Source organism: Triticum urartu, chromosome 4 (genome assembly GCF_003073215.2).
Source record: "Triticum urartu cultivar G1812 chromosome 4, Tu2.1, whole genome shotgun sequence".
Classification (NCBI taxonomy): Eukaryota; Viridiplantae; Streptophyta; class Magnoliopsida; order Poales; family Poaceae; genus Triticum; species Triticum urartu.
The window spans coordinates 451,036,119-451,180,297 of NC_053025.1; positions in this window are offsets into that span (position 1 = coordinate 451,036,119).

Consider the following 144,179-nt stretch of genomic DNA (forward strand, 5'->3'; position numbering starts at 1 on the left):
CAAAGGGCAACATAACCAGTGATGTGTAACATGGAAGCGGGGGTGAAATTATGCAACTGGAGGCCATAAAACTCCAGGAACCCGCGGAGGAACGGATGGATTGGAAATCCAAGTCCCCTTAGTAAATGAGGGACAAGGCATACCCAGTCTCCCTTGGAGGGATTGGGGAAGCTCTCCGCTTGCTCCCCACCATTATAGGTGGCGAGCCCGGCTTGAACGGGGACCATATACGCTGGAGTGAGAAATCCCTAGGTCTGTAACTCTACTAATTGGCTGTGCGGGACGGAACACTTCTCCCAATCACCGGGCTTAGGGCTACGGGAGCGGGAGGAGGAGCTGCGATGGCCAGCCATGTTGGAATGGATTTTTCCGAGCACGCTCCGATGAATACTGGCCGTGGGAGGATGGTGTGGTCTGCATCTAAGAATCCCCGTCTCTTTAATAGACAGTTTACTTACATGGCTAGGGTGGCGAATGTAAAAATGCCCTGGCTCCTCGCATTCGCTCGACACGTGGGAGATAGCCCTTATTGGGTGCGGAAGCCAAGAAGTGCAACATTTATGGGGAGCCGGACACTACTCAGCGGATATTCATAATTTGGAGAAGAACCTTCCTTGCAATGCCGAAGACAATCTGCATGCCGGACTCATCGTCATTGAAGCCTGGTTTGGCGGCTACTAAGGGATTCCTGGATTAGGGGGTCTCCGGACAGCCGGACTATATCCTTTGGCCGGACTGTTGGACCATGAAGATACAAGATTGAAGACTTCGTCCCGTGTTCGGATGGGACTCTCCTTGGCGTGGAAGGCAAGCTTGGCAATACGGATATGTAGATCTCCTCCCTTGTAACCGACTCTGTGTAACCCTAGCCCCTTCCGGTGTCTATATAAACCGGAGGGTTTAGTCCGTAGGACAACACACAATCATACCATAGGCTAGCATCTAGGGTTTAGCCTCTACGATCTTGTCGTAGATCAACTCTTGTAATACTCATATCATCAAGATCAATCAAGTAGGAAGTAGGGTATTACCTCCATCGAGAGGGCCCGAACCTGGGTAAACATCGTGTCCCCTGCCTCCTGTTACCATCGATCCTAGACGCATAGTTCGGGACCCCCTACCCGAGATCCGCCGGTTTTGACACCGACACCTACCAATCCCTTCGAGTGAAGCCATTGGAAATCTCATGCAGTTCAGTGAATTTCTTCAGTGAAAGAGACGAAGCTCTTCTGGTCTCTGAGAAATTAGTTCTAACTGAGGAGTTAGGAATTCGCTAGTGCGTATTGCGTACAAGTGAGGAACATGATAGCCCTGAGGAATTTGATAGTCAAATTTCCGACCGTTGCTGTGCTACGCGCCAGGTGTCCCAAAATATCTCCCCACCTAACGGTCATATCATTAAAGGGCATTTATTTCTTATCATGTCAAGATGCTCCCTAGGCTATAAAAAGTCGCCCCTACAACCAATAGCTGGTTGGCTACTCCAAAAGAAACTGACACTTGTCATTTGAGAGCATCCCATCCTTCTTGGACTTTGAGCGAAAATCATCAAGTGGGGAAAACCCAAACCCAAACACCTACAAACCCAAAGTGATTGAGCGTCACTGAAGAGATTGATCCTGCGTGGATCCGACGCTTGCTACCTTTGAAGATTGTGCATCATCCAGACGGTTAGGCGTCATGGTCTAGAGCATCCAAGAGGAAATTGTGGATCGTCGAGTGACCGAGTTTGTGAAGGTTTGGAAGTCACCTAAAGACCTACCACGAGTGATTGGGCGAGGTCTGTGTGACCTTAGCTCAAGGGGAATACGATGAGGACTAAGTTTCCTGAACTGCGTGTTCAGGACTGGGTGTTCGGGACTGTGTGTCCTCAGGTTTGAATACCTAGCCACCCTAACCAGACGTACGACTGTCACAAAAGTTGGAACTGGTCTACCAAATCATTGTCTTCAACAAGCCTACTGGTTCTATTTCCTCAACCCTTCCATTTCCTCATTACTGTGTTGTGTGCTTGTTCATATCTGTTTGAAGACTTTGACTGAAGACTTTCTCAATTTCCTCAGTTCAATTTGTTCAGTCTGTTTGTCTTCATCATGTGTTTACGCTTTCTGTACTCTGTGCTTGTTTTCATTTCATCTTGAAGACCATGTTATGTTCTGTTATGTCTACATCTGAGTACCTATTGCACTGCAAGCAGTTCTTCTCTTAGGAATTTCCTCACCCTGAAATTCCTTTGTGAAGAATTCATGAAAATCGCCTATTCACCCCCCTCTAGGACTTAACACACTTTCAATTAGTATCAGAGGAAGGTACTCCCTTGTTCTGTGTGATTTTGGTTTAACCGCCTGGAGTTTTTGTTATGTCGATCGCAAGTATGATTAAGGTTTCTGCTGGGTGTCCTACCTTTGATGGAACTGATTACCCCTACTGGAAGAATAAGATGCGCATGCATCTTGACGCAATTGACAATGATCGTTGGTACGTTGTGGAAAATGGCATTCCCTCTGTCACTCCTACCATCAACACCGCTGATGTGAAGAGATTCAAGCAACTCGACTCTCAAGCAAAGAACATCATAGGTGGCCATCTGAGCAAAGGGCAATATGGTAGAGTCGGTGCTTTGGAGACATCAAAGCTTATCTAGGACAGGCTGTCCAAGGTTAATGAAGGAGTCTCAACATAGCGTGACTCTCGAGTCGACGTTCTTCGCAATCTCTTCAACCGCTTCAAAAGACTCGACAATGAAAATGTTCAGCAAACCTTCGATCGCCTCACTGACATCTCAAATCAGCTTCAAGCACTCGGTGCCACTGACATCACCGACCATGAGGTGGTGAATAAATTGCTGAGATAGCTTGATTCCTCATTTGATACTTTAGCATTGATGATACAAGAACGTGGAGACTATAAGTCACTTGATCCCGTTGATATCCCCTAGTGACTAAACACTCATGAGTTCCAGCTTGCTGAGAAGATAGATCTCTATGGACCAAGCTATGATAGATCACGAGCTCTGAAGGCCAAGGCAGTGTCTGAATCTGAAGGTGAAGATTCTGGTAGTAGCCTTGTTGACCCTGAAGAACTGAGCTAGGAGCTGGCAATTCTCGTGAGGAAATTCCATAAGTTCTCAAGATGTGGTAGTTCTGGAAAATCCTCAAAAAGTGGTGACTTGAGATCAGATTCCTCATCCCATGATTACAAGAAGAGACTATGTCACAAATGCAAGAAACCCGGTCACTACATTCAAGATTGTCCTCAGTGGGAAAAGGAATCAAAGAAGAAGAAGTACAAGGACTACAGTTCTGATGATTCAAAGATGAAGAAGAAATCTTCAATGTCCTCTTCATCAGAACCTTCAGGGTCTTCATCTCACAAGAAGAGAAGCTCCAAGAAGGCTCGGGCATTCATTGGCAAGGAAATGGACTCTGAGGCTGAATCTAAGGAAAATGAGGAAGAGGAGGAATCTGAGGAGTCAGACTCTGGTGTGGCGAGCCTAGCCCTCGCTACCGCGTTCGTCAGCAAGTCCATCTTTAACTCTGAGGAAAAGGACTTCCCCGACACTAATGATGACGACGATGATGACTACGCTCCCACCTATTGCTTCATGGCAAAAGGCTCAAAGATACTCAAATATCCCTCCTCTGAATCAAGTGAGGATGAATCTGATGAAAACCTCAAATCCAGCTATTCTAAACTTGCTAAGATTGCTGTGAAACTGCAAAAGGCTCTGGAAAAGTTCAAAACATGCTAGATAAAAGCGATGATATGTTGGGCGATGAAGTGGATCGCACTAAAATTTTGACTAAAAATCTTCAGAGAATTCAGTCGAAGTTTAACAATCTTCATGGTCATCATAATACTCTCTTATCTGATCATGAGAAGCTTTCTTATGAATTTCTTCAAAGAAAGCAAGATCTTGAGCAGTTAAGAGTGAGTTATGAAGATCTTCAGAAGGAGCATGATTCATTACATGCTCAACAAATCAGTGCTACTCAGCAAGAATTTATTCCTCCATGTTTGAAGTTCTTTGAACATGAATCTGCTAATTCTTCACCTAAATGCTCAAATGCTTCCATTGCTGCAAATTCTTCAACTGTCTCTGCTATCACTAATTCCTCATCTGAGGACATTGCTAGTATCACTGATGATGCAGGGCTGAAGGAATTGTGTATGACAGGCATGTACAATAGCCTCAAAGGGGATCAGGCTCTTTGTGATGTGCTTAATAGGCATATCCTCAACAGGAACCCTAGGAAAGAGGGTATTGCCTTTGAGAGGAAACTCAATGCTGATGGGACCTACTGGAAACCTGAGCAGTATCCCAAAACCTCATGGGTTGCTGCAAAGGGACCTTCAGTGGATCCATCTACTTTATCTGGCTTTACATGTGAATCTTCATATTCTTCTGATGAGTCATTTCACTCCAACTACAAATTGTTCAAAAATCAGAATGGTGAAGTATTTGCTAGATATGTTGGCACTAACTGCAGGAACGGTTCTCCTATGAAGAAAATCTCGGTTCGCAAAAGGTTCCTTGAAAGTCTTTAGGTGAATGTCATCATGACACCACCTGTGAAGAATAGGAACCCCAGATCAAGTTCTTCATCTGGACCAAATTCCTCATATGGATCCAAGTCCTCATACGGACCAAATTACTCACGTGGATCAAATTCCTCAAAAGGATCAAAGTCCTCATCTGAACATCATCGTGCTAACACTTCTGTTTCGCAGGGAAGATCTAAGGATTATGGATATGTGCATAATTCTTTAAATCATTATGTTCATAAATCCTTACTCTTATGCTTACCCTTCTCTGCTTACTCTTATGCTTACCCTAACCCCTCTTATGTGAAACAAAGTGGATTGACATCTATGCCACCTTTCTCTTATGGAGCTCGCAGAATGATGAACTCTTTACCACCCCTTTAGATGTGTGTGGTGAAGAAAAATAACTAATCTCTTATGCAGGGTCAGGTCTCCAGACGAACTTAAACGTCTGAAGAATTTGCTGGAGACCTGAATATGCTTGAAAGGACACAAGCTAATGATGAAGAAATGAATTCTCATTTCTCACGTCCTCATACTGCTTTATCTGTTCTATTGCTTGATGAAATTGATATCATATTCTTCCCTGATGAAGTATATGAGTTCGTAAGCTGCACTAATTCACCTATAGGATGATCAACCCAAAGACACTGAGTGGGTCCTCGATAGTGGATGTACAAATCACATGACTGGTGAAAGGGCTTCATCCAACTTTGGTGTGAAGATCAAGCACATCAGAAGTGACAATGGAACTGAGTTCAAGAACACTTGTCTTGATGACTATCTTGATGAACTTGGTATCTCTCATGAGTTATCTTCTCCATATACTCCTCGGCGGAATGGCGTCGTGGAGCGAAAGAACAAGACTCTTGTTGAGATGGCTCGCACTATGCTTTATGAGTACAAGATGCCTACTCGCTTCTGGCCTGAGGCAATTGATACTGCGTGCCACATCATCAACAGGGTATATCTTCACAAATTCTTCAAGAAGACTGCATATGAACTCATCAGTGACAAGACACCCAATGTGAGTTATTTCAAAGTCTTCGGTGCTAAATGCTGGATTAGAGATCGTCATCACAGTTCTAAATTTGCACCAAAAGCACATGAAGGTTTTATGCTCGGTTATGGTAAGGACTCGCACACCTACAGAGTCTTCAACACCTATCACCACAAGGCTGTTGAAACTGTAGATGTGTGGTTCGATGAAACTAATGGCTCGCAAAGAGAGTACCTACCTCTGTGATAGATGAAATACCTCCTGAGGAATCTATTAAGTTCAAGGCTACCGAGGATGTCATTCCTACCGAGGAATCTGCTGAAGAAGTCATTCAAGAATGTGAAGAACATCATGCTGATGCACCTGAGGAAAATAATGCTGAAGAAAATGCTGATCAAATTCCTTAACGACAACCAGCCCATCATCGTGTTGCAAATGAAGTGTAGATTGAGAAAATCATCAGCGACATCAACATTCCAGGTCCTCTCACACGCTCAAGACCTTCACATTTATCTTACTTTTGTGGGCACTTTTCCTTCATCTCTATCAAAGAGCCCACTAAGGTAGATGACACATTTCTGGAGCCTGAGTGGATTCAAGCTATGCAAGAGGAATTACATCAATTTGAGCTCAACAACGTCTGGGAACTGGTCAATCATCTAGATCCTCGCAAGCACAATATCATTGGCACAAAGTGGATCTACCACAACAAGCAAGATGAGAATGGCCTTGTGGTGAGGAATAAGGCACGACTTGTAGCTCAAGGCTACACACAGGTTAAAGGAATTGATTTTGATGAAACTTTTGCACCTATTGCTAGACTTGAGGCTATTCGCATATTACTTGCTTATGCTAACCATCATGATATCATCTTATAGCAAATGGATGTGAAAAGTGCATTCCTCAATGGTAAGTGTCGGTGTTAAAACCGACGGATCTCGGGTAGGGGGTCCCAAACTGTGCGTCTAAGGCGGATGGTAGCAGGAGGCAGGGGACACGATGTTTTACCCAGGTTCGGGCCCTCTTGATGGAGGTAAAACCCTACGTCCTGGGCAGCGGCCCCAAAGTTCCGATCTGGCATCCCCACGTGGCTCACCTCCTGGCAAGAGAAGGGCCTATCCTGGGGTAGTTCGGGAGAGCTGTCGGTGTCAAAACCAGTGGATCTCGGGTAGGGGGTCCCGAACTGTGCATCTAGGCCGGATGGTAACAGGAGGCAAGGGACATGAAGTTTTACCCAGGTTCGGGCCCTCTCGATGGAGGTAAAACCCTACGTCCTGCTTGATTAATATTGATGATGTGGGTAGTACAAGAGTAGATCTACCACGAGATCAGAGAGGCTAAACCCTAGAAGCTAGCCTATGGTATGATTGTTGATGTGTATGTTGTCCTACGGACTAAAACCCCCCGGTTTATATAGACACCGGAGAGGGTTAGGGTTACATAGAGTCGGTTACAATGGTAGGAGATCTGAACATCCGTATTGCCAAGCTTGCCTTCGACGCCAAGGAAAGTCCCTTCCAGACACGGGATGGAGTCTTTAATCTTGTATCTTCATAGTCCAGGAGTCCGGCTGAAGGTATAGTCCGGCTATCCGAACACCCCCTAATCCAGGACTCCCTTAGTAGCCCCTGAACTAGGCTTCAATGACGACGAGTCCGGCGCGCAGATTGTCTTCGGCATTGCAAGGCGGGTTCCTCCTCCAAGTACTTTATAGAAGATTTTAAACACAAAGATAGTGTCCGACTCTGCAAAATAAGTTTTCCACATATTGCCATAGAGAGAATAATATTTACACAAATCTAATCTGCTGACGTATTCCGTAGTGCGACACACCACGGCCAAGCTTTTATCCGAGTCGTTTCATTATCCCACCTCAGCGCGTCATGCGAGGCGGTTTCCTTGGCACGTTTGTCAAAGCTGATATCGTGTCCCCTTATTCCGGGATTCTCATCAATACGGGCGTGGGTAACCCAACCGCGACTTTGATTACGATGCTCGGAGATAAGCGAGTTTTACTATGCTGGTGGGGACATGTAGGTGCGTCCACCCATATAAGGGGATAAGGATCCACCTTTTCACCCACGCCTTCTTCCTCCTTTGCCTATCCATTCTTGTGCACTCGAGCTCCAGCGCCCAAGTCCGCACTACCACCTCAACCTTCTCCAGTCATGTCCGGAGCGAGAGGCAAGTGGATGGTCTCCTCCGTCACGGAGGGACACATCAAAAAGCTGAGGAAGGCCGGATATTTGGCTAGCAACATCGCGCACCGGCTTCCCGAAAAGGGGCAGCTCATCCCCACTCATAGGCCCCATGAGAGGGTGGTATTCCTCCCCCATTTCCTCCGTGGACTGGGCTTCCCTCTGCATCCATTTGTCCGGGGGCTCATGTTCTACTACGGCCTGGATTTCCACGATCTGGCCCCGAACTTCGTCCTCAACATCTTGGCGTTTATAGTTGTGTGCGAGGCGTTCCTCCGCATCCGCCCCCATTTCAGCCTATGGCTTAAGACTTTCAACATCAAGCCAAAGGTGGTGCGCGGCAGCCAGGCGGAGTGCGGCGGTGCCATGGTTGGCAGGATGGCCAACGTCTTGTGGCTCGAGGGCTCCTTTGTGGAGACCCTGAAGGGGTGGCAATCATGGTGGTTTTACGTCACCGAGCCGCACGACGCCGAATGGGTCGCACCCCCTGAGTTTCGATCCGGCCCCCCTACGCGGCTCACCTCCAGGAAGGAGACAGGCCTATCTTGGGGTAAAAAAGGAGAGCTGACCGGACTCCAAACATGCATCCAAACCCTGGTGGACAAGAAGCTCAAGCTTGTCAACGTAGTCCAGGTTATGCTCATCCGCCTGATCCTCCCGTGTCAACGACGGGCTTCAACCTGTGGGAGTTCAACCCAGCGCAGCATCGAACTCTAAACAGGCTCTTCGACATAACGTACGAAGATGCCTGGAGGATGCTTTTCAAAGGCGCCGAGGCTCCCGCATCCGCTACCGAGGATAGCGGATTCAGTACTCAGCATCATGCTCATGCGGTAAGCTGTTTTTGTCCTTTTACAGGGTATTAGTTTTTCATAGTTTGACTCTATGCGGGATCTAAGTTCCCTTATCTGTGATAGGATTGGGAGGTGACGTCCGGACAGATAAATTGTCCGGCTCCTTTGCCCAAAGGCCCAGCGGACGCTCGCTTGGCGAAGCTGCTGGTTCCGGCACCCTATGTGGTGCCGGAGAAGAAGGCCACGAAAAGGTTCACGGGGACTCAAAAGAGTGCCCGGCGCCAGGAGGTGTCGGATTCATCATCCGACGGTCCCAAAGCGCCTTCCTCTCGTGAAGACGAGGAGGAAGAAGAAGAGACCTCTCCCCCTCTAGCGGGAGGAGAGAAGAAAAGGAAGGCCGCCATCTCTGAGGAGGCCGGAGGGTCCAAGAAGGGGAAAACCCTTCCTCCGGACTGCTCCAACGACGCCGACGACGGCGAAGAGGAGTGGCAGCCCAGGGCCAAGCCCCTGGCAAAATCGTAAGTATCCGGATACCGGAGTAATTCATAGTATTCGTTTATTGCACAACTTTCCCTTATGTCGAATATGCTTATGCAGCCCACCCAAAGACCGGCTCGATGCGTCGTCGAGCGGGTCACTGGACTCGTCGGATGTGAACTCGCTTTTGACGGCTTCCTCCCCCCGCCCTATGGACGACACCGAGGTGTTGTCCCAACAGGTTCCAAGCAGGGAGGAGGTGGTCCCGGATGCGCCGCAAGGCGAACTCCCGGACTCCAGGAGTAAAGGGGATGAAACCCCCCAGGGCTCCAAGTCTGGCTCTAGGCCGGACACCGCTCCGGAACCTTCAAGGGTTCCGGAGTCCGGCGGGGGACCTCCTTCCAAGAAGAGCAAGTCCACCGTGCCGGCGACCCCCGTCCACCCGGAGGCGCCGGACAATATGCTGGAAGCGCTCCAAGGCGCCTCCATCGACGAGAAGGTTCAGTCCGCCAAGAGCGGACTGACTGAAGCTTGTACTAGCCTTTTGACGGGCTTTGAGGTAAGTAAATAATGTGTAAATGATATTACCGCATAGACAGTAGCCCCTGATGCTCTGTTGGGCGTTCGGGAAGAAAAGCCGAATAGAGGATCAAAAAATTTGCAGGAGTTTAACAAAAGGAGTCAATATGCGTGTGCAGGCTTCTCTGCTGGCATCCTTCGTACTCACTTCGGAAGTGGACACGCTGAAGCAGAGCCTCGAGAAGTCCGAGCGAGAGCTCGGGCATGCCAAGAAGCAGCTCGAGGAGAAGGAAGGTATGAAATACCTTGGTTGAATATGTATATAAAAAGGTGCAATTGCAAGAAATGACAGGATTAACATGGCTATTGTAGGGGCCACATCTGAGGTGGCGGCCCTTAAGCAAGCGCTGCTCGAGGCCAAGAAGAGTGCGGCCGCGGAGCGCACCGACCGGGAGAGGTATGAGGCCGAGGTTGGCAAGGTGCGGCAAGAGCTCCAGGTTCTCATGAAGAAACATGAGAGTTTGGAGCTTGACTCGAAGACGCGAGCGTCCGAGCTCGCGGCGGCTATTGAAAATGCCAAGTCTACCAAGGCCGAATCCCAGAAGACCCTCCAGGAGTTGGATGAGGTGAAGAAAATAGCGGCGGGTAAGGCATTCTATATGCATAGTAAACACATAAACGTGAGTTACTTGATACTTACCCGAATCCGGAGCTCTCCAGGGGCATTTGCAGATCTTCCCCGGAGTGTATCCGATGCCGCCGCATTCTATCGAGCCGAGGAGGGCAGCTCGACAGAGAAGGTGTTCTGGTCTCAGTATGCTGAGGCCGGACACCCCGTGCCCCTGAGCGACCAGCTGAAGCAACTGGTCGAGCTCCACAAGACGGCCGAACAGGCCATGAAGGGCCTCCTAGTTTGGTTGTGGCCTGGAGAGGCTCTGCCTGGGAGCTATTTCGGGCTGGTGCGGCGGCTGGTGGAGGCCTGTCCAAGGCTCAAAGTCATCAAGCGCTCCGTCTGTATTGAAGGTGCCTGTAGGGCCTTTGCCCATGTTAATGTGCACTGGGGCAGGCTGGATGCGGAGAAGCTTGTGAAGGACGGGCCAGCAGCGGGGAAAGAGCATCGCAAGCCCGAAAATTACTATAAGGATGTTCTGAAGGGTGCCCGCCTTGTGGCGGATGAATGTACTAGGGATGTAATTTTTGAGTAAAACTCGCTCGTTTTTGTCCTGTGCGCTGAAAACTTGTTCATATGCGCTGAGCAATGTTGCTTGAATTTAAAATATTACCTTCTGTGCGGCTGTTTATCAATACTGAGAGATGGCGAGTCATCGGCTTCTGCCCCCTTGCCGCTAGTGCTGGGGTGTTCAGGGATAAACCTGGGCGCTCTTTTTCCCATATTTGGGTCCTTCAAGGGAGGCGCTCAGCCCAACGAACAAGGCAATCAGACTATAATGCGTGAACACTCTCACTTAGCCATAGAATTCTATAATTTTAAATTTCGGCGAAGCCCCTAGTATTCGGAAGACCGAGTTCGGGGTGCTATCCACGCCTTGGCCGGACAGAGCCGACTCGTCGCCCTAAGCGGCATAAGTCTTTAGGGACTTGTAAAAACCTCTCGAACAGCGACCAGCTCTCGCTTCATCATGACAGTCAGTTTTAGCTTTCTCCACTGAGGTGCTCGGCCCAGCTCAACTGGGGCACAATCGCAGTGGTTCTCCTAGTGCTACCTTAGCCGATATAGCGGAACGTAAGGCACCAAAACATAGGAGCCGGGCAAACCCAACTATTGACCCAAGACATGATTCGGAGCCGATGCATATAATGCTATAAGTTCGGGGTGCCGCACTTGTGAAAGTGTTCGGACTTCTCACACCATATTGAGGGGTGCTAAAAGCCCCTAGTGTACTTTGGCCGTACCAAGTTGTACGGGTGCAACATGTCGTTAAGGAACATTTATTTATAAAAAGATAGTGCAAAAATAGACAAAAGCTATGCATTGTTTATTAGAAATAGCTGCGATCAAAGCGGAACGATACAAGTAATGTGATAAACGAAAAGTTGGACTATTTAACATGTCTGCTCCAGGGGCAAGCTGCGGAATAGTATGCGAAACAGGTATACTGCTCGTGGTAGAGACCACCTGGGATTTCCGTAATGCGGCATGGCTTGTCTGCTTCCCTGGTTCTTGCATCGTTTGTGCGGCAATTGAACTGCCGAACAGGTCTTCCGAAGAGTAGAGTCCTGGAAGTAAGAGAAAAGTAAAAAATTGGCAGCCCCTGGTGCGGTTTAAGCCGTGTTTTGGGCGTGCCGTGATGGTGCCCCTCCCCTTATACCCATGGTATTTCTAGAGCGTAATTATGTACGCGAAGTACTGGCGTCGCCTTTTTGCTAGGGTTGGGGTTGGGGCCGCATTGCTACGCCCGCTCGGAACGTGCCAGGCGATCTTGTTGTAGGTTACTCCGGGCGCGCTTGACGGTGTTCGGACGTTTAATGGCCGGACTGGAGAACTGCCTGGAGAGGCTGCTTTGTACTTCCGCTGCAAGGGCCGCAGTGTGCTCCTCCTTTCGGAGGGAGCGTTCGATGTTTCCATTGACCGTAATTACTCCACGAGGGCCTGGCATCTTGAGCTTAAGGTATGCGTAGTGCAGTACCGCATTGAATTTGGCGAATGCGGTTCGTCCGAGCAGTGCATGATAGCCACTGCGGAATGGGACTATGTCGAAGACCAATTCCTTGCTTCGGAAATTATCTGGGGATTCGAAGACCACTTCAAGTGTGACTGAGCCTGTACAGTTGGCCTCTACACCTGGTATTACGCCTTTAAAGGTCATTTTGGTGGGCTTAATCCTCGAGGAATCCTGGTAAAGCAGGTTCAGGCTGCTGCCGCCGTCCATGAGGACTCTAGTGAGATGAAATCCATCAATAATTGGGTCTAGAAACAATGCGGCAAATCTGCCATGACGGATGCTAGTGGGATGGTCTCTTCGATCAAAGGTGATCAGGCAGGAGGACCATGGGTTGAAATTTGGGGCGACTGGCTCTACCGCGTATACGTCCCTTAACGCGCGCTTCCGCTCCCTTTTTGGGACGTGGGTGGCGTATATCATGTTCACCGTCCGCACTTGTGGGGGGAAACCCTTCTGTCCATTGTTGTTCGGCGGCCGGGGCTCCTCATCGTCGTCGCTATGCAGCCCCTTGTCTTCATTGTCGGCGCTTAACTTGCCTGCCTGCTTGAACACCCAACAATCCCTGTTGGTGTGATTGGCCGGCTTTTCGGGGGTGCCATGTATTTGGCACAAGCGGTCGAGTATTCGGTCCAAGCTGGACGGGCCCCTAGGATTCCTTTTGAATGGCTTTTTCCGCTGACCGGATTTAGAGCCTCTGAATCCGGCATTAACTGCCGTATTCTCAGCATTGTCGCCGTTAATGCGGCGCTTCTGCTTGTTGCGACGTGACCTGCCACTAATGTCCCTAGTGTCCGAACTACCAGGGTTCTTGGTCATATTGTTGCTACGAGCAAGCCAGCTGTCTTCTCCCGCGCAAAAGCGGGTCATGAGTGTCGTGAGTGCTGCCATAGATTTTGGCTTTTCCTATCCAAGGTGCCGGGCCAGCCACTCATCACGGATATTGTGCTTGAAGGCTGATAGGGCCTCAGCATCCGGACAGTCGACTATTTGATTTTTCTTTGTTAGGAACCGTGTCCAGAATTGCCTGGCCGATTCCTCTGGCTGCTGAATTATGTGACTTAGGTCATCGGCGTCTGGGGGTCACACATAAGTGCCCTGGAAATTGTCGAGGAATGCGGCTTCCAGGTCCTCCCAACAACTGATTGATCCTGTTGGCAAGCTGTTGAGCCAATGCCGAGCTGGCCCTTTAAGCTTGAGTGGGAGGTATTTGATGGCGTGAAAATCGTCGCCGCAGGCCATGTGGATATGAAGGAGATAATCCTCGATCCATACCGCAGGGTCTGTTGTGCCATCATATGATTCGATCTTTACGGGTTTGAAAACCTCAGGGATTTGATGATCCATTATTTCGTCTGTAAAGCATAATGGGTGTGCGGCGCCTCTGTACTGGGCGATATCATGACGTAGCTCCCATGAGTTTTGTCTACCGTGTTCGGCCCTGCCGAATTTTTGGCTGGCATGATGGTTACCGTCTCGAGCCGTGGGGTGCCCACGCGATCCGTAGATCGATTGTGTTTGCCTTGCCTTGTCCTCCAACATGTCTCGTAAGTCCGGCGCATATTCTCGTGCCTTGGTACGGGGTGCGGCTTGAGTGGAATGCCAGGAGGCCTCTCTGTCGCGGCCACGAAGTGGCCGTTCAGCCGCATCAAGTGCTTCCTCCTCTAATTGGGGTAGCAACCTGCGCTTTGGGTAACTCTTGGAGGGGCGTTCGAGTTTATGCTCTTCGGCCGCAAGGACTTCGGTCCATCTGTCAACCAGCAAATCTTGATCAGCTCGGAGCTGTTGCTGTTTTTTCTTGAGGCTTCTTGCCATGGCCATAAGCCTGCGTTGGAAACGCTTTTGCTCAACGGGATCCTCTGGCACGACGAATTCGTCGTCGTCGAGGCTTGCCTCATCTTCGGAGGGAGGCATATAATTATCATCCTCGACCTCTCTGTCTGCCGCTCTCTCATGAGGGCTGGTTTCTCGATCCTCCTGTGCTGAATCTTGCTGGAGGGGGTTTTCTTCGGAACTCTCCAGAGTATTATTATCTCCCGTGCTGGAATCACCGTTTTTGTGTTGGCGGGATTTTGAGTGGCGTCGCTGACACCGGCGCTTGGGCTGTTTCTTGGAGGGGTCATCCTCCGCTGTTCCATCGCCCTCTCCCTCTTTTGGGGTGTCCGCCATGTATATGTCATATGACGAGGTGGCTTTCCAGGGCCTAGTAGGCGCTGGTTCTTCATCACCTCCTTCATCGGCGTCCATATCGTCGATGTCTTCAGAGTCAAAGTCGAGCATGTCGGTTAAGTCGTCGACAGTGGCTACAAAGTGGATGGTGGGTGGGTTTTGAATTTCATCATCGTCTGTACCCCAACCTTGCTGACCGTAGTCCGGCCAAGGCTCTCCTGATAAAGAGAGAGACTTCAGTGACTTCAGGATATCACCGAAAGGCGAGTGCTGAAAGACGTCCGCGGCCGTGAACTCCATGATCGGCGCCCAATCGGATTCGATCGGCAGGGGCGCGGAGGGTTCGGATGTCAGGACCCCGATTCCAAGTCACATCGATCTAGCCGGTAACACCTCATATCACTTTGCGTCCTCACGCACGGTATCCCACGGGTGTCGCCTTACCATGGCCCGGGACCGTTTGCGCCTTTTGGCTCACGTATATGATAGTGTCGCTAGCATCCATATGACAGAGAACCCGGGCCGACATGGCTAGTCGTGAACCCAAAGCGGCACAGACCTATGGAGACAGGCATACATGAATCACATCGAACATGTCGGTCATCAACGAGTGATTCCGGGCTGTAGCACTGGGCTAACAGGACTCCGTGGAACCCCGGGCTGTAGCAGGCTAGGCAGGACTCCGGAAGTCACCGTGTGACATTTCCCCGAAGGGACAGACATAGGGACAAAGTGAAACACATGCCGGCCAGTCAAGTGTCTTAAACAGTAGTGCTGGGCTAGCAGGACTCCGGTGAACCGGCCTGTAGCGGACTACTATGGCTCGAGGAACACTAGACTACATTTCTCCATAAGAAAGGCTGCCAAGGATAAACAACTAGATTGTCGGATCCCACTCATACTAAGCATTTAAATCATACACACAATATGCCCGATATGAGTACATACAACATGGCATCACAACAAAACTCTACAACTCAAGTACTTTATTTAAAGGCTCCAGAGAGCCATACATAACATGTTCATACAGATAGGGGTCACATGACCCGACACTCAAGTCATACAAACATACAAGCACATGCGGAAGCAACTAGTCTGAGTACAGACTCTAGAAAGAAAGAAGGCTTCTCGAAGCCTGTCTATCTACATAGGGCCCTCCATGGCCAGGATCACCACCTGGGTTGGCTAGTCACTCGTCGACGTCAAGGTCTACATAAAACCCATCGGAGGGGGCAGTGTTGTTGTCTGAAAACAATAAATAAGCAAACATGAGTATAAAGGTACTCAGCAAGTCTTACATCAGAACCTACTATACATGCTTATTCTCAAGAAGGCGGTGGGGTTGATGCAGCAAGCCAGCTTTGACTCTTGGCTAAGCTATCCTACGGAACTCCACCAGTAAAATAGTTTTCGCACACGAGTCCACTACTCACCAACACAATACTCCACCGGGGATCCTCCCTCATCATCCTACGAGAGGGCCATCCTCGGTACTCACACTTATCTTGAGTCTTTTAGTAGTATCCATTAACTTGTCTATGAACTGTATAGGCAACCAAGTAGTCCTTTACCGCGGACGCGGCTATTCGAATAGTTTATACCCTGCAGGGGTGTACTTCGTCATACACGCTTTCACCACTTACCGCCGTTTACACGACATGTACTCGGCAACCTTCAAGCGGAAGCCCAGCGAGGGTGTCGGCCACGGCCTACCTAAACACTTAACACTACTGGAATCAGCTAGTTTGCCATCTACCAGTTCTTTGCCGTCCGCTAGCGGACGGCAAAGAAGCTCTTTGCCATCAGCTTCCAAAAAGCGGACGGCAAAGAGCTGGCTGATGGCAAAGACAAAGTTTGCCATCAGCCAGTTCTTTGCTGTCTGCTAGTGGACGACAAAGATTCTTTGCCGTCGGCTAGCGGACGGCAAAGAGGGAGGGGCCCCACTAACGAGCTGCAAAAAAAAACCTGACGGGCCCCCCTCTTTGCCGTCCGCTAGCGGACGGCAAAGAGCAAGGAGGCGGACGGCAAAGGTTGGCGGACGGCAAAGAGGGAGGCCCCACGTAACGTTAACGGGGCCGCGCCCCACACCCTCCTCTCTCTCTCCCACCTCCACCGCCCCGTCGCACCACACCCCGCCGCCGCCCCACGCCCCCCCCCCCCCCCCCCCCCCCCCCCCCCCCCCCCCCCCCCCCCCCCGCCCCCCCCCCCGCCGCCCCCGCGCCCCCCCCCCGCCCCGCGCCCCCCGCCGCCGCCCCCGCCCCGCCCCGCCCCGCGCCCCCCCCCCGCCCCCGCCCGCCGCCCCAGGCCGCCCCGCCCCGCTCCTCCGTCGCCCCAGGCCGCACCGCCCCCCTCCTCCACCCTGCAGGTGAGGCCTTCTTCTTCCTTTTTTTCTTTTTCCTTTTTTCTGTTTTTTTAGTTTTAGGTTTATGTTTAGTTTAGATTTAGTTTTAGTTTTAGGATTAGTTTTAGGTTTATAGGTTTAGTTTTAGTTTAGTTTTAGGTTTAGATTTAGTTTTTTTCTTTTTCTGTTTTTTTAGTTTTAGTTTTAGGTTTAGTTTAGTTTTAGGAAAGAAGAAAAAGAGAAAAAGAGGAGATCAGGAGAAGAAGAAGAAGAGGAGGAGGAGAAGAAAAAAGAAGAAGAGGAAGAAGAAGAAGAAAAAAGAGGAGAGGAGGAGAAGAAGAAGAGGAAAAAGGAAAGGAGGAAGAAGAAGAAGAAGAAAAAAGAGGAGAGGAGGAGAAGAAGAAGAGGAAAAAGGAAAGGAGGAAGAAGAAGAAGAAAAAAGAGGAGAGGAGGAGAGAAGAAGAGGAAAAAGGAAAGGAGGAAGAAGAAGAAGAAGACGCCCGACGACCCGACACCCCGACCACGAAGCCCGAACCCGAGCCCGACCCCGACCCCACGCCGACCCGAGGAGGGTACCCAGACCCCGACCCGACCGACACGACACCCCGACCCCGAGACCCTGACCCGACACCCCGACCCCGACCCCGACACCCCGACCCAGACCCGACACGGTACCCAGACCCCGACCCGGCACGCCGACACGACACCCCGACCCCGAGACCCCGACCCCGACACCCCGACCCCCCGAGCCTGACCCGACACCCCGACCCCGAGCCTGACCCGACACCCTGACCCCGACACCACACCCCGACCCCGAAACAACACCCCGACACCGACACGGCACTACCCCGACATCGACACGACACCCCCCCCGACCCCGAAACAGCACCCCGACCCCGACACGGCACCCCGACACCGACAGGACACCCCGACCACCGACACCTCCCGAAAAGGTGTTCTTTGGCCTTCCAGAGGCCGACGGGGTCATATATTTGTGAATTATTAGTTAGGTCATATATTTTTCGATTTTGTTATGAAAAACATCATATATAATTGTGTTGATCGTGTAGTTTTAAATGTGCAGTTGTTTCATCGCTGCGAGGTTTGGTGTTCGACGACCTCGCCGTGCGTTTGACGAGCTCTGCCCCTTCGTTCGTGGGTGAGCACAAATGACAAGTCCTCCTCCCCCATTAATTATTTGATCTATTCCGATGAAACTTGATAGCTAGCTATGTATGTGTCTTGAATCATCAGTATGCGTAACCAATATGTGTCTCCCATTCGAAAGCATCATAGTTATAAATATGCATGCATTTGCATATATATAACCTTGATTCTTTCGAATTGTCCAACGCTATCCATGGACACCCCGAGTATGTGTAGATTGGGTTCGTTTTCCCATATGCTTTGCTCCGGATCCGACGCATATATTTCGTCAGTGCCTCCCCTGTTGTTCTCCGGGTACACATCCTCTTTGTTTATTGCAGAGGCGTGTATCAGGAGAACAGCGGGGAGGTGCTGCCGAAATTTTGCGTCAGATCCGGAGCATAGCATGGGAAAATAAACCCAATCTACACATACACGGGTGGTATTAGGACCTATCATTACCTATTAGAGTGTAGGTTGCATGGACGTAATAAAATTGACAAAGTAGATCAACTGATGAATATATACATGGTGAATTACATATATAATTGTTGTGTGTCCAGTAGCTCTGAAAGTCAAGATGAGTGACCGTGCTTGGATGTATACCGGTCACACTGGTCAGAACAAATGGAGCGCTGAATGGTTCACAAAAACTAAGGGGTTTGTGCAAGCCGCATTTGCAAATGGCCAAAAGAAAAGCTGGTGCCCCTGTTTCCGGTGCGGCAATTGGGAAAAGAAGACAGAGGCTGAAATGGGCAAACACGTGCAGAAGAGTGGTTTTACGCCCGATTATACGGTGTGGACATTTCATGGTGAGTCTGCCCAACGTGACCGAGCTGAGGTGGATCGTCGTCGCACCAACGAGCATGGTACCGGGATGGAAAACATGGTGCAAGGCTATGATGATGCTCGGGATTCGGATGAGGAGATGGAGGAATCTGCAAAGGCCTTCAATGAAATGTTGGAGTCTTCGAAATGTCCGCTCCACGAGCACACTGAGCTTTGTCAGTTGGATGCCATCTCACAAGTAATGGCTCTGAAGGCTCAGTTCAACTTGGGCAGAGAATGCTATGACGCAATTATGACAGTATTTGGACGCTTTCTACCCAAAGGCCATGTAATGCCTGCAAACCTGTACCAGTCGGACAAAATCCTCCGTGCATTGAAGATGCCCTATGAGAAGATACATGCCTGTGAGAAAGGATGTGCCTTATTTAGGCTTGACTATGCGGACTTGAACTATTGTCCCATTTGCAAGTCTTCCAGGTATATTGTGGTAGACAACGGTATGGGTGAGAAGACACGGACCAAAATCCCCGTTACTGTTCTTCGGTATATGCCAATCGTACCAAGACTTCAACGTCTTTTCATGGTCGAAGAGACGGCCAGACAGATGACATGGCACAAAACAGGCAAAAGAACCGAAGTAGATGCAGATGGGAATCTGATGATGGTACACACATCGGATGGTGTTGCGTGGAAAAAGTTTGATGAATTACATGCTGACAAAGCGGCAGATCCGAGGCATCCTCGAGTCGGCATCAGCACGGATGGGTTCAGTGTGTTTGGTATGACGGCAGCCCAATACAGTTGTTGGCCCGTATTTGTCTTTCCACTAAATCTCCCCCCGGACAGATTATGCAAAGAAAGAACATTTTCCTGACGTTGATAATTCTAGGACCCAACTATCCGGGCAAAAATATGAATGTGTACATGCAGCCGCTTAAGGACGAATTGCAAGAAGCCTGGGATAATGGGTTCAAGACATACGACGCCTTTAGCAAACGGAACTTCATAATGCGTGTCTGGTACATGTACTCGACGCATGACTTGCCAGCGTATGCGCTATTCATTGGCTGGTGTGTGCATGGAAGGTTCCCGTGCCCCACATGCAAGGGAGCTCTTGAGTTTCGTTGGCTTCAGGCCGGTCGCAAGTTTTCTTGCTTCGACATGCATAGACAGTTCCTGGATCCTCGCCATAAGTTCAGGAAAGACAAGAAGAACTTCATCAGGGGTAGAGTTGTCAAAAACTCTGCACCACCTGCATTGACAGGCCAACAGACCCTGGATCAGTTAAACGCTCTCGAGCCAGATCCACAACGTCCAGGGTACTTCAAGGGGTATAATACTAAGCATGCATGGACTCACAAAACATGCTTATGGGATCTGCCTTACTTCAAAGACCTCCTTTGCCCACACAACATCGACGTGATGCACACTGAGAAGAATATCGCCGAGGCACTTTTTGGTACATTGTTCGGCATAGATGGGAAGTCAAAGGATAATACTAAGGCTAGAGTCGATCTAGAGGCGCTATGTGATAGGCCGTTACAAAACATGAAAGAACTGAAAGGAAAGCAAAACTGGACGAAGCCAAAGGCATGGTTCAATCTTGGAAGGCCAGCTATGAGGGAAATTCTCTTGTGGGTGCAACAGCAGTTGATGTTCCCCGATGGGCATGCAGCGAATCTAAAGAGGGGAGCGAATCTTGATAAACTGAAGATATTTGGTCTCAAGAGTCATGATTGGCACATATGGATTGAGCGGGTAATGCCGGTGATGTTGCGTGGCTTCATCCCTGAGGATGAATGGCTAGTACTGGCAGAACTCAGCTATTTCTTCCGTGTTCTTTGTGCGAAACAACTATCGCCTGGCGTGCTAGAAGAAATGGAAGAGTTGGCGCCGGAGTTGATCTGCAAGTTAGAGAAGATCTTTCCAGCTGTGCTTCCTGGGAGCTGACCCATTTGGCCAGTTTGCCTACAGTGGCAGACGGCAAAGAACATGCCATGTAGTGACGTGTAGATGACATCACACGGCGGACGGCAAAGACACTAGAAAGTTTGCCGTCAGCGGCGGACGGCAAAGGCCTGCCGTTAGCCACTTAACGGATTGACAGCGCAATTATTGCCGTCCGCCTTCTTTGCCATCTGCCGAGCTCTCTTTGCCGTCTGCGGCGGACGGCAAAGACTTTGCCATCAGTAGCAGACGGCAAAGTAGCTGTTTACCAAAGCCTACTTTGCCGGAGCCTTTTGCCATCCGCGGCTGACGGCAAAGGCCTTTGCTGTCCGCCGTTCATGCCTTAGCCGTCCGCCATGGTGGACTGCAAAGTAGCTGATTCCTGTAGTGTAAGTCTCTAGTCCGGGTTTATCGCCTATCCAGGTTCCATCCGCAGGGAGTCCAGCCGAGGTTTCCACATACGGCCCCGAACGATGTGAACAGGGTTCCCGAGACACCAAACGGGTGACTCGGTACACCGTGCCACGGTGTATCTACCGCAACATAGCCCACCCCTAGGGTCAGCACTACGCACGGCCGCCAACACATAACCTACAAACACTAGAAACTAATTGCAACTCCTGGACATAGTACTAGGGTGATTAAGAAGCCGAGAGGGTCCATTGGTTTCGGGCCCAATGTACGGTAGTAACTGCATCTTAAATCACACATACAGATCTCAGTTATTATGGACGGCCTCAATGAAACAACCCACCATGTACTCCTACATGGCCTCTCATCGATACCTTTACCAAAACATGTTCAATACATCCCTCATATTACCGACATAAGCATTTCACTCTAGCTCATCACCCAGATGAACCAGACCTGACTCAACTCTAAGCATAGCAGGCATAGCAAGGTAGGAATCACATACATGGCTCAATCAACTCCTACACATGCTAGTGGGTTTCATCTAGTTACTGTGGCAATGACAGGTCATGCAGAGGATAAGGGTTCAACTACCGAGCACACAGCAGTTTGAATCGCGATGTCTTAATGCAGTAAACAAGAGCAGGAGCGAGAACATGGGTTGTATCGGAATGATCAATGGTTGCTTGCCTGATGGAGTGGTAACGGGATACTGCCCTTCAGTTGGATACTCGTGAATATCCTCGGAGGCAGAACCTACCACGAAGAACACATCGGAACACAATCAACACATGACGATATGCAACAATATGATGCATGCTATGACATGGCAATATGGTTGTGTCTTGGCCTAATGCAAGCTAAAATAGGAAGGGATGAACCCATTTGAATCAAAGATTCAAATATTAGCTCATTAAACATGGCATTAATAGTGCATTTCCTTATTCTGCTTAAACAGCAAGGTAAACTTGTTTTGTCATGCATGAAACCATTACAGATGGATAGATTGAATTTTTCTGATAATTTTTCATATATAATTTATCTCATTTGGAGCTATGGTTGAATTTCTATGAATTTTTGAAGTTTGAACTATTTTCAGGAATTTCCTGAATAAGGATAAATCTAGAAAATCAATTACTGCGTCAGCAACGCGTCAAGGTGACGTCAGCAGGTCAAAGGCGCCAGTCCAGGTCAAACCTGACTGGTAGGGTCCACTGGTCAGTGTCTCTGTGCACTAACTACGTTTAGTTAGCCTAATTGGCTGGCAGGGCCACTAGTTAGTGACTATACTAATTAACTAACCTATTTAGTTAGCACTAACAGAGTAATTAGTCAGGCGGGGCCCACATGTCGGTGAGAGAGAGGGGGGAGGTCAACCCATGTCACTAGGTCAACCTCGCTGGTCAGCTGGTCAAAACCTGCCGGCGTTTACCGCTGGCGAGGCCAGACGTGGTGGCGCGCTGCGGAAATCGCCGACAGGGCACCAATTGATGCGCGGAGAGCAGCTACGGGTAGCTGGGAACGAACCGCAGCGTTTGGTGGTGGTGGTTGAGCTCGGGGTGGCCGGAAACGTCACCGGCGACGAGCCTTGCGGTCGCCGGAGTCGGGCGAAAGTGAGCCCGAGGCTACGGGGCACGGCGAGGCATGCAGTGAAGTAGTTAGACTAGGTGGCATGGCCGGTGTTTGGCCGGAGACACGTCGGCGACGAGCTCCACGGCGGCACGTGCGGGTGAGCTTCGTGTGCTCGTTTTGGTGCACGAGAAGAAGAACGGGGAGGATGGGGAGGTGCAGCAGCTCACGGCGATCACGTAGAGGCAGACGGCGCGGTCGGGGACGAGTCGATGCGGCAGCGACGTCGAAAGGGATCTCCGGCGATGCTCGATGAAGATGAGGTCGAAGAAGACGTTGCAGAGCGTGTGAGCGCTCGGGGCTCAGCTGCTCGATGGAGTCGACGATGGCAGAGAGGATGGACACGGTGGTGCAACACGGGGACTACGGTGGACGCGGTTTCATCATGGCGCGAGCACGGCAGCGTCGGCCATGGCGGAGGAAGAGCGATGGAGAGGGACCAGGGGGAAACTGCGGTGTCTGCGAGGTCGGGGGATGCAAGGGAGTTCGTCCCACGTCGACAGGTCGACGAGGGAGCGGCGAGGCGGCGGCATCTGCGTGGCGCGCATGCGGTGCTCGCCGTCGAGCACCTGCGTGCTTGGCCAAGCCAAGCTGCTCGCTGGCGGGGTGGCTGGGCTGGGCCGGCAGGTGGGCCTGGTAGGTGGCGCCAGGTAAGTTTTTCTGTTTTTTTGTTTTCTTTTCTATTTTTTTTCTGTAGCTTTAGGGCTTTATTTAAAATACCTAGGCACTTTCTAAAATCCTGAAAATAATTGTGGGCTCTGTTGGGATTATTCCTAACAGCCCTGACTTAATTCCAGAATTATTTGAACATTTAAAATATTTATTAGCATTTAAATGCCCAAAGGCAACATACATATGATTTAATCCAATGACCTTTTGTTGACCTAGAAAATTGTGCACCTATTTTGCCAGAGGTTCTAACCCAAGGCAAAAAGTGTGAACATTTTAGAAGGGCATTTCAAGTTCATTGAAATTATTTTTAGTAAACCCTAGTTGATTTCAAGAGGGGTGCTGGGGGTTCTGCCTTCCCCATTTCAAGTTTCTGATGAAAAATAAACATGATGCACACTCTAATGCATGGACTAGCTAGGGTGTGACAACTCACCCCCACTCAAAAGAATCTTGTCCCGAGATTTAGGATCCTCTGGGAAGAAGGTGGGGTACTCGAGTCGAAGACGATCCTCCCTTTCCTAAGTGGCTTCTTCCTCGGAATGATGTGACCATTGTACCTTGAGAAACTTGATATTATGACGTCGAGTGGTACGCTCGGCTTGATCAAGGATATGAACGGGATATTCCCGATAAGAGAGGTTATCTTGTAGATCAAGCGTTTCGTGGTCCACTCCACGGATAGGATCCGCGAAGCAACGCCTAAGTTGTGAAACGTGGAAGACATCATGAACTCTGGAAAGATGCGGAGGTAGTTCCAATTGGTAGGCAACTTCTCCTCGTTTAGCAATAATGCGAAAGGGTCCAATGTAACGAGGAGCCAATTTGCCTTTGATACCGAAACGATGGGTTCCCTTTAACGGGGTAACCTGAAGGTAAGCCTTCTCGTTGACTTCATAAGTCATAGGCTTATGTTTACGATCATATTGACTCTTTTGACGAGATTGGGCTGTTTTCAATTTCTCACGAATAATGCGAACCTGCTCTTCTGCTTCCTGAATCATATCCGGGCCAAAGAGTTGTCTTTCCCCGGTCTCTAACCAGTTAAGAGGCGTTCGGCATTTTCGTCCATAAAGAACTTCAAAAGGAGCTTTGCCCAAGCTAGCTTGATAACTATTGTTATAAGCAAACTCCGCGAATGGAAGGCATTTCTCCCAACTCATTCCAAACGAGATAACAGAAGCTCGGAGCATATCTTCCAGAATTTGATTGACTCGCTCTACTTGACCACTTGATTGGGGATGGAAGGCGGTACTAAAGGAGAGACGAGTTCCCATAGCATTTTGGAAACTTTCCCAAAATTGAGAGGTGAAGAGACTCCCACGGTCTGAGTTAATTTCCAATGGAACACCATGAAGAGACACTATTCGGGAGATGTATAACTCAGCTAGCTGGCTAGCAGTGATACTCTCACGAACAGGTAGAAAGTGGGCTACTTTGGAAAGTCGGTCGATCACAACGAAGATGGCATTATTCCCTCTCTTGGTCCTGGGAAACCCAGTGATGAAATCCATATTGATTTTATCCCATTTCCATTCAGGAATAGCCAAAGGTTGAAGGGTGCCAGCAGGCCGTTGATGCTCTGCTTTAACACGACGACAAACGTCTCAATTAGCAATGTATTGAGCGATTTCTCTCTTCATCCTAGTCCACCAAAACCTCTAGCGTAGGTCTTGATACATTTTGGTACTACCAGGATGAATGGTGAGAGGGGATTCATGAGCTTCCTTAAGGATCAGTCGCCTCAGGTTTCGCGCCTTTGGAACCACTAGGCGATTCCCAAAGTATACGACACCTTGATCATCAATGGAGAAACAATTCGCGACTCCTTTCTTAATGTTTCTCTTAATACGGGAGATTCCCGGATCTACCTTCTGTGCCTTGATGATCTAATCCGTAAGGGTAGGTTCTGCCACCAGGGTGGATAGGAATCCTCGAGGAACAATGTGAAGGTTTAGCTTACGAAATTCCTCATGGAGAAGTGGTTGACTTTGTTGTAACATTAGGTTGTTACAATAGGACTTACGGCTTAGCGCATCAGCCATGACATTGGCTTTGCCTGGGGTGTAAGTTATTCCTAAGTCGTAGTCCGAGATCAACTCGACCCAACGTCGTTGCCTGAGATTCAAATCTGGTTGGGTGAAGATATATTTCAAACTTTGGTGATCGGTGAAAATCTCGCAACGATTACCGAGAAGGTAATGTCGCCAGGTTTTAAGTGCATGGACTACAGCTGCAAGCTCTATATCATGTGTAGGATAATTTTCCTCATGTGGGTGTAATTTCCATGAAGCATAGGCAATTACCTGACGATCTTGCATGAGTATGCAACCTAGTCCTTGTCGCGAGGCGTCGCAATAGATAATAAAGTCCTTGGAGAAGTCTGGTGGTACCAGTACGGGGGCAGATGTCAGGCGTCTTTTCAGTTCTTGAAAATTGATCTCGCATTGTGGAGTCCACTCGAACTTTTTATCTTTCTTGAGGAGTTCAGTTAGAGGTTTAGCAACCTTGGAGAAATTTTCGACGAAGCGGCGGCAATAGCTCGCTAAGCCAAGGAAGCTCCGAACTTGCTTGACCGTCTCAGGTGGAGTCCAATCAAGGGCGGCTTGAACTCGCTCGGGATTGACAGCAATACCCTTACCAGAGATTACATGGCCTAGATAGGTCACTTCTGGCAACCAAAATTCACACTTGGAGAATTTGGCATAAAGGCGATGCTCTCGAAGTTTCATCAATACCAGCCTTAGATGTACGGCATGTTCCTCTTCATTCTTGGAGTAGATGAGTATGTCATCGAGGTATACTACGACGAATTTATCCAAGTACTCCATGAAGACCGAGTTCATTAACCGAGAGAAGGTAGCCGGGGCATTGGTTAAACCGAAGGACATCATGGTGTACTCGTATTGGCCATAACGAGTAACAAAGGCCGTTTTGGGAATGTCCCCGTTTCTGATTTTGATTTGATGGTAACCCAACCTCAAATCCATCTTGGAGAAGACTGAGGATCCAGCGAGCTGATCATACAGATCATTGATCCTGGGAAGCGGATATTTGTTCTTGATGGTGACCAAGTTGACAGGTCGGTAATCCACAACCATTCGATTCGTTCCATCCTTCTTCTTAATGAAGAGGACGGGGCAAGCCCAAGGAGAGGAACTAGGACGGATGAAACCCTTGTTCAAGGACTCATCGAGTTGGTTCTTAAGCTCGGCTAGTTCTAGGGGTGCCATCTTGTAAGGTCTTCTAGAAATTGGAACGGTTCCTGGAACAAGGTCTATCACAAACTTGACATCCCTGTCAGGTGGAACACCTGGCAGTTCTTCTGGAAAGACATCCGGAAAGTCTCGGACTACCGAAACATCTTCAAGGTCTGGAAGGGGGTTGGAATTTAGGGAGTAAAGTTGGCGCTTGGCCACTCGAGTTAAGACATTAACTGTCTTGCCCGAGGGGTGGGTAAGTTGAACGGTTCTAGTGGCATAATCGATCTTAGCATAATGAGCTGACATCCAGTCCATACCCAAGATGATATTTATGTCGGAGGACTTGAGAGCTATTAAGGATGCAAGGAAGACAAGTCTATCGACAAGAATTTCGTTCCCATGGCTTACTCTAGAAGTTTGCCATTTGGAACCCGGAATTTGAATTACCATGGAAGTGGGCATGTCGCAGAATGTCGTGTTATGCAATCGAGCATAGTTCTCGGATATGAATGAATGAGATGCTCCAGTATCAAAAAGAACAGATGTCGGATGGCAGTTAACAAGGAGCATACCAAGGACGACGTTAGGATCCTCATGAGCCTCCTCGGCTGAAACATAATTGACATGGCCATGTGCAGTGGTGGCCGGCTTGGCGTAGAAAGTCTTCCCCGCTGGCTTACCATGGCCAACGGACTTTCCAGTTTGATTAGGGTTGTTGTTCTGGGGACACTCTTGGCTATAGTGACCCGGCTCTCCACACTTGAAGCATGTCACCACATTGGGGCGTGGAGCAGCATTAGCAGCGGGGGCCACCATAGGGCTTGGGCGGTGCAAATTGTTGGTTGGGACGAGGCGCCTAAAAGGATGGCCTCGGAATGAACCTGGGTGGCAGTGCCGTTCTTGGAATCCACACCCGGCGCTTCTGAGCCCCAGAGCCGGATGAAGAGCCAAAATCACGGGAGTGCTTGCGTGAAGCATCATAATCAGTCTGGCCTGTCTCAGCACTGATGGCTTTATTGACCAACTTCTGAAAGGATGTGCACTCGTGCAGACGGAGATCACGGCGAAGCTCAGGGCTAAGTCCCTTGCGGAACCTTGCCTGCTTCTTAGCGTCAGTAGATACCTCTTCAGGAGCATAACGTGCCAGATTCCCAAATTCAGGACTGTAAGCATCCGCAGTCAGTCTTCCTTGGGTGAAGTTGCAGAACTCCTCCCTCTTGCGATCCATGAGACCTTCCGGAATGTGATGCTCACGGAAAGCCTCACTGAATTCAGCCCAAGTAGTGATTTGACCGACCAGGCGCATAGCTTTGAGGTTTTCCCACCAAAGGCTAGCAGAGCCTTCGAGGTGATAGGCAGCATAAGTAACCTTGTCGGCTTCGGCTACGTTGGCAGAACGTAGCTTGTGGGTGATGCTGCGAAGCCAGTCATCCGCGTCGAGGGGCTCGACGGAATGGTTGAACTTTGGTGGGTACAGCTTGATAAAGTCATTGATTGACACCAAGTCATTTCGCGAGTGGCGTGTAGTGTTCTGCTCAATCCGCTCCAGCAGGAGGTTAGTCTCACGCTTGTTTCTTTCCGCCTCTAGCATCACTTCGGCCAGAGAAGGCGGGTGAGGCAGATTTTCACCTCTAGCTGCACTGGCTTCCCCCTGCTCCGGGACAGCAGGGTTGCCGCGGGTGTTGACCATCCTAGGAGAAAACAAGACAACAGTTTAGACAAGGATGGCTCAAACTTAGCAAGGAAGTGCAGAATGTAATGGATAACACAGAATGCAGAGATGTTCATCCGTATGTCATGGTAATATAAAACTGCCATATATATACCAACGGTCATACACATCATACATAGTTTAGTACAAGCCCAGGCTACAGTACAACTATGATGAAAGACGTTACATCTCATCGGAGGCATTCCAAGCTCCTATACATTATTTGTCTACACCTCCGGAATCGATTACACGCCAAGTCATATTCCACAAGTCACGCAGGACAGTGGAGATACAACTACTACAATACTAGTGGTATTAATACTAACTCAGACAGCTCCGTAGTAGTCCTCATAGAAGTCACCTCCATAGCCTGGAAGTTCAACGTGACCATCCGGAAACAGACGGTCCTGAGGAGCCTGTGGACCATAGGGGCTAGGATGAGGTCTTGGACCAACAAACGGTGGCCTACGGGGACCACGGGGTGGGGTGGTGCCTCCCACATCACGCCAATCCACCATGTCTGGCAGAGCTGATCTCACAGGATATAGATCCCTTGTATCCATACATCCAGCTTGCACCGCAGGTGCAAACCGAGTCAATGTGGCCCAATGATCAGCATGGGTATTGAAAAGCTCCAACCTCAAGGCCTGATTCTCTCGGTCCTTATCTTCGAGCATCTCGGCAGTGGTACGAGTTAATGAGTCCTCCTGAGTGGAGTCAGCATAGATGGCCTGAAGATACCCTTGCGCTCCCAGAAGTGAAGCTGGCATGTAACGGAAGTCGGTGTTCCGAAGCAGGCCAGTCCGGACTCGCATGATGGTCATCATGGAATAGGCAGCATCCTGCACAACCATCTCAATGGTAACCCCGAGTCCATAGGAACAGTGAAGGGGCTCGGTAGATCCAGGATAAGAAGGAAATATCCAGACGGTGCAGAAGTACTGGCTTTGGTTAAAGTCCCGGAACTGCTCTTTGACGGTGTATTCGGGATACCAACGGTAACCTGTCTCGATCATGACCCGGACTAACATAGCAGTATGACCGGGCACGTCGAGGCACCTGGTCAGGCGAACCACTTGGTTTTGAGGACGGTTGGCCATCTGAAAGCACAACCACAATGCAAAGACATTAGAATTTCTAGGGAAAATTGGACAGCATAACGGCTATAAATGCTCAGAAAAAGATTTGAGAAATCCACAACAGTTCACAATACCACTCAACAACATCATATCAAGGTTCTGATTCAATTAGCAACATACTAAGAATAGTAGAAACTGAACTGGGACTTGTAACAACAATCCTATAAGCTACTACAGATTAGTAACACGTGAACCTGATAGAGGAAGAGAGCCTAGTCCTTAACCCACGTTGAATGAGGAGAGAATGACTCAGATCAGAGGCATAGGTAAAGGAGTAAAAGAACCTTACGTTCCCTCCCACAATCAATTCCCCTACATATAACTAGAGCATTTCTAGACTCGACATCGACCAGTTTGGCTCAACGAACCTACAGGCAGTCCGGCTCTGATACCAACGCTGTTAGGACACCGATTCCAAGTCACATCGATCTAGCCGGTAACACCTCATATCACTTTGCGGCCTCATGCATGGTATCCCACGGGTGTCGCCTTACCATGGCCTGGGACCGTTTACGCCTTTTGGCTCACGTATATGATAGTGTCGCTAGCATCCATATGACAGAGAACCCGGGCCGACATGGCTAGTCGTGAACCCAAAGCGGCACAGACCTATGGAGACAGGCATACATGAATCACATTGAACATGTCGGTCATCAACGAGTGATTCCGGGCTGTAGCACTGGGCTAACAGGACTCCGTGGAACCCCGGGCTGTAGCAGGCTAGGCAGGACTCCGGAAGTCACCGTGTGACATTTCCCCGAAGGGACAGACATAGGGACGGAGTGAAACACATGCCGGCCAGTCAAGTGTCTTGAACAGTAGTGCTGGGCTAGCAGGACTCCGGTGAACCGGGCTGTAGCGGACTACTATGGCTCGAGGAACACTAGACGACATTTCCCCATAAGAAAGGCTGCCAAGGATAAACAACTAGATTGTCGGATCCCACTCATACCAAACATTTCAATCATACACACAATATGCCCGATATGAGTACATACAACATGGCATCACAACAAAACTCTACAACTCAAGTACTTTATTTAAAGGCTCCAGAGAGCCATACATAACATGTTCATACAGATAGGGGTCACATGACCCGACACTCAAGTCATACAAACATACAAGCACATGCGGAAGCAACTAGTCTGAGTACAGACTCTAGAAAGAAAGAAGGCTTCTCGAAGCCTGTCTATCTACATAGGGCCCTCCATGGCCAGGATCACCACCTGGGTGGCTAGTCACTCGTCGACGTCAAGGTCTACATAAAACCCATCGGAGGGGGCAGTGTTGTTCGTCTGAAAACAATAAATAAGCAAACATGAGTACAAAGGTACTCAGCAAGTCTTACATCAGAACCTACTATACATGCTTATTCTCAAGAAGGCGGTGGGGTTGATGCAGCAAGCCAGCTTTGACTCTTGGCTAAGCTATCCTACGGAACTCCACCAGTAAAATAGTTTTCGCACACGAGTCCACTACTCACCAACACAATACTCCACCGGGGATCCTCCCTCGTCATCCTACGAGAGGGCCATCCTCGGTACTCACACTTATCTTGAGTCTTTTAGTAGTATCCATTAACTTGTCTATGAACTGTATAGGCAACCAAGTAGTCCTTTACCGCGGACGCGGCTATTCGAATAGTTTTATACCCTGCAGGGGTGTACTTCTTCATACACGCTTTCACCACTTACCGCCATTTACACGACATGTACTCGGCAACCTTCAAGCGGAAGCCCAGCGAGGGTGTCGGCCACGGCCTACCTAAACACTTAAGTCTCTAGTCCAGGTTTATCGCCTATCCAGGTTCCATCCGCAGGGAGTCCGGCCGAGGTTTCCACATACGGCCCCGAACGATGTGAACAGGGTTCCCGAGACACCAAACGGGTGACTCGGTACACCGTGCCACGGTGTATCTACCGCAACATAGCCCACCCCTAGGGTCAGCGCTACGCACGGCCGCCAACACATAACCTACAAACACCAGAAACTATTTGCAACTCCTGGACAGAGTACTAGGGTGATTAAGAAGCCGAGAGGGTCCATTGGTTTCGGGCCCAATGTACGGTAGTAACTGCATCTTAAATCACACATACAGATCTCAGTTCTTATGGACGGCCTCAATGAAACAACCCACCATGTACTCCTACATGGCCTCTCATCGATACCTTTACCAAAACATGTTCAATACATCCCTCATATTACCGACATAAGCATTTCACTCTAGCTCATCACCCAGATGAACCAGACCTGACTCAACTCTAAGCATAGCAGGCATAGCAAGGTAGGAATCACATACATGGCTCAATCAACTCCTACACATGCTAGTGGGTTTCATCTAGTTACTGTGGCAATGACAGGTCATGCAGAGGATAAGGGTTCAACTACCGTAGCACACAGCAGTTTGAATCGCGATGTCTTAATGCAGTAAACAAGAGCAGGAGCGAGAACATGGGTTGTATCGGAATGATCAATGGTGGCTTTCCTGATGGAGTGGTAACGGGATACTGCCCTTCAGTTGGATACTCGTGAATATCCTCGGAGGCAGAACCTACCACGAAGAACACATCGGAACACAATCAACACATGACGATATGCAACAATATGATGCATGCTATGACATGGCAATATGGTTGTGTCTTGGCCTAATGCAAGCTAAAATAGGAAGGGATGAACCCATTTGAATCAAAGATTCAAATATTAGCTCATTAAACATGGCATTTATAGTGCATTTCCTTATTCTGCTTAAACAGAAAGGTAAACTTGTTTTTTCATGCATGAAACCATTACAGATGGATAGATTGAATTTTTTTGATAATTTTTCATATATAATTTATCTCATTTGGAGCTATGGTTGAATTTCTATGAATTTTTGAAGTTTGAACTATTTTCTGGAATTTCCTGAATAAGGATAAATCTAGAAAATCAATTACTGCGTCAGCAGGTCAAAGGCGCCAGTCTAGGTCAAACCTGACTGGTGGGGTCCACTGGTCAGTGTCTCTGTGCACTAACTATGTTTAGTTAGCCTAATTGACTGGCAGGGCCCACTAGTCAGTGACTATACTAATTAACTAACCTATTTAGTTAGCACTAACAGAGTAATTAGTCGAGCAGGGCCCGCATGTCAGTGAGAGAGAGGGGGGAGGTCAACCCACGTCAGTAGGTCAACCTCGCCGGTCAGCGGGTCAAAACCTGCCGGCGTTTAGCCGCCGGCGAGGCCAGACGCGGTGGCGCGCTGCGGAAATCGCCCACAGGGCACCAATTGATGCGCGGAGAGCAGCTATGGGTAGCTGGGAATGAACCGCGGCGTTTGGTGGTGGTGGTTGGGCTCGGGGTGGCCGGAAACATCGCCGGCGATGAGCCTTGCGGTCGCCGGAGTCGGGCGAAAGTGAGCCCGAGGCTACGGGGCACGGCGAGGCATGTGGTGAGGTGCGCTGTGCCCCTAGGGATGCAGTGAAGTAGTTAGACTAGGTGGCGTGGCCGGTGTTTGGCCGGAGACACGTCGGCGACGAGCTCCACGGTGGCGCGTGCGGGTGAGCTTCGTGTGCTTGTTGTGGTGCACGAGAAGAAGAACAGGGAGGATGGGGACGTGCAGCAGCTCACGGCGATCACGTAGAGGCAGACGGCGCGGTCGGGGACGAGTCGATGCGGCGGCGATGTCGAAAGGGATCTCCGGCGATGCTCGGTGAAGATGAGGTCGAAGAAGACGTTGCAGAGCGTGTGAGCGCTCGGGGCTCAACTGCTCGATGGAGTCGACGATGGCAGAGAGGATGGACACGGTGGTGCAACACGGGGACTACGGTGGACGCGGTTTCATCGTGGCGCGAGCACGGCAGCGTCGGCCATGGCGGAGGAAGAGCGATGGAGAGGGACCAGGGGGAAAGTGCGGTGTCTGCGAGGTCGGGGGATGCAAGGGAGTTCGTCCCACGTCGACAGGTCGACGAGGGGAGCGGCGAGGCGGCGGCAGCTGCGTGGCGCGCATGCGGTGCTCGCCGTCGAGCACCTGCCTTCTTGGCCAAGCCAAGCTGCTCGCTAGCGGGGTGGCTGGACTGGGCCGGCAGGTGGGCCTGGTAGGTGGCACCAGGTAAGTTTTTCTGTTTTTTTTTGTTTTCTTTTCTATTTTTTTCTGTAGCTTTAGGGCTTTATTTAAAATACCTAGGCACTTTCTAAAATCCTGAAAATAATTGTGGGCTCTATTTGGATTATTCCTAACAGCCCTGACTTAATTCCAGAATTATTTGAACATTTAAAATATTTATTAACATTTAAATGTCCAAAGGCAACATACATATGATTTAATATAGTGACCTTTTGTTGACCTAGAAAATTGTGCACCTATTTTGCCAGAGGTTCTAACCCAAGGCAAAGAGGGTAAACATTTTAGAAGGGCATTTCGGGTTCATTGAAATTATTTTTAGTAAACCCTAGTTGATTTCAAGAGGGGTGCTGGGGGTTCTGCCTTCCCCATTTCAAGTTTCTGATGAAAAATAAACATGATGCACACTCTAATGCATGGACTAGCTAGGGTGTGACATCGGAGTCCGGAGAAGAATCCGGCTCCGTGGAGTCACGAGTCTCGCAGAGTACGGGGCTGGTGTTCGGCTCAACCGCCGTTGGGATCACAGCCCCCGAGGTGGCGTCCAACCGCCCATCCTTGATCGGCGCGGTTGGCTCCGAACTAAGGGTCGGAGCCGATGCGGGTGTGGCCTCTAGGGCACTGTTCGGCGGCAGAGCTAGATCATGCTCGTCGTGACAGTGTGGCGCGCTTGGCGGTGGTTCGAGTCCGTCGAAGATCAAGTCCCCGCGGATGTCAGCCATGTAGTTTAAATTTCCAAATCTGACCTGACGGCCAGGGGCGTAGCTTTCGATCTGCTCTAGATGGCCAAGTGAATTGGCCCGCAGTGCGAAGATGCCAAAGACGAAGATCTGTCCGGGGAGGAAGGTCTCACCCTGGACTGCATCGCCATTGATGATCGTAGGAGCCATCGGGCCTGACGTCGATGGCACAGAGGAACTCTCAATGAAAGCACCAATGCCGGTGTCAAAACCGGCGGATCTCGGGTAGGGGGTCCCGAACTGTGCGTCTAGGCCGGATGGTAATAGGAGGCAAGGGACACGAAGTTTTACCCAGGTTCGGGCCCTCTCGATGGAGGTAAAACCCTACGTCCTGCTTGATTAATATTGATGATATGGGTAGTACAAGAGTAGATCTACCACGAGATCAGAGAGGCTAAACCCTAGAAGCTAGCCTATGGTATGATTATTGATGTGTATGTTGTCCTACGGACTAAAACCCCCCGGTTTATATAGACACCGGAGAGGGTTAGGGTTACATAGAGTCAGTTACAATGGTAGGAGATCTGAACATCCGTATCGCCAAGCTTGCCTTCCACGCCAAGGAAAGTCCCTTCCGGACACGGGACGGAGTCTTCAATCTTGTATCTTCATAGTCCAGGAGTCCAGCTGAAGGTATAGTCCAGCTATCCGAACACCCCCTAATCCAGGACTCCCTCAAGAGCTGACCGGACTCTATGGTGAGCAAGAAGCTCAAACTCGTCAACGTAGTCCAGGTCATGCTCATCCACCGGATCCTCCCGTGTCAACAATGGGCTTTCAACTTGTGGGAGTTCGACCCGGCCCAGCACCAAACTCTGAACAGGCTCTTCGACACAACACACGAGGATGCCTAGAAGGTGCTATTCAGGGGCGCCGAGGTTCCCCCTCCCACTACCGAGGATCGTGGATTCTGCGCGAAGCGCCAAGCCAGCGCGGTAAGCTGTTTTACCTCTTACAGGATACTTGTTTTTCATAGTTTGACTCTATGCGGGATCTAAGCTCCCGTACCTTTGACAGGACTGGCAGGATACGGCCGGGCAGATTGACTGTCTGGCTCCTTTGCCCGAAGGCCCCGTAGACGCTCTCCTGACGGAGATGCTGACTCCGGCTCCTTACAAGGTGCCGGAGAAGACCAAGAAGGCCAAGGGAACCCGAAAGAGTTCCCGGTGCTAGGTGATATCAGACTCATCGTCCGAGGACTACTCGGTGCACTCCTCCCACAAAGACGAGGAGGAAGATGAAGACGCTCCACCTCCAGTTGGGGGAGACAAGAAAAGGAAGGCTGCCCCAACTGGGGGGGGCCGAAGGGTCCAAGAAGGGAAGGACTCTCCTTCCGGACAGTTCCACCACCGCCGTCGAAGGCGAAGACAAGTGGCTGCCTAGGGCCAAGCCCCTGGCGAAGTCATAAGTATTCGGATACCAGAGTAACTCATAGCATTCCCCTATCGCACTACTTCTCCTAACGCCGAATCGTGATTATGCAGACCGTCCCGAGCCCGTAACGACGTATCCTCGTCGGACGGCTCCCTGGACTCGCCGGATATGGATAGCGATCCACTTCCGACCGCCACCTCCCCTTGCCATATGGAAAATGCCGAGGTGTTGTCTCAAGAGGCACCGGGTCGAGGGGAGACAGTCCTGGAGGCGCCTCAAGGTGACCTTCCGGACTCTGGGAGCAGAGGGAACAAGGCCCCCGAGGGCTCCGAGTTCGGCCATCAGCCGAACACCGCGCCAGAACCTCCAATGGTTCCGGACTCAGGCAAGCGGCCTCCTTCCAAAAGGGGCAAGTCGCCTGTGCCGGTGACCTCTATCCAACCATAGGCACCAGACAATCTGCTGGGAGCGCTTCGCAGCGCTTCCATCGACGAAGAGCACCACACTATTATGAGTGCGGTGGTCCAGAAGGTTCAGTCCGCCAAGAGCGGATTGACTGAAGCCTGTGCCAGCCTTCTAACAGGCATTGAGGTAAGTTTTTGAAATATAGGAAAAATATTACCGCATAGACAGTAGCCCCTGATGCTCTGTTCGGTGTTCAAAAAGAAAAGCCGAATAGAGGACCAAACAATATCGCATGAGTCTAACATAAGTATGTCTATATGCGTATGCAGGCTTCGCTGCTGGCCTCTGCTGCACAGACTATGGAGGTTGCCGCATTGAAGCAGGACCTTAAAGGGTCCAAGGACGAGCTCGGCCTTGCCAAGAGGCAGCTCGAGGAGAACAAAGGTAAGTAGTACCTAGTCTATGGATATGTATAAAAAGAATGCGATTGCAAAATGACAGGATCATCGTAAATTTGCCAGGGGCCACGACCGAGGTGGCGACCCTGAAGCAAGCGCTATCCGAGGCCGAAAACAAAGCGGCTAAGGAGCGCACCGAGCGGGAAAGGCATGAGGCACGGGTGGACGAGGTGCATCAAGAGCTCCACGCTCTCCTGACTAAGCATGAGGCGTTGGAGCTTGACTTGAAGACGCGAGAGTCTAAACTTGCCGCGGCCCTCGAGAGCACAAAGAGTGCCAAGGCCGAAGCCCAAAAGGCCCTCCAGGAGATTGATGCGATGAAGAAGATAGCAGCGGGTAAGGGATTCTATATGCAAAGCAAGCATGTGAAAGTAAATTACCTGATACTTACCCGAATCCGGAGCTCTCCAAGAGCATTCGCAGATTTGCCCCGCAACGTGTCGGATGCCGCAACGTTTTAACAGGACGAGGAGGGAAGCTCAACGGAGAAGTTGTTCTGGGCCCAATATACTGGGACCGAACACCCGGTTCCTCTGAGCGACCAGCTAAAGCAGCTGGTCGAGCTACACAAGGCGGCCGAACAGGCCATGAAGGGCTTTATAGTCCAGCTGTGGCCTGGCGATGCCCTTCCGAACAGCTACTTCAGCTAGGTGAGGCGGCTTGTGGATGCCTGCCCATGGTTGGAAGTCGTCAAGCGGTCCGTCTGCATCGAATGTGCATGCCGGGCTTTCACCCGTGTGAAGGTGCAATGGGCCAAGCTATACGCCGTGAAGCTGATCAAGGAAGGGCCGCCAGAGGGCAAGGAGCATCGCCACCCCGAGATGTACTATGAGGGTGTCCTGAAGGGTGACCGTCTCGTATCGGACGAGTGTACGAAAGATACAATATTTGAGTAAACCCGCTCGTGTAATCCTGTATTCATGAAAACTTGTTCATATGCGCTATGCAACGCTTGTTTGAATTTAAAATATTACCTTATGTTTGGCCGTTTATCAAATCTGAGAGATGGCTAGTCGTCGGCTTCTGCCCCCATGCCACGAGTTCTGGGGTGTTCGGGATAAACCGGAGCACTCTTGTTCCCATTTTTGGGTCCTTCGAGGGAGGTGCTCAGCACAACGAACAAGGCAATCAGACTATAATGCATTATCACTCTCACTTAGCCATAGAATTCTATAATTTTAAATTTCGGCGAAGCCCCTAGTATTCGGAAGGCCGAATCTGGGGTGCGATACACGCCTTAAGCCGGACAGGGCCGACTCCTCGCTCTAAGCGGCATAAGTCTGTAAGGACTCGAAAACCTCTCGAACAGTGACCAGTCTCTCACCTTATCATGACAATCAGTTTTAGCTTTCTCTACTGAGGTGCTTAGCCCAGCAGAACCAGGGCACAATCGCAGTAGTTCTCCCAGTGCTACCTTAGCCGATATAGCGGAACGTAAGGTACCAAAACATGGGAGCCGGGTAAACCCAACTATTGACCAAAGACATGATTCAGAGCTGATCATATAATGCTATAAGTTCGGGGTGCCGCACTTGTGAAAGTGTTCGGACTTCTCACACCATATTGTGGGGTACTTAAGCCCCTAGTGTTTTGGCCATACCAAAGTGTACGGTTGCAAGGTGTCATTAATGAACACACACACACACACACATATATATAAGAAGAATGCAATAAAAGCCTTAATGCAATGCATTGTTTATTAAAAAACGTGCGTTAGAGCAGAATGATACAGGTAGTGTGATAAGCAAAAAGTAGGACTATGTCCCCTCCAAGGGCAAGATGAGGAATAATATTAAAGCAAGTATTTCACTCGTTATCGTAATCCACCTGGGAGTTCCGTGGTGTGATATAGCTTTCTGCCTCCTTGGTTGCTGCATCATTTGTTCAGTAATCATGCTGCCGGACAGGGTTTCCAGAGATTAATGTCCTGAAAGAGAGAAAAATAACAAAGCGGGAAGCCCCTAGTGCAGTTTAAGCTGCGTCTTGGGGCATGCCGTAGTCGTGCCCCCTCCCTACCTGTGCCCATGGTATTTTTAATGCGTAATTATGTACGCGTGGCACGAGTTTTGCTGTTTGGCTTGGGCCGGGGTGGGGGCCGCATTGCTATGCGAGCTCGGAACGTGCCAGGCGGTCCTGTTGCCGATTACTCCGGGCGCGCTTGAAGGTGTTCGGGTCCTTAAATGTCGAACTAGTGGATTGCCTTAAGAGGCTGCTTTGCGCTTCCGCTGCGAGGGCCGCAGTGTGCTCCTCCGTTCGGAGAGAGCGCTCTGTGTTTCCATTAACTGTAATGACCCCCTGAGGTCCTGGCATCTTGAGCTTGAGGTATGCATAATGCGGTACCGCATTGAATCTCGCAAATGCGGTTCGCCCGAGCAGTGCATGATAACCACTGCAGAACGGGACTATATCGAAGATTAACTCTTCGCTTCGGAAGTTATCCAGGGATCCAAAGACCACTTCCAGTGTGACTGAGCCTGTGCAATGGGCCTCTACACCTGGTATGATGCCTTTAAAGGTCGTTTTTGTGGGTTTGATCCTTGAGGGGTCTATACCCATTTTGCGCACCGTGTCCTGGTAAAGCAGGTTCAGGCTGCTGCCGCCATCCATAAGGACTCGAGTGAGGTGAAATCCGTCAATAATTGGGTCTAAGAGCACTGCAGCGAATCTTCCATGATGGATACTAGTGGGGTGGTCCCTGCGATCGAAGGTGATCGGACAGGAGGACCATCAGTTGAACTTTGGGGTGACTGGCTCCAACGCATATACGTCCCTGAGCGCATGCTTCCGCTCCCTCTTGGGGATGTGGGTTGCGTATATCATGTTCACCGTCCGCACTTGTGGAGGGAACCTCTTCCGTCCTCCGGTATTCGGCCGACGGGGCTCCTCCTCGTCATCGCTATGTGGCCCCTTATCTTTGTTTTTGGAAATTAACTTGCCGGCCTGCTTGAACACCCAACAGTCCCTGTTGGTGTGGTTGGCTGGCTTGTCGGGGGTGCCGTGTATTTGACACGAGCGATCGAGTATACGGTCCAAACTGGACGGGCCCGGAGTGCTTCTTTTGAATGGCTTTTTCCGCTGACCGGGTTTAGAGCCTTTGAATCCGGCAATGACTGTCGTATCCTCAGTATTATCGCTGTTAATGCGGCGCTTATGTTTTGTTGCGATGTGACCTGCTATTGTCGTCCTTGGTATCCGAAGTACCATGGTTCTTTGATATGTTATTACTGCGAGCCAGCCAGGTGTCTTCTCCCGCACAAAAGCGGGTCATGAGTGTCGTGAGGGCTGCCATAGATTTCGGCTTTTCCTGACCAAGGTGCCGGGCTAGCCACTCGTCGCGGATGTTGTGTTTAAAAGCTACTACGGCCTCTGCATCCGGACAGTCGACGATTTGATTTTTGTTTGTTAGGAACCGTGTCGAGAATTGCCTGGCTGATTCCTCTGGCTGCTGAATTATGTGGCTCAAGTCATCGGCATCTGGTGGTCGCACATAAGTGCCCTGAAAGTTGTCGAGGAATGCGGCTTCCAGATGTTCCCAACAGCCAATGGACTCTGCTGGCAAGCTGTTGAGCCAATGCCGAGCTGGTCCTTTAAGTTTGAGTGGGAGGTATTTGATTGCGTGTAGGTCATCACCGCGGGACATGTGGATATGCAGGAGGAAATCCTTGATCCATACCGCAGGGTCTGTCGTGCCGTCGTATGATTCTATGTTTACGGGTTTGAAACCCTCTGGGATTTGATGATCCATTACTTCATTTGTGAAGCATAAGGAGTGTGCGGCACCTCTGTACTGGGCTATATCGCGACGTAGCTCCAATGAGTCTTGCCCGCTGTGTTCGGCCCGGCCGGATTTACTTTTACTGTATCCGGCGTGACGTTTATCGTCTCGCGTAGTGGCGCGCCCTCGTGATCCGTAGATCGATCTTGCATGTTTTGCTTTGTCCTCCAATACGTCTCGCAGGTCTGGCATATTTCCCCATGCCTTTTTATTTGAATGGCGTCGGGGTGCAGGTTGAGCTTTTGGCTGGAATGCCTCTCTATCGCCGCCATGAGGTGGCCGATCAGCCGCGTCATACACTTCTTCCTCCAGTCGGGGTAGCAACCTGCATTTTGGGTAACTCTTGGAGGGGCGTTCGAGTTTATATTACTCGGCCGCGAGGACTTCAGTCCATCTGTCAGCTAGCAGATCTTGATCAGCTTGAAGCTGCTGCTGCTGCTTTTTCTTAAGGCTATTTGCCGTGGCTATAAGCCGGCGCTTGAAGCGCTCTTGTTCGACGGGTTCCTCTGGCACGACGAATTCATCATCGTCGAGGCTTTCCTCGTCTTTGGAGGGAGGCATGTAATTATCATCCTCCTCCTTTTCATCTGCCGCTCTCTCAGGAGGGCTGGCTTCCCCCTCCTCCTGCCCTAAATCGCGCTTGGGGGGGATTGTTGCCATCTTCGGCACTGTCTGGAGTTCTATTATCTCCTGTGCCGGTATCACCACTTTTGCTTTGGCGGGACTTAGAGCGGCGCCGCTGACGTCGGCGCTTGGGTTGCTTCTTGGAGGGGTCATCTCCGTTGTTTCGTCGCCATTGCCTTCTTTGGGTGTGTCCACCATGTATATATCGTATGATGAGGTGGATGTCCAGTGCCCTGTGGGCAGTGGTTCCTCTTCGTCTCCTGCATCGTCGTCCATACCGTTGATGTCTTCAGAGTCGAAGTCGAGCATGTCGATTAAGTCGTCGATAGTGGCTACTAAGTGGGTGGTGGGTGGGCAGCGAATTTCTTCGTCAACCGCATCCCAATCCTTCCAGACATAGTTCGGCCAGGATCCTCCTGATAAGGAGAGAGACCTTAATGAGTTCAGTATGTCGCCAAAGGGCGAGTGCTGAAAAATATCCGCGGAGGTAAACTCCATGATCGGCGCCCAATCGGATTCGCTAGGAACAGGCGCAGGCAGTTCGGAGTCCGTGGCCGGAGAAGGGTCCGGCAGTCCTACAACACGGCTCTCGTGTAGGGTAAGGTCGATGTTCGGCTCGATCGCCGCTGAGGGTAAGGCCTCCGTGGCGGGGTCCATCCACTCGTCCATGGACGGCGCTACTGGCTCCGAATTGAGGGTCGGAGCGGCTGCCGTTGCGACCTCCTGAACACTGTCTGATGGTAGAGCTAAATTGTACTCATTGTGACCGTGTGACGCACAAGGCAGAGGCTCGAATCCGTCGAAGATCAAGTCTCCGTGGATATCGGTCGTGTAGTTTAAGCTTCCAAACCTGACCTGATGGCCAGGGGCGTAGCTTTCAATCTGCTCCAGATGGCCAAGCGAGTTGGCCCGCAGTGCGAAGCCACCGAACACAAAGATCTGTCCGGGGAGAAAAGTCTCACCCTAGACTGCATCGCTATCGATGATCGTAGGAGGTATCAAGCCTAACGGCGACGACACAGAGGAACTCTCAATGAAAGCACCAATGTCGGTGTCAAAACCGGCAGATCTCGGGTAGGGGGTCCCGAACTATGCGTCTAAGGCAGATAGTAACAGGAGGCAGGGGACACGATGTTTTACCCAGGTTCGGGCCCTCTTGATGGATGTAAAACCCTACGTCATGCTTGATTTATTCTTGATGATATGGGTATTACAAGAGTTGATCTACCACGAGATCGGAGGGCTAAACCCTAGAAGCTAGCCTATGGTATGATTGTTGTTGTCCTACGGACTAAAACCCTCCGGTTTATATAGACACCGGAGAGGGTTAGGGTTACACAAGGTCGGTTACAAAGGAGGAGATATCCATATCCGTATTGCCTAGCATGCCTTCCACGCCAAGGAGAGTCCCATCCGGACACGAGACGAAGTCTTCAATCTTGTATCTTCATAGTCCAATAGTCCGGTCAAAGGATATAGTCCGGCTGTCCGGAGACCCCCTAATCCAGGACTCCCTAAGTAAGCTTGAGGAAGAAGTATATGTTGCTCAACCCCCAGGTTTTGAAGATCCAAAGCATCCTGATAAAGTCTTCAGACTCAATAAGGCCCTCTATGGCCTCAAGCAGGCCCCTCGGGCGTGGTATGATACTTTCAAGAAATTCCTCATGAAGAAAGGCTTCAAACCCGGTTCACTTGACCCAACTCTTTTCACTAAATCTAATGATGGTGAATTGTTTGTGTGCCAAATATATGTTGATGATATCATTTTCGGCTATACTGATCAATGTTACAGTGATGAATTTGCCTATATGACGAGTGAAGAATATCAAATGTCTATGATGGGAGAATTGAAATTCTTCTTAGGTCTTCAGATTCGTCAACAGCGAAATGGCATATTCATATCTCAGGAGAAATACCTCAAGGATGTACTGAGGAAATTCGGTATGCAAGATTGCAAAGGAGTCAAAATCCCTATGCCCACAAATGGCCATCCGTGCATTGATGAAAATGGTATTGACTTCGATCAAAAGGTATATCGCTCCATGATTGGTTCTTTATTGTATTTATGTGCATCTAGGCCAGATATTATGCTTAGTGTTTGCTTGTGTGCCCGATTTCAAGCTACACCAAAGGAATCACACCATAAGGCTTTGAAGCATATTCTTCGATATCTAGCTCACACACCAACACTTGGATTATGGTATCCCAAGGGCTCAGCTTTTGATCTCATTGGATATTCAGACTCTGACTATGCCGGTGATCATGTGGACCGCAAGACAACATTAGGTACATGCCATTTCCTCAGACGATCCTTGGTTTGTTGGTCCTCGAAGAAACAGAACTGTGTATCACTGTCTACTACTGAAGCTGAGTACATTGCTGCTGGTTCTTGCTGTCCTCAATTGCTATGGATGAAGCAAACTCTCAAGGACTATGGCATCAACATGAATAATGTGCCTCTCTACTGTGACAATGAGAGTGCCATCAAGATTGCTCATAACCCAGTTCAGCACTCGAAGACAAAGCACATTCAAATTCGTCATCATTTTCTTCGTGATCATGTGTTGAAGGGCGACATCGCTATTGAGCATGTGAAGACTGAAGAACAGCTAGCCGATATCTTCACAAAGCCCTTGTATGAGAAGAGATTTAGCAAGTTGAGGTGTGAGCTAAATATCTTAGAATCTTCGAATGTCCTTTGAAAAGGACACACATCCTAACACTTATGCAAAATTGCTGACTTAGATGTGCAACACACAAAGTAACGTTTTTTCAATCAATGAAGACTAACCCTATAAGTGTGAAGAAATTAACGAAGAATTTGATTCTCAGAACCCTACGACAATTGTACGCGGTGTTTGAAATCATCATTCTTATACGGTGGGTGACGCCACCACCAAAAGTTGAAAATCTTCAATTTGATTTTTTGAAATTCCTCAGTTGTTCATTTTCTTCAACTTTGCAATGTCTTCACTCTCTCCGTTGTTGTTCTTCATTGGCAATATAGATATATATGAGTTTATGTCCTCTACAACATTCACTTATTACTATTTCTTGAAGTTGCTTGTTCTCCTAAGTGAATCTGATGGGAACCTTCCCCCTCTATGCTAAACTCAACCCAGTCTATTCACAAATTCTTCATGTGCGTTCTATTTGAAACTCGTTCAAATTTTTCACTGTGTCCTTGCCAGCTGAAGAATCTGTGAACGAAACTTTGAACTTATCTTATCTGAATTTTCAGCTTTTGCCGCTCAAATCGTTCCACCTTTCGCGATATATTATTCTATTCACCCACGATCGCACATGATCATCACCTCTCTGTACGTGGGTGACACATGCCACGTGAATGAGAAGGGTCAGTGGCACGTTCGTCCAATTTCCTCGGGCGAGCAGTTTTTCACTTCGGCTATAAATAACCCCCTCCCTTCCTCACTTCGTTTTTATTCCGCTCGACCTCACTCCCTCGCTCGAGCTCTCAAACCCTAGCACCACCGCTACATCCATTGTCGCCGATGAGGAAGAGTTTCACTATCTCGACCTTGTCGCCATCGTACTCGCGCCGGCTGTGGATTTCTTCACTCCGCCGCCGCCGTAGCTGTCTTCCTCAGCATAGTTAGGGCGTGGAAGATCCGAACTATCGAGCTTCTAAATCTACTCTTCACAGTTTGTTGTGTTCTTCGTCAAGGGTAATTAAAAGTTACTTTTACTGCCCTTTCTGATTCTGATGTTTTCTTCAAATCTTCAAAAGGTGTTTGTTCCTCAAATCTTCACACACTAAACACCTCACATATCATCTGTTCTTGATCTGTTTCTCTAAGCAACATTTCTCTTCAAGATTCCTCAATTGTGTGGATTTTCAAATCTGTACAACTCTGGAACGTAAGTCAAAGAACACCTAGTGAAATTCCTCAAGACTCATCCAGTCAAATTCCTCAAACTTGTTCTTTTTGCAAGAACTTCTGAGAACGCATATGACCTCTCCAAATTCTTCGCACCTATACTGTATTCACAAGTACAATGTCTGTTGCTGAATCTCTAGGTTCTCATCAACTTAACTCATTTGCAACATTCCTCGAAGAAAACTGCATACCTCTTAAGAGAATTCAACCGTTCAAAATCCTCAGCTGAAGAAAATGGCTGACGGAAAGAAACCTCAGAAGGGAGGAAAGAAACTAGAACTCAAGACAGCTTTTGAGATCCCTGATGACATTTACAAGGATTATTGCACTCCTGATGAGGGCACACATGGAAAGGAGGACAAAAATCAGTGCAAGGTGCGCATACAAAGGATAGAGAGGAGATGGGCACGAGAATGGAGAGAATACAGATATGCCATTCCAAAATATATGAAGAAATTTGCTCTTCACCCTCCTTGCCCAAGACCTCCATTGGTACCTGGCCAAGAAGCTGATCCCACAAGCCTCAAGCGCGGTTAGGACTATCCTGATGAATGGGCAAAGCATCAAGCTAAGTTGGCCAGAGTAGCAAAAGAGGCAGTGAGGAAATTCAATGAACACTCTGCTGCTGCTGCCACTGCTGAGGCCTCTACTAGCAAGCTGAAGAAGGCCATGCCTAAGAATCCTACACACAAGCCCAGTGCCCCTTCTTCTTTAATGCCATCACGACCAAGCTCTTCTGCTAAGCCCTCACAACCATTTCCTCAAGCCGCCCCAGTTCCTCAAGTTGCAAAATCCACAGCTCCTCTGTCAAAGCCTCAGCACCTGCGCATCTCGCCTTGTGCCAAAGGATAACAGGCATCTCTATTGCCTTAGGAGCCTCTGCAAGCATCAGCTCCTCTGCATTCTTCAACTGGCCCCACTTTGCTGAACACCATGGCCACTGCTGGACGAGGAACTAGACCAAGTCCTCAAAAGAAGCAGGTCGCCTTTCAGGTCCCGTCCTATGGGGACAAAGCTGATGATGACGAACTTGAAGAAATCATCAAAGACAGATAGCACAGGGCCGCTAGAGCCAAAGGCAGTAACGTGCAATTGATACTGGATCCAAAGCTGATCCTCGACTTCATCGACTTATGGCACAAGGACCCCAACAAACCTCTTCCTCAGATGAACCTCACTCCTGGTCAAAGTCATGTGTTGACTGCCTTCATTGACGAAGAGAAATGGAAGTTTGAGAAGGCCAGGTAGCTGAAGAAGGCGCAATACAAGAAAGAGCGCTACCTAAAGAAAAATGTTGTCAATATGACATCTGATGAACTTTTGTCTATTCAAACTGAGATCAAAGGACTCAGTGATGAATTCAACGCCTACCGCACAGACTGGCTTGGAGCCAAGGTAAGATTTGTGAAGTTAGCAGAAAAATTCACTACCAATGTTGGAGCTCCAACGCAACAAGAAATTCCTCAGGCTGAAGCATCTGCTTAGCCTACTGAAGAAAATGCCAGCACCGCTGATGAAAATCAAGCTGCTGAAGAAAATGCTACTACCAGGGCTGATGACTACATTCCAGCCACTGACGAAACTGTCAGGACAACTGAAGCTTCAACCGCTGTGCCTGAAGAAACTGATCATGCCAGGGAAACTGCATCAGTTGTGCTTGAAGAAACGGAACCAATTTCCTCTGCTCCTCCTGCACCTACAGCAAGTCCAATTCTTCCTTCTGCATCAGAAGCGAAGAAGACCAAGGCTATGGAACGTGTAGCTGTGAAGAAACGGAAAGCATCAACTTCATCAGAATCTTCAGCTCCGAAGAAGATGAAGAAATTGACCAGCTCGTTTGAAAATCCGATTGATGTTGTTCGAGTCTCAAGCATGCCATCAAAGGAGCTTGTTCCTTTTGATGAACAATATATGATCCCAAGCGGACCCGATGAAGATCTTCCTTCTGCTGCTTCTTCAGAGCAGTTGGATGAAGAAATTGAGGTGGATGCAATCCCTTCAACCCCGGTTATCTCATCGCCGATGCCTCAGTTTACTACTGAAGAGGCCGACGCTGAAGAAATATATGAAGATGAGGATGTGGACATTGGGTGCACAACGCCAGTGATGAATGATGACTTTTGGGAAAGTCAGCACCCCAATTCTCCTTTGTTCACTGCTCTGCAACAAATTCCTCAGTCCCAGTGACTACTGAAGTTCAAATGGGATCTGAAGAACCACACCCCACTTCGTTTATCCCTAAAGAGATTCCAGCCACTAGTGCTGATGAAATTACTGCTGAAGAACTGAAGACCCAGGCTGCCACTGAAGAAGAAACTGAAATTCCTCAGCCTGCGGATCCTGAGATTGCAATTCTTGAGGTTGTCATGCAATTGAGTGACACTCCTCAGCCCAAGCCAAAGGATCCTTTCTCAAAGAAGCAAAAACTCATGGCTGCTGACTTCTTCGATGAGCATGTATTCTTCACGGACTACAACCCCTATGACTCTGCTCGTCTTAGAAGGAAGCATTTCTGGACTGCCAGCCAAGCAAGCTTCTATTCTTCGCTGCTTTTCAACAAAGACAAATCTTTGACCACGAGCATATTCCTCACGTGGACATGGAATCACTGCCTTGCTTCGCACCAGTCCTCAGTGTTCTTCATGATGCTGGACTGCTCAACTTTTGCACTGACATTGTTGATTGGAATGAAGAGCTCATTCTTCGGTTCTATGCCATGCTGCACTTCACAGGAGAAGCTGAAGATGTGAACTCTTGGGTATTGGACTGGATGACAGAGAATACACACTTCAAAGCACCGGCCTCTGAATTGCTTCATGCCTTGCCTGTCAGTCCTCCCCTTGAAGGTGCTCGCTGCATATACCATGAACCTAAACTTACCACTCACTACATGCAAGTGTTGATGAAGCCGCTGAAGCCCGGTCAAGTCCCAAGGACCAAGTTCCTCGTGAAGGAATTGTTGTTTGTGCCCAGAACTGTCTATCGCATTCTAACGAAGACATTGAGTCCAATAAAAGGCCACGATTCGAATGACGAAGAATTTGTTGGCAACATGAAGAATCTGCTATTCAATATCATACATGGCATTCCTATCAAATACCATGACTTCTTCATGGGACTCTGGCAAATGTTGCACTCTCTCCATTTGAGTTGAAGCCTTATGCTCCTTAGATTATGAGATTCCTCAGAACAAGGTCTTCACTCAACTACAAGGCTGATTTTCAGAATCACATCAGTTACCTACTCCCAATAGAAGTCCTCAAGCAGACATTTTCCTCATCTGATCAAAAGGGCAAGGCTACTGCAATATTTGATGAAGGCATTCATCCATTGGATGGTCTGTTCCGCAAAGCTGCATCCTACTCCACCAATGATGACTTTTCCACTCATGACTCTGTCGCAAATGCTTCAAAGCAAAATCCTCAAGGCACAGCTCCAAGGGTGATGACTGATCGTGAGCTTCTCCTCAGTCTTCACCAGAAGGTCGATCGCAACCACAAATGGGATAAGCGTCAGTTTGGTTCTATTCTTCGCAACATGACTGCTACACACAATGAAGTGAAGAAAAACCATTACTACCTCCATGAAGTTTTCGGTTGCACCTGGGCTATTTTGTCACATCTGTATGGTGAAGATGATCTTAAGCAAATGGGTTTCAAGCAGGACTTTGACTGGTCTCAGTCACCAGCAAAGAAATTCAAGAAGACCAAAGTTCCTTCCTTGGTAGCCAGCTCATATTCTTCATCACGCGCGACTGATGAACATGAAGACTTGGACGACACTGCTGGCGCTCCTTCATTGACTTAGCAAGCCCTACCTCAACAACGGACCCCAACAATGCTGGCGCTCCTTCATTGACTCCGTGATGATATTCTTCATGGGCGTTAGTCCTCATTTTTGTTCCTTTTGGTCATTCGATGACATAGGGGGAGAAATTTGAGTTAGTCTTCAAGCAGGTCTACTTATATTGGCATTTTTCTCTAAGTTACAACTCTCGTTCTTTTGAAGACTTTGCTGAATCAAGTTGTAAACTTAAAACCCGATGGTGGTCCGATACTTTTGTTGTGTTCTTCTGCATGTTTATTCCTCATATATGTTAATGCACGCATGCTGAATTACATCAGTCACCATATTTCATCATGCATTTCAAATTCTTCATATTATATGTTAAATGCATGTATGAATTACAAGATATATGGGGAGATCTCCATGATTCTACTCTTCAAGTGTGCATTGCTTCAAAAGCAAATTCCTCACTATGCACATCTTCAGGGGGAGTTCTATATCTTGCAATCAAATTCCTCAATATCAGTATTTACACTTCATATGTTTATCCCCGTTGAAAACTTAACCTATATTGTCATCAATCACAAAAAAGGGGGAGATTGTAAATGCATCTAGTGCTCCTTAGTGATTTTGGTGTATTGACGACTTATACGTTAAGGGACTGATGCGTTTGTGAGTGTGCACAGGTCTATAAGTCTATGAGGAGTTTGATATTTACAGAGAAAGTCGACCCTAAAAATGAAGTTCTTCGACTGAAGACTTTGGATTTCTGAAGACTTTCTAAAGACTTTGAAAGTGAAGAAATTGGTGTGACCATGAAGACTTGGTATTCATTCGAGGAACATGAAGCATGAAGAATTTTGTTTTAGTAGTTTCTTTTTCTCTATCTTGAGTCATAGGAAACACCGTACTGTTAAAGGGGGTCGAGGAAATACTAAGGAAAAGTTTCCAAGTGATACTCAACTCAAAATCCTACTCCTACAAATCCCTTCAAGTGAAGCCATTGGAAATCTCATGCAGTTCAGTCAATTTCTTCAGTGACAGAGACGAAGCTCTTCTGGTCTCTGAGGAATTTGTTCTAACTGAGGAGTTAGGAATTCGCCAGTGCGGATTGCCTACAAGAGAGGAACATGATAGCCCTGAGGAATTTGATAGTCAAATTTCCGACCGTTGCTGTGCTACGCGCCAGCTGTCCCAAAATATCTTCCCACCTAACGGTCATATCATTAAAGGGCATTTATTTCTGATCATGTCGGGCTGCTCCCTAGGCTATAAATAGCCACACCCTACAACCACTAGCCGGTTGGCTGCTCCAAGAGAAACTGACACTTGTCATTTGAGAGCATCCCATCCTCCGAGGACTTTGAGCGAAAATCATCAAGTGAGGAAAACCCAAACCCAAACACCTACAAACCCAAAGTGATTGATCATCACTGAAGAGATTGATCCTGCGTGGATCCGACGCTTGTTACCTTTGAATACTGTGCATCTTCCAGACGGTTAGGCGTCATGGTCTAGAGCATCCAAGAGTAAATTGTGGATCGCCGAGTGACCGAGTTTGTGAAGGTTTGGAAGTCACCTGAAGACTTATCACGAGTGATTGGGCGAGTTCTGTGTGACCTTAGCTCAAGGGGAATACGGTGAGGACTAAGCATCCTGAACTGCATGTTCAAGACTGGGTGTCCGGGACTATCAGGTTTGAATACCTAGCCTCCCTAACCAGATGTACGACTGTCACAATAGTTGGAACTGGTCTACCAAATCATTGTCTTCACCAAGCCTATTGGTTCTATTTCCTCAACCCCTCCATTTCCACATTATTATGTTGTGTGCTTGTTCTTATCTGTTCGAAGACTTTGACTAAAGACTTTCTCAATTTCCTCAGTTCAATTTCTTCAGTCTATTTGTCTTCATCCTATTTTATCATGTGTTTACGCTTTCTGTACTCTGTGCTTGTTTTCATTTCATCTTGAAGACCATGCTTATGTTCTGTTATGTTTACATCTGACTACCTATTCCGCTGCAAGTAGTTCTTCTCTTAGGAATTTCCTCACCCTGAAATTCCCCAGTGAAGAATTCATAAAATCGCCTATTCACCCCCCTCTAGTCACTTAACGCACTTTCACTAGTCCTTCTAGTATGAAAATGAAAAAGAAAAATGATAAGACTTTGCACACTCCTAGTGAACTTGAAATAGAGAAACCTCCTGATAACGATAATGAAATTTCTATCTCTGATGCTGAAACTCAATCTGGCAATGAACACTCACCTACTGATAATGAAAAAGTTAATGATGAGGTTCATGAATACTCTCAACCAACCAATGATAAAGAACAATATAATGATGTTGAGATAGAACCACCTATTGATCTTGATAACCCACAAGCTAAGAACAAAAGATATGACAAAAGATACTTTGTGGCTAGAAAAAATGGTAAAGAAAGAGAACCATGGGTTCAAAAACCTATGCCTTTTCCACCCAAGTCAACTAAAAAGAATGATGATGAAGAATTTGAACTCTTTGTTGAAATGCTGAGGCTAGTATTTTTGCGTACTCGCTTGACTGATATCTTCAAAATGCCTCCTTATGCAAAATATATGAAAGACATCATCCAAATAAGAGAAAAATACCGAAAGCTGAAATATCCACTATGCTTGCTAATTATACTTTTAGAGATGGAGTACCTAAAAAACTTGGAGATCTGGAAATACCAACTATACCTTGATCTATCAAAAAGAATTATGTGAAAACTGCTTTGTGTGATTTAGGAGCTAGTGTTAGTGTTATGCCTTTCTCTTTATATAAAAGACTTGACTTGAATAAACTCACACCTACTAAAATATCTTTGCAAATGGCTGATAAATCAACTACCATACCTATCGGTATCTGGGAGGATGTGCCCGTTGTTGTTGCTAATGTTACTATTTTGACTGACTTTTTTATACTTGAGATGCCCGAGGACGACAACATGTCGATTATCCTTGGTAGACCCTTCTTGAATACTATAGGGGCTGTTATTGATTGCAATAAAAGCAAGGTCACTTTTCATATTAATGGTAATGAGCATACGGTGCACTTTCCGAAGAAACTATTCCAAGTGAATGGTATTAATGTTATTGAAAAATCTCCGACAATCACTATTGGAAGTTTTCGAATACCTCTACCTATTGTTAAAAAGAAATATGAAATGCTTATTGTTGGGGAAATGCATATCCCCATTGAGGTAACTTAGTGATTTACGAAAGTTCTTCGGTTCCACGCTAATTGAAGGTGGTTGTTAATAAGACTTGATCAACCTTATTAATGGATCATTTTTGAACGGTATGAAGTTGATGAATTTAGTAAGAACTACTTTCTGTCCCTACTTTTCATTCTCTATTTTTATTAGTTAAATAAAATAAAATGTCATGTTTGTCTGTTTTCTGAATTTCCCATGAAATAAAAAATGACCCAAAAATAAAAGTTCTCAGAATGCACTAAAAATTTAATACATTTTTTCTGAATATTTGAGAATTTTTGGTGCAATAAACATAAGAGGGAGGTGCACCAGGTGGGCACAACCCACCTGGGCCCGCCAGCACCCCGAGGCACGCCCTGGTGGGTTGTGGTCCCCACGTGTACCCCCTCACTTACCTCTTCATACCACATCATCACTTACCTCCAGAAAAAATCCCCATTGCTCTCTCTCCCGTGTTCTTGAGCTCAAACCCGCGGATTTCGATCTCTTTGCTTGAAGCTCCGTTTCGAAACTGTTTCGTGGGATTGTTGCTTGGTATGTGACTCCACCATTTGTCCAATTAGTTTTTGTTTTAGTTGCTTATACTTTGAATAATTAGCTACTCTTGGTGCTTCTGTTGATGCGCTTGCATGTTGAATTCTTAGTGTTCTAAGTAGTTTGAATGCTTGTTATGGCTTCTATGTATCAATCTTACAAAGTTTTGTTGACAAATTTTTGTCACTCCAAAAATTTTATTTTCAGAAAATTTTACGCGGACATGATGAACCTATTTGGAAGGAGTTCTTCAAGGAGACGATCCTTGGGGGCATCTTCTAGTGATAGTTCTACTCGTCGGTCTTATGTTGAACCAAGTGAAAGTTTCACGCGAGATGCCGCCACAAAGACATGTTGATGGCCTAGCGATGAATATATGGTGCATGTGGGCATTAAGGAGGAATTTGAGCAATATGTTCACAACGCCGGCCTCGGTCTCTACCTATCAGATAAGTGTGCACAACACCAACTTCTCACTGAATCATTTGTCAAAGGATTTGAATATTTTCCACGTGAGTCTAGGGTGTCGTTTATGCTTTATGATAATCCTTATACCATCTCGCCAGAGAATTTTGCTTATCACTGCAAGCTTCCATTTTGGGATTCGCTTGATGAGCCACCAACGGTTGAGTACGAGTCTTTCTTGACTAGCCTTTGCTACGGTGAAAATAGGGGAGTGAGACAAGGAAGAATAAAGAGCATTCACTTTCTCGCAATTCAGTATTTTGCATTATTTAACGGGAAATGCATAGTAGGCAAGCAAAACTGTAGCATACTTTGTGCGCTAGACTTGAGGCTCCTTCACACCGCTCTCACTGGTGAAAGGAATTATAACCTCGGAGCGATTGTTGCACGTAGACTTCAGCACAATGCTAACAGTGGTTGGTTCTATGGTGGAATTTATGCCACGCGTTTAGCACGAGCACTGGGTGTTTCACCGTTGCCCTTTGATCCTTATAATCTAATCTTTAACCAAAAATCAATTGTGGACATGTATTTACCTGCCGTCCTAAGTAAATTTGCATGTGCCTCCTCTAAAAACTTCTAAAAATTATCTGTTTTGTGTGCCTGGATCGTTCATGGAATGACAGGAGGTGGTCGATATCTTCCATGCTAAGCGGGATATTCTCAGGTCGAGTGTTTATTCACTCGCCATCGCACGAGAAAATGGGCGGTAATAGGGATTCTGAGTCCCGAACTCAAAAATGCAAATAATTAAACAAAACTCCCCCGTGACTATTGCTGGTTTGGACGGCACCCGCTGTTCCGGACAAGCCGTGGAGTGTGATTGTTGGTGGAGTGGGAGTAAACCTTTACTTTTATTGCTTGGGAACCGCCACTAGCGTGCTTAGCATGGAAGATGTTGATAACTGATGGTCATGAAGTAAATGAGAAAGATGCATGTCTCAAAATATCATTTATCTCTGTTTAAAAATTGAGCTCTGGCACCTCTGCAAATCACTACTTTCCTCTGCGAAGGGACTATCTATTTACTTTTATGTTTTGACATCACCTTCTAAAACAAGCGCCAGAAACTGAGTAGAGCACAGCGGTCATGATTTATGCATTGTGTGTAGCTAATGTTGGGTGCATCATGACAAGATATTTTCTACCATGAATCACAATGTTTAGCCGCTGCTTGAACTTTGGAGGTGCTCTGCATTTATGTTTTGCGGTCTCAGAAAGGGCTAGCAAGATACCACTATTGTCATATTATATCATGGTTGTTTTGACAACGTGTTGCCGTTTGAGATATCTTATTATTGCTCGCTAGTTGATTATGTCATTGATATGAGTCATTATAATCTTTAAGAGTTATTGTCGACATGGTTAGTTATAATGTTGGTTGAAAACATGGGTTCTGTTTAAGCTTATTTATGCAAACAAGAGCAAAAGAGTTCATAAAAGTTTTTCTTTCTCAGTTTCAGTTTATCAACTGAATTGCTTGAGGACAAGCAAAGGTTTAAGCTTGGGGGAGTTGATACGTCTCCAACGTATCTACTTTTTCTCATGCTTTTCCTCTTGTTTTGGACTCTAATTTGCATGATTGAGTGAAACTAACCCCGGACTAACGATGTTTTCAGCAAAATTACCATGGTGTTGTTTTTGTGTAGAAATAAAAGTTCTCGGAATGGAACGAAACTTTTTGAGGAATTTTTATATAATATATAAGAATTTCTGGAGCCAAGATCTACCGAAGAGGGGCCCCTAGGTGGGCACAAGCCACCAGGGCGCCCCCCCTCTCCTGGCGCGCCCAGGTGGGTTGCGCCCACCTAGTGGCCCCGCAGACCTCAACCTTGACACTATAAATTCCTATTTTGGAGAAATAAACCAGGGAGAAAGAATTATCGCGATCCACGAGACGGAGCCGCCGCCAAGCCCTGTTCTTCCTTGGGAGGGCAGATCTGGAGTCTATTTGGGGCTCCGGAGTGGGGGATCTTCGTTCTTCGTCATCACCAACGCTTCTCCATCGCCAATTCCATGAAGCTCCCAACCCGGAGTGAGTAATTCCTTCGTAGGGTCGCTGGTCAGTGAGGAGTTGGATGAGATTCATCATGTAATCGAGTTAGTTTTGTTAGGGCATGATCCCTAGTATCCACTATGTTCTTAGATTGATGTTGATATGACTTTGCTATGCTTAATGATTGTCACTTTGGGCCCGGGTTTCATGATTTTAGATCTGAACCGTTTATGTTATCACCATTATATCCATGTTCAAGATCCGATCTTGCCAGTTATAGTCACCTACTACGTGTTATGATCCGGCAACCCCGGTGTGACAATAACCGGGCCCACTCCCGGTGATGACCGTAGTTTGAGGAGTTCATGTATTCACTATGTGTTAATGCTTTGTTCTGGTTCTCTATTAAAAGGAGGCCTTAATATCCCTTAGTTTCCAATATGGACCCTGCTGCCATGGGAGGGTAGGACAAAAGATGTCATGCAAGTTCTTTTAATAAAGCACGTATGACTATTTATGGAATACATGCCTACATTATATCGACGAACTGGAGCTAGTGCCGTATCGCCCTAGGTTATAACTATCACATGATGAATACCATCCTACAAGTTACCGATCCAATGCCTACGAAAATTTCATTATTGTTTCTGCTAAGTTACTACTGTTATCATCACTGTTACACTTGCTACAAAATCACGGCTATCACTATTACTGTTACCATTGGTGCTACTACTACTATCAAAACTATCAAACTACTTTGCTACTGATCACTTTGCTGCAGATAATTAATCTCCAGTTGTGGTTGAATTGATAACTCAACTGCTAATACCTTCAAATATTCCTTGGTTCCCCTTGTGTCGAATCTATAAATTTGGGTTGAATACTCTACCCTTGAAAATTGTTGCGATCCCCCATACTTGTGGGTTATCACTCCACACATGACATGCTCGTTCCACACTGCAAACCGCAAGTCAACATACGAATAAGCTTATTTCATCTTGCGTTGGTCATTCTACCTAGTTACGAATGTAGGAATACCTGGAGCACCGTGAGGTCAGCTGACAGCAGGTTCCACTAAAATTGAGGTTTGTGCTTCCATTTGCACAAATAGACACCATATGGATATAGACAACCCTATTTGTACAAATATGTAACAGGGTTATTTAAGCAGTGTCATTTTTGTAGTGGCATATGATTAACAGCAGCATCTCATATGTTATCAACGGCATTACAGTGACATTATGAAAAAGTGACATTAATTAAGAAATGCCATCACATCAAATCAACACTAGCACTAGATTGCTTACATTAACATGCATAACAATTGCATTATTACTCTATGATGACAGATTGGGAGTAGCAATTGATCAGTACATACGTGCATGGTTAACAGGAACGATCATTCTAACAAAAGGTGATACAGAAAGGAGAAACACGTCATCATGTCAACCATTGTGCAATTAAATTTTGTCCAGTTCAACAGAGATGCAGCTATGTTATCTTTATGAGAAATAAAGCAAGATAGAAGCATTTCACGAAATGATGGTGGCATTGATTTAGTTTATCAATGGCAATAGATTGACAACAACATTATTAACAGCAACATCACATTAATAGTGGCATTGTTTCATTTTACTTGTGATGTTAGATTAACAGCAATAGTAAGGGCATAGGCATAGGGGAGGCACAAGCACGTTTTACATCCACCCAGGCATAAATGGTGAGGCAGAGGTGTTTTCGAGTGCGGAAAACATGCAAGGCATGTCTGGATTTGTTCCTTTTTTATTCTCGTCAGTGACCTTTCCAATGTGATCAAAAGAAATCTAGACGTGCTCATTCTCGGTTGCATTGTCAACCCAACACCCCCACTATCCTTTTTCGACCAAGAGACCGGTCATGCCAAAATCTTTATTTCCCTTTCCAACCAAGAGATCGGTTTGTTAGCCAGTATATGCAGTACCTTTTTTCCTCTAATAGTAAAAATTAAGGTGGTGTTTGAGTGTTCAACAAGCAGACAGAGCTAGCTACATGGGGAGCTTTGTAATACTAGAAGAATATCCACATGCAGGATGCAGTGACGTGGGGACCAATCCTAACTTGATGAAAAAAGGGATGCAGTGACATGGGGAGCTGGGCCATTAGAACATGGCCGGTTCCTAAATAAGTAATACCTCTAGTCGGCTGGATGTGGCGAGGTAGGTGGTAGGATCTACTAACTCGACGGTGGGGAGCAAGGGTAAGGAGGACCTCCCACGCCAGTTCCAGGTCAGAGAAGATGGCGTGTGTCGGCTTCCTCCTGCCACTGGTGACCACCAGTGGAAGGGATCCGGCCAGATCTATGTTAACCGGAGAGGAGAGAGAGACAAAGAGGGTGGACACCGCCGTCTTGTTTAGATCCGGAGAGGGTGAGAGAGTGAGAAGAAGAGAGCAACCCTATCAAGCAAGTTCCAAAGTGGACTAGTAATTGTTTTTCTCTCAGTAGCGATCGTTTTAAATTGAATACACACGGGGCCATCTTTTCATTTAACGTACCAGTAAAAAGAAACTCGATCAATAACCGCGCCACCACGTCAGGTCGCACTTGGTATGGCTGACATTTGGTCCCAGACCCCATATTAAGTGGACAACTACATGTCTCAATTTGTCATCTTATCTGCCTTTTCATGTGCAAATGCACTCCACCGTGAGTGTATCCACGTGTGTGCGTGAGGGGAGAGTGAAGTCCGATTTATAAACCTTGAGGTTTTAGAGCTAGTTGGAAACAAACCATCACCTTTAAATCCTTGAAGTTTGTACCCTGACCTCTATAATCCCGGTAATTTTTAACCATACAAGCATGTGCGGTTCAAGGGGTTTTAACGGGGATTAACAGGGATTGTGGGGGATTAAATCATGTATAAGCCAAATTCCCCTCCATTCCTCTCCAAACCCCTTGGGAGGAGGTTGAAACGAACAAGGCCTAAGGCTGGTCATAGTGGAGAGTAACTTAGACTAGTAACATGCATATGTTACTAGTCTAGTATGTTACTACCTTCATAGTGGGTAGTGTCATATGTGTGGTAACATATATGTGTTCATTACTTACTTTGTAGACTCATTTTGCATTGGGAAGCACTATGTGATGGTAGTAACATATTATGTTACTCTATTTGCCTCTCTCCTCATTAACTACTTGCCACATCACCCTTTTTTGCATATGTGGCATCTATGTTACTACCTATGTTACCCCCACTATGACCATCCTAAGGCTATTTCCAATGCATTGGTGCTTACATGAGGTGCTAAGCACATTAAAACTATAGCAACTAAAGCCCCCAATGCATAGGTGCTTAACTTGTTGGTGCTAAGCATCCTTCATTTAATGATTTTGCAAAAATTTCTTCATGAATTGGTAGGATTCTTCCATTTAAGTGTTTTGCCTAGGTTCTCGCGCTTGGCGTTGTTTCTTCCTCGGGTCACCACACTCATCTCTCTCCTCTTAATTACTTTGCCACATCAGACTTTTTGCCTACATGGCAGCCTTAGCACCTGTACAAGGTGGAGCACTGGGAGGGGCCTAAGACTAACCATAATGGGAGTAACTTCAAGAGTAATAACATTGGGTCCAACTCACCAAATTCGCCTATGTGGCAACTAGTTAATGAGGAGAGAGGTAAATTGAGTAGTAGTGTCTTAGTAGCTAGTTACTCATTCTATGACATACCAAAACAAAATGACTCTATAACCTAATAAATGAAGCTTTGCATGACACTACACATGTGATGACCACTGGAGCAATCCACTCAGGTTGTACGTAAACATGTTTATACTCTTCATTCATGATTTTGTGTACAAATAGGATGCACATGACGATGTCATTCACATACCAGCCACTATTGATGGATGGCCACGCGTCGTCGCTCTGCTCACATGCAACTGCAACCCGAGTTGCGCATGCAGCAACTACAACTGCAATGGAGTACTAGCCGCACAAGGCATGTTGTTTGTGCTACTTCATGAGCTACCGAGCCGTATAGACGAGCGCGTGGTAGTGGCCATCACCTGCGGAATGAAGGACGTCGTTCTTTCGCCGTGTCCTGGCCATTACAAAGGTGGTGACACACTTTGCGGGGTTTTCAGAGATGGAGTCCGTTGTCCCACTCCAGCGATGAACAATGCTCGCCCGAGAGCGCGAACGTGGACGCAAATTCGTGCAAACACGATCGAATTTCATATAAACATGACAGATTTCATTACATTTACTTTAAATAAGCTATGCTAGTCCGAATCTAGAGGTAGAATTAATATACTAATCTAAATGGTCGCCGGCCGATCTCTTTGTCCTCCTCGAGCATCCGGCTGGAGAAGAATGGTGCAAGACACTGGCTGTTTTCGCCGGCGTCTCCTTGACGGTGGCCTTCATGGGATACAATCGGCGGTGGCCTCCCGTGTTCTACTTCTCCTCGATGATGGCGGTGGGCGGGGACATGCTTGCTGTGAACTCGTCGACATCCTCGTAGCCGTGTCACCTTGTCAACATCCGCGACGGCTTTTTCTCTGCCTGCATGGCGCGGCTACGTGCGCGTCGACGATGGATGGCGCAGTCGCAGGCACTAGAGGCGTTGTACGATACGGCGGCGTCAAGGGCAGCGATGATGCCCGTTCCGCCGTGCTCCCCGACAAGCCGGCGTGGAGCAACTCGGAACTCTTCCTAGAGCAGGATTGGGGCGGCCAGCTGCGGAACCACGCGCTGGCTTAGGGCGGCAACTAGCTCCGTCGGGCTAGGCGAGGTAGGTGGAGTAGCGAGCTGCCTCACTCATAACTGTCGGGCTCGGCGGGCCACCCAGACGGCTTTTATGCCAGAGAACTGCTCTTCCTGCTCGTCGGATGCCGCCGAAAGAGTGGAGAAAATGGTGGAAGGAGGAGCTTGGCTGGCGTCCCGCTCCTGAACGGAGAGAGTACTTGCTCTAAATGATGTGCCGCTGCAAGAGCCACCTATAATAGTTAACCATGCTCTAAAAAGGTGGCCCAAATTTGGCTATAGTACTGTACTCCTAAAGGTTAGTACTAGGTGACCTTGCGCTTGGCTCTTCGCCTCTTCCGGAAGTCGAACAATGATGATGGTACTACAGTAGTACTACTACTGTATATACTTATGGCAATCTGACACTGAATGAACTGTTGCACGTCCACCGCTTGAATAAAGCAAAAGCTTCTCCTCGTGCTGCAAGCCACCACGCGTGCATGGGCGAGGGAGAGGGCGTAGTAAGCAAGCTTCTCATCGTTATGCGAGTTGACGTGACACATCAAAGTTATTTAGTACTCTCTCCAAAAAGGGCCGACCATGTCCATGGCTACCATCCCGTGCTCCGCTATTGAGTACGTGAATGATTCACGTGCCATCGAGGAGACAAAATATTGCATAGTATGTGCCATCGAAGTGCACAACTCACTTACGCACTACTTATCTCCATTTTCTTGCATGACACGTGCACCTTGATGCTAGATGTCCTGCGTGTTGGAAAAAGGATGAACAAAGCTCACGTAAAAGAAGTGGAAGAACATAGATTCCCGACGACCGAGAAGGAGCAAGTAACCTCGCAGTGGAACTTCACAAGTTATCGTAGCCAGGTTCCACATTTCTTTTCTTTTCTTTTCTCTAAGAAGTACAAGCCTGCCCTGTATGTGAATAAATCTTGCTTGATGCACTTACGTACGTGGTAGGACCAACATGGTGTCCAATCTCCATTTAGGGGTTGTTTGGTTCCCAGCCATAGTTTTCCAAGCCAAAATTTGGCAGCCATAGTTTAGTTGGCATGTGTTTGGTTTTTGCCACACTTTGGCTTGCCCCTATGATCCACGTGTCATAGAGACAATTTTTCCAACTTTTGCCAAAGTTTGGCGCCCAATTTCTCAGCCATACTTGTGCGGCTTGCCATGCTTGTGTGGCTGTCCACACTTTGGCTTGGCCACAGTAGTCTCCAACCAAACAGACCCTTAGTTACTAATTTTGTGTTACCAAAGAAAACACTGGGTTCATTTTTAAATTAAAGTAGTCAAAACCAGCATGGAGCTAATCATTTACATTGAACATTCTTTTCTACTGGAAAAAACACTATATTCTAGTATATTTACAAAAACATATATTCATAATCTCACATGTTATTATCAACAACCCAAATGTTAATTTCTTACTATTTAGAGCATGCATAGTATTTGATAAGGTAGTTTTATCTTAAGAATGTCACGTAATCTAGAGGAGACATCAAAATATGTTGTAGTGGGCATGCTTTTGTCAACTCAATGTGCATGCACTTTGAGCATGTTGGTAACTCCACTGCTAGCTTGGTGGATCATCTTGCAATTGACGCGGACACATTTGCAGCACTCGTGCAAGGCCTAGAGGTTAATTTGAGAACAAGTACCTCAAAAAACAAAAAAACAAAAATTACAAAACAAAGACCTCGAGGTTCAACTAATAAGACGGAGCATTGTAAACGTGTAATTAAGCAAAATAAACGTTTGCAGTGACCCATCCAATTAGGTAATATCAAGTCCATTTCCCATCCGATCACCCATCTCATGACTACTCCAGCCTCAACACAGTTAACTTGGGAGTTCTGTTAGATCAGCTATGGGTAGGGAAGCTGGTCCTTGCTGATATAGGATGCCACTTTGTATCCTTTATTGCATACATGGAAGACGGCTTGTTGCCGCCCAATGGCCAATGCCACGTCCCCCCCCCCCCCCCCCCCCCCCCCGCTAATATAGAAGCTTCCCTCCCTCGTCTAGCTGCTTCCCGTGTTTTTCGTGTTTTTGCCGCCTGCCCACCCATAGAACCGCCTAGCATCGGCTAATTCCCCCCCAAAAACCTAGCGAGACGCGAGACGGTTGAACCGCACAAGTCTAGACTTGTTTCTAGTGGATTCATTGACATGGCACCGGAAGGGTGTGATAGCTGACTCTGACAAAATAATTTCCTGCCATGTTGGCATAAATAACCATGGGGCCCACTTGTCAACGTGCTGGACGGAGGAAGTAACGCAAGACAAAATGGAGTGCGGAAGGGTGCAAATTTATTGGCTCACATGTGATGACCACTGGAGCAATCCACTTAGATTGTATGTAAACAAATTCGTGCAAACACGACCGGATTTTATTACATTTACTCCATGTGGATTGAGTAGTAAACAAGTCTAGACTTGTTCGGTTCAACCGCCCCGTCATAAAATAACTGGTTTCAACACGGAGTGGGTTTCTCGGATTTCACACGGGTTTAATGTAGGCATTTGAATGCGGCAAGGAGGCTTGTTCAGCCAGGCGTGCAGCGGGCAGCACCCTCGGCCAGCGCGCCGCTTTAATGGCGGACGCAGTGAGAGGTCGCGTCCGCCCTGTGCCGCCTTGACCATGGACCTCAGTACATTAGTCCTTTGATTCATTGGATTGAATCCTATAGGAATTTTTACTAGTATGGAATCACGTGTACTACTACAACATTTCATTGGAAATCTAGAATCCGCTGCAACTTTTTTTCACTTCCTTTCTCTCTCCTATGGCATCAAACACTTAGTGCCAATACTATGGGATTCAAGTGGACGTGCCACTCAAATTCTTTGTTTTTCCTATTCCTGTGTTTTAATAATCCTAGTACTTGCTCTAAATGATATGCGAATTAAAGAAAGAAACAAAGGGAGTACTTGCTCTAAATGATGTGGAGTTCCGTTCCTCTTTGTCAATGTGTAATTCTCTACATGTACAATCTTTCACGGATAGAGGAAGTAGGTTGAGAGTGTGAGCGTGTGTGTTGCGTCGTGTGTTGTATGCCGCATGGATGCATGAGTGTTGCATGCATACATTCATGAGGCTTCTACTCCCTCCCATTGACATGTTCATATTTCAAGCTTCATTAAAATGATGCATGCAAGAATTAAGAGAAAACTCACCGATGCATGTAAAAGTTCCGGTCTTTTGTTCTTCACACATGCACTCATGCATTCCAGTTAATACATTCATAAACACAATTTTCTTGAGGAAAACTGTAGGATCAAAAGTATGTCTAGAGGGGGGGGTGATTAGACTACTTGACCAAATAAAAATCTAGCCTTTTCTCAATTCTAGTTCCTGGCAGATTTTAGCAACTTTGGACAAGTCAAGCAATCTTAACACAATTCAACCAAGCATGCAAAGAGTATATGAGCAGCGAAAAGTAAAGCATGTAACTTGCAAGAATGTAAAGGGAAGGGTTTGGAGGATTCAAACGCAATTGGAGACATGTATGTTTTTGTCGTGGTTCCGATAGGTGGTGCTATCGTACATCCACGTTGATGGAGACTTCAACCCACGAAGGGTAACGGTTGCACGAGTCCACGGAGGGCTCCACCCACGAAGGGTCCATGAAGAAGCAACCTTGTCTATCCCACCATGGCCATCGCCCATGAAGGACTTGCCTCACTAGCGGTAGATCTTCACGAAGTAGGCGATCTCCTTGCCCTTACAAACTCCTTGGTTCAACTCCACAATCTTGTCGGAGGGTCCCAAGTGACACCTTGCCAATCTAGGAGACACCACTCTCCAAGAAGTAACAAATGGTGTGTTGATGATGAACTCATTGCTCTTGTGCTTCAAATGATAGTCTCCCCAACACCCAACTCTCTCTCACAGGATTTGGATTTGGTGGAAAGAAGATTTGAGCGGAAAGCAACTTGGGAAGGCTAGAGATCAAGATTCATATGGTAGGAATGGAATATCTTGGTCTCAACACAAGTGTAGGTGGTTCTCTCTCAGAAAAAATAGGTTGGAAGTGTAGGTTTGTTCTGATGGCTCTCTCCACGAATGAAGAGGAGGTGGAGGGGTATTTGTAGCCTCCACACAAAATCTATCTGTTACACATAACTTCCCAAACTCGGTGGGACCGAATGGTTAAACTCGGTTTGACCGATTTAGCAAAGCTAGTGACCGTTAGGGTTTTCGGTGGGACCGACATGCAACTTGGTAGGACCGATATGATTAGGGTTAGGGCATAACGTAATCTCGGTGAGACAGATTACACAAACTCGGTGAGACCGATTACACAAACTCGGTGAGACCGATTTTGGTAATAAGTTAACCAGAGAGTTGGTCAGGTAAACTCGGTGGGACCGATCGCTCATTTCGGTGAGACCGAAACGTTACGAAGGCAAAACAGAGAGTTTACATTGCAATCTCGGTGGGACCGATCGCTCATCTCGGTGAGACTGAAACGTTACTAAGGGAAACAGAGAGATTACAACCCCATCTTGGTGAGACCGAGATCCCTATCGGTGAGACCGATTTGCCTAGGGTTTGTGGAAGTGGCTAAGACATTTGAAACTCGGTGGCGCTGGATAAGAAGAATCGGTGGGGCCGAGTTTGAATTTTGGTTTAGGTCATATGTGGATGTGAGAAAGTAGTTGAGGGTTTTGGATCATATCACTAAGCATTTTGAGAAAAAACCTCATTAAGCAACACCTCATCCCTCCTTGATAGTATTGGCTTTTCCTATAGACTCTATGTGATCTTGGATCACTAATATAGAAAATGTAGAGTCTTGAGCTTTGAGCTTGAGCCAATCCTTTGTCCTTACCATTTTGAGGGGTCCACTTATCTCATCCATGCCATGCCAAACATTGAGCTTTCCTGAGATATTAATCTTGAAATAGCATTAGCTCAATGAGCTATATGTTGTTAGGAATTACTAAAACCACCTAGGGATAGTTGCACTTTCAATCTCCCCCTTTTTGGTAATTGATGACAACATATAGATCAAAGCTTCGAAAAATGATAATAAGAGTGAAAAACATTGTCGCTTTGAGAAGTATGTGAAAAGCAAGAGCTCCCCCTAAGTTTGTGCATAGTTTAAGATTTGCTTTGGACTGCAAATGCACAAAGAGTTAGGATCATGAGTTACTCTTCCATGTCACATACATCTTGGTGGAGCGCTCAAAATGATAATAATTAAAATACATGCACTCATCACCAAGCACAATGAGTGATCACATAAAAAGGATAATGTCATCCAACAAGCATTAAGGTAGCATATGATCAAACACATGATCATCCAAGTATCACAAAGGCATAAAGTATCTCAACCAAGCAAATAAACGAAGTTTAACCACCAAACAAAAAAGAGAGAAAATAAAAAGCAACGCTCTCATCGAAGCCTATGATCTATACATGTTCTCCCCCTTTGGCAACAAGTTAACAAAAAGTTCATAAAAATGCATAGTGCTAAATCGACTCTCGGGCTTGGTCTTTAGGTGGTGGTGTAGACGGAACTCCAAGGACGAAGGCATCAGTAGATGTAGATGGAGTAGGTGGAATAGGTGCTAGAGCTGGTGGCACTCAAGCTGTAGCTGGTGCAGATGAAGTTGCTCTGGTGTCTGGGACAGGCATTGCAGCAGACCTCTGACCTCTGGGCACTCTAGCAAAAGCATCAGTGGTTGTCTTGCTCTTCTTCTCCTGCACTTCATCCTGAAGTTGCTCAACGACTGACTGGATCTCAGTGACCTTCACATCTAGGTCATAGAACTTCTGCTCCATGATCCTTTCCAAGCTCTCCTGGTTTTGAGTGAGGGTAGCCAATCCCTTCTCAATCCTCAGAGTGGAGGCAATCAAGTAGCCAAGCTGTTCATGTGTGCTCTTCAGAAGATACTGAGATGCCTCTTCAGTAGTTGGCATCTTTGCAGCCTTTTCAGCCCTTGCCTTCTCCTTCTTGGCTTGTGCGTGTACAGACGATGGTTCATTTTCATCCATCACCATAGTGTTGTCCTCAAAGTCTGGGTAGATGGGCAGGTGCTCCTTGCCTAGCAGATATGTGCCAGTGCCCATCTTGGAGTTAATCAGCTCCTGAATCTGTGGGGCATATCCACAACTCCTCTTCTGATCTACAGCTGTCCTCTTTATGGTTTCCACAATTTGGCTCATGACTTTGAACTTTTGTCGGACATCAAAGATGTGAAGAAAGTTAATTGCATGGCCTCTGATCATCTTGTGATCACCTGACTTTGGTTAGAGAGTGTTCCTGAGGATCCAGTTGATTGTTGGCAAGCCTGACAGAAGGTAATGTACTGATCCAAATTTGTGTGTCTCAAGAGCAGCATCTGGGATCTCCTTGTACATGTGTGCCATGGTGTTGTGATCTTTCTTCTTCTTGGCATAGACATCCAAGTCATCTTCATGCTCTTTTGGGGCATTGATCAACTTAGCCCATTCTGCAACTGTTGACTGGTACCTAGTGCCTTCAAACATCAAGACAATCCTTCCATCTGGGTAGAAGTGAGCTGTGGAGTAGAACTGCATGATGAGCTCATCATTCCATTTTGTGAGCTTCTTAGCCACAAACTGATCAACTCCACAAGCCTTGAAGCTGTCATATACACCAGGGAAGTGATCCTTGTTTTCCTCAATGAATGTCTAATCGACCCATCTCATGTCACACACTATGGGCTTCTTGTCAAGCAAGATAGTCTCATAGAAGTCCTGCTGTTCCTTTGTATGGAACCTGTAGTCCACAATAGTCCTTCTCCTGGTGGCATATGGATCAGACTCTCTCCATAGCCTTAGACCAAAGTTCTTCCTGATTTCATGTTCTCTGCAACTGGATGAGCATCATTGTGGTCTGGAATTTTTGCCTTCAATTTCCTCAAGACAACAGAATCATCTTCCTCTTCCATTGCAGCTTCAGGCATTGGGGCCTTGTTCTTCTCTGCTGCTGGGATATTCCTGGTGCTCCTTTTGGGTGCAGTTTTGGGTTTTGGAGCAGCTGGCTTAAGAGTTCCTTTGGGCTTAGATGGATCAGCCCCTGATCTTATGGCATCTCCCATAAGCTTCTGAGCTTTAGGTGCTGGTGCAGCATCCTCTTCCTCTTCCTCTTCTTCAGAGTATTTCATTATTGAAGATCTCCCAAGCACTCTGGCAGTGGTCTTCTTGACCCTTTCCTTTCTTTTCTTTTCTACCACAGCCTGCTCTTTGGGTGCAGATCCCAAAGTCTCTTGAGTAGATGTTCTGGCTTTTGACATTGGAGCTCTCTTGGCAGGAACCTTTTGCTTTATCCCTGGCTTAGTGGCAGCAGTTGTGCCATATTCCTTTTTCAGGACTTTCCTCTTTGAGGTGGCTTCTTCCTCCTCAGCCACATAGTCCTCATCCTCTGACTCTGAGGTTCTTTTCTTGCTGGCCCTGGTGGCAGCCTTTGGCAGATTGCTTGGTGTGCTCCTGCTGCCATCATCTGAGTTGCTAGAGGGACTAGTGCCCTCACTCAAGTGAACCTGTTCCTCTGACTTGTTCTAACTGTCACTCTGATCTGACATGATGCAAACACTGACAGCAGACCCTGTGAACAGACTATAGATGAGGTAGAGTGGATGAGCATCACAAAGTGCAGAGGTTTTTGCAAAAGAATGAATTAAAAACTTAGTTTTAGTTCTCCATAGAAAGCATTTCCGATCTACCGATTTGCAAACTCGTTGATACCGAAGCAGCTTTTGGAACCTAAACAAGTGAACTCGGTCAGACCGAGTCACAGTTCGGTGGCACCGAGACTGCTAGGGTTTCACAAAGTGCTGAACTCGGTCACACCGATTTGCAATTCTCGGTCGGACCGAGAATCACATGTGCAATGGCCTGAGCCAAATTGGTGGAACCGATTTCATCAACTAAGTCGGTCCGAGATGGTTCTGGCGGAAACCTAACCCTAAATTTTCAATTCACGACTAAACTACGGAGTGTTTTCGATGGATAGAATGATCTCAATCGTGGCAAGATACATGGCAAAGCAATGTGCTGGGGAAACAGAGTAAGAACAACACAAAGATCAAGTCCATACCGTAGTTCGGCAATGAACTTGCTACAGCGGCAACGGCGGAGACCAGCGACAGGAGGCGGCTGGTGATGAGGAGGATGATCCAGAGACCCAGGGGGCAGAGCAGGTTAAGTGCGGGCGAAGAGGTTCGGAAAGTTTTCCAAAATTTGGGCCGCGGATATATATAGCCTGACTCTCTCAGTGTGACCGAGTGGAACAACTCGGTGGCACTGAGATTCCTAACTGCAAACAGTTACTGAAACTCGGTGTGACCGAAAAGTTCAAATCGGTTGCACCGAGATTGAAAACCTAGATCGACTTAGTGATCTCGGTATGACCGAAATGGATGAATCGGTCAGACCGAAACGCACAAAGAAGTTTTGGATTTTTAAGTCTATGATGAATCGGGGACTCCGAGTGCTCCTCACACAGAGTGGTTCGAATCTGACTTGATCAAACTTTGTGATGCAACATGAATAGAGTTTGAGACGAGAAAAGCATAGATAGCTAGAGAAGGTCCTTAGGCATTCTTGTCCATCCACTTGACAAAAGAAAAAGAAACCAACCAATCAAAACAACAAGTGTATGTCCTCGAATGAGTAAATTATGCAACCAACATGCTCACACAATAAAATGACAAATGAAATATGTGGCAAAGCATGCACAAACAATTCTAGCATCTATCAAGCAATTGGCGATGACTAGGTCATCTATATATGAGTGTATTGACTTAGGAGTCAAATGAGAACATTTGATCATAGGTCATACTCATCGTTTAAGCACAAGTGGGGTTACCACTTTTACATAAAGTGTTGTTGTGTTCACACCATTAGAGTTGCTTTAGCTCAATTCTTAGAGTAAAGCTCCCCCTAGATGTGAGATCCCCCCTAAGAGGGATGAACTAACCTTGGGTTTTGTCGATGATGACTTCATGTAGGTGTTGAAGATGTGGATGCTCTAAGTTGATGTAGATCATTCGAAGCTATCCTTTGGAGTGAATTGCACTTTCAATACCTACACGGGTTAGTCCCACAAGGAACAAACAAGGATATCCATATACATAGAGTGATGCACACACAATATGATTTCCATGAAAGCATTAGGTTACCTTGTCCCTTGTCTTACCAACAAGAGGGTTTGTGACTCCTTGAACTAGTACAAGATGTGGAAGTTGATCGCACTTGTTCTTGCCAAAATGATAAGAGTGAAGTATGTTGGCAGAGTCACCCTCAAGAACTCTCTAGTTCTTCTTCTTCGGGATCCACGCCATCTTGATGGGAATCCTCGGAGTTGTAGTTGTACTTGATGAAGTGGAACTTGATGTAGTCTTCAGAACCCACTTGACCAAGGCCTTAGGAGCTTCTTCAAATGCATCAATTTCCTCTTGAAGCTTGTCCTTGCCTTTTTCCTTGTGGTCTTGTGGTGGAAGATCATCTTGAGCTTGTGTCCCCTTGAAAGAAGTAGGATCATACTTCTCTTGTTGAGGAACAAACTTCGTCTTGGGGTATTGATCTTCTTCCCACTCAACTCCATTGGCATTGAACTTTCGTTCAAAACCAATACCTTGATTCTTCCGGTGCCTTCCTTGCTTGCATACAATTTCCTCGAATTGCTTACTCTCGGCAAGGCTCTTGTAAACACCTTTCTCTATTATTCCCTTCAATAAGCTATTTTCTCGGTCAAGTGTAACTTGGCTAAGAGAATCATTAGTGGAATCAAGAGAACTACTAGAAGCAACAATATTGGATTTAGCATGATTATTGTTACCACTAGAAGAGGAATCCTTCTTGTTCTTGTTACTAGACTTGACTTGAGGCATGTAAGTGGACAAGAGTAAACTCTTGGCAATGTAAGAAGAACTTTCCTTGCAAAGATCATCATTGATTGCCTTTAAGAACTCATGAGTCCTTAAAAGTTCTCGATGATCTCCTAAGATAGTTTCATGAGCTAACTTAAGAGTGTTTAGTTCTTTAGTTAGAGACTCAATCTTCTCCGTATCATTGTCATTCGTTTCATGTTGATTAGCATGATTAATTGACGTTTCATCATAGTATTCATCACTAGAGTTGTCAACAAGTAAATCACCATCACCTAACAAGTCATCTTCATCACTATTGAAATCAACATACTCGGGGTGTGATACCTTTGGGCCTTTAGCCATGAAGCATACTCCAATTATTTTATTTGGTGAATCAAATATGTCGTAGGAGTTGGTTGACACAAGTGCTAGACTGTCAACACCTTCATCTTGAGTATATTCGGAGTCGGAGTGATAGCTTCTCTCGGAGTCATTGTCGGAGTCGGAGCCGGATACCCATTCACCAACATGATCTTGATGTATTCATTTTGTGTAGCTCCTTGATGACTTGTCCTTCCTTTCTGAATCCTTGCTTCTCCGGGAGGGTCTTCGTTCATAACGATCATCCTGTGATAGCCTGGCTTATTAGGGATGATAGACTACTCATATCAATAAGGAATTCCTTCTTTTCCGGGAGCCCATTCGGACAGAACTCCAAAGTTAAGCGTGCTCAGCTTGGAGTAGTGTCAGGATGGGTGACCAACTAGGAAGTTTCTCCTGGGTGCGCATGAGTGAGGACAAAGTGCGCACAAAAGACTAGTATTGATCTATGGGGCTAGTCTAGATCCCGCTAGGAGTAACGACCACCGGCGGGTGTGTCTGGGGTGTTACAAGTTGGTATCAGAGCCAGGTTCTCGCGGTTACACAGATGGTTGTGGACAGGTGCGTGGTCATGTTGTTCATGACGTTTGTGACCCATCGTGGCACACAGCATGGCACATGTACTAGACTGGAAGCACAGACGTATGTGCCAAGAGGGAACGTTCCTGTGGCCTGACGAGGACGTCGGTTCCTCTGAGTGGGGGTGTATGTGATAGCCTGGCTTATTAGGGATGATAGACTACTCATATCAATAAGGAATTCCTTCTTTTTCGAGAGCCCATTCAGACAGAACTCCAAAGTTAAGTGTGCTCAGCTTGGAGTAGTGTCAGGATGGGTGACCGACCGGGAAGTTGCTCCCGGGTGCGCATGAGTGAGGACAAAGTGCGCAGAAAAGACTACTCCTTCTCTCCCTCGATGGTGATTCTTCTCTTCTACTTCTTCTTTTGGGAGGATCTTCTCTTCTCTTGGGGGGGGGGGGCGTACACTCGTTGGAATAGTGTCCGGGTCTTCCACAATTGTAGCAGTTTCGCTCTCGACTAGAAGATCTTTTGTCATTGTAGGACCTTGACTTGGAACTTCTCTCTTTGCTTCTACTCTTGTAGAACTTGTTGAAGTTCTTCACCATTAGGCTCAATTCTTCATTGAAGGTTTGTTTCTCAATTGATGATGTGGGAGCTTCACATGAGGCTTTGTAAGCACCACTTTACTTGTTATGGAGCTCCTCCTTATCCTTGAGTGACATCTCATGAGCAACAATTCTTCCAATGACTTTCGTTGGCTTGACATCTTTGTAATTTTGCATCATTTGGATCAATGTGCACACGGTATCATATTTTCCATCCAAGGCTCTTAGGATCTTCTTGATGATGAATTTGTCGGTCATCTCTTCACTTCCTAAGCCGGCAATCTCATTTGTGATAAGAGCAAGCCTAGAGTACATTTCAGCGACACCTTCACCATCCTTCATTTTGAACTTGCCAAGTTGACTTTGAAGCACATCCAACTTGGATTCCTTGAAGGAGTCGGTACCTTCATGCATATCAATCAAAGTATCCCAAATTTCCTTTGCATTCTCAAGACGGCTGATTTTGTTGAATTCTTCGGGGCACAATCCGTTGAAGAGGATATCACAAGCTTGAGCATTGTATTGTAGCATCTTCAACTCTTCCGCGGTAGCTTCACAGTTCGGTTCTCTCCCATCAAAGAATTCACCTTGCAAGCCAACACACACAATAGCCCAAACGGCGGGGTTATGTCCAAGAATATGCATCTTCATCTTATGTTTCCAACTAGCAAAATTAGTGCCATCAAAGTAAGGACCTCTATGGTGGTAATTTCCCTCGCTAGACGCCATACTCTCCTAGGTTGTGAAACCAAGGCTATGACTTCCAAAAGCTATGAAAATCAAAGCAAATGGAGACCAAAGCTCTGATACCACTTGTAGGATCGAAAGTATGTCTAGAGGGGGGGTGATTAGACTACTTGAAGAAAATCTAGCCTTTTCCCAATTTTAGTTCCTGGCAGATTTTAGCAACTTTGGACAAGTCAAGCAATCTTAACACATTTCAAGCAAGCATGCAAAGAGTATATGAGCAGCAGAAAGTAAAGCATGTAACTTGCAAGAATGTAAAGGGAAGGGTTTGGAGGATTCAAATGCAATTGGAGACACGGATGTTTTTGTCATGGTTCCGGTAGGTGGTGCTATCGTACATCCACGTTGATGGAGACTTCAACCCACGAAGGGTAATGGTTGCGCGAGTCCACGAAGGGCTCCACCGACGAAGGGTCCACGAGGAAGCAACCTTGTCTATCCCACCATGGCCATCGCCCACGAAGGACTTGCCTCACTAGCGGTAGATCTTCACGAAGTAGGCGATCTCCTTGTCCTTACAAACTCCTTGGTTCAACTCCACAGTCTTGTCGGAGGCTCCCAAGTGACACCTAGCCAATCTAGGAGACACCACTCTCCAAGAAGTAAGAAATGGTGTGTTGATGATGAACTCCTTGCTCTTGTGCTTCAAATGATAGTCTCCCCAACACTCAACTCTCTCTCACAGGATTTGGATTTGGTGGAAAGAAGATTTGAGAGGAAAGCAACTTGGGAAGGCTAGAGATCAAGATTCATATGGTAGGAATGGAATATCTTGGTCTCAACACAAGTGTAGGTGGTTCTCTCTCAGAAAAAATAGGTTGGAAGTGTAGGTTTGTTCTGATGGCTCTCTCCACGAATGAAGAGGAGGTCAAGGGGTATTTATAGCCTCCACACAAAATCTATCCATTACACATAACTTCCCAAACTCGGTGGGACCGAATGGTTAAACTCGATCTGACCGATTTAGCAAAGCTAGTGACCGTTAGGGTTTTCGGTGGGACCGACATGCAACTCGGTAGGACCGATATGATTAGGGTTAGGGCATAACGTAATCTCGATGAGACCAATTACACAAACTCGGTGAGACCGATTTTGGTAATAAGCTAACCAGAGAGTTGGTCAGGTAAACTCGGTGGGACCGATCGCTCATTTCGGTGACACCGAAACGTTACGAAGGCAAAACAGAGAGTTTACATTGCAATCTCGGTGGGACCGATCACTCATCTCGGTGAGACCGAAACATTACGAAGGGAAATAGGGAGATTACAACCCCATCTCGGTGAGACCGAGATCCCTATCGGTGAGACCGATTTGCCTAGGGTTTGTGGTAGTGGCTAAGACATTTGAAACTCGGTGGCGCCGGATAAGAAGAATCGGTGGGGCCGAGTTTGACTTTTGGTTTAGGTCATATGTGGATGTGAGAAAGTAGGTGAGGTTTTTGGATCATATCACTAAGCATTTTGAGCAAAAACCTCATTAAGCAACACCTCATCCCTCCTTGATAGTATTGACTTTTCCTATAGACTCAATGTGATCTTGGAGTCTTGAGCTTTGAGCTTGAGCCAATCCTTTGTCCTTGGCATTTTGAGAGGTCCACTTTTCTCATCCATGCCATGCCAATCATTGAGCTTTCCTGAGATATTAATCTTGAAATAGCATTAGCTCAATGAGCTATATGTTGTTAGGAATTACCAAAATCACCTAGGGATAGTTGCACTTTCAAAAACGAGCCCATTATTGAGTACTACTTTTGGAAAAAAAATCTTTCGGGCACCCATCATTTACAACTACCTTGGTTGATGATTTTTTTATTGACCTGCATATAAACTGGAAGGAGGGAGTAGGTGTGCCTTAGCCAATGGTTCTTGGTGTTGGACAAGATGAGAGTAGAGGCATACTATAGATAGGAAGTCTTGGCGATCCATTATTCCCCATCTCGGTTAGAGAGAACTACTTTATTCACCTAGTCAGTGAAGTTACAATACACGCTGCAACAGATGGGACACTCAATTAATAAGCTGAGCCAGCATGTTGGTGTTACTAAATCAGCTTTAGACCAAGTAAAATAAGGTGGCATAAGCAGGCTATAAGGATTAGAATATTATTTTTTTGCTTAGTTGGAGGAGAGAGAAGAGGGGAGAGAAGAGAAGCGGGCTCTTGGTTAGTAGGCAGCTGCAACACGAGTCCCAAGACGCTTTGTGAGGTCATAAGGTGGGCCCACTACTAATAAAGTAGTACACATTTAAAACTACTATTTTACATGCCGATTACGAGATTGGCTATAAACGACATGGCAACTCCTTATAGTCAACCGTTGGCTATATTATTAACCATGATCTTACCCTGTACTGCCATCATGTTTGCCAGTGGAGCACGCTTTCGCAAGAGGTTCGCTTCCGCAAATACGCCTATGCACCTCTCTCTTCCATTAACTGATATATGGGCTCTCTTGTGGTAGACCCACATGTCATTGGCTTAACTATTTACACTCCGAAGGACGGAGGGCCATGAAGTTGCAAAATCATTAAATGAAGGATGCTTAGCACCAACAAGTTAAGCACCTATGCCAAGATGTTATAGTTTATTGCAGTACTCCTCACGCATGCATGCATTGAGATTAATACTACTCCCTTCATCCATATATATATAGGGCCTAATGTATTCTTCGAGGTTGCCTTTGACTATTGATAATATTTTATAAAAATTGAAAATTATATCATTCGAAGATCCTTTCACCGTCTCACGTACAAAATTGATGGTATGCTTTGAGCAACTTGCATGTCCTATACTACTGAAACTGCTGCACGTCCATTGCGAGGGCGGGAGAGAGGGACAGGGCGCTGTAGTCAAAACCATCTCCTCATCTTGCAAGCCACCACGCGCGTGGGCTAGGGAGAGGGCGTAGGCGTATGCAGGGGCTGTTTGGATTGTGACTATCTTAGGCCCTATCTAGACAGAGGGAGTACTAGCAAATGCTCACCATCTAGTAGTTCATTGGTTGGTTTCCATTTTTTAATTGAGTAGTGAGTACACTTGATTCCGTGCTGCTACCGTCCAATATTCGTGTGTGGTGGTTTCAAGAATAAAAAGAGGTACTTACTTTGGGAAAGGTGAAGTGATGGTTGCTTCGTCCGGGCAACTTATTATTGTGGCAAAGGTGGGGCTCTATGATTTGACTGCTCACTATCACTAGTCATTATTACTACGGTGCAACGACCAGGGTGAATCTCCACTGCAGTTGTGTACTCAATATTGGTGCATGGCAGGTGGAGCCGGATGAAGGATGTCCCACATGTCGGCGAAACGAAGTTGAATGGTTTTCTGGCGTAATTTTCTAGCATAATGAAATTGTACGGTAATGCTATGAAGGTTCCAACTTTGGTTCTCGCAGAAAAAATGGTTTCAACTTAGGATTCATGTGTCCTCTTGCCTCAACATTGTATCGTTACAACTTTCCATCAAATACAAATGAAACTACCATGGCTGCTAATGCATCTCAATGATTCACAAATCAGCACCAATATTCACATCACAACTGAAGACAAAGTTGTGAGAAGGTGTCAAATAAAGAAAAATGGAGTATAATTGATCGATGTTGTTCGTAGGCATGGCTCCATTTCCTGGCCGCAATTTTCATTGGTTGGCAGCGAGTTTCACGCAGCTCTGTAGCCAAGAAAGAGGTGTATGGAGGACATCACAATCCGATCATTTTGTGAAGTTCCAGTAAAATCGAGCTTATCATCCATGTTTGCAAATATATTCAGTCAATGTGATTACAATAATAGTGAAACTAGATGATGAAACATAACACTCACAAATAGAAGCTGATCACCTCTGCGATCTCTCTTTAAGACTAACTACTTGTTGGAGAAGATTAGGCTCAGAGTTGGATGAGGAGGATAGCAAAACAAATCTCCCTTTCTGCAGTCCCACAGAAATGTAAAAAACATTGCCCGTGTGACATTTTGGCGGAACTGCACAAAACACACCTAAGAAAAAAAGTGTTTTGTGCAGTTCACCAAAAGTTCGCAATAGCAATGAGGTGAAATGGATAGCCCTATTTGCAAAAAGAGGTAGAAAGGAAACAATTACTGCCCAATAAAGGGTTGAAGACACATACGCTGACAAAAAATAAGCATATTCCATGTCATAAGGGAAAGATAGCAGCATGGTGGATTATCAAAAACAGTGTGAGGATGAGTTTGCAAGATGGAAAGTACGCCAGGCGAGCTACATTTTGGGCAAAGAACTAGGTAACATCCACATGCAGGATTTTCCACATGCATCAACGTGGGAAGATGGGAAGTGGAGGAAGGCCGGAGGGGGTGCCTGGGGGTCGTCGGGGTGTAACTAGGAGGGCAGCGGCGGGCGGGATCTGCGCAACGAACAAGTGGCGCAGGCCCTACTGCGCCAGAGCTTGGTCAGAGAGAACGACGGGTACCACAAATCAAGACGTGCTGCCTCGGCGCCATCAAACGGAGAAACGATGCACATCCTCCCTTTCCGCCGGTGGACGGGATGCGGCCGGATCAGTGACCAACAATGAGAGAGAGGCCACCGCTGCCTTGTGTGAGATATTGTGAAGAGAGACAACCCCCGACAGGTAGGCTCCATTGTATATAGTGGAGCAGACTACTTTTTTCTCCATAACAATCATTTTATATTTTGTGTACATGCCATTGAGCAATATAACTTTATTTAAAAATAACACACCAATGCATCAAGTCGAACTTTGTTTCATGCACGCATGTTACACAACCTCCGTAGGTTAACAACCGCTACACGCTCTCAAGTTAGCATGTGGGCTGCTATTTCGTACAGAAATGAGCTCCACCGTGTACTCGCGCGGGTGTGGCTGGGCACGAAGCGTTAGTACGTACACCTATTCTCTTTGTGTATGTACACCACCTACGCGGGTTTGTGTGAGAGAAATACAAACCTAGAGAGAGATAGTGTGTGGGTTCGTGAGTGTTTTTTGGGGAGGGGGGTACGTGAGAGATAGACATGGAATATGTATCGATGATATCTCAAGCAAAAAATGAAACATATGCAATGTGTGTGAAACAGATGCCTGGATATAGCATATATAGAGGGGGTGATCCATTAGAAGAGAGTGGAGGTATCATCGGTGTGAGATATCCATAGAATCTAAGAGAGGGATGAAGTGTGTGTGCGTGCAATCGATAAAGAGTGCCATCGAATTTGTGTGTGCCCACGTCAAGGATATAGGGTGGCTAGCCTACTGGAACATGAGAGAGGGACAGGTGCAGTTTGTCTCTGTAGCATCGATACCTTATGTATTGAGGAAGATTGATCGGCATCCATGCATATGTAGGGGAGGAATGAGGTTGGGAGAGAGACAGAGCTAGAGTGTCGGAGGGGTTGGGTGGTGGAGTTTCTTCTCAAAAATGGTGGGAGAGGCCCAGTAGACAAACGGAGGGCACGCCCGCAATATCAATAAGAGAGGGGATGCCTGCCTGTCTGTGCACATGCGTGGGAGAGACGGGTCAGGAGGTATGCAGGAATGACGAGGGGGACGATATGGACGTGGTACGAAGACGTAACTACATAGGAAGATCAATCGTCCTTTGTCGGAGAAAGGGAGAGACATAACTTGTGAGGTACGTCGATCAATGCGTGGGGAAAAAGAGTTATAGTCGACCTAGGTATATGTAGGGAGATCGATCGGTATACATGCATGCATGTGTTAGAAGCAAATAAGGCCCAGAGAGAGGATAGAAAAAGGGGGATGCAGCTAGAAGGTGGTGCGAGAGACCTACTATATCAAGGGGGGGGGAGTGTGCGAGTATGAGATCGATGAAAACAGGGCAGGAGTGTCCACGTGCGTGGAACCATATTAGACAGAGGGGGCATGGACGGTGAGAAGAGAAGAGGGAAAGCTTGTGTTTGTGGTAGGCACACCTGGCTAGAGAGGTATATCGATCGGTGTGTGCCTAAAAGGAGCTGGGGGGCCTACACACACCGTGGGTGAACTACCTAAAGAGAAATGACGAATGTGCTCGATAGAGCTAGAGAATGCTGAGGGAGGGTGAGAGGGAGGCGGGCGTGTGCATGCATGAGAGAAAGTTAGCGCTAGCTACAGAGATTACAGGATTGTGTGGGTGTAAAAGACGAATAGAGATCATAATTCATTATAAAAGTGGATTCAGACATTGTAAGAAGATATCATAGTATTTTAAACCGATGCATGCCTGAATATATATAATGGTGACACACATGGTGTGGTTATGAACATGTTATACTACATATAATATATAGAACGTTTATTTGAATTTGAGATAGTGTGTGGCTTTTGCAGCTCAGGGCTAAATACTTGTCATAATGTAGGGGGCGGGGCACTATACTTTGTGTGATAAACACGATATACTGATACATCTTGTCGCATCTACTTTTCCTAATGCTTTTCCTCTTGTTTTGGACTCTAATTTGCATGATTTGAATGAAACTAACCCGGATTTATGCTGTTTTCAGTAGAACTACCATGGTGTTGTTTTTTGTGCAGAAATAAAATTTATCGGAATGGAATGGAACTTTGTGAGGATTTTTTACATAATAAAAGAGAATTTCTGGAGCCAAGAACCACCAGAGGGGGTGCCTGGGTGGGCACAATCCACAATGGTGTGCCCCCTCCAGGCGCGCCCAGGTGGGTTGTCCCCACCTGGTGGCCCGCAGACCCTGAAACCGACGCTATAAAATCCTATTTTTGCAGAAAAAAATCAAGGAGAAAGAATTATGACGTTCCACGAGACTGAGCCACCATCACCTCATGTTCTTCATCGGGAGGTCAGATCTGGAGTCCGTTTGGGGCTCCGGAGAGGGGGATCTTTAATCTTCGTCATCACCAACCCTTCTCCATTGGTAATTCCATGATTCTCCCCACCGGGAGTGAGTACTTCCTTCATAGGCTCGCTGGTCGGTGAGGAGTTGGATGAGATTCATCATGTAATCTAGTTAGTTTTGTTAGGGCTTGATCCCTAGTATCCACTATGTTCTGAGATTGATGTCGCTATGACTTTGCCATGCTTAATGCTTGTTACTTTGGGTCGGGATGCCATGATTTCAGATCTGAACTATTTTTGTTATCACCATTATATCTATATTCTAGATCCGATGTTGCAAGTTATAGTCACCTACTACGTGTCATGATCCGGCAACCCCGGAGTGACAATAGTCGGGACCACTCTCGGTGATAACCGTAGTTTGAGGAGTTCATGTATTCACTGTGTGTTAATGCTTTGTTTCGGTTCTCTATTAAAAGGAGGCCTTAATATCCCTTAGTTTCGAATAGGACCCCGTTGCCACGAGACGGTAGGACAAAAGATGCCATGCAAGTTCTTTCCATAAGCACGTATGACTATTTATGGAATACATGCCTACATTATATTTATGAACTGGAGCTAGTGCCATATCGCCCTAGGTTATGACTGTCACGTGATGAATATCATCCAACAAATCATCGATCCAATGCCTATGAATTTCTCTTATATTGTTCTTGATAAGTTACTACTGCTATCGTTACTGTTGCACTTGCTACAAATCACTGCTATCATTGCTACCATTACTGTTGTTGCTACTACTATTATCAAAACTATCATACTACTTTGCTGCTGGTCACTTTGCTGCAGATAATTAATCTCCAGGTGTGGTTGAATTGACAACTTAGCCGCTAATACTTGCAAATATTCTTTGGCTCCCCTTGTGTCGAATCTATAGATTTGGGTTGAATACTCTACCCTCGAAAACTTTTGCGATCCCCTATACTTGTGGGTTATCAAGACCTTTCCATTGCTGGGGAGCATAGCTATATTTGTCGAGTCACTTGGGATTATTATCAATTTATCACTAGGAAGAATCTGAAGGATGCTAAGACTAAGATTTTTCCCTCCAAGACGAGGGGAGGTAAGCAACTGCCATCCAGCTCCGCTTTAATTTCACCTTCTATTATAAGTAAACTTGCAACACCACCACATGCTATCAATCCTGATATGTCGTAAGTTATTGATGATGCTACTTCTACTATGAATGATGCTTATGATGATGCTAGTACCTTGCTGGATGATAATGTGCCTCTAGGTGATTTTCTTGATGAAAAAATTGCTAGAGTAAGATAACATGATATTGTTGAAACTGATGATGAACTTAAAACTGAAAATCTTGAAACACCTACTAGAACTAGCCCTCCTAGATATGAATTGCCAAAGGTATCGGAAGGTTATGTTATGGGTGAAGAGGCAACTAGAGATATTCTTGCTTGTAAGGATAGAGATGACCTAGGGAAATTATTATGCAAGTATAAAGAGAAACCTTTGAATGCTAAAATGAAATGTGATCCTAAGTTTGCTACTTCACCAATCTTTATTGATGATAAGGATTATGAATTCTCTGTTGACCCAGAATTAATTACTTTGGTTGAATCTGATCCTTTTCATGGTTATGAAACTAGAACTGTTGTGGCACATCTTACTAAGTTCAATGATATAGCCACCCTTTTTGCTCATGATGAGAAAATTCGCTATTACTATATCCTCAAGTTATTTCCGTTCTCATTAAAGGGTGATGCTAAAGCTTGGTACAATACTCTTGCTCCTGATTGTGTGCGTAGTCCCCAGGATATGATTTTACTTTCCTGGAAAATATTTCCCTGCTCATAAGAAACAAGTTGCCTTGCAGGAAATATTTAACTTCGTGCAAATTGAAGAAGAGAGTCTCCCACAAGCTTGGGGGAGGCTTCTCCAACTGCTTAATGCTTTGCCTGATCATCCTCTTAAGAAAAAATGAAATACTTGATATCTTCTATAATGGACTAACCGATGCTTCTGGGGATTTCCTAGATAGTTGTGCTGGTTGTGTTTTCAGGGATAGAACTATCAGTCAAGCTGAAGAATTATTGAATAACATATTGAAAAACTATGATGATGGGACTCTTTCTGAACCACCGCTTAAATCCACTTCGAAAAAGAGGGATATTTTATATCTCAGTCCTGAAGATATGCAAGAGGCAAAGAAATCTATGAAGGAAAAAAGTATTAAAGCTGAGGATATCAAAAATTTACCTCCTATTGAAGAAATACATGGGATTGATACACCACCTGAGGGAGTCCTGGATTAGGGGGTCTACGGACAGCCGGTCTATATCCTTTGGCCGGACTGTTGGACTATGAAGATATAAGAATGAAGACTTCGTCTCGTGTCTGGATGGGACTCTACTTGGCGTGGAAGGCAAGCTAGGCAGTACAGATATGTATATCTCCTCCTTTGTAACCGACCTTGTGTAACCCTAACCCTTTTCGGTGTCTGTATAAACCGGAGGGTTTTAGTCCGTAGGACAACATACAATCATACCATAGGCTAGCTTCTAGGGTTTAGCCTCTCCGATCTCATGGTTGATCAACTCTTGTAATACTCATATCATCAAGAATAAATCAAGCAGGACATAGGGTTTTACCTCCATAAAGAGGGCCCGAACCTGGGTAAAACATCGTGTCCCCTGCCTCATGTTACCATCCGCCTTAGACGCACAGTTCGGGACCCCCTATTCGAGATCCGCCGGTTTTGACACCGGCATTGGTGCTTTCATTAATAGCGGAAGTGTGCGCTCAGGGACGTATATGCGTTGGAGCCAGTCGCCCCAAAGTTCAACCCATGGTCTTCCTGTCCGATCACCTTCGATCGCAGGGACCACCCCACTAGTATCCATCATGGCGGATTCGCCGCATTGGTCCTTGACCCAATCATTGACGGATTTCACCTCACTCGAGTCCTAATGGACGGCGGCAGCAGCCTGAACCTGCTTTATCAGGACAAAGCGCGCAAAATGGGTATAGACCCCTCAAGGATCAAACCCACCAAAACGACCTTTAAAGGTGGCATACCAAGTGTAGAGGCCCATTGCACAGGCTCAGTAACAGGAAGTGGTCTTTGGATCTCCGGATAACTTCCGAAGCGAAGAGTTAATCTTCGACATAGTCCCGTTCCACAGTGGCTATCATGCACTGCTAGGGCGAACCGCATTTGCAAGATTCAATGCGGTACCGCATTATGCATATCTCAAGCTCAAGATGTCAGGACCTCGGGGGGTCATCGCAGTCAATGGAAACACAGAGCGCTCTCTCCGCACGGAGGAGCACACTGCGACCCTCGTAGCAGAAGCACAAAGCAGCCTCTTAAGGCAATCCACTAGTTCGGCGATTAAGGACCCGGACACCTTCAAGCGCGCCCGGAGTAATCGGCAACAGGACCGTCCGGCACGTTTCGAGCTTGCATAGCAATGCGGCCCCCACCCCGGTCCCAGCCAAACGGCGAAATCCGTGCCACGCGTACATAATTACGCATTAAAAATACCATGGTCACATGCAGGGAGGGGGGCACGATGGCGGCACGCCCCAAGTCGCGGCTTAAACCACACTAGTGGCTTCCCGCTTTGTTATTTTTCTCTTTCAGGACTTCAATCTCTGGAAACCCTGTCCGGCAGCGTGATTGCTGAACGCATGATGCAGCATCCAAGGAGGTAGAAAGCTCCGTCACACCACGGAACTCCCAGGTGGATTACGATAACGAGTGAAGTATTTGCTTTAATACTATTCCTCAGCTTGCCCATGGAAGGGACATGTCAAACAATCCTACTTTTTGCTTATCGCACTACTTGTATCATTCTGCTTTAACGCACCTTTTTGAATAAAAAATGCATAGCATTAAGACTATTATTGCATTCTTCTTTTATATATATATGTTCATTTGTGACATCCAGCACCCGTACACTCTGGTACGGCCAATACGCTAGGGGCTTAAGCATACCCCATAATACGGCGTGAGAAGTCTGAACACTTTCGACAGTGCGGCACCCCTAACTTATAAAATTATATGCATCAGCTCCGAATCATGTCTTGGGTCAATAGTTGGGTTTGCCCGGCTCCCATGTTTTGGTACCTTATGTTCCGCTATATCGGCTAAGGTAGCACTTGGAGAACGACTGCAATTGTGCCTCGGTTCTACTGGGCTAAGCACCTTAGTAGAGAAAGCTAAAACTGACTGTCATGATAAGGTGAGAGACTGGTCGCTGTCGAGAGGTTTCGAGTCCCTAAAGGCTTATGCCGCTTAGAGCGAGGAGTCGGCCCTATCCGGCTTAAGGCATGTATCGCGCCCCGAATTTGGCCTTCCGAATACTAGGGGCTTCGCTGAAATTTAAAATTATAGAATTCTATGGCTAAGTGAGAGTGATAACGCATTATAGTCCGATTGCCTTGTTCGTTCTGCTGAGCACCTCCCTTGAAGGACCCAACAATGGGAACAAGAGTGCTCAGGTTTATCCCGAACACCCCAGCACTCGTGGCGTGGGGGCGGAAGCCGACGACTAGCCATCTCTCAGAATTGATAAACAGCCGAACAGAAGGTAATATTTTAAATTCAAACAAGCGTTGCATAGCGCAGATGAACAAGTTTTCGTAAATACAGGATTACACGAGCAAGTTTACTCGAATATTATATCTTTTGTACACTCGTCCGCTACGAGACGAGCACCCTTCAGGACAGCCTCATAGTACATCTCGGGGTGGTGATGCTCCTTGCCCTCCGACGGCCCTTCCTTAATCAGCTTCATGGCGTCCAGCTTGGCCCATCGCACCTTCACATGGGCGAAAGCCCGGCATGCACCTTTGATGCAGAAGAACCGCTTGATGACTTCCAGCCGTGGGAAGGCATCCACAAGCCGCCTCACCAGGCCGAAGTAGCTATTGGGAAGGGCATCGCCAGGCCACATCCAGACTATAAAGCCCTTCATGGCCTGTTCGCCCCCCTTGTGTAGCTCGACCAGTTGCTTCAGCTGGTCGCTTAGAGGCATCGGGTGTTCGGTCCCAGTATATTGAGACCAGAACAGCTTCTCCGTTGAGCTTCCCTCCTCGGCGTGGTAAAACTGTGTGGCATCCGACACGCTGCGGGGCAAATCTGCGAATGCTCCTAGAGAGCTCCGAATTCGGGTAAGTAACAGGTAATTTACTTTCACATGCTTGCTTTGCATATAGAATGCCTTACCCGCCACTATCTTCTTCATCGCATCAATTTCCTGGAGGGCCTTTTGGGCTTCGGCCTTGGCATTCTTTGCGCTCTCGAGGGCCGCGGCAAGCTCGGACTCTCGCATCTTCAAGTCAAGCTCCAACGCCTCGTGCTTCGTCACGAGAGCGTGGAGCTCTTGCTGCACCTCGCCCACCCGTGCCTCATGCCTTTCCCGCTCGGTACGCTCCTTGGCCGCTTTGTTTTCAGCCTTGGATAGCACTTGCTTCAGGGTCGCCACCCTGGTCGTGGCCCCTGGCAAATTTATGATGATCATGTCATTTTGCAATCGCATTCTTTTTATACATATCCATAGACTAGGTACTACTTACCTTTGTTCTCCTCGAGCTGCCTCTTGGCAAGGCCGAGCTCGTCCTTGGACCCTTTAAGGTCCTGCTTCAGTGCAGCGACCTCCACAGTCAGTGCGGCAGAGGCCAGCAGCGAAGCCTGCATACGCATATTGACATACTTATATTAGACTCCTGCGATATTGTTTGATCCTCTGTTCGGCTTTTCTTGGTGAACACTGAACAGAGCATCAGGGGCTACTGTCTATGCGGTAATATTTTTCCTATATTTCAAAAACTTACCTCAAAGCCTGTTACAATGTTGGCACAGGCTTCAGTCAGTGCGCTCTTGGCGGACTGAACCTTCTGGACCACCGCACTCATAATAGTGCGGTGCTCTTCGTCAATGGAAGCGTTGCGAAGCGCTCCTAGTAGATTGTCCAGTGCCCCTGGATTGTAACACCCTGGATGTAATTTACCTTATCTGTATCCCAACTCTTGCCGTTTCCGGCGCTAAGTTATTTTATTTTCCATGGTATCGGGTTTTTGTCTCCGTGTGTTGTTGCCTTTGTCATGCATCTCTTATCATGTCATCATGTGCATTGCATTTGCATACGTGTTCGTCTCATGCATCCGAGCATTTTCCCCGTTGTCCGTTTTGCATTCCGACGCTCCTATCTCCTCCGGTGCCCCCTTCTACCTTTTTTTCGTGTGTGGGGGTTAAACATTTCCGGATTGGACTGTGACTTGCCAAGCAGCCTTGGCTTACTACTGGTAGACCGCCTGCCAAGTTTCGTACCATTTGGACTTCGTTTGATACTCCAACGGTTAACCGAGGGACCGAGAAGGCCTCGTTTGTGTTGCAGCCCAACGCCCTTCCAATTTAGCCCAAAACCCACCTAAATCCTCTGCATCGTCTAGAGCATTCGATCACGATCGCGTGGCCGCAAACCGCACCTCATTTGGAGCTTCCTAGCTCCTCCTACCTCTATATATAGACCCCCTCCCAAATTCTCGGATCTCCTTTTTCCCAAACCCTAAAATTTTCTCTCGCCGCCGCCGGACAACGTCCGGTCCGGCCGGACACCACTGTGCCGCCGCCCCGCACCAGTGGCATCCCGCCACATGGTGCCACCGCGCAGTCCCCGCCGTCGCGGCCCGGAGAGCCCGGATCGGGCCCTCCCAGCCCATCTTCCCGCGTCGCCGCCTAGATCTCGCGCGCCTACCTGCGCTTCCGCGCCGCCGCTGCCCGGTGCGCCGCGCGCCGCCCCACCATCGCCGGTGCACCCTGCCGCCGCCTCATCACCGGTGGTCGTCGCCACCAACCGCTCCGGCAGCCGTGCCCCTCGCCGCTGCACATCGCCGTCGCCGGTCTCCCCCTCGTCGCCGGCGTCCTCTACCTCCTCCTCCGCGGATTCCGGCGAGAATCCGGCCACCGCGGCCTCCATTCCGGCGATCTCGGCCGCTCGCTGCTACAGTACCTTGGAGGAACCCTAGATCTGAGATTGAACTCGGTTGACCTTTGCCTCTCTCACTTTTTTTTGCAATATTTGGCATGTCATAACTCTCTCATTGTAGATCCAATTTGTGTGTGTAGCATATTAAAATATTCGCCTTGACGAGTACATCATTTCATCTCATTGCATCTTTTTAATTTTAGCTCACCTTGATGCCCAACATGCTGTTGGAAGAGGGCTATATGAGGAATTTGTCAGATCTGTTTCATCAAATAGCTATTTGTCATTTTTGCCATGATTAATGTGTGCATGCTATGATCCTGAGCTCTACATGTGTTTTGTTATATGCCATTCCATCTTTACAGGGGTGCTTGCCATGTATTTTTGTGATATTTGTGGTGACTAGCACAAGCTTGCAAAGTAGCGTAATCGGTAATGCTGATTTCAGGGACTTAGAATTTCACTAAGTCCTTGTTCTGTTTTGTTGTTATGCCATATGTTCATGTAGTTTCCTAGTGATCCGTCCCTCTTTTGAGGATGGTCAGTAAGGATGTTTTGTTAATATTGTGGTGATCTATCCATCCATGTCTTTGTTTGCATTTATGGAGCAACCTAGCTTGAGTCAATCGAGCTCTACTTTTGCTATTAAGTGAATCCTGGCAGATTGTTGACATGTTTAGCGATTTTGCCAAGGATGTTGCTATTGATCTGTGCATGCTATGTTGTTGTTCTTGCCATGTCTATCTTCTATGCCATGTATTCTTGGTGGGTGTATGCTTAGTTTGTCATGACATGCTCTGTAGTGAGTGCATCGAGCTTGTAAACATGCCTACTCGTTAACTGACTCGCATGCTCCAGTTTTTCACTAACTCTGAATCTGGTTATGTTTTTGCCATGTTCACATGCTTGCAAGTGTATTTTGTGATCCATTTTGGCTCAAGGTCACTAAGGGACTTTTGTTAAGTGCTTTGAGTATCTTCATGCCATGCCTTGCTTTGCCATGTTAAGTTCCTGTAGCATGTAGTTTTCATGCTCTAAAGTGTGCTTCCTGATGATAAATTCTAGACTTGTGTTAATTTCACTAAGTCTGAAACCTGTTATCATTTGCTCTTTTGCCATGCTTGTTTGAACCAGATAATGGATGAAATAGCCGTAGCTCACTGTTCATCTTTTGTCAAGCATCATGAGTGAATCCCTGCCATGTATTTTGTTGTCATGTTTGAGTGCTGTAGAATATTTATCTTGATGCATTTACTTGGTCACTTGCTGATTATCGCAGACCGGTGCCATATTTGTTTTGCTTGCCATTTTCAAACCGTGCATCCGATTCTGGTGTTATTTATATCGATTTCAATCGAAATCACCTCACCTTTCCAGTGGAACTCTTGGATTTCCAAGTTGAGGCCAGGTTCAATCATTCCTTGTCAAATCTAGCCTATGCATCACATACCACATCCCGCATATCATACCATGTTTGCATCATGTTGTTTCAGCATTGCACGTGGTTGAATGTGTTCCGTTTGCTTGTTGTTCTTGTTTGGGTAGAGCCGGGAGACGAGTTCGTGAACGAGGATCCCGTTGAGTTCGCTTACGAGGATCAAGTCAACTATGAGAATTTTGCAGGCAAGATGATCATACCCTCGAAATCACTTCCATATTTGCTTGCTAGATGCTTGCTCTTTTGCTATGCTTATGCTACGATACCTACCACTTGCTTATCATGCCTCCCAAATTGCCATGTCAAACCTCTAACCCACCATGTCCTAGCAAACCGTAGTTTGGCTATGTTACCATTTTGCTCAGCCCCTCTTATAGCGTTGCTAGTTGCAGGTGAAGATTGGAGATCGTTCCTTGTTGGAACATTGTTTATTGTTGGGATATCACCATATTATCTTGTTTATCTTAATGCATCTATATACTTGGTAAAGGGTGGAAGGCTCGGCCTTATGCCTAGTGTTTTGTTCCACTCTTGCCGCCCTAGTTTCCGTCATATCAGTGTTATGTTCCCGGATTTTGCGTTCCTTACGCGGTTGGGTTATAATGGGAACCCCTTGATAGTTCGCCTTGAATAAAACTCCTCCAGCAAGGCCTGACCTTGGTTTTACCATTCGCCACCTAGCCTTTTTCCCTTGGGTTTCGCGGACTCAAGGGTCATCTTTATTTTAAACCCCTGGGCCAGTGCTTCTCTAAGTGTTGGTCCAACCCAGAGCACCATGCGGGGCCGTCCCTTGGCAACTTGGGTTATGTTGGCTCCCATAAGCTTAGCTTATTCGGTGTGCCCTGAGAACGAGATATGTGCAGCTCCTATCGGGATTTGTCGGCACAGTGGGTGGTCTTGTTGGACTTGTTTTACCATTGTCGAGGATGTCTTGTAACCGGGATGCCGAGTCTGATCGGAATGTCTCATGAGAAGGAATATCCTTCGTTGACCGTGAGAGCTTGTGATGGGCTAAGTTGGGACTCCCCTGCAGGGATTTGAACTTTCGAAAGCCGTGCACGCGGTTATGGGTAGATGGAAATTTGTTAATGTCCGGTTGTAGATAACATGAAACTTAACTTAATTAAAATGAATCAACCGCGTGTGTAACTGTGATGGTCTCTTCTCAGCGGAGTCCGGGAAGTGAACACGGTGTTGGAGTAATGCTTGACATAGGTTGTTCTAGGATCACTTCTTGATCATAGTTGTTCGACCGTGCTTTTGCCTTCTCTTCTTGCTCTCTTTTGCGAACAGGTTAGCCACCATATATGCTAGTCGCTTGCTGCAGCTCCACATCATACCTTGCCTTACCTATAAGCTTAAATAGTCTTGATCACGAGGGTGTGAGATTGCTGAGTCCCGGTGACTCATAGTTTACTTCCAAAACTAGATGCAGGGACCGATGATACCGCTCCAGACGATGCACTTGAGCTCAAGTGGGAGTTCAATGAACACTTTCATCGTTACTATGTGTCTTTCCCAGATGATCAGTAGTGGTGCCCAGTTGGGGCGATCGGGGACCGTGTCGCATGTGGGGGTTGATCTTTATTTTGGTACCGTAGTCGGACCATGAGTGTATTGGATGATTGTAATGTTATTCATGTATTTGTGTGACGTGGCGAGTGTAAGCCAACTATGTATCCTTTTCCCCTTTTATTTATTTACATGGGTTGCTGTGAAGATTACCTTACTTGCGACATTGCTTTCAATGCGGTTATGCCTCTAAGTCGTGCTTCCACATGTAGGAGATATAGCCGCATCGAGGGCATTACAAGTTGGTATCAGAGCCTTCCCCGACCTTAGGAGCCCCCTGCTTGATCGAATCGTTGGCTTTGTTGAGTCTAGAAAAATGTTTTGAGTCATTTAGGATTATATATATCAGAGAGTTAGGAATTCTTTTTACTCCCTAGTCCCTTCATCGCTCTGGTAAGGCATCTTGACGTAGAGTTTTGACTCTTCTCTTCTAAAATTTCACTAAAAAAATTTAGGATCACGCGGGTATCTTGGAATCGTTCCGATCGATTTGTGACGAGAACATTGTTCTTGGCGCCTCCTGTCATTTAGGGGTTGTGGCAGTGTCCTGGGGAGTTGAGATCCGAGGTGTTGTCATCACAATTTTATCGTTGAGATTCTGGAATACCTGAGTTTCGCCGACATCGAAAATCTCTTTTATGCAGTTGTTGGTGAGATAACCTCGACGCCACCCAGTACTGGGGCGGGAGTTCGGGAGTATTGCCATAACTCGTATAATGGATGCTTTTCGAAGGTTGAGGTAGATGATTTCCGAAGTTTTTCTCGGTTATGTGTTGAAGGATGGATACAGCTGGATGTAGGATTTGTTAGATTTGGGTGAGATATTATGCTTCCCCTATATCCCCAACACCTGATTGCATAACCGGAAAGGTTCGGGAGTTTCATAGGTGGGAATTCTTGTAGCTCTAGTTCTTCTTCCGCGGATATTTGGTTTGGGATTGGGTAATACCCACCAAGTATTTGTTCTTGTCCGTACCTTATTGTTTTTCTTCTACCTCAATTCTAAGTGGCTTCTCAATTTATGGATATGTGACCATTTTGATTGGAATGCATTCATTCATTTTGTTCGGATGTGAAGACTTTATGTCAATGTGCGGATGTTCGATTGGAATGAATTCCAACCCGTTTGATTCAGCTTAAATATTTGTCTGTCAATGTGCTAATGGATGTCAACCTCTTCAGGATGGCTCCTCCAACGCGCACGACTCCGAATCCTGGTCCGCCACCACCACCTCCACCTCCGGAGGCATGGCAAGCTATGATGGCCGCTAGCAATGCAAACACGCAGCTGATCATGCAACTTCTTCAAGAGCGCAACCAAGGGAAGAGTTTGCTACACTCAACCAGTTCCTTGCTAACCAGCCAAAGACCTTCAGCAATTGTGTTGAGGCAACAGACACTGATGATTGGCTCATGGACATATGCAAGCATTTCGAGTGCAGTAACGTCAGGCCTGAGGAATTTGTCAAGTTCGCCTCCTTCCAACTCAAAACCAAGCTGCAGAATGGTTTCAGCAGTACAAAGATTCCAGAGGAGGCCGTGTGATTACCTAGGATGAATTCCGTCAAGACTTCAAAGCTAATCATATTCCTCAGAGTGTGGTCGAAAGCAAGCGTGAGGAATTCCACAACCTGAAGCAAGGCACTATGTTTGTTTACGAGTACAACAAAATGTTTCAGAAGCTCGCCCGTTTTGCTAAGCAAGATGTCCCTGACGAGAAGAGCATGATATACCAGTTCAGGGGTGGTCTCAGAGAAGAAATCCAGCTAGCTCTCGTCCTCTTTGAGCCCAAGAGGTACGATGAGTTTTACAACATGGCAATGAAGCAAGAGAATGCTCAACTGAAGTGCGATGCTTCCAAGAAGCGAGTCAGAGATGCAACTCCTTCTTCCTCAACTCAAGTGGCTAAGCAGCAGAAGTATTGGCTTCCTCCTCCTCCGTTCCGCCAGCCTTATCATTAGAAGAGAAAAGGTGGCAGTGGATCTTCCCACCCACCCAACCCTGGCTTTCAGAACAAGACTTCGTCTCAAGCTCCAAGATCAAGTGATCCATATCACCGTCTGCTCTTAGAGGTCACGTGCAACAAGTGCCAACAGAAGGGTCACTATGCCAACAAATACTTTAATCAGAGGCACCTCCCTCCTCCTCCTCCTGTGAGATCGGAAAGTACAGCTGTGGTCAAGCATAACCCCAAGCACGCCAAGGTCAACTTGTTGAACGCAGCTCAGGCAGAGGACTCTTCAGATCTCATCATGGGTAACTTTCTAGTTAACTCTACTCCTGCAAAAGTTTTTTTTGACACTGGTGCATCGCATTGTTTCAGGTTAAGATCATTTGTTTCCAAGCATGACTTCATTTCGCAAATGTTGGGTAAACCTATGGGAGTGGTTTCTCCGGCTAAGTCTATGAGGGCTACTTCAATAGTCCTGGATGTTTCTATCATGATGGTTGATTTCATGTTTCTGGCTTCTCCAATGGTCCTTGGTAACTCGGATATTGATCTTATTCTCGGAATGGATTGGCCTTCTAAGCACAAGGCTCAGCTTGATTGTGCTGCCAGGCAGATTCAATTGACTCATTGGTCTGAGGATGTAATTGTCTTTGCCGCAAGGGATGATACAATCCGTCTATTTTCTCTCAATGAGAAGGATGAACTGGATGCCATCTCTCAAATTCCAGTCATTTGCGAATATCAAGACGTCTTTCCAGAAGAGCTTCCAGGAATGCCTCCGCACAGGCCAGTTGAATTCGTCATCGATCTTGAGCCTGGCACGGAACCTATTTGCAAATGTCCTTAGAAGCTTGGGCCTGAAGAGTTGAAAGAGCTGAAGAAGCAACTCGATATTCAAGAGCGAATGGGTCTCATCCGACCTAGTTCTTCTAAGTGGGGTTGTGGAGTTCTTTTTGTGAAGAAGGATGGAACGGACTGACTTTGTGTTGACTATCGTCCATTGAACAAGAAGACTATAAACAACAAGTACCCACTTCCCAACATCAACGAGTTGTTTGAACAACTCAAAGGTGCTCAAGTATTCTCCAATCTTGATCTCCGTATGGGCTATCACCAGATCCGAATTCGTGAGCAAGATATCCCCAAGACAGCATTCAGAACAAGCTATGGTTCATATGAATATACTATCATGTCTTTTGGCCTCGTCAACGCTCCTCCGACTTTCTCTCACATGATGAATTTCATCTTCAATCCCTACACAAATGACTTCGTCTTTGTCTACCTCGATGACATTTTGGTCTTTTCCAAGAACAAGGAAGATCATGCCAAGCACTTTCATTTGGTGCTCGATAAGCTCAAAGAACATCAGTTCTATGCTAAGTTTTCAAAGTGCGAGTTTTGGCTCGATGAGGTTCACTATCTTGGGCATATCATCTCTTCCAAGGGCATAGCAGTGAATCCTGAGAAGGTGTCTGCAATTGTGAATTGGGAACCACCTCAGAACGTGAAGCAACTCCGCAGCTTCCTTGGTCTCGCAAGCTACTGTCGAAGGTTCGTTGAGAACTTTTAAAAGATCGCGAAGCCTCTTTCAAACCTTCTCCAGAAGCACATCAAGTATGTTTGGTCTCCTGAATGTGACATCGCTTTGAACACCTTGAAAGAGAAATTAGTCACTACTCCAGTTCTGACTCCTCCTGATGAATCCAAACCGTTCGAGGTCTTCTGCGATGCCTCTCTTCAAGGTCTTGGTGCAGTGTTGATGCAAGAGAAGAAAGTTGTGGCTTATACCTCTTGCCAGTTGAAGCCCAACGAGAAGAACTGCCCCACTCATGACCTCGAGTTGGCGGCAGTTGTGCATGCTCTTTTGACTTGGAGACATCTCTTATTGGGAAGAAAAGTGGACATCTCCACTGACCACAAGAGTCTCAAGTACATATTCACTCAGCCTAATCTCAACCTCAGGCAGACTCGTTGGGTCGAAATGATTCAAGAGTATAATCCGAGTATCGAATATACTCCTGGCAAGGCCAATGTAATTGCCGACGCATTGAGCAGGAAGGCTTACTGCAACAGTCTGATTCTCAAGCCTTACCAACCCGAGCTTTGTGAAGCTTTCCGCAAACTCAATCTGCAAGTTGTTCCTCAAGGGTTCCTCGCCAACCTTCAAGTCTCTCCTACTTTGGAAGATCAGATTTGTGAGGCTCAACTTCTTGATGCTATGGTGAAGAAGGTGAAGATTGGGATTGCCAAGAGTCAATCCAAGTACAAGTGCTATCGCCTTGATGACAAGGATACTCTCTTCTTCGAGGATCGCATTGTTGTGCCTAAAGGTGACCTTCGTAAAGTCATTATGAACGAGGCTCACAATTCACTCCTCTCCATCCACCCTAGGAGTACAAAGATGTACCAAGACCTCAAGCAGGCGTATTGGTGGACTCGAATGAAGCGCGAGATTGCTTAGTTCGTGAATGAATGTGATGTCTGCAGAAGAGTGAAGGCAGAACACCAACGACTAGCTAGTCTCCTCCAACCTCTTGCCATTCCAGAATGGAAGTTTGACCACATTTAGATGGACTTCGTGACTGGATTTCCAAAGTCCAAGCGTGGCAATGATGCTATATTCGTTGTCATTGACAAACTCACTAAAGTGGCTCACTTTCTGCCTATCAAAGAGTCTATCACAGCAGCTCAATTGGCGGAGCTTTATACCTCTCGGATTGTCTCTCTGCACGGCATTCCGCAGTTGATCTCTTCAGATCGTGGCAGTATCTTCACCTCCATGTTTTGGGATTCTTTTCAGAAGGCCATGGGCACCAACATCTGTTTCAGCATAGCTTTTCATCCTCAAACTAGCGGCCAAGTCGAGCGTGTCAATCAGATTCTCGAAGATATGCTCAGGGCTTGCGTTATGTCTTTCGGTATGAAGTGGGAAGATTGTCTTCCATATGCCGAGTTTTCCTACAACAACAGTTTTCAAGCGAGTTCGGGCAAGGCCCCATTTGAAATTCTCTATTGCAGGAAGTGTCGTACTCCTCTTAACTGGTCAGAGACCGGTGAACGTCAACTTCTTGGAAATGACTTGATCACAGAGGCAGAGGAAATGTGCAAAGTCATTCGTGATAACCTCAAAGCTGCGCAATCGCGCCAGAAGAGCTACTATGATAGTAAGCATCATGATTTAGCTTTCGAGATCGGAGACGATGTTTACCTCCGCGTCTCTCCAATGAAAGGTACTCGTCGCTTCGGTATCAAAGGGAAGCTTGCCCCTAGATATGTGGGTCCTTTCAAGATCGTCAGCAAGAGAGGAAATCTCGCCTATCAACTCGAGCATCCCTCCAACTTTGCAAACGTGCACGACGTGTTCCATGTCTCTCAGCTCCGCAAGTGCTTCAAGACCCCTGACCGCACCATCAACTTCGAAGACATTGATCTCCAAGAAGACCTTTCTTATCGTGAGCACCCCGTTGCTATCCTTGAAGAAACTGAGCATAAGACTCGCAACAAGTCAATCAAATTCCTCAAAGTCAAGTGGTCACCCCATTCCGACCGTGAAGCCACCTAGGAACGCGAGGATCACCTCCGTTCTAGTACCCGGCATTTTTCTAGTCCTAGATCTCGGGACGAGATCCTTTCGTAGTGGTGGAGTGTTGTAACACCCCGGATGTAATTTACCTTATCTCTATCCCAACTCTTGCCGTTTCTGGCGCTAAGTTATTTTATTTTCCTCGGTATCGGGTTTTTGTCTCCGTGTGTTGTTGCCTTTGTCATGCATCTCTTATCATGTCATCATGTGCATTGCATTTGCATACGTGTTCGTCTCATGCATCCGAGCATTTTCCCCGTTGTCCGTTTTGCATTCCGGCGCTCCTATCTCCTCCGGTGCCCCTTTCTACGTTTTTTTCGTGTGTGGGGGATAAACATTTCCGTATTGGACCGAGACTTGCCAAGCGGCCTTGGTTTACTACCGGTACACCACCTGTCAAGTTTCGTACCATTTGGACTTTGTTTGATACTCCAACGGTTAACCGAGGGACCGAGAAGGCCTCGTTTGTGTTCCAGCCCAACACTCTTCCAATTTAGCCCAAAATCCACCTAAATCCTCTCCATCGTCTAGAGCGTTTGATCACGATCGCGTGGCCGCAAACCACACCTCATTTGGAGCTTCCTTGCTCCTCCTACCTCTATATATAGACCGCCTCCCGAAATTCCCGGATCTCCTTTTTCCCAAACCCTAAAATTTGCTCTCGCCGCCGCCGGACAACGCCCGGTCCGGCCGGACACCACTGCGCCGCCGCCCCACACCAGTGGCATCCTGCCACATGGCGCCACCGCGCAGTCCCCGCTACCACGGCCCGGAGAGCCCGGATCGGGCCCTCCCAGCCCATCTCCCCGCGCCGCCGCCGAGATCCCGCTCCGCCGCCGCCCGGTGCGCCGCGCGCTGCCCCGCCATCGCCGGCGCGCCCTGCCGCCGCCTCGTCGCTGGTGGTCGTCGCCACCAACCGCTCCGGCAGCCGTTCCCCTCGCCGCTGCACATCGCCCCGCCGTCACTTTCCTCGTCGCCAGCACCACCCATCGTCGTCGCCGGCCCCCCCTCATCACCGGCGTCCTGTACCTCCTCCTCCACGGATTCTGGCGAGGATCTGGCCACCGCGGCCTCCATTCCGGCGATCTCAGCTGCTCGCTGCTACAGTACCTTGGAGGAACCCTAGATCTGAGATTGAACTCGGTTGACTTTTGCCTCTCTCAGTTATTTTTTTGCAATCTTTGGCATGTCATAACTCTCTCATCGTAAATCCGATTTGTGCGTGTAGCATATCAAAATGTTCGTCTCGACGAGTACATCATTTCATCTCATTGCATAATTTTCATTTGAGATAATCTTGGTGCCCGAAATGCTGTTGGAAGAGGGCTATGTGAGGAATTTGTCAGATCTGTTTCATCAAATAGCTATTTGTCATTTTTTCCACGATTAATGTGTGCATGCTATGATCCTGAGTTCTACATGTGTTTTGTTATATGCCATGCCATCTTTACAGGGGTGCTTGCCATGTATTTTTGTGATATTTTTGGTGACTAGCACAAGCTTGCAATGTAGCGTAATCAGTAATGCTGATTTTAGGGACTTAGAATTTCACCAAGTCCTTGTTCTGTTTTGTTGTTATGTCATATGTTCATGTTGTTTCCTAGTGATCCGTCCCTCTTTTGAGGATGGTCAGTAAGGATGTTTTGTTAATATTGTGGTGCTCTATCTATCCATGTCTTTGTTTGCATTTATGGAGCAACCTAGCTTGAGTCAGTCGAGCTCTACTTTTGCTATTAAGTGAATCCTGGCAGATTGTTGACATGTTTAGCGATTTTGCCGAGGATGTTGCTATTGATCCGTGCATGTTATGTTGTTGTTCTTTCCATGTATACCTTCTATGCCATGTATTCTTGATGGGCGTATGCTTAGTTTGTCATGCCATGCTCTGTAGTGAGTGCATCGATCTCGTAAACATGCCTACTCGTTAACTGACTTGCATGCTCCAGTTTTTCACAAAGTCTGAATCTTGTTATGTTTTTGCCATGTTCACATGCTTGCAAGTATATTTTCTGATCCCTTTTGGATCAAGGTCACTAAGGGACTTTCTTAAGTCCTTTGAGTATCTTCATTCCATGCCTTGATTTGCCATGTTAAGTTCTTGTAGCATGTATTTTTCATGCTCTAAAGTGTGCTTCCTGATGATAAATTCCAGACTTGTGTTAATTTCACTAAGTCTGAAACCTGTTATCATTTGCTCTTTTGCCATGCTTGTTTGAACCTGTTAATGGATGAATTAGGTGTAGCTCAGTGTTCATCTTTTGTCAAGCATCATGAGTGGATACCTGCCATGTATTTTGTTGTCATGTTTGAGTGCTGTAGAATATTTATCTTGATGCATATAGTTGGTCACTTGCTGATTATCGCAGACCGGTGCCATATTTGTTTTGCTTGCCATTTCCAAACCGTCCATCCGATGCCGGTGTTCTTTATATCGATTTCAACAGAAATCACCTCATCTTTCCAGTGGCTCTCTTGGATTTCCATGTTGAGGCCAGGTTCAATATTCCTTGTCAAATCTTGCATATGCATCACATACCACATCCCGCATATCATACCATGTTTGCATCATGTTGTTTGAGCATTGCACGTGGTTGATTGTGTTCCGTTTGCTTGTTGTTCTTGTTTGGTTAGAGCCAGGAGACGAGTTCGTGAAAGAGGAGCCCGTTGAGTTCGCTTACGAGGATCAAGTCAACTCTGAGAAATTTGCAGGCAAGATGATCATACCCTCGAAATCACTTCTATCTTTGCTTGCTAGATGATCGCTCTTTTGCTATGCCTATGCTACGATACCTACCACTTGCTTATCATGCCTCCCAAATTGCCATGTCAAACCTCTAACCCACCATGTCCTAGCAAACCGTTGTTTGGCTATGTTACCGCATTGCTCAGCCCCTCTTATAGCGTTGCTAGGTGCAGGTGAATATTGGAGATCGTTCCTTGTTGGAACATTGTTTATTGTTGGGATATCACCATATTATCTAGTTTATCTTAATGCATCTATATACTTGGTAAAGGGTGGAAGGCTCAGCCTTATGCCTAGTGTTTTGTTCCACTCTTGCCGCCCTAGTTTCCATCATATCGGTGTTATGTTCCCGGATTTTGCGTTCCTTATGCGGTTGGGTTATAATGGGAACCCCTTGACAGTTAGCCTTGAATAAAACTCCTCCAGCAAGGCCTGACCTTGGTTTTACCATTCGCCACCTAGCCTTTTTCCCTTGGGATTCGCGGACTCAAGGGTCATCTTTATTTTAAACCCCCGGGCCAGTGCTTCTCTAACTGTTGGTCCAACCCAGAGCACCGTGCGGGGCCTTCCCTTGGCAACTTGGGTTATGTTGGCTCCCGTACGCTTAGCTTATCCGGTGTGCCCTGAGAACGAGATATGTGCAGCTCCTATCGGGATTTGTCGGCACAACGGGTGGTCTTGCTGGACTTGTTTTACCATTGTTGAGGATGTCTTGTAACCGGGATGCCAAGTCTGATCGAAATGTCTCGGGAGAAGGAATATCCTTCGTTGACCGTGAGAGCTTGTGATGGGCTAAGTTCGGACTCCCCTGCAGGGATTTGAACTTTCGAAAGCCGTGCCCGCGGTTATGGGCAGATGGGAATTTTTTAATGTCCGGTTGTAGATAACATGAAACTTAACTTAATTAAAATGAATCAACCGCGTGTGTAACCGTGATGGTCTCTTCTCGGCGGAGTCCGGGAAGTGAACACGGTGTTGGAGTAATGCTTGACGTAGGTTGTTCTAGGATCACTTCTTGATCATAGTTGTTCGACCGTGCTTTTGCCTTCTCTTCTTGCTCTCTTTTGCGAACAGGTTAGCCACCATATATGCTAGTCGCTTGCTGCAGCTCCACATCATACCTTACCTTACCTATAAGCTTAAATAGTCTTGGTCGCGAGGGTGTGAGATTGCTGAGTCCCCGTGACTCATAGTTTACTTCCGAAAACAGATGCAGGGACCGATGATACCGCTCCAGATGATGCGCTTGAGCTCAAGTGGGAGTTCGATGAGGACTCTCGTCGTTACTATGTGTCTTTCCCAGATGATCAATAGTGGTGCCCAGTTGGGGCGATCGGGGAGCGTGTCGCATGTGGGGGTTGATCTTTATTTTGGTACCGTAGTCGGACCATGAGTGTATTGGATGATTGTAATGTTATTCATGTATTTGTGTGACGTAGCGAGTGTAAGCCAACTATGTATCCTTTTCCCCTTTTATTTATTTACATGGGTTGTTGTGAAGATTACCTTACTTGCGACATTGCTTTCAATGCGGTTATGCCTCTAACTCATGCTTCGACACGTAGGAGATATAGCCGCATCGAGGGCGTTACATGGATGGACAGAGGTCACCGGCACAGGCATCTTGCCCTTTTGGAAGGAGGCCGCCTGCCCGAGTCCGGAACCACTAGGGGTTCCGGTGCGGTGTTCGGCTGAGGGACGAACTCGGAGCCCTCGGGAGCCTTGCTCCCTCTGCTCTCGGAGTCCGGAAGGTCTCCTAGAGGCACCTCCGGGACTGTCTCCCCTCGACCTGGTGCCTCTTGAGACAATACCTCGGCGTTGTCCGTAGGGCAAGGGGAGGTGGCGGTTGGAAGTGGATCGCTATCCATATCCAACGAGCCCAGGGAGCCATCCGACGATACGTCGATACGGGCTCGTGGCGGTCTGCATAGTCATAATTCGGCGTGAGGAGAGGCAGTGCGACAAAGGTATGCTATGAGTTACTCTGGCATCCGAACACTTACGACTTCACCAGGGGCTTGGCCCTCAGCAGCCACTCGTCTTCGCCTTCGGTGGCGGTGGTGGAGTAGTCCGGAAGGAGAGTCCTTCCCTTCTTGGACCCTTCGGCCCCCCGATTGGGACGGCCTTCCTTTTCTTGTCTCCCCTGACTGGAGGGGGAGCATCTTCATCCTCATCCTCGTCTTCGACGGAGGAGTGCGTCGCGGAGTTATCGGACGATGAGTCCGATAACACCTGGCGTTGGGAACTCTTTCGGGTTCCCTTGGCCTTCTTGGTCTTCTCCGGCACCTTGTAAGGAGCCGGAGTCAGCATCTCCATCAGGAGAGCGTCCGCAGTGTCTTCGGGCAGAGGGGCCAGACAGTTAATCTGCCCCAACGTCTCCACCCAGTCCTGTCAAAGGCATGGAGCTCAGACCCCGCACGTGGTTAAGCTAGGGGAAATAAATATCCTACTAGATGTATGGAACTCACTAAATGCGCTCGGCGCTTCGCGCTTAGCCCACGGTCCTCGGTGAGAGAGGGAGGGACCTCGGCGCCCTTGAACAGCACCTTCCAGATGTCCTTGTGCGTCGTGCCGATGATCTCGCTCAGAGTCTGGTGCTGGGCTGGGTCAAACTCCCACAAATTGAAGTCCCGTTGTTGGCACGGGAGGATCCGGTGGATGAGCATGACCTGGACTATGTTGACAAGCTTGAGCTTCCTGCCTGCCATATTTCAGATACATTTCTGGAGTCCGTCCAGCTCTACCGATGAACCCCAGGAGGCCCTTCTCTTTCCAGGAGTTGAGCCGCGTGGGGATTCTTGATCGAAACTTGGGGGCAGCCACCCATTTGGTGTCACGCGGCTCGGTGATGTAGAACCACGCCGATTGCCACCCCTTTATGGTCTCCACGAAGGAGCCTTCAAGCTATATAACGTTGTGCATCTTGCCCACCATGGCTCCGCCGCATTCTGCTTGTTGGCCGCCCACCACCTTCGGCTTGATATTGAAGGTCTTTAACCATAGGCCGAAGTGGGGCCGGATGTGGAGGAAAGCCTCACACACGACGATGAACGCTGAAATGTTGAGGATGAAGTTCGGGGCCAGATCATGGAAGTCCATCCCGTATTAGAACATGAGACCACGGACAAACGGATGGAGGGGAAACCCCAGTCCACGGAGCAAGTGGTGGAGGAAAACTACCCTCTTGTGAGGTTCAGGGGTAGGAACGATCTGCCCTGCAGCGGGCAGTCCATGCGCGATATTCGCAGCCAAGTATCCGGCTCCGCGCATGTAACGCCCCGAGACCGATGTGCCAGGTGTCCTCCAGTTATTCGCTGTTGTTGCTTTATCTTTGCTTGTGTGTCATGCATTGCATATCATGTCATCATGTGCATTTCATTTGCATACATGTTCATCTCATGCATCCGAGCATTTTCCCCGTTGTCCGTTTTGCAATCCGGCGCTCCCATGTTACCCGGTGTCCCTTTCTACCTCTTTTCATGTGCGGGTGTTAAACGTTTTAGGATTGGACCGAGACTTGTCATGCGGCCTTGGTTTACTACCGGTAGACCGCCTGTCAAGTTTCGTGCCATTTGGACTTCGTTTGATACTCCAACGGTTAACCGAGGGACCGAAAAGGCCTCGTGTGTGTTGCAGCCCAACATCCTTCCAAAGTGGCCCAAAACCCACCAAAACCCTCTCCATCATCTCAGTCATTCGATCACGATCAAGTGTCCGAAAACCGCACCTCATTTGGACTCTCCTAGCTCCCTCTACCTATAAATATGTGCAACCCTTCCAAATTCGCGGGCCAAACCCTAGCAATCTTCCTCCTTCCGCCGCCGGACACTTTCCCGCGCCGACGGACATGTCCGCCCGTCCCCGCGCCGCCGCCCCCAGCCTCTCCTAGACCGCCACGTGGCAAGCGCCGCCGCGCGTCGCCGCGGGCCCGCGAGCCCACGGCCGGCCCTTCGAGCCCATCTCCTCCGCGCGCTTGCCCCGAGCGAGGCCCGCGTCCGCGCCGCTTCTTCCCTAGCGCCGGCGCCGCCAGCCGCCCCGGGCGCCATCGCCGGCCGCCGCTCCGCCGCGTGGGATCCTCGCCGGCGCCGCCATCCGCGCCTCGCCGCCCCACTCCTCCTCCGCCGCAGCCGCACCTCCCCGCCGCCCTCTCCGGCTCGGATCCGGCGGGATCCGGCGCCCCAACCTCACCGGCCCTCTTCTCCGACCTCCGGAGACCCTCCGGCGAACTTCGTGCTCAGTGCGCTACACTGCCACCCCGATCCAGATCTGGATCCAAACCCTAGAGGGTTGACTTTTCCCCTCTCCCTTGTATTATTTTGCATTTTTCATCGTGCTATAACTCCGCAACCATAGCTCCGTTTTGGGCGTGTAGCATATCAAAATGTTCGCCTCAGAGAGTACATCATTTCATCTGATTGCGTCATTTTCATTTGAGCTCATATTGATGCCCGAAATGCTGTTGGAAGAGAGCTATTGGAGTTAATTGTCAGATCTGCTGCACCAAATAGCTATTTGTCATTTTTGCCATGATTAATGTGTGCATGATATGCTCCTGAGCTCTACACGAGTTTTGTTATATGCCATGCCATCTTTACAGAGGGGCTATCCATGTATTTTTGTGATATGTGTGGTGACTAGCACAAGCTTGCAAAGTAGTGCATTCGTTAATGCTGATTTCAGGGACTTAGAATTTCTCTAAGTCCTTGATCTGTTTTTATCAATATGCCATATGTTCATGTTATTTCCTAGTGATCCGTGCCTCTTTTGAGGATGATCAGTAAGAGTGATTTGTTAATCTTGTGGTTCTCTATCCATCCATGTCTTTGTTTGCATTTATGGAGCACCCTAGCTTCAGTCAATCGAGCTCTACTTTTGCTATTTCGTGAATCCTGGCAGATTGTCTACTTGTTAGCGATTTTGCCGAGGATGTTGTTGTTGATCCGTGCATGCTATGTTGTTGTTCTTTCCATGTCTAGCTTATATAATATGAATTATTGATGGGTGTATGCTGAGATTGTCATGCCTTACTCTGTAGTGAGTGCATCGAGCTCATAAACATGCCTAATCGTTAACAGATTTGCATGCTCCAGTTTTTCACTAATTCTGTAATCTGATTATGTTTTTGCCATGTTGACATGCTTGCAATTGTATTTTCTGTTCCCTTTTGGCTCAAGGTCACTAAGGGGCTTTTGTTAAGCTCTTTGAGTAGCTCCATTCCATGCCTTGCCTTGCCATGTTAATTTCCTGTAGCATGTAGTTTTCGTGCTCCAAAGTGTGCTACCTGATCTGAAATTCCGAGCTTGTGTTAATTTCACTAAGTCTGAAACCTGTTTATCATTTGCATTTTTGCTATGCTTGTTTGAACCTGTTAATGGATGAATTAGCCGTAGCTCAGTGTTCATCTTTTGTCAAGCATCATGAGTGGTTCCCTGTCATGTATTTTGGTGTCATGTTTGAGTGCTGTAGCATATTTACCTTGATGCATTTATATGGCTACTTGCTGATTATCGTAGACCGGTGCCATATTTGTTTTGCTTGCCATTTCCAAACCGTGCATCCGATTCCGGTGTTCTTTATATCGATTTCAACCGAAATCACCTCACCTTTCCAGTGGCACACTTGGATTTCCAGGTTGAAGCCAGGTTCAATCATTCCTTGTCAAATCTTGCATATGCATCACATATCGCATCCCGCATAGCATACCATGTTTGCATCTTGTTGTTTGAGCTTTGCACGTGGTTGATTGTGTTCCTTTTGCTTGTTTGTCTTGTTTGAGTAGAGCTGGGATACGAGTTCGCTAACGAGGAGCCCGTTGAGTTTGCTTTCGAGGATCCAGTCAACTCTGACAACTTTGCAGGCAAGATGATCATACCCTCGAAATCACTTATATCTTTGCTTGCTAGATGCTCGCTCTTTTGCTGTGCCTATGCTGCGATACCTACCACTTGCTTATCATGCCTCCCAAATTGCCATGTCAAACCTCTAACCCACCTGGTCCTAGCAAACCATTGATTGGCTATGTTACCGCTTTTGCTCAGCCCCTCTTATAGCGTTGTTAGTTGCAGGTGAAGATAAAGTTTGTTCCTTGTTGGAACATGGAGATGTTGTTCCTTGTTGGAACATGTTTACTTGTTGGGATATCACAATATCTCTTATTTAATTAATCCATCTATATACTTGGTAAAGGGTGGAAGGCTCGGCCTTTTGCCTAGTGTTTTGTTCCACTCTTGCTGCTCTAGTTTCCGTCATATTGGTGTTATGTTCCCGGATTTTGCGTTCCTTACACGGTTGGGCGATAATGGGAACCCCTTGACAGTTCGCCTTCAATAAAACTCTTCCAGCAATGCCCAACATTGGTTTTACCATCACCTAGCCTCTTTTTCCCTTGGGTTTCGCGGACTCAAGGGTCATCTTATTTAAACCCCCCCGGGCTGGTGCTCCTCTGAGTGTTGGTCCACCTCGTCAGCCGCCGGTGGCCACCAGGGGCAACTCTGGGCTAGCCTACCGGAAGTTTAGACAATCTGAGTGTGCCCTGAGAACGAGATATGTGCAGCTCATATCGGGATTTGTCAGCACATTCGGGCGGTGTTGCTGGATTTGTTTTAACTTGTCGAAGTTGTCTTGTAGAACCGGGATACCGAGTCTGATCGGAATGTCTCGGGAGAAGGTATATCCTTCATTGACCGTGAGAGCTTGTCATGGGCTAAGTTGGGAATCCCCTATAGGGTTTTGAACTTTCAAATGCCGTGCCCGCGGTTATGGGTAGATGGGAATTTGTTAATGTCCGGTTGTAGATAACTTGAACCTTAACTTAATTAAAATGAATCAACTGCGTGTGTAACCGTGATGGTCTCTTCTCGGCGGAGTCCGGGAAGTGAACACGGTGTTGGAGTAATGTTTGCCGTAGGTTGTTCTTTAGTTCTTCGTTCGTGCTTTGCCTTCTCTTCTTGCTCTCTTTTGTGAACAGGTTAGCCACCATATATGCTAGTCGCTTGCTGCAGCTCCACATATTACCTTGCCTTACCTATAAGCTTAAATAGTCTTGATCGCGAGGGTGCGAGATTGCTGAGTCCCCATGACTCACTGATTACTTCCAAACCAGATGCAGGGCCCGATGACTCCATTCCAGATGATGCGCTTGACCTCAAGTGGGAGTTCGACGAAGACTCACGCTGTTACTATGTGTCTTTCCCTGATGATCAGTAGTGGTGCCCAGTTGGGGCGATCGGGACCATGTCGCATGTTGGGGTTGATCTTTTATTTTGGTACCGTAGTCGGACCATGAGTGTATTGGATGATTGTAATGTTATTATGTACTTTGTGTGACATGGCGAATGTAAGCCAACTATGTACCTTTCCCCTTATTATCTATTTACATGGGTTGTTGTGAAGATTACCTTACTTGCGACATTGCCTGCAATGCGGTTATGCCTCTAAGTCGTGCTTCGACACGTAGGAGATATAGCCGCATCGAGGGCGTTACAGCGCAGCTTCTTGATGTGTCCCTCCGTAACGGAGGAAGCCATCCATTTGCCTCCATCTCCGGACATGATTGGAGAAGGTTGGGGGGAAGGATGTGGGCTTGGGCGTTGGACCTTGAGTGCGCAAGAGTGGATGAGCAAGGAGGAAGAAGGCGTGGGTAGAAAAAGGTTAAACCTTGTCCCTTTATAAGGGCGGCCGAAACTATGCGCCCCCACTAGCCTAGTAAAACTCACTTATCCCCCAAGCACCGTAATCGATGGCGCGGTTGGGTTACCCACGCCCGTATTGATGAGAATCCCGTAATAAGGGGGACACGATCTCTGCTCTGACAAGACGTGTCAAAAAACTGCCTCGCGTTATTTGCGGGGCTAGTTAAAGGAAACGGTTCGATTTGTGGAAATATTATTCTCTCTATGGTGGTATGTGGAACTTATTTTGAAGGGTCGGACACTATCCTTGTATTTAAATTCTTCCGTGGTGTATTCAGAGGAGGAACCCGCCTTGCAATGCCGAATACAATACTGCGCGCCGGATTCATCGTCATTGAAGCCTGGTTCAGGGGCTACTGAGGGAGTCCTGGATTAGGGTGTCTCCGGACAGCCGGGCTATATCCTTTGGCCGGGCTGTTGGACTATGAAGATATAAGATTGAAGACTTCGTCTCGTGTCCGGATGGGACTCTACTTGGCGAGGAAGGCAAGCTAGGCAGTACGGATATATATATCTCCTCCTTTATAACCGACCTTGTGTAACCCTAACCCTTTCCTGTGTCTATATAAACCGGAGGATTTTAGTCCGTAGGACAACATACAATCATACCATAGGCTAGCTTCTAGGGTTTAACCTCTCCGATCTCGTGGTAGATCAACTCTTGTAATACTAATATCATCAAGAATAAATCAAGCAGGACGTAGGGTTTTATCTCCATCAAGAGGTCCCGAACCTGGGTAAAACATCGTGTCCCCTGCCTCCTGTTACCATCCGCCTTAGACACACAGTTCGGGACCCCCTACCCGAGATCCGCCGGTTTTGACACCGACACCACCACTGCCTAAGGTGGTAGAGGTAAATTCTCTAATGAAATTTAATGATAATGATAATCCTCCCAATATGCACCCTAGCCAATGCCTTTATGAGTTTGAAAATTACATTAGAAAGCAAGATCACTTCCATGCAAATGTTGTGAAACAACTGAAATACAATTATGATATGATTGCTCGCTTGAGTGACTTGTTATTTAGAATCTAAAATGATGTTAGAGGTGTGGGAAAGCTTGCTTCTATGGTTCAAACCGAGTTAGAAAAAGTTGCTAAATCTCAAAGAGAGTTGCTAGATGAAATGAATAATAATATAAGTGACTTTGCTATTAGAGTAGCAACTAGAGGAGGTAAAATGACTAAGGAACCACTTCATCCTGAGGGACACCCAAAAAAAATTGAACATGACTCTCCAAGAGCTACCACTGATGCACGTAGTCCTTCTAAAAAGAAAAAGAAGAAGAAAAATGATAGGATTTCGCATGCCTCTAGTGAACCTGAAGTATAAAAACCTCCTGGTAATGATAATGAAGTTTCTATCTTCGATGCTGAAACTCAATCTGGTAGTGAAAACTCACCTTTTGATAATAAAAAGGTAATTATGAGGTTCATGAAGACACTCAAACACATAATAAAGAACCAAACAATGATGGTGAGATAGAACCAGCAGTTGATCTTGATAACCCACAACCTAAGAATAAAAGATATGATAAAATCTAATTTGTTGCTAGAAAACATGGTAAGGAAAGAGAACCATGGTTCAAAAACCTATCCCCTTTCCACCTAAGTCAACTGAAAAGAAAGATGATGAAGAATTTGAACGCTTTGCTGAAATGCTGAGGCCAGTCTTTTTGCGTACTCGCTTGACAGATATCCTTAAAATGCCTCCTTATGCAAAGTACATGAAAGACATCGTCACCAATAAGAGAAAAATACCGGAAGCTGAAATCTCCACCATGCTTGCTAATTATACTTTTAAAGATGGAGTGCCTAAAAAACATGGAGATTCGGGAATATCAACTATACCTTGCTCTATCAAAAGAAATTATGTGAAAACTGCTTTATGTGATTTGGGAGCTGGTGTTAGTGTTATTCCTTTCTCTTTATATAAAAGACTTGATTTGAATAAACTCACACCTACTGAAATATCTTTGCAAATAGCTGACAAATCTACTACCATACCTATCGGTATTTGTGAGGATGTGCCCATTGTTGTTGCTAATGTTACTATTTTGACTGACTTTGTTATACTTGAGATGCCCGAGGACGACAACATGTTGATTATCCTTGGTAGACCCTTCTTGAATACTACAGGGCTGTTATTGATTGCAATAAAAGCAAGGTCACTTTTCATATCAATGGTAATGAGCATACGGTGCACTTTTCGAAGAAACAATTCCAAGTGAATGGTATTAATGTTATTGAAAAATCTCTGACAATCACTATTGGAAGTTTTCAACTACCTCTACCTACTGCCAAAAATAAATATGAAATGCTTATTGTTGGGGACATTCACATCCCCGTTGAGGTAACTTAGTGATTTACGGAAGTTCTTCGGTTTCATGATAATCGAAAGTGGATAAATAAGACTTGATCAACCTTATTAATGGATCATTTTTTAGAGGTATGAAGTTGATGAATTTAGTGAGAACTACCTTCTGTCCCTACCTTTTGTTTTCTGTTTTTATTAGTTGAATAAAATAAAATGCCATCTTTTTTCTATTTTCTGAATTTCATGTGCAATAAAAAATGACCCAAAAACAAAAGTTCTTATAATGCTCTCAAATTTTAATATGATTTTTTTCTAAATATTTAAGAATTTTTGGTGCAAATAACATAAGAGGGAGGTGCACCAGGTGGGCACAACCCACCTGGGCGCGCCCTGGTGGGTTGTGGGCCCCACGTGGGCCCCTCACTTATCTCTTCATCCCACATCACCACCTACCTCCAGAAAAAAATCACCATTGGTCTCGCTCTCTCTCTTGTTCTTGCTCTCAAACCCGCAGATTTCGATCTCTTTACTCGAAGCTCCATTTCTGAAACTGTTTCGGGGGATTGTTGCTTGGTATGTGACTCCTCCGTTTGTCCAATTAGCTTTTCCTTTAGTGGTTTATATTTTGAATAATTAGACTCTTGGTGCTACTGTAGATGAGCTTGCATGTTGAACTCTTAGAGTTTTAAGATGTTTGAACGCTTGCTATGGCCTCTGTGCATCCCTATGAGTAGTTGCTACCAATCTTACAAAGTTTTGTTGAAAATTTTTGTCACACAAAATTTTTCAGAAATTTTTACGCGAACATGATGATCCTCTTTGGAAGGAGTTCTTCGAGGAGGAGATCCTCGGAGGCATCTTGTAACATCCCAAATTTTCAATTTGGAATGTTATACATAGATCATTCTTGCATCTCATATTTTATTGCATTTCGTCTCTCGATCCTCGAAAATCCTAAGCAACTCAAGGACCCTCGGAGAGAGTTGGGCATTTCCCCAGTTTTCAAATTTCATTTTATCAAATTTTGAAACGAGAATTTTGGTTCTAATTATTTTTCTCTCCGAAAATATTTCATATTAAAATATATGAGAGGAGATAATATGAGTTCTCCAAGATAATTGAAAGATTGGAGGAAAAATATTAAAATCAAAAATTTGTTTTATTTGGATTTTTTATAATTTTGTTTGCATTAGAAAAATTGCATGTTTTCAAAATTGCATTCTAGGGCCAAGAAAATGTTCACCTCGTTCTAAATATTTTATTTAGACGGTGAAAATTTGTTTTGGCATTTTTAGAATTTTATTTTATTTTCTAGGATTTTTTTAGTTTCGGCAGAATTATTTAAAAAAAAGTTGCACAGGGGCTAACTGGGCCGAAGCCCAGCCGCCGGCACGCCTCTCCCCGCGACGCCGTCTCCTCCCAGGAGACCGACGCTGCCCCGCCGCCGTCGACTCAGGGAGTCCGGCTAGGACTCCTCCCCGTCGCCTCTTGCCCCCTCCCCTTTATATACACCGCCCCCCCCCCACCGCCACCACCACGCACCACCGCCGCCTCGCCCCGCCCGCAACCACAGTCGTCGCCGCCCGCTGCCGCGCCGCCACCGCCTCTCCACTACAGCACCTTGCCCCATCGTTACCGCCGCGTCTCGCAGGACCGAAGAGGTAGCCGTCGGTTTTTTTAAGAAAACCGATCCGTTTTTTTAAGAAAACCCCTAGTTCGTTTTTTCGGTTCGCCAGTTTTTCTCGGTTTTTCTTTTTAGCGGACGTTCGTCCGTACGTTCGTTTTAACGAACGGTTTTCGCTCGTTAGTTACAGACAACGAACGCTCGTTCGTTAGCCTATTTGTCAGTTTTCTTTTATCGGATTTTTCCGCGGTTATTTATGATCGCGATTTCTGATCTGATTTTTGTTCTAGTTTATCTTCTCGCTCGTTTGTCGGAATCAGGCGATTCAAGCGCCTAGATCTTCGTCTCGAGACCCTCTTTCCGTTTAACCAACTTAAACATGCTCTTTCTACTGTAAAATTTGACCTAGGTCCAGATTAGTAATTGGATCTTGTTTTCCTTGCCGTTTGAGTTTCGTTGCTCCATTAGATTTGATTCTTTTTGCAAACTGGAGTTCTTAAGTTGAACTTTCTGGTTAGACCTTCTTATTTGAGTTTTACCCGTGTTTCTTTGCTTGATTGCTTGTGTATGCTATTGTTTGTTTGCGATAGAATTCCCGGAGTGTGAAGCGTGTTATTTGGAGTCCCTAGGTTTCGTGGGTCGTCAGCAAGGCAAGTAACACTTTGATCATACCCTTTATCACCAAGTTTTTATGCATTAGTTCCAATCCTCAAACATTGCATGGTTAGGATGTCATTAACACGTGGGTTGGGAAGTAGTTGATGAGGTAGAACCTATTGCCCTATAACATTCAAACCCTTGGGAGTTACTTCGACGCGTTGCTTATATTGCTATGCTATGCTCGTAGACGTGGTTTGGGCGAGTGAAATCCATGACATATGTGAGATTGTTAATTAATGGTTCAACTTAAGGTGGCAACTAAAATACACATCTGCTTGGATTGAGGCAAATGGAGTACCCAGTGTTGCCTGTATTTTTGGAAATCCCAGAGTACCCATGTGATTTTCCTATGGACCGCCACCCAGGCTCAAAGGGAACTGAGATGATTCATGCTAGAAACTTCCGTGTGCAGCCACACGCTATTATGGGCTCTAGAATAGTTGAGTAAGTTACGTGAAGCTCTTGAAGACGTGGATCAGCAGGTAGTGGGTTGTAGGTTTGGTATGGTCTGCCTGGAGTAGAGAGTTAATGTTCCTGAAAGACTATGTCTCGGTCATCCATTTCTCAAACATCATATGGTGAGAGGAATTCAATGGAGGCGATCGAGTCTTGTGGGGAAAAGTGCGCAAACCTCTGCAGAGTGTACAAACTAATCATGGTTAGCCGTGTCCCAAGTTATGGACATCTTGAGTATCTAGTACTTGGAGTATCTTAAGTATCTCATCACTCTGAAATTAATATTGTTGGGTTGATAATTACATTTAATTGAGATTGAGTTGGAGGAACCTTCTCAATGATGTTTCAACTACCATGATAGTTAAATAAAATATATTCCTTTGGTGTAGGGAAAAATTGGCTTTTCGCAAAAACTATAACCAGAGAGCTTTCCACCAGCCAAATATGCATGTAGTGATAGCATTATTCTGTTCTTGCTCTACTGTGTTACTTTGCCAGCATATTTCATGTGCTGACCCGTTTTCGGGCTACAACGTATTATGTTGCAGACTTTTCAGACGAGGAGTAAGGTTCATTAGGTCTTTCCCGTGCAGCTCAGCTATGCCGTTGGAGTTGATGGACTCACTTTATCTTCCAAGCCTTCCGCTATTATCGTATTAGATGGCCTTAAGCCATATTTATTGTAATAAGTTCTCTTTGGAGACATTCAATGTAATAAGTGTGTGATTGCTACTCTGTTATAAATCCTCGAGTACTGTGTGTGTCAGCATTACCGATCCAGGGATGACACTGAAGCACAGAGACTTGACCGTTTGAGGTCGGGTCGCTACAAGATGGTATCAGAGCACACGCTGAGTGTAGGACACGACCACTAAGCTAAAACCAGAGATCACTATTCTCTTCTCATTTCTGACTCCTCTCCATTTTCCACTCTTTAGGATGGCGGATGCAAGGAACAAGTTTTCACAACCGGATGAAGAAGCACCTTTTGGACGACACTTGAAGGAAGTCACTAGGTATCTGAACATAGGAATACCAAGCTTCACCGGGACCTACAACGCCACTTTGCCAGAAGAGGAGCGATGGATGATTCAAGTTCAAGTTCCAGGAAGAACCTTCATGCTAGTCACTAAACCCATAGAGTTTTCCTTCGATGCACCAACCTAGAGTCTAGGAAAGAGTATGGCAGCTCACATCACCATGGGACGCATGGGATAAGTTTACCAAAAGGAACTTAAGGATACTATCTACCAGATTTGTGGGCGTCGAGACGAGCAATGGGAGATGATCAGCACCAGGAAGGATAGATCAATTGCAGCTTTCATCCAGGAACTAAACCAGCACATCCGACGCCAGGAGAATTAGATGTGCGCGGGCATGATAGATCTGAAGAAGGCAATGACTAGGATCACGGAACTGGAGGAAGAACTCAAGGCTACACGTGAAGATTATGAGGAGGAAATCGTCGTACTAGTGGAGAAGAATGACGACCTGATTAAGAAGATCGGAATATTCATGGGAGAACCCACACTAGTAGAAGAAGACGAAGAACCCAAGGAGATTCGCCCGGAGGACTACATCATCATCGACGACACCGACTCCGACCTTAGCGAGGATGACTTTGAAGACGAAGCTGGAGCAGATATCATGGAGTCTTCAACCGAGGAATATTTTTAGTAGACCACCACATCAGTAGTAGTATTCCACCATGTAAATACTACAGTCCGAGCACTTTTGTGATAGTTCTAGACCGATTGTATGCCTTTCTTGATTGAGTGAGTGAAATGATTGTGTTTGTCTCATGTGCATATGGGTAGTGCTTTCTCATTAGACCTCATTCTATTCTAATCTCTCCCCTCTAAAGCCATCAGATGCCTCCGAGACTTGACCCCGGATTTGCTTTCCCACTGGAGCTCACTCAGTTGATCCAGCAACAGAATACCCTGATGCAGTTGTTAGTTTAGAACCAAGGCAACAACAACAACAACAATCCACCACCACCACCAGTTGACAACTTAGCCCGTTTTCTGAGGTTGCAGTCATCAGTGTTTTCCAGTAGCACCGAGCCTATAGTACCAGATGATTGGCTCTGCAGGATTGGAAGGGAGTTAACCACTTCAGGATGTACTGATGCTGAGAAGGTGCATTTTGCCGCACATCAGTTGGATGGACCAGCAGCCTCATAGTGGGAGAATTACACTGTCACCTACCCTATAGCCACAGTGACATGGGACCAGTTTCAGCAAGCCTTCCCTACAACTCATGTCTCAACTGGAGCTATGAGTCTGAAGAAGTGTGAGTTTCACAACTTACGCTAGGGGAACCGTACTGTGGCTCAGTACGCGGATGACTTTAGCAAGTTATCTCGCTATGCCCCTGATGATGTGGCCATAGATGCCGCAAAGCAGGAGAAGTTTATGGAAGGGCAGAATGATCATATGAGCATGCAGTTGATGGTGGCAACATTCAACAACTACCAGGAGTTGGTAGATAAGGCTCTTATGATTGAAGGGAAGTAGCAGTAGATTGAGAACCGTAAGAGGAAGTATGGACAAGGGAGGTATAACTCAGGAGCTCAGCAGAAGCCTCGCCTAACCCCAAACTCGAGAGGACTTGTTCATAACCATGGAGGCCACAACCATAATGGAGGAAGTAACCATAATCATACTGGCCCAAGGAATGGGAATGGGAATGGAGCAAGCAACAATCAGAACCGCCCCAATCCAGCCACACCCGCCAAGAGAGACCTAAGCCACGTTACTTGTTTCAAGTGCGGGAATACTGGACACTATGCCATGGAAGAATGGAAACGGAAATGGGAGCGCTGGGAAGAAGCCCAATCCATTCAACAAAGAACAAGTAAACCACGTTAACGTGGAGGAGGTTGAAGAGCAGCCAGACGCGGTTATTGGTAAGTTTTTGGTTAAGTCATTTACTGCTCTCGTTGTTTTTGATACTGGTGCATCGCATTGATACATATCAAGGGAACTCATGGATAAGTTTAAACTACCGACCAAACCCTTAGGACCCCTCTGTTAGTAAGTTCACCTGGAGCAGAGTATATGGCTAGTCGATGGTGCTACCAGATACCCTTAACCATTGGCAACCATGTTTTTCCGTCCGACCTAATAATCTTGGAGTCACAAGGATTGGATGTGATATTAGGAATGGACTGGATGTCAAAGTATGGAGGAAGCATTGACTGTGTTAGTAAGTCAATTTGTCTCACCACCCCGGAGGGAAAAAGGATCAAGTATATATCTAGGCATGAACCCAGAAGTAGCCAAGTAAATACCCTCATGGGAGTTGTTCAGGAGGAAGTGCCTGTAGTAAAGGATTACCCAGATGTTTTTCCAGAGGAGTTACCAGGCATGCCACCGGATCGAGATATCGAGTTTTTGATAGAGCTATTACCAGGCACAGGGCCAATATCCAAGAGACCCTATCGGATGCCCGCGAATGATCTGGAGGAGATTAAGAAACAGATCAAGGAGTTATTGGAGAAGGGTTACATTCGACACCGTGGGGAGCCCCAGTGCTTCTGGTTGAGAAGAAGGATAAGTCCCTAAGAATGGTTGTTGATTATTGGGCCTTGAACGAAGTAACGATTAAGAACAAGTACCCATTTGCCGATGATCAATGATCTGTTTGACCAGCTGCATGGAGCTAAGGTGTTTTCGAAGGTCGATCCGCAGTTTTCTTGGACTCGTAGGATACTATCGGAGATTCATTGAGAATTTTTCCAAGATTGCGAAGCCAATGATGGAGTTATTGAATAAGGATAAAAGGTTTAAATGGACGGAAGATTGCGAGGCAAGTTTCCAGGAGCTGAAGAAACGTTTGACTACAGCCCCAGTGTTAACACTGCCAGATATACGTAAGGATTTTCAAGTGTATTGCGATGCCTCACGCTTAGGACTTGGAAGTATGCTCATGCAGGACGGAAGAGTTGTTTCGTATGCCTCACGACAACTAAAACCACATGAGTTGAATTATGCCACGCATGATTTGGAGCTAGCAGCCATAGTGCATGCGTTGAAGACCTGGAGGCATTAACTTATTGGAAACCATTGTGATGTGTACATGGATCATAAGAGTTTGAAGTACATCTTCACACAGAAGGAACTGAACCCTAGGCAGAGAAGATGGTTGGAGCTCATAAAGGATTATGACATGAAGCTTCACTATCATCCAGGAAAGGCCAATGTCGTAGCAGACGCTTTGAGCCAGAAGAGTTATGCTAATACCCTAGAGAGCATGGGATTGCCGAAGGAGTTAGCAGAGGATCTCAGGGAACTTCGATTGGAGATTGTAACTAGAGTTTTGTTGCAACAATGGAGATTCAGTCTACATTGTTCGGAAAGATTCGAGAAGCCCAGAAGGATGACAAAGAGATTGCCGAGATAAAGGAGAAAATGAGCGAAGGAAAGGCCAAAGGTTTTCGTGAGGATGAACATGACACCTTATGGTTTGAGGACCGTGTTTATGTGCCCAATAACACACAGATCAGGAAGTTAATACTTCAGGAGGCTCATGACTCACCATACTCGATACACCCCGGAAACACCAAGATGTATTTGGATTTGAAGGAACATTTCTGGTGGACAGGGATGAAGAAGAATATCACCGAGTATGTAGCCGTATGTGATGTATGTCAGAGAGTGAAGGCAGAGCATCAAAAGCCAGCAGGATTGCTATAGCCTATGCCGATAGCCGAATGGAAGTGGGATAAACTTGGCATGGATTTTATCACCGGACTGCCCAGGACCAAATCAGGTTATGATTGTATATGGGTAGTAGTTGACCGCTTGACCAAAGTAGCACACTTTATCCCAGTGAAAACAACTTATACTAGTGGAAAGTTGGCCAAGATATATATGACCAGGATCGTATGTCTGCATGGAGTTCCGAGGACCATCGTATCGGATAGAGGGACATAGTTTACCTCATAGTTTTGGCATCAGTTGCACCAGACTTTGGGAACGAGGTTGGAGTTCAGTACAGCATTTCACCCGCAGACGGATGGACAGACCGTTAGAGTCAACCAGATTCTGGAGGATATGTTGAGAGCCTGTGCGCTAGATTATGGATCTAGTTGGGATGACAATCTGCCTTACGCAGAGTTCTCATACAACAATAGTTACCAAGCTAGCCTGAAGATGGCACCGTTCAAAGCCCTGTATGGACGAAGGTGCAGAACACCGTTGATGTGGGATGAAGTTGGAGACCGACAGTTGTTTGGACCAGACTTGATCAAAGAGTCTGAGGAGAAGCTTAAACTGATTCGAGATAGACTGAAGATAGCTCAGTCCAGACAGAAGAGTTATGCAGATTCGAAACGCAAGGAGGTAACCTATGAAATCGGAGACATATCATATCTGCGAGTATCACCTTTGCGAGGAGTGAAACGTTTTGGAGTCAAGGGAAAGTTAGCCCCGAGATTTGTCGGACCGTATCATGTTTTGGAACGGATGGGAGAAGTTGCCTACAAGTTGGAGTTACCTGAAGGACTGTCTGGAGTTAACGATGTGTTTCACGTTTCCCGGTTGAAGAAGTGCCATGCTGAGATGGCCGACATACCGCTAAGAGATATCGTACCCTTGGAGGCGATTCAGTTGGACAATGATTTGACTTATGAGGAAAAGCTTGTCAAGATTTTGGTGCTTGCCAGTCGAGTCACCTGCAGCAAGGTTATCAAGTTTTGCAAAGTTCAGTGGAGCCACCATACCGAGGACGAAGCTACATGGGAACGAGAGGATGATCTTCGCAAAGACCACCCACAACTATTTTCTAGCCAACCTGAATCTCGAGGGCGAGATTCATCTTAAGTGGGGTAGGTTTGTAACATCCCAAATTTTCAATTTGGAATGTTATACATAGATCATTCTTGCATATCGTATTTTATTGCATTTCGTCTCGCGATCCTCGAAAATCCTAAGCAACTCAAGGACCCTCGGAGAGAGTTGGGGATTTCCCCGGTTTTCAAATTTGGTTTTATCAAATTTTGAAATGAGGATTTTGGTTTTAATTATTTTTCACTCCAAAAATATTTCATATTAAAATATATGAGAGGAGATAATATGACTTCTCCAAGATAATTGAAACATTGGAGGAAAAATATTAAAATCAAATATTTGTTTTATTTGGATTTTATTACAATTTTGTTTGCATTAGAAAAATTGCACGTTTTCAAAATTGCATTTTAGGCAAGAAAATGTTCATCTCGTTCTAAATATTTTATTTAGACGGTGAAAATTTGTTTTGGAATTTTTAGAATTTTATTTTATTTTCTAGGATTTTTTTAATTTTGACGGAATTATTAAAAAAATAGTTGCGCAGGGGCTAACTGGGCCGAAGCCCAGCCGCCGGCCCGCCTCTCCCCGTGACGCCGTCTGCCGGGGTACTGATCCACGGGCACCTATGGGACCGGCGGGCCGGGTCCCTTTCGGTTCGGCGGGGGCGGAGATCGTGCAAAGAGCAAATCAAGGCGAAGCACGCGAGCAATTTACCCAGGTTCGGGCCGCACGGATGCGTAAAACCCTACTCCTGCTTTGTGGTTTTGTATTGATTTCTAGCTCGGGAGCGCGGAGTGCTACAGTACACACCAGCGGCTAGCAAGACCGAGCGTGAGTGTTCGAACTGGCTAACCCCCCTCCACGTTGCACACGGGCCTCCTTTTATATCCTCAAGGGGCTACCGACAGGTGGCAACGGAGGTAAAGGGCAAAAATGGAAAGGTGCTGTGGTAGGCACAGCTACCTGCTATAGTGTATCATACCTAACCCTGACGGCAGGGGACAAGGGTCTTAAATGCCCGTCTGTGTCGCCTAAACAGTGCGAAAAGGGACCGCCAGGGACACCACCGTTCGCCACGATGGCGATCTTGTCAGCGCCGCTTGCCACCGCACGTCCCTAGCTGCACAGCCTTCCGCCACGTACGCCTGGAAGGGCCCCAGAGCGACACGTTGGTGGATGTGCTGGAGCGCGGGCGTGGAGAGGTGGCTTGCCGCGGCAAGCGCCTTGCCGCGGTCGTTGTCTTGTCGCGTCTGGGAGCTTGTCGCTCACCGGGTCTTGCCGGAACGCGTGGTGCGCAGCGGCAAGTTCCTTGAAATGCCTTAAGTGGCCTTCCCGGCAAGCTCCTCTTGCCGGGGTCTTGTCTTCTTGACTTGGACACTTTGTTCTTGAATGGCTCCAAAGGAACCACGGAGGATCTTGGCGGTCACCCGGCAAGCCTTGCCGCGGGATGCTGCGACTGCCCGTGCACAAGTTCGGGATACTAGGGTACCCCTACTCTACTACACCGACAGGAGCCCCCGGGCCTGGGCCATACACGGTGCCGAGCGCTATTGGGCCAGGCCCAAAACAGGGCACGGGCACGCGCGGCCTAGGTTACGCCGTATCTCACTCCGTATCCACCGCGCCCTCCCCGAACGGCACGCGTTGAATGCGACGTCGTGGGAGAGGTCGTGGGGGTTTCTTTATTCGGAAATGCGGAACGTCCGCCCCCTCCCCCTTTATAAGCAGGGGAAACAGGGGCAGTTGGCCCACTCGCCCGTTGCCGTTCCCAATCTCAGAAATCTCCACCGCTCCCTTGCCTCCCCAAAGCTGAGAGAGAGCAGCGCTCCGCCCCCCATCGCCACTAGCACCACCAACGCCGTCGACCTCCTCCACTACTTCCACCATGGCTCCAAAAGCCGACAAGGGGAAGACCGTGAAGACGACCGAGGCGCAGCGGCTCGCGGCGCTGCGGAAGGAGCAGTCCGTTTCCCCCCCCCCCCAAGCTCGGCGCGAAGGAGCTGAGGGAGAACTACTATCTGTTCTGGTCGGCGGAGACGCGCGCGCATCCGCGCACAAAGGTTCTCCCCGCCGCCGCTTGGAAGATGGCTCCGAATGGGTACCCCTTCTTCGCATTGTTCTTCTATTGCGGGATGAATTCCATCTCCTTGACTTCACCCCCAACGCCGTCCTGACAATGGCAGTTTTCGCACACCTCTGCGAAAACTTTGTCGGAGTCCTTCCCAACATAGCCCTCTTCCGCCACTTTTTCATACCCTGAGTAGAGAGAGGAGAGCCTCTATCCGGCGGGATTGCCTGGATCTCAAGGCCCGGCAAGAAAGAGACCTATCTGGAGGGAGAATTCCGCGGCAAGTGGGAGGAGTGGAGAGCTGATTGGTGCTGGATTGACGAGGAGAGCCCGCAGCTATTTACCATCCGACGCCGAACCCCAGTAGCACGCGGCAGCGATTGGAGTGACATGGCTCCAGAGGACACCAGGCTGAAGATTGCCGTCACTAGGATCCTGCGCCTGAGGTTTGCCGGGCTTACTGTTGGCGCTGTTGGCGCATACTTCCTTCGCTGCCGCATCGCCCCCCTGCAGGAACGGGGGAGGCCCACTTGGGAGTTCAAGAACGTGGCAGACATCATGAGGCTGCGGCCAGGCCTCAATTACAACTTCGCAGTCCTGGAGCTCAACGCGATGCTGCAGGAGCTGTTCAAATATGACCCCCAGCATCCCGAGGTGTTCAGGTTGCCGGGGGGCGTCGTGCCTTTGTGCAACAATTCCGCGCTCGACCGCATCCATGCAATGATGCCGGAGTGCGACTCGCATGGGATTGTACCAACTTGGCAGGAGCCTGCAGACGAGGTCGTGCAGCAATTCTTTGATGACTTGGTGGAAGTGCCAATCCGCCTCGACGAGAAGGACGGCCTCACCCGCGACACCACGGATGCGGAGATGGCGCTCATCGCCACTAGGCTGGAGGAGGCAGCGGCAGCTGCAGCCGCGGGCGAGTTCGGGTTCACTGTGGAGGAGGCCGATGTAGCAGAAGCGGCAAGCCGTGCCGAGCGAGGGGAGCCTGCCGGCAAGAAGGGGCTTGCCGGGCAAGATACCGAGCCGAGCGAGCCCGCCAAAGACACGAGCGGCTCGTTGCAAATCAACTCTTCTTCCACCTCGTCTTCAGACAGCCCACCAGAAGCAGAGCCTCCATCCCCACCAAGAAGGCGTCTCCGCAAGGTTGGTGATGTGGCGAAGCGGCAAGCGGGCCAACAGTCGCCACGCCGCGTGACACGCTCGACCACGGCAAACACCGTTGCCGCGGGAGCGCCTCATGCTACGACGACAACTGGAGCGGAGTCTAGCCGGACCACCGCTTCAGTCCCTCCACTACTCACGCCGTGCCGACAGCCGGAGCGGGGTCGTCTCAGACCGCCGCCACTGCTCCCGCCAAGCGGCCAAGGGAAGCTTCTCCTCCGCCTCCTCGCGCCGGGCGCGCGCCAGGCTTCGACTTCTCCGCGTTAAGCTCCGACGAGGAAGAAGAAGAAGAGTAAGCTTCTCTTGTTGTACTTGCATTTCTTCAACTCTTGCTGTTGGTCTTGTTTCTCACTTGCTTTTCCCTGAATCTGTTCCTCTTTAGGACTCTGGCCCAGAGAGCGGCAAAGAGAGCTAGGGCCCCGGTGATCATCATCGAGGACGAGCCCACTACGACAACAGGTGGCGCGCCCGAGACAACCTTGCCGGAGCCGGCGACTTTCCTCCATGGCAGCCCCCAGCGTAAGTGTGTGAATTATTTTCCGCGGCGAGGCGCGCATGGGTACTTGTCTTTGCTGATATCTGCTTGTTGACTTGTGTAGGAGCCGAGCAGCCCCACCAGGAGCCAAGGGAGAATCCCCCGACAAGGGAGAATTCTCCGGCAAGGGAAGGCTTCCCGGTGAGGGAGAAGTCTCCGGCAAGGGAGGGTTCTCCGGCGAGGGACAGCGCCAGCGGCCCCTCGACGACGGAGACCACAACCGCAGAGCCTGGTGCAGGTACTCCCCTTGCTTCAAAACTTCTCTTGGATCCTTCTTTTCTTGATCTTTATGGGTTTCCGCTGGATTCTGTTTGACTCTTCTCCCCTTTTCCGGCCGTCAGATCCATCCGCTGCGGAGCAGATGGAGACAGAGGTCGCCGCCGACGAAGCAGCCGGTGCTGGAGATGCCACCGGCGCAGAGGCCGCCAAGGCTGACGCCGCAGCAACTGGCGAGGGATCTGGCGATCGTACTGACGGCCCAGAGGCCGCAGGAGCGCCCGGCGCTACGCCGACCGCCGACCCATCCGCCGAAGCCGCAGCACCATGTTCCAAGGAGCCCCAGCCGGGCGTTTATTTGAAGGCCGGCGACGACGTCTTCATCAATCTTCCCTGGGCATCAAGCTCTAGAGCGCCGGTCGAGGGGGAGGTCTTCGACGGAGAAGTGCTCGCCTCCGTGGGGCTGAAGCTGGTCGACGCGCCAAGCAGCAGCAGCAACGAGCCTGAAGAAGAGCGGCTGCTGCGTAGGTTGATGTCGCTCTACCGCGCGCGACAAGCCAAGCTAGAGTCCCGCGAGGCGCTTGTCGCGAAGGCGGGAGCAGACATTGAAAAGCGCGCGGAAGAGCTCGGGGGTTTCCACCGGGAAGCCCTCCGATCCCTGGCGAAGGAGCGGGAGCAGCTCGCTGAAGCGCGGAAGGTCTTTCTCCTCGAGAAGGCTGAAGCCGAAGAGCGCCAGCGAATTGCCGCTGTCAAGCTAGCCGCAGAAGAGGGCGAGCTGGCGCAGCGGAAGGTCAATCTCGACGCCCACGAGGAGGAGCTTGCCTCGCGCGAGGAGAAGCTTGGCGGAGCCCTCAAGCAAGCGGAGGACGCTGCCGCCGCCACCGAGGCCGCCAAGGAGGAGTTGAAGACGAAGGTGGCGCGGCTGGAGGCCGATCTCTCCGAGAAGGGCAAGGAGATCAGCGTCGCCAAGGCCTCCAACGTGGATCTTGAGTTGAAGCTAACCACTTTGACCAAGACTCTGGACAGCGCCAAGAAGCGGGAGGCGGCCTTGAAGGAGGAAATCAAGGCCGACAAGGCGCTGCTGGAGAGCGCTGCCACCGCCCAGAACACCTTCAGGGAGACTGTGACGCACTGGACGGAGAGTCTGGTGAACGCCGCCACAGATATCGACAAGGAGCTGGCGCAGCTGGGGATGGAAGATCTTGGGTATCCCTCCGACGACAACCTCCAGCCCAGCGCCAAGCTCGTCCTATTCTTCAAGGGCGTGGCGACGGCCCTTCAGCGACTCTGAGAGAGGATCCCCAAGCAACTAGCTGACGAGTCGCGCGAGATCTTCGCAGGAGCCCTCGAGAAAGTGTTGATGAAGGTGGCCTTCCGCAATCCGGGCCTCCGCCTCACCAACATCCTCAGGTCCTTGCCGCCAGAAGCTGATTTGGAGGAGCTCAAGGCCCTTGTCGCACCCATTGTGGACAAGGTGACCGGGATCAAGCGGGTCGAAGGCGATCGCGTAGATTAGGCCGCTCATTTCTTCTTTTCTTGTCGCTGCCCATCATGTCATGAAAACAATCTGTTAGAGCTGCGACAAGCTATCTTTGTAATGTAACTTGATTGTGGGCAATGATTGCAACGTTACTCCCTTTACTTGATTCTTCCCTTTGTATGTTTTTGCCCTACGCTTTTAGGGAACTTGCCGGTGCAGGCACCTGAGCCGCGAGCGCTGAGTGCGGAACGTCAGCAGCCTGCTGGCGGTGCCGCTACCGGCAAGAAACCTTGTCGCAACTAGTTGCAGCTCACTTAAGTTGTTGAGCGAACTCGAAACAAAGTAAGGGCGCTAGCGGCTCACTTAAGTTGCTGAGCAGACTCGAAGCAAAGTAAGGGCGCTAGCAGCTCACTTAAGTTGTTGAGCGGACTCGAAACAAAGTAGGGGCGCAACTAGCTATGAGTTGGTTCCTCCACGCACAGGTTTCCCATACAAAGTGTGGTCGTTCAAGGGAGATAACTTAAAATTTAAAAAATTTGATTGCTCAAACTTTGGCAACTTAGCTTTTCTGTTGTTTGCTTCACGGCAAGGCGAAACTTTCTTGAACGATGCCTGGCCCATACCATCCATCGTCTTCTCCTTTCCCCCCCGGCAAACTTGTGGGCGAGGGGAACCTTGCTTTCAAAAGGAAGAAGAGACAATACAGATATGGAGCTTTACGGCTCGTTATTGCTTACCGTGGAGTAGGTGCTGCACAAAGTGTCAGATCATATATGCCAGAAAATAGAAAGCATAAAATTGACAAAATGTGCGGAGCACATGAGCTTTACTTATGCACGGGATCTGCGTCCGGCTTTGTACAAAGGATTACATGCAACAGCGGCAAGACTTGTACAAAAGGTGGTTGCCGGAACAGGTTCCGACAACCGCGCCTTACGGGTAAAACTTACGAAGATGCTCAATGTTCCAGGAGTTACTCACCGGAATGCCATCTTCGGTCTCAAGGCGGACAGCGCCAGGCCTAGTGACTCGTTTCACCCAGTAAGGGCCTTCCCACTTCGGCGTCAACTTGTTGGAATTCTTGGCGGACTAAACGCGCCGAAGAACAAGGTCACCTTCCTCGAGACTTCTGGCGTTAACTTTGCGGCTATGGTAGCGGCGCAAAGCTTGCTGGTAGCGAGCAGCTCGCACAGCAGCCTGAAGATGGTCTTCCTCAAGGAGCAGCGCGTCATCTTGTCGCAGCCGCTCTTGCTCGAGCTCATCATAAGCGAGCACTCGAGGTGACCCGTATACGAGTTCCGTGGGGATAACTGCCTCTGCTCCATAGACTAGAGCAAAAGGTGTCTGTCCAGTGGCTTGATTTGGCGTCGTTCTGATCGACCAAAGAAAACCGGCAGCTCCTCGATCCAGTTTCTTCCGCACTTGTGCAGCCTGTCGAAAGTTCTGGTCTTGAGGCCGCGCAGCACTTCAGCATTTGCCCTCTCCGCTTGACCGTTGCTTCTCGGGTGAGCAACAGAAGCGAAGCAGACCTTGGCGCCAAGATCTTGGATGTACTGCGTGAAGGTGCGGCTCGTAAATTGCGTGCCGTTGTCGGTGATTATCCTGTTAGGGATCCCGAAGCGGCAAACAATCGACCTGAAGAACTTGACTGCTGACTATGCTGTCACCTTCCTCACTGGTTCCACTTCCGGCCACTTTGTGAACTTGTCGATTGCAACGTACAAGTACTCAAAGCCCCCGACAGCTCGGGGAAAGGGGCCGAGGATGTCGAGCCCCCAGACCGAAAATGGCCAGGATAAAGGGATCGTCTGGAGAGCTTGAGCTGGTTGGTGTATCTTCTTGGAATGAAACTGACACGCTTCACACTTGGTTACTTGTGCAGTTGCATCCTGGAGGGCTGTTGGCCAGAAGAAACCTTGCCGGAAAGCTTTACCGACAAGTGCTCTTGCACCAATGTGGTGACCACATATGCCTCCATGTATTTCTGCCAACAGCTTTTGTCCATCTTCCCGGGGAATACACTTCCATTTCACACCATTGAGTCTTCTTCTGTACAGTGTCTTGTCGACAAACTGGTACATACTTGACTGCCGGGCTACTCTCTCCGCTTCTTCTTGCTCTTCGGGAAGTCCTCCTGTCTGAAGGAAATGGACAATCTGCTGTGCCCATGCTGGAGCTTGTGGCTCGACAACAAGGACTAAAGGCAAATCTGCTGCTGCGGGAACATCCGCTTCCACGGCAAGAACCTGCGGCTCTGCCGGAGCTTGACGTTCCCCGACAAGCTTGCCAGAGCAAAACATGTCGGGAGCTTCTTCTTCAACGGAACAAACCCTAGGGCTTGCCGGAGCATCTTGCTCCTCAGCGCTCTTGGTGTTGATCTTGGAGACTGCTGCGGGAATATCCGCTTCTACGGCAAGAACCTGCGGCTCTGCCGGAGCGTGACGTTCCCCGGCAAGCTTGCCGGAGCAAAACTTGTCGGGAGCTCCTGCTTCAACGGAACAAACCCTAGGGTCTGCCGGAGCAGACTGCTCCTCAGCACTCTTGGCGTTGATCTTGGGGACCTTCTTGGCGGCGGCTTCGGGAAGCTCTGCCGGCAAATAGTCACCAGAAACCAACTTCCTCTTCTTGCTCTGTCCAGTTGATGGCGTTACGGACGGCTGAGTCAGCTTGAGCACAAAGATCCCTGGTTCCACAGGTAACTTAAGTGCAGCACACTTTGACAGGCCATCTGCAATGGCGTTCTGAGCTCTTGGAACATGCTCCATTTGTAGGCCGTCAAAGTCTTCTTCTAGCTTTCTCACTTCGTCGACGTAAGCTTCCATCAACGGACTCTGATAACTCTTGTTTACTTGGCAGACGACAAGCTGTGAGTCACCCCTGACAATGAGCTTCTTGATCCCAAGGTCTGCCGCGATCCGGAGACTGGCAAGCAAGCCCTCATATTCTGCAGTATTGTTCGTTGCTTGCTCCTTGGGGAAGTACATCTGGACTACGTACTTGAGGTGCTCACCGGTGGGTGCGACAAGCAGCACGCCAGCGCCGGCGCCTTGCAGCGAAAAGGCACCATCAAAGTACATCAGCCACTCTTTGCTTGCTTCCTTGTCGGGGATGCTCGTTTCTGGAATTTCTTCATCTGGTGTTGGCGTCCATTCTGCCATGAATTCTGCCAATCCTCTGCTCTGGATAGTTGAAGTGCTTTCAAACTTGATGCCAAAGCTTGACAGTTCCAGTCCCCACTCAACAATCCTGCCTGTCGCTTCTAGATTCTGCAGTATCCTCTTCAGCGGAAAGCGAGTGACAACTGTGATCTCATGTGCTTGGAAGTAATGGCGCAGCTTTCTTGAGGCCATGAGAAGGCCGAAAAGCAATTTCTGCACACCAGAGTACCTTGACCTAGCCCCTGCAGAAGGGAACTGACAAAGTAAACTGGGCGCTGCACCATCTTCTTGTGTATCTCGTCGTGTATCTATGCAGATCCATCTTTGTCGGGACCAGAGCTTGTCGGGGAAGCTCCCTGCTTGTCGCTGGATGCGCTTGTCGCGGTTGCTGGCTCATCATCTGCCTCCCTCTCTGCTACTAACGCAGCACTAACCACTTGATTGGTTGCCGCTATGTACAGCAGCAACTTCTCTTGTGGCTTAGGTGCGACAAGTATTGGAGGGGAGGACAGGTATCTCTTCAGGTCTTGCAGCGCAGCCTCCGCTTCCGGAGTCCATTTCATTGGACCTGCCTTTTTCAATAATTTGAAAAACGGCAGGGCGCGCTCAGCAGACCGAGAGATAAACCTGCTGAGAGCAGCCACGCAACCGGCAAGTTTCTGTACATCCTTGACGCGCTTTGGTGCTTCAATTTGCTCAATGGCCTTGATCTTGTCGGGATTGGCTTCAATTCCCCGCTGAGACACGAAGAACCCGAGAAGCTTGCCGGAGGGAACTCCAAACACACACTTCTCTGGGTTGAGCTTGAGGCTGATCTTGCGCAGATTTGCAAAGGTCTCGTCTAAATCTTGAATCAGGGTTGCTCTGTCCTTGCTCTTGACCACTATATCATCCATGTAGGCTTCCACATTTCTGTGTATTTGTGGCTCAAGAGCAACATGGACTACTCTTGCAAATGTCGAACCAGCATGTTTTAATCCGAAAGGCATCCGTACGAAACAGTACGTGCCACATGGAGTAATAAATGCGGTCTTCTCCTCATCCTCTTCTGCCATGAAGATCTGATGATATCCTGAGTATGCGTCAAGAAATGAAAGCAAATCACATCCGGCTGTGGAGTCAACAATCTGGTCAATGCGTAGCAAAGGAAATGGGTCTTTGGGACAAGCTTTGTTAACATCGGTAAAATCGATACAAAGTCTCCATTTCCCGTTTGCCTTGCGCACGACTACAGGATTGGCCAACCACGTGGGATGGAGCACTCCTCTGACAAGGCCTGCTGCTTCCAGTTTCTTGATCTCTTCTGCAATGAATTCTTGGCGCTCTACAGCCTGCTTCCTGACTTTCTGCTTGACGGGCCACGCATGGGGACAAACGGCAAGGTGGTGCTCAATCACTTTCCTGGGTACACCGGGGATGTCAGACGACTGCCATGCAAACACGTCGACATTCGCCCGCAGGAAAGCAACGAGCGCGCTTTCCTATTTAGGGTCGAGCATGGCACTGATGGTGAAGGTACCACCAGTGCCATCCTCCTTGGCGGATACCTTCTTCGTCTCTGGCGGAGCTGCCATCGTCTTCTTGCACTTGCCGGTGGAGCTCGATGGTGCGTCCTCGACGGCAGCGCAGCACTCCGAAGAGGTGCGCTTGCCGGAGTGGGCATCAGAACTCTTGCCGGACTTGGTCTTCTTCCCCCCGGGAGCTTCAGCGGCAAGTGGATTGCGATCTGCCATGGCTGCTGCTTCCCGGTAGATCTAGTCGGCACAGATAAGAGCATACTTCTTGTCGCCGGGGACAAAAATGACGCTTATCGGGCCTGGCATCTTCAGCACGTTATATGCGTAGTGAGAGGCTGCCATGAACTTGGCGAGTGCTGGACGGCCAAGTATCCCATTGTAAGGCAATGGAATATCGGCAACGTCGAATGTGACCTTCTCAGTCCTGAAGTTTAGCTTGCTGCCAAATGTTACCGGCAGCGTGACCTTCCCCTTCGACTTGCTCCTTCCCGGATTGATTCCTTGGAATGTGCCGGTCTCTTCGAGCTCACTGTCAGGGATTTGGAGTTTTTGGAGTACAGTGGAGGAGATCAGGTTTAAGCCGGCCCCGCCATCAAGTAGCATCTTGGTGACTTTGAGGTTGCGGATAGTTGGTGATACCAACATCGGCAAACACCCGACCGCAGTTGTGCGATCAGGGTGATCCTCAATGTCAAAGATGATAGGCGTGCTGGACCACTTCAGAATCTTGCGTGATTCGATAGGTGGTTCTGCTGCATTAACTTCCCGCACCCACTGTTTGAGTTGGCGGTGCGAGGTATGCAGAGAAGCACCACCGTCAATGCACAAGACCTCTGTGGCTTTCTAAAACTCCTGCTCACTGGTCTCAACATCATCCATGTCTTCGTCGTCATCGTCGTCTTCATCGTTGTCGCGGCCGCGGGGAGGTCTGTCTCCTTGCCGCTGCTTGGCCTTACCGCGGCGTCCTCCTCGGCCGGCGCGCTTCTTGCCAGATTCTGCAGTGCCACCTTGGGCCCTCTCCTTGTCTCGCCGCTCGTACTCAGCCTTTTGCTGCTGGACAAGCTGCTCGACCTTTTTGCAGGTCTGGAGGTCATGGCCCTTGGTGCGGTGAATCTTGCAGTATTGCTTGTCGGAGCCGTCCTGCTTGTCGGCGGCTGCCACAGCCTGGCAGTTGGCGCACGCGGCAATCTCCTTGCGGGAACTACCAACTTTGGCCTTCTTGGCGCCACCTTCGTTGCCGGGCTGCTCAATGACCAGCACCTCTTTGCCTTTCTTCTTCCTGTTCCGCCGCCGGTTTTTCTTTGCCGGGGCAATATCCTCACTGTCAGATCCTTCTGCTCCCGTCTTCTCTCCGGGGAGTCTCCTCCCTTCCTCAGCGCGTGCACACTTGTCGGCCAGGGCATATAGCTCACCGACGTCTCTGATCCTGCACATCGCCATCTCCTCCCGCATCCTGCGGTTACGCACGTTCTGATGAAACGCGCTGATGACCGTGGCGGGGTGGACGTCTGGGATGTTGTACTGTGCACGGCTGAACCTCTGAATATACTTGCACAGGGGCTCTCCTTCCTTCTGGACGAGCAGATGAAGATCACTCTCTGGGCCATGAGGTTTGTGGCCGCCTGTAAAGGCGCCGACAAACTGATGGCATAGATCAGCCCAGGAGGATATGGAGTTGTCCGGCAAGTGCATGAGCCAGGACCTGACGTTGGGCTTGAGCACCAACGGGAAGTAGTTGGCAAGGATCTTGTCGTCCCGCCCCCCAGCAGCCAGCACCGGATGGTGTAGATGCTGAGGAACTTCGATGGATGCGACTTGCCGTCGTACTTCTCTGGTACATCTGGTTTGAAATTCTTTGTACTGGGCCACTGGACTTGCTGCAGCTCACGAGTGAATGCAGGGCAACCTACCATGTACGGCAAGTCGCCTGGTTCCCCTGGCACATGCATGTCAATAGAGGGCCCAGCGCGCTGGTCTGATTGACGCCGCGCTTCTCTCCGGCGCTCGATGCGAGTACGAGCGTCTTCTTGTTGTCGTTCTTGAAGAACTTGGCGCTGATCGCGACGAGCTCGCGGATCTGACGACGCGGTGGAGTCGCTGTCGAGGTGGACCCGGCGAGTCGGCGATCTTGGCCTTCGGGGTGGAGAGTGCACGGTAGTTGCACCCCCACCAGTCTTATCGTCTCTGGCTCGTGCCTGGCTGGCTTGCCGCGGCTGAGACGTGCTCGGCTGCCGTGGAGTGTCGCCGTTGGCGAGGCCGATGAGACTCTGGATAGTGGCCCTCCAGTCGTCGATCTTGTCCGCCGCTGGAGGGTAGTCTAGGAGCAGCTGAGCTTGCGCCAAAGCTTCTGCTGCGGTGGCGGGTGGCGGTGGCGAACGGTGCGAGGAGCGGGATATGCTCGGACTTCTAACTATGTTAGAAGGAGTAGTATCTCGTCCAGGCAACCGTGTCTCGCTCGCGCCAGCAGGTTGACGTGCATGGTGGTCCTGAGCGCTCCGAGATCCACCAGCTCGATCTTGATCTAGCGAACGCATGGTACCGTGAGTACCATGACGCTGCCGGTCCCGCGGCTCCTGAGATGGGCGCGGTGCATGCACGGACGCCGAGGTCTTGGAGTGCGCCCGGTCATTGTGGGAGCCGGCTACGCCGCCGACGGGCAGCGCAACCTTGTCCTGGGACCTGGCAGCACCGTGAGTTCCCTCGTCGACGCGTGTCTTTCCGCCGGTGCCTGCCCCACCAACCGTTTGCTCCGGCGGTGGCTGGCTCGGCGCGGACGGAGCAGCTGCCTCCGAAACTTTCTTCTTCGGCGGCATGTTGATGAAGATGATGAAGATCTAGCTCGCGAGAACGCCGGATCTGGTTCACACAACTTCGACGCGCCCCTACCTGGCGCGCCAAAGATGCCGGGGTACTGATCCACGGGCACCTATGGGACCGGCGGGCCGGGTCCCTTTCGGTTCGGCGGGGGCGGAGATCGTGCAAAGAGCAAATCGAGGCGAAGCACGCGAGCGATTTACCCAGGTTCGGGCCGCACGGATGCGTAAAACCCTACTCCTGCTTTGTGGTTTTGTATTGATTTCTAGCTCGGGAGCGCGGAGTGCTACAGTACACACCAGCGGCTAGCAAGACCGAGCGTGAGTGTTCGAACTGGCTAACCCCCCTCCACGTTGCACACGGGCCTCCTTTTATATGCTCAAGGGGTTACCGACAGGTGGCAACGGAGGTAAAGGGCAAAAATGGAAAGGTGCTGTGGTAGGCACAGCTACCTGCTACAGTGTATCATACCTAACCCTGACGGCAGGGGACAAGGGTCTTAAATGCCCGTCTGTGTCACCTAAACAGTGCGAAAAGGGACCGCCAGGGACGCCACCGTTCGCCACGATGGCGATCTTGTCAGCGCCGCTTGCCACCGCACGTCCCTAGCTGCACAGCCTTCCGCCACGTACGCCTGGAAGGGCCCCAGAGCAACAGGTTGGTGGATGTGCTGGAGCGCGGGTGTGGAGAGATGGCTTGCCGCGGCAAGTGCCTTAACGCGGTCGTTGTCTTGTCGCGTCCGGGAGCTTGTCGCTCACCGGGTCTTGCCGGAACGCGTGGTGCGCCGCGGCAAGTTCCTTGAAATGCCTTGAGTGGCCTTCCCGGCAAGCTCCTCTTGCCGGGGTCTTGTCTTCTTGACTTGGACACTTTGTTCTTGAATGGCTCCAAAGGAACCACGGCGGATCTTGGCGGTCACCCGGCAAGCCTTGCCGCGGGATGCTGCGACTGCCCGTGCACAAGTTCGGGATACTAGGGTACCCCTACTCTAGTACACCGACACCGTCTCTTCCAAGGAGACCGACGCTGTCCCGCCACCGCCGACTCGAGGAGTCCGGCTAGGACTCCGCCATGCTGCCTCTTGCCCCCTCCCCAAGGCACCCCCTCCCCTTTATATACACCGCCCCCACCGCCACCACCACCCACTGCCGCCGCCTCGCCCCGCCCGCAGCCGCAGTCGTCGCCTCCCGCTGCCGCGCCGCCGCCGCCGCCGCCTCACTGTTGTGGTGCCTCGCCCTGCCGTCACCGCCGCGTCTCGCTGGACCGACAAGGTAGCCACCGGTTTTTTTAAAGAAAACCAACCCGGTTTTTTAAGAAAACCCCTAGTTCATTTTTTTCGGTTCGCCGGTTTTTCCCGATTTTTCTTTTTAGCGGACGTTCGTCTGTACATTCGTTTTAACGAATAGTTTTCGCTTGTTAGTTACAGACAACGAATGCTTGTTTGTTAGCCTATTCGTCGGTTTTCTTTTATCGGATTTTTCCGCGATTATTTCTGATCGCGATTTCTGATCCGATTTTCGTTCTAGTTTATCTTCTCGCTCGTTTGTCGGAATCGGGCGATTCAAGCGCCTAGATCTTCGTCTCGAGACCCTCTTTCCGTTTAACCAACTTAAACAAGCTTTTGCTACTGTAAAATTTTACCTAGGTCCAGATTAGTAAACGGATCTTGTTTTCCTTGCCATTTGAGTTTCGTTGCTCCGTTCGATTTGATTCTTTTTGCAAACCGGAGTTCTTAAGTTGAACTTTTTGGTTAGACCTTCTTATTTGAGTTTTACTCGTGTTTCTTTGCTTGATTGGTTATGTATGCTATTGTTTGTTTGTGATAGAATTCCCGAAGTGCGAAGCGTGTTATTTGGAGTCCCTAGGTTTCGCGGATCGTCAGCAAGGCAAGTAACACTTTGATCATACCCTTTATCACCCAGTTTTTATGCATTAGTTCCAATCCTCAAACATTGCGTGGTTAGGATGTCATTAACATGTGGGTTGGGAAGTAGTTGATGAGGTAGAACCTATTGCCCTGTTACATTCAAACCCTTGGGAGTTACTTCTACGCGTTCCTTATACTGCTATGCTATGCTCGTAGACGTGGTTTGGGTGAGTGAAATCCATGACAGATGAGAGATTGTTAATTAATGGTTCAACTTAAGGTGGCAACTTAAAGAGACATCTGGGTGGATTGAGGCACCTGGAGTACCCGTGTGATTTTCCTATGGACCGCCACCCAGGCTCAAAGGGAACTGAGATGATTCATGCTAGAAACTTCCGTGTGCAGCCACAAGCTATTATGGGCTCTGGAATAGTTGAGTAAGTTACGTGAAGCTCTTGAAGAGGTGGATCAGCAGGTAGTGGGTTGTAGGTTTGGTATGGTCTGCCCGGAGTAGAGAGTTAATGTTCCTGAAGGACTGTGTCTCGGTCATCCGTTTCTCAAACTACATATAGTGCGAGGAATTCAACGGAGGCGATCGAGTCTTGTGGGGAAAAGTGCGCAAACCTCTACAAAGTGTACAAACTAATCATGGTTAGCCGTGTCCCCGGTTATGGACATCTTGAGTATCTAGTACTTGGAGTATCTTAAGTATCTCATCACTCTTAAATTAATATTGTTGGGTTGATAATTACTTTTAATTGGGATTGAGTTGGAGGAACCTTCTCAATGATGTTTCAACTACCATGATAGTTAACTAAAATCTATTCCTTTCTTGTAGGGAAAATTTGGCTTTTCGCAAAAACTATAACCATAGAGCTTTCCACCAGCCAAATATGCATGTAGTGATAGCATTATTCTGTTCTTGCTCTACTGTGTTACTTTGCCAGAATATTCCATGTGCTGACCCATTTTCGGGCTGCAACGTATTATGTTGCGGACTTTTCAGACGAGGATTAAAGTTCGTTAGGTCGTTGCCGTGCAGCTCAGCTGTGCCGTTGGAGTTGATGGACTCACTTTATCTTCCAAGCCTTCTGCTGTTATCGTATTAGATGGCCTTAAGCCATATTCATTGTAATAACTTCTCTTTGGAGACATTCCATGTAATAAGTGTGTGATTGCTACTCTATTATAAATCCTCGAGTACTGTGTGTGTCAGCATTACCGATCCAGGGATGACACTTAAGCACAGAGACTTGACCATTTGAGGTCGGGTCGCTACACATCTTCTAGTGACAACTCAGTTCGTCGTTCTTATGTTTAACCGAGTGAAAGTTCCATAAGAGATGCCGCCACCAAAACATGCTTATGGCCTTGTGACGATTATACGGTGAGTGTGGGCATTAAAGAGGAATTTGAGCAGTATGTTCACAATGCCGATCTCGGCCCCTACATTTTAGATAAGTGCAACCAACACCTCACTCTCAGTAAGTCATTTGTCAAAGGATTTAAATTCCGTCCCCGCAAGTCTAGGGTGTCATTTTGAACTGTATGAAAATCTATTTACCTTATATTTAGAGAGATTTTCTTACCATTGCAAAATCCCATTCGGGGTTCGCTTGACGAACCACCAAGGTCTGAGTTTCAAGCGTTCTTGACTAGTCTTTGCTACGGTGGGACTAGGGGAGCGATGCAAGGTCGAATAAAGAGCATTCATTTTCCTGCAATCTAGTACTTTGCATTATTTAATGGAAAATGTACTGTAGGAAAACAAAATTGTAGTACACTTTGTGCTCCAGACTTGATCCTGATACGCACCGCTCTCACCGGTGATAGAAGTTATAATCTTGGAGCGATTGTTGCAAGCAGATTGCAACACAACGCTAATAGTGGTTATTTTTATGGTGGAATTTATGCCACATGTTTAGCAGGAGAGCTGGGTGTTTCATCTTTGCCCTATGACCCTATTTTATGCACGTAGTATTTAGACTTTGATGCTATGAAACGTCATAAAATCCTTAAAGGTGATCCCCATAATTTCACCTATAAATTGTTGTTTAATCAAAGGTCCGTTGTGTACACATATTTTCTTGTGCCTTCTCTCTTTGATTATCACATCAGGGGAAGATATTTCATTCTTGAGAGCGAGGCCCGAGCTCATAACGCGGCGCTTGTGGCCGCACGGCAGGCTGAGGCATCCGCACCGAGAGCCTCCGTGAGCTATCTCCCTGACTACTATGCAGGCTACTGATTGATTACCAAGTTAGGCCGAAAGCCTCAGCTTGGGGGAGTACGTATTTCCACCGACTTTACATTCATGTTCACACATTTTTTTTGTCGGTGTCCACACTTTTTCATTGTATTATCCATGTTAAATTTATTTTCTCACTTTCTTCTTGTGTGTTTGAAAAACTTTGAGAAAATCCAAAAATATTTCCTGCTTCTTTTTTATTTTTCTTTCTAGAGTAATTAGCTGTAGTAGTGAAAAAGAAAAACCAAAAAAGATTTCCTTGTTCTTCTTTTGCTTGTTGGGAGCTTTCCCATGTAAATAGTTTTTCTTGTTTTTGCTTTTCCCTTTTATTTACTTCTTCAAGAAAACCAAAAAATCCAAAAATATTTCAGTGTGTTTCTATAAATTTCTTTTCTTTTTATTGAGTCATGCCGAGGAGAAGACCACGATGAAAATGTTGAGTGGCTCTCATATGCATTATTGTTGATCTAACAAAGAGCCCATTTTACCTTGTCTTCTCCAGTTGAATAAAATGTTTGCAGATTCCAGCTTAGGCCACAACACTCTTGCACTATTATTATTTTCATATCATTCGGTCGTGCAAGTGATAGGCAATAATGACGATATTTGATGAACTGGCCGTGGCAGAGAGAAAAGGGTATGAACTCGACTTGTTATATTTTTGTAAATATGTTTAAACTAGTATCTATGATCCAGGCCATATTTAAGATTAAGGTTAATCTAGTATCTATGACTTTGACTGGACGTGGCAGAGAGAAACTGCAAAAGAATTGATCTTTCAAATAATCAAACAAAAACTCCTAAGGAGTCATAACCTTTACTTTATCGCTTGGGAACCGCCACTAGTGTGTTTAGCATGCACTAGTGCACGTCAGTGGTAAACAAACAATTTTTAACCCATTTCTGCGACGGCATTCGGAACCATCACCAATTGAGTGTGGGCGATAGGGGGGGGGTCCTTCCCACACGACCCAAAAACCGTTGGGGATATGCACACACGCTCGGCAAAATGAGGTCGTGTGCGACCGGCGAGCACTCAAATATAGAAATACATATAGTAGTGCTAAAAAAATACAATTACACAGGCAAAATCATTTCCGGTCGTAAGTACATCCCACACAGTTAGTCACCACTAAACGTTTCCGTTCGTATATACATCCCACACAGTCATTACAAGGAAAACGTTTGCGCAAGGTGGCGTAACGCAAACAGTTTTGAAGAGAATGTCGTATGTGATTATTCATTAATCCAACACGGTTTATTCCTAGAAACTGCGTTGCCTGAGGTCATCGCCCACACTGTTTTCTCATTAACCGTTTGCTATAGGAAAACCCAATTAGCAAGATAATTGGCCTATTAGCGGGCTAATTTCCCTATTATTAATAATCTATTTACTAATCTAATTGACATTCATATTAAGCACATAATATATTCCATTTCCATATATACTAAGGAAGCATGATTTCATAATTGAAATACCTCAGAGTACAACATGATATAGCTTGAGCACTCAGCTACCCCATTACACAACTGCACCAGCAGGAAGTTTCACATGCAACATCTAGAACCTTTCGAAATTAGCATCATAGACAGTACATAGAGAGATGCATCTCATCTGGAAAACTGCTGAAGCGGAAGGCGAATATTGAGCCTTCATTTATGTTGAAGGTCTTTGCAACTTTAGGCCAGTGCCTGTGGGTGATTGACCGTCCATCCTTTGACCTCTTCAGGAACACTTCAATATTGAACCGTGGGTTTTGTATGAAAAGTTTCCCCGCCTCCTGACCACAGAGGTGGTTTGAGAGGTAATCATCGGTGAAGCCTGAAAACAAGGATGTGCATAAATATCTTCTCTATATTGGAAATGGGGCAAAGGAATACAAAAGGCAAGGTATAATAGTTAGTACCATCTTGTAAACCTCAGTGCTTCCCATTGTTTCCTTGTAAACCTCAGGTTAAGTAAGGGTTCGCATGCTATCAGTAAAATATGTTGATGATAAATAAGCACATTGCAGATTCATTAGATTAATTCAAGCCACATGGAAAACCCATTTATCCAAACCAAGCATAATTAAGAACTAGGAAATATAGCACTTGTATATGTTTCTCATGTATTAAGTGCAACCAAATTCGATTTATTCCTCACATGGTATACAATAACAGAATGCAACCACAACAATAGAACATCGCATTGCAGAATTGAACCAAGCAGTTAACTAAACACCACAACAAATGAACCAAACGTTAACTAAGCACCACATTGCACAATATAACATACTCCTAATAGAATATCAGACGGTTAACCAAACCAAGCATGCTTAACAACTTGGAAATATAGCAATTGTATTTGTTTCTCATGTATTTAGTACAGCCAAATTCGATTTATTCCTCACATGGTATACAGTAACAGAATGCAGCCACAACAATTGAACATCGCATTGCAGAATTGAACCAAGCAGTTAACTAAACACCACAACAAGTGAACCAAGCCACAACAAATGAACCAAGCAGTTAACTAAACACCAATTGAACAATATAACATACTCCTAATAGTAGATCAGACAGTTAACCAAACCAATCATGGTTAACAACTTGGAAATATTGCACCCTAAAGAATTGAACATCACATTTGCAGAATTGAACCAAGCAGTTAATTGAACACCAAATTGCACGACATATAGAATATACACTATAGCAGAAGATTGCATGGTAAAAGTAGATAACACAATTCACTAGAATTTGTTAAGGAAAGGCAGTAGCTAGCAAACTGAACATGGGTCCTTATAGTGAGCTAATAAGACAAGCTACTCCTCATTGTCGGAGATATCGATGATGATTGGCTCCTTGGACATGGAAGAGGGCGAGGCCTCAGCATCGTGGGTGCCCTCCTTGTAGTGGTGAGTTGCCTGAGCCGCTCCAGGCACCAACCTACTGGCTCTTGAGATGAGGTAAGCACATGCACGCTGAGAAAACACCTCGTAGTCTTCGTTGAAGGCACCGACGGTGGCCTCGAGAAAACGCCACGAACTGTCGTTTAACGCAGCCAACCGCGTCGCAGCATCGGCGCGCTAGGCTTCAACGATGGCCTCGATGGCGAGGTGCTCCTCCTTGTGATTTTTCGGGGTTCGTTTGGACATTTTTATGCATTAACTGAGTTTTCAATGCATTTATGTGCATAATTCAAATTTGAACTACATGTGTATGCTCCAGTGCATATAAATTGGTTGAAAAATAAAATATGTGTCCTTGGGTGCATGCTTAGGTCTCATGCAAGAAATGGGAATGAATTTCAAACACCAGGGCACTGTTGATTGCCGTCAAAACATTGAGATGCCTTTTTTTTTAATTCTAGTAAATCCAAAACTCGCCTGAAATTCATGAAACTTGGCATGCTATCATGGAGCAGCATCAACATGCCGTGGTAAAAATTTTGTCCCATTTGGGGCAGGTTTGGGTATATGCTTCTCACAAACCGGAGCTTCTCACAACAAGCATGATGGTTTTCGGTAGGGAACGTCCCACCTTTGGGGACGAAACGATATCCATTGCCTCTTATTGCTTTCAAGTTTTTTCTCGTGTCAACATAAAACAACAGGAGTGTTGTGTGAATTTTTGTGATTTTTCACGGTTCGTTTGTACATTTTTATGCAGTAACTGAGTTTTCAATGCATTTACCTGCACAATTCAAATTTTAACTACATGTGCATGCTCCAGTGCATATAAATTGGTTAAAAATATCAAATATGTGTCCTTGGGTGCATGCTTAGGTCCCATGCAAGAAATGGGAATGAATTTCAAACACCAGGGCACCGTTGATTGACGGCAAAACATTGAGATGCCTGGTTTTTGAATTCTAGTAAATCCAAAACTCCTCTGGAATTCATGAAACTTGGCATGCTGTCATGGAGCGGCATCAACATGCCATGGTACAAAATTTGTCCCGTTTGGGGTAGGTTTGGGTATATGCTTCTCACAAACCGGAGCTTCTCAAGCATGATGGTTTTCTGTAGGAACGTCCCACCTTTGGGGACGAAACGATATCCGTTTCCTCTTATTGCTTTCAAGTTTTTTCTCGTGTCAACATAGAATAACAGGAGTGTTGTGTGAATTTTTGTGATTTTTCGGGGTTCGTTTAGACATTTTTATGCATTAACTGAGTTTTCAATGCATTTAAGTGCATAGTTCAAATTTGAACTACATGCGCATGCTCCAGTGCTTATAAATTGGTTGAAAAATCAAATATGTGTCCTTGGGTGCATGCTTAGGTCCCATGCAAGAAATGGGAATGAATTTCAAACACCAGGGCACCATTGATTGCCGGCAAAACATTGAGATGCCTGGTTTTTAAATTCTAGTAAATCCAAAAATCGTCTGAAGTTCATGAAACTTGGCATGCTATCATGGATGGGAACCCGACATGCTGTTGTATTTTTCGTGTCCATTTTGAGAGAAGGCGCACTCGAATAATGATAGCCAACAAAGGCATTTTGAAAAAAATAGCTGCCACTTTAATATCTCAAACGTTTATATAATTCAAACCGTGTGCGTTCGGTTAACCATTCACGTGACGCCATGTGTCTTGGTTTTAATGGCTATAGGAGGTGCCGTGTGGACAGCTGCTTGACTAAACGGGAGGCGAGCGAGCGCAGTCCGGTGCGCAGGCTCACCGAGAAGCGTACAAGCTATTCAACACAGGATCTGTGCATCTCTTCAAAGCGAACGGTTCAAATTACGTTATGCAAATTAAAGCCAGACTTCGGCGCTAAACCAAGAGACACTGCGATTTGTCAAAATATGCAGCTAAAAATTAATATCACTATCTATTTTTTGCAACTAAAATTCAGCAATTAAGCATAGATTTTATTCATACTAGAGATTAAGCAGTCGTTCTCACCGAGAATCGAGACAGCCTTGGACCGCCGCCTGCCTCACTCCCACTGGTCTATATTAATGGCGCTGCTGAGCGGCCGCACCCCCCATCGTCGCCACACAAACAATTCCTCTCTCTACGCCCGCATCCTCGACGCCGCTCTGAGTCCTCAAAGCCGTCAGTGTACGAGGATGCCGCCGAAGCGCCCCATCGGAGGGAGTGGCGACGCTGGGGCTGCTGAAGCACCGGAGCACGGCGTGAATATGGAGACAAAGGTTCTTGTCCCGACCGACAAGGTGGAGAACAAGGCTGCCAACAAGCGGAGGCGGGTCGAGAAAGAACCGCAAGCTACTCCAGCAGGCCTAGACTTCATCAACAACCTCCCCGATGATATGTTGATAGTCATCATATCCCTTCTCCCAATTAGAAATCGGGCGAGGACAGCCGCCGTTTCCCGGCGGTGGCGCACCCTATGGCTTCGCACCCCTGTCTACCTCCTCCACGCCCGCAAGCTCTACCATGGCTATCGCCAAAGCTTGGATGCGTTCTCCCAGATCCTCGGCAGTCACCATGGCCCAATCAAAGGCCTTATCGCAGGCAAGTTCCGTTCCAATGGCAAGGAGCGAGCGAAGCTTGACGAGTGGTTCCGATCATGTGCCATAGATCAGCTCGAGAAGCTAAGTTATAATTATGGGCATATGAGCTTGCTGCCAATGTCCGCGCTCCGCTTCGCGCCCATGCTGCGCCTCGCCAAGTTCATGAACTGCCATTCCCCCTTAATGACGCGCCCGCTCTTTTTCTACCATGAATGAAGCACCTCGAGCTTGTCGCCGTCCACATCCCAAAGGATGACATGGAGCGCCTACTCCATGGCTGTACTGCACTCGAGTTCCTTCGTCTTCATGCGATGAGTTGGTCGAGTACCTTGCACATCACCTCCAGGACTCTCTGCACTATTTATGTGTGTTGCTGGTTTTGCAACAAGAGATCACAAAAGGTGGACCACAATATGGTCATCCAGGACACACCTTCACTTGAGAGATTACTTGTAGTTGATCAACAAGGACCTACAAGAGTCAATGTCATTTCTGCGCCGAAATTGAAAGTGGTGGGCTACTCGTCTGTCAAATACTACAACTTTCAGGTACAACAATCGCCTTATATACCTCTCTTTCTTGATATCAACATTATTTCTAGTTTTGAAGATGTATGTTCATCTGTCATCCAGCGAAGCTTCACCCAGACTCTGGGCATAGTGAAGGTCTTGGCACTAGAATATGTCGTCCCCAACCTAGACCAAGTTTTCAGTTGCCTGAGATGCTTTCCGTGCCTGAAGAAGTTGTATATCGAGGTGATGTTCCTTTCCTGTTAAATGTTAACCATAAGGGAGTTCAATTTTTTGCACCTTTTCCCAAGTTTACAATGACCATGTACTATGATTTCTGAAGGAATTTTGGAGGATTTTAGGACATACATCCCCACCCCATATTGGTTGCTTCATTCATATGGTTACAATCATCCATAAGCATTTCTCCTTTGGATTCATCTATACTAGTTTTCTTAGGGAATTTTTCATCCAATCCAACCTCTTGTGAAGAAGGCTACACGTTTCTAGATTATAATCAAATTAATGCCCATGTTAATCATGACAGATCAAAGATGGCACGTTGGTGCATTTTACAAATCCTGCAAACCAAATGGGCGTGTAGCAGTTTTCAAAACTGCATGTAGGCACTAACACGTTCTCCTCTTTTGCAGGGCATATTAGGCTCAGTGGAATATGTTGATAACGACAATCACATCTAATGCCTGGATATGCATCTCTCAAATATTACTTTGAACTCCTACCGAGGGACCCCACCGGAGATTACACTCGCCATGTTCTTTCTTGCCAAAGCAAAGGTGCTGAGGGTACTGAGGTTGAACACGCATTTAATTAGGAAAGATCAATGGTATGATTATCAGAGGCAGCTGGTACTGCGGAATGGAAGTGCCTCCAAAAATGCCAAACTTTGTATTGGAAGATCATATGGCAAAGCAATTGGAAGTTATTGTGTCAAACCCATACATGACTTGTCAGCGGCTGATCCCTTTTCTGAAATTACACGAGTTGCAATGTTTGCATTTGGGCGTTGTAATCTTTGAATTTGAATCTTGCAATATTTATGGTATTTGTTATATTGAACCATTTCTGTTCTCTTGTCTCAACGCAAACAGTTCATCCGGGTGAACCACATGTCGTACATCACACACACCTTGATCTAGTTGATCGTTTATTTTGTGTTTCCTAATCACAAACAGTTCATCCGAGTGAACTATATGATGTACATCACACACACCTTGGTCTGGCAGACCGTTTCTTTTGTGTTGCCTAATCACAAACAGTTCATCCGAGTGAATCGTATGTTGTACATCGCACACGCCTTCATCAGGATGCCCGTTTCTTTTGTTCTGCCTCATCGCAAACGGTTCATTGGACTGAACCGTATGCCCTGGATCACACACGCAACTAAAATCTGAACCGTGTTTGGTGCATCCTCCATTGCAAACATTTTGCACCTTTTTTGACGGTTTTTTACATCCCGATTTATGATAAATGCATTGCACACAGTTTCATGAAATGGTCTCTGATCGTAGTGTCGCATTAGCAGCATCCTGCAGTAGTGATGGAAGATATAGATAACTGATGGTCGCGAAGTAAACAAGGAGGGTTCATTTCTCAAAATTTCATTTACATCTATTTTAGAAACTCGAGCTCTGGCACCTCTGCAAATCACTGCTTCCCTCTGCGAAGGGACTATCTATTTACTAATATGTTGTGTCATCACCTTCTAAATAAGTGCCAGAACTTGAGAGCACTGATGGCATGCTTATGCATTGTGTGTAGCTAATGTTGGGTTCATCATGACTGGACCTTTTCTACCATGAATTACAATGTTTAGTCGCTTCTTGAACTTTGGAGGTGCTCTGCATTTATGTTTTGCAGTCTCAGAAAGGGCTAGCGAGATACCACTATTGTCATATTATATCATGGTTGTTTCGATAACATGTTAATGTTTGAGATATCTTATTATTGCTCGCTAGCTGATTATGTCATTTATGAGTTAATATAATTTTTAAGAGTAATTGTCGGCATGGTTAGATATAATATTGGCTGAAAACATGGGTGTTGTGTATGCTTATTTATGCAAACAAGAGCAAAAGAGTTTGTAAAAGTTTTTGTTTTTCATTTTCAGTTTATCAACTGAATTGTTTGAGGACAAGCAACGGTTTAAGCTTGGGGGAGTTGATACGTCTCCGTTGTATATACTTTTCCTAACGCTTTTCCTCTTGTTTTGGACTCTAATTGCATGATTTGAATGAAACTAACCCAGAATGATGTTGTTTTCAGCAGAACTACCATGATGTTGTTTTTTGTGCAGAAATATAAGTTCTCGGAATGGGAAGAAACTTTGCGAGGATTTTTTATATAATAAAAGAGAATTTCCTGAGCCAAGAACCACCGGAGGGGGGCACCTGGGTGGGCACAACCCACCAGGGCGCGCCTGTTGGGGAACGTAGTAATTTCAAAAAAAATCCTACTCACACGCAAGATCATGGTGATGCATAGCAACGAGAGGGGAGAGTGTGTCCACGTACCCTCGTAGACCGAAAGCGGAAGTGTTAGCACAACGCGGTTGATGTAGTCATACGTCTTCATGATTCGACCGATCAAGTACCGAACGCACGACACCTCCGAGTTCTGCACACGTTCAACTCAATGACATCCCTCAAACTCCGATCCAGCCGAGCTTTGAGGGAGAGTTCCGTCAGCACGATGGTGTTGTGACGATGTTGATGTTCTACCATCATAGGGCTTCGCCTAAGCACCGCTACGATATTATCGAGGTGGACTATGGTGGAGAGGGGCACCACACATGGCTAAAAGATTCAAGAGATCAATTGTTGTGTCTATGGGGTGCCCACTGGCCACGTATATAAATGAGTGGAGGAGGGGGAGAGGGTTGGCCCTTATGGCGCGCCCTGGAGGAGTCCTACTCCCACCGGGAGTAGGATTCCTCCCCTTCCAAGTAGTAGGAGTAGGAGACAAGGAAGGGGAAGAGAGAAGAGAAGGAAGGAGGGGGCGCCGCCCCTCCCCCTAGTCCAATTCGGACTAGTCATTGGGGGGGCGCGCGGCCTGCCTCTCTCTCTCCCCCGTATTCCCGTAACTCCCCGGTACTCCGAAAAATACCCGAACCTCGGAACCTTTCTGGTGTCCGAATATAGTCGTCCAATATATCGATCTTTATGTCTCGACCATTTCGAGACTCCTCGTCATGTCCCCGATCTCATCCGGGACTCCGAACTAGCTTCGGTACATCAAAACACATAAACTCATAATATAACCATCATCGAACTTTAAGCGTGCGGACCCTACGGGTTCGAGAACTATGTAGACATGACCGAGACACGTCTCCGGTCAATAACCAATAGCGGAACCTTGGTGCTCATATTGGCTCCTACATATTCTATGAAGATCTTTATCAGTCAAACCGCATAACAGCATACGTTGTTCCCTTTGTCATCGGTATGTTACTTGCCCGAGATTCGATCGTCGGTATCTCAATACCTAGTTCAATCTCATTATCGGCAAGTCTCTTTACTCATTGCATAATACATCATCCTGCAACTAACTCATTAGTTGCAATGCTTGCAAGGCTTAAGTGATGTGTATTATCGAGTGGGCCCAGAGATAACTCTCTGACAATCAGAGTGACAAATCCTAATCTCGAAATACGCCAACAAAACAAGTACCTTCGGAGACACCTGTAGAGCACCTTTATAATCACCCAGTTACGTTGTGACGTTTGGTAGCACACAAAGTGTTCCTCCGGTAAATGAGAGTTCATAATCTCATAGTCATAGGAACATGTATAAGTCATGAAGAAAGCAATAGCAACAAACTAAACGATCAAGTGCTAAGCTAACGGAATGGGTCAAGTCAATCACATCATTCTTCTAATGATGTGATCCCGTTAATCAAATGACAACTCTTTTTCTATGGCTAGGTAACATAACCATCTTTGATCAATGAGCTAGTCAAGTAGAGGCATACTAGTGACACTCTGTTTGTCTATGTATTCACACATGTATCATGTTTCCGGTTAATACAATTCTAGCATGAATAATAAACATTTATTATGATATAAGGAAATAAATAATAACTTTATTATTGCCTCTAGGGCATATTTCCTTCAGTCTCCCACTTGCACTAGAGTCAATAATCTAGTTCACATCTTTATGTGATTAGTTCACATCTCCATGTAACTAATACCCAAAGGGTTTACTAGAGTCTATAATCTAGTTCACATAGCTATGTGATTAACATCCAAAGAGTGATCATGGTTTGCTTGTGAGAGAAGTTTAGTCTACGGGTCTACAACATTCTGATCTGTATGTATTTCGCAAATTTCTTTGTCTACACTGCTCTGCACGGAGCTACTCTAGCTAATTGCTCCCACATTCAATATGTATCCAAATTGAGACTTAGAGTCATCTAGATCGATGTAAAAATCTTGCATTGACGTAACTCTTTACGACGAACTCTTTTATCACCTCCATAACCGAGAAATATTTCCTTAGTCCTCTAAGGATAGTTTTGACCGCTGTCCAGTGATCTACTCCTAGATCACTATTGTACTTCCTTGCCAGAAAGATGCTAAGGTATACAATAGGACTGGTAAACAGCATAGCATACTTTATAGAACCTATGACTGAGGCATAGGGAATGACTTATCATTCTCTTTCTATTTTCTGCTGTGGTCGGGTTTTGAGTCTTTACTCAACTTCACACCTTGCAACACAGGCAAGAACTCCTTCTTTGACTGTTCCATTTTGAACTACTTCAAAATCTTGTCAAGGTATGTACTCATTGAAATAACTTATCAAGCGTCTTGATCTATCTCTATAGATCTTGATGCTCAATGCGTAAGCAGCTTCATCGACGTCTTTCTTTGAAAAACTCCTTTCAAATACTCCTTTATGCTTTCCAGAAAATTCTACATTCTTTCCGATCAACAATATGTCATTCACATATACTTATCAAAAATGTTGTAGTGCTCCCACTCACTTTCTTGTAAATACAGGCTTCACCGCAAGTCTGTATAAAACCATATACTTTGATCACTTTATCAAAGCATATATTCCAACTCCGAGATGCTTGCACCAGTCCATAGATGGATCGCTGGAGCTTGCTCACTTTGTTATCACCTTTAGGGTTGACAAAACCTTCTGGTTGCATCATATACAACTCTTCTTTTTAAGAAATCCATGAAGGAATACAGTTTTGACATCCATTTTCCAGATTTCATAAAATGCGGCAACTGCTAACATGATTCGGACAGACTTTTAAGCATCGATACGATACGAGTGAGAAAATCTCATCGTAGTCAACACCTTGAACTTGTGAAAAACACTTTGTGACAATTCGAGCTTTGTAGATAGTAACACCACTATCATCGTCTATCTTCCTCTTGAAGATCCATTTACTCTTAACGACTCACCGATCATCGGGCAAGTCAATCAAAGTCCATACTTTGTTCTCATACATGGATCCAATCTCAGATTTCATGGCCTCAAGCCCTTTCGTGGAATGTGGGCTCATCATCGCATCCTCATAGTTCGTAGGTTTGTCATGGTCAATTAACATGACCTCTAGAACAGGATTATCGTACCACTCTGGTGCGGATCTCACTCTGGTTGACCTACGAGGTTCGGTAGTAACTTGATCTGAAGTTACATGATCATCATCATTAGCTTCCTCACTAATTGGTGTAGTAGTCATAGGAACAGATTTTTGTGATGAACTACTTTCCAATAAGGGAGCAGGTACAGTAACCTCATCAAGTTCTACTTTCCTCCCACTCACTTCTTTCGAGAGAAACTCCTTCTCTAGAAAGGATCCATTCTCGGCAACGAATGTCTTGCCTTCGGATCTGTGATAGAAGGTGTACCCAA